The sequence below is a fragment of the Jatropha curcas genome, chromosome 4 (genome assembly GCF_041381405.1).
Source record: "Jatropha curcas cultivar XTBG-Jc1 chromosome 4, XTBG_Jcur_1.0, whole genome shotgun sequence".
Lineage (NCBI taxonomy): Eukaryota > Viridiplantae > Streptophyta > Magnoliopsida > Malpighiales > Euphorbiaceae > Jatropha > Jatropha curcas.
The window spans coordinates 1,853,187-1,995,746 of NC_143154.1; the positions used below are offsets into that span (position 1 = coordinate 1,853,187).

General features: G+C 31.6%; 15 protein-coding genes and 1 long non-coding RNA gene across 24 annotated transcripts in view; 7 read left to right on the top strand and 9 right to left on the bottom strand.

Moving 5' to 3' along the window:
• The first annotated feature begins 9,162 nt into the window (after positions 1 to 9,162).
• On the top strand, positions 9,163 to 12,368 carry LOC105629139 (V-type proton ATPase subunit E). The gene is made up of 6 exons (XM_012210671.4): positions 9,163 to 9,396; positions 9,538 to 9,638; positions 10,140 to 10,296; positions 10,643 to 10,839; positions 11,152 to 11,251; positions 12,104 to 12,368. Exons 1-6 carry the CDS (start codon positions 9,295 to 9,297, stop codon positions 12,137 to 12,139), a joined length of 693 nt encoding a protein of 230 aa, XP_012066061.1. The 5' UTR covers positions 9,163 to 9,294; the 3' UTR covers positions 12,140 to 12,368.
• A 1,560-nt stretch (positions 12,369 to 13,928) lies between these two features.
• Positions 13,929 to 18,575, bottom strand: LOC105629130 (uncharacterized). 4 transcript variants are annotated; one of them, XM_012210661.3, is made up of 2 exons: positions 17,214 to 18,575; positions 13,929 to 14,315 (listed from the first exon to the last, which is right to left on the bottom strand). In XM_012210661.3, the coding sequence occupies exon 1, from the start codon at positions 18,523 to 18,525 to the stop codon at positions 17,230 to 17,232; it is 1,296 nt and encodes a 431-aa protein (XP_012066051.3). In that variant the 5' UTR covers positions 18,526 to 18,575; the 3' UTR covers positions 13,929 to 14,315; positions 17,214 to 17,229. The 4 variants fall into 4 exon arrangements, with proteins under 4 accessions (XP_012066051.3, XP_037493623.2, XP_089576849.1 ...); XM_037637695.2 differs by having other exon boundaries at positions 13,929 to 14,360; XM_089720723.1 differs by having other exon boundaries at positions 13,929 to 14,381.
• Positions 18,576 to 20,454: 1,879 nt separating this feature from the next.
• On the top strand, positions 20,455 to 23,473 carry LOC149496642 (uncharacterized). The gene is made up of 2 exons (XR_016320440.1): positions 20,455 to 21,002; positions 23,209 to 23,473. It is a non-coding gene; the product is annotated as an uncharacterized LOC149496642 (long non-coding RNA).
• A 376-nt stretch (positions 23,474 to 23,849) lies between these two features.
• LOC105629123 (ATP synthase subunit beta, mitochondrial) lies at positions 23,850 to 27,864 on the top strand. The gene is made up of 9 exons (XM_012210648.4): positions 23,850 to 24,455; positions 25,040 to 25,115; positions 25,208 to 25,296; positions 25,661 to 25,778; positions 25,876 to 25,979; positions 26,163 to 26,321; positions 26,430 to 26,654; positions 26,769 to 27,080; positions 27,516 to 27,864. Exons 1-9 carry the CDS (start codon positions 23,985 to 23,987, stop codon positions 27,627 to 27,629), a joined length of 1,668 nt encoding a protein of 555 aa, XP_012066038.1. The 5' UTR covers positions 23,850 to 23,984; the 3' UTR covers positions 27,630 to 27,864.
• Positions 27,865 to 32,621: 4,757 nt separating this feature from the next.
• LOC105629397 (histone-lysine N-methyltransferase, H3 lysine-9 specific SUVH4) lies at positions 32,622 to 42,272 on the bottom strand. The gene is made up of 16 exons (XM_037637517.2): positions 42,183 to 42,272; positions 41,123 to 41,730; positions 40,035 to 40,079; positions 39,611 to 39,676; positions 38,312 to 38,366; positions 38,030 to 38,139; positions 37,308 to 37,472; positions 36,752 to 36,853; positions 36,121 to 36,219; positions 35,638 to 35,687; positions 35,451 to 35,539; positions 34,588 to 34,747; positions 34,089 to 34,194; positions 33,822 to 34,004; positions 33,135 to 33,371; positions 32,622 to 33,022 (listed from the first exon to the last, which is right to left on the bottom strand). Exons 2-16 carry the CDS (start codon positions 41,705 to 41,707, stop codon positions 32,909 to 32,911), a joined length of 2,166 nt encoding a protein of 721 aa, XP_037493445.1. The 5' UTR covers positions 41,708 to 41,730; positions 42,183 to 42,272; the 3' UTR covers positions 32,622 to 32,908.
• A 7,331-nt stretch (positions 42,273 to 49,603) lies between these two features.
• LOC105629116 (oligopeptide transporter 7) lies at positions 49,604 to 54,344 on the top strand. The gene is made up of 6 exons (XM_089720293.1): positions 49,604 to 49,757; positions 49,835 to 50,417; positions 51,309 to 51,878; positions 52,244 to 52,499; positions 53,005 to 53,187; positions 53,561 to 54,344. The coding sequence occupies exons 1-6, from the start codon at positions 49,718 to 49,720 to the stop codon at positions 54,173 to 54,175; spliced, it is 2,247 nt and encodes a 748-aa protein (XP_089576419.1). The 5' UTR covers positions 49,604 to 49,717; the 3' UTR covers positions 54,176 to 54,344.
• A 1,995-nt stretch (positions 54,345 to 56,339) lies between these two features.
• On the top strand, positions 56,340 to 62,361 carry LOC105629107 (oligopeptide transporter 7). The gene is made up of 6 exons (XM_089720294.1): positions 56,340 to 56,754; positions 56,832 to 57,414; positions 59,188 to 59,757; positions 60,124 to 60,379; positions 61,139 to 61,321; positions 61,586 to 62,361. Exons 1-6 carry the CDS (start codon positions 56,709 to 56,711, stop codon positions 62,198 to 62,200), a joined length of 2,253 nt encoding a protein of 750 aa, XP_089576420.1. The 5' UTR covers positions 56,340 to 56,708; the 3' UTR covers positions 62,201 to 62,361.
• A 442-nt stretch (positions 62,362 to 62,803) lies between these two features.
• LOC105629100 (protein NUCLEAR FUSION DEFECTIVE 4) lies at positions 62,804 to 65,348 on the top strand. Its single transcript, XM_012210616.4, has 3 exons — positions 62,804 to 63,329; positions 63,413 to 64,227; positions 64,651 to 65,348. The coding sequence occupies exons 1-3, from the start codon at positions 63,009 to 63,011 to the stop codon at positions 65,114 to 65,116; spliced, it is 1,602 nt and encodes a 533-aa protein (XP_012066006.1). The 5' UTR covers positions 62,804 to 63,008; the 3' UTR covers positions 65,117 to 65,348.
• Positions 65,349 to 80,257: 14,909 nt separating this feature from the next.
• Positions 80,258 to 85,489, top strand: LOC105629089 (S-adenosyl-L-methionine-dependent methyltransferases superfamily protein). Its single transcript, XM_012210609.4, has 7 exons — positions 80,258 to 80,515; positions 80,587 to 80,743; positions 81,017 to 81,096; positions 82,894 to 82,954; positions 83,101 to 83,216; positions 84,380 to 84,512; positions 84,910 to 85,489. The coding sequence occupies exons 1-7, from the start codon at positions 80,413 to 80,415 to the stop codon at positions 85,187 to 85,189; spliced, it is 930 nt and encodes a 309-aa protein (XP_012065999.1). The 5' UTR covers positions 80,258 to 80,412; the 3' UTR covers positions 85,190 to 85,489.
• A 9,113-nt stretch (positions 85,490 to 94,602) lies between these two features.
• On the bottom strand, positions 94,603 to 96,380 carry LOC105629081 (thaumatin-like protein 1). The gene is made up of 3 exons (XM_012210602.3): positions 95,917 to 96,380; positions 95,163 to 95,823; positions 94,603 to 95,030 (listed from the first exon to the last, which is right to left on the bottom strand). The coding sequence occupies exons 1-3, from the start codon at positions 95,978 to 95,980 to the stop codon at positions 94,811 to 94,813; spliced, it is 945 nt and encodes a 314-aa protein (XP_012065992.1). The 5' UTR covers positions 95,981 to 96,380; the 3' UTR covers positions 94,603 to 94,810.
• An 11,006-nt stretch (positions 96,381 to 107,386) lies between these two features.
• Positions 107,387 to 109,695, bottom strand: LOC105629074 (Pathogenesis-related thaumatin superfamily protein). The gene is given in 4 exon segments (XM_012210595.4): positions 107,387 to 107,932; positions 107,934 to 108,005; positions 108,364 to 109,060; positions 109,461 to 109,695. Coding segments are annotated over 4 exon segments (873 nt in total). The 5' UTR covers positions 109,522 to 109,695; the 3' UTR covers positions 107,387 to 107,889.
• A 2,463-nt stretch (positions 109,696 to 112,158) lies between these two features.
• Positions 112,159 to 113,420, bottom strand: CSDP1 (cold shock domain protein 1). Its single transcript, XM_089720131.1, has one exon. It carries the CDS (start codon positions 113,221 to 113,223, stop codon positions 112,405 to 112,407), a length of 819 nt encoding a protein of 272 aa, XP_089576257.1. The 5' UTR covers positions 113,224 to 113,420; the 3' UTR covers positions 112,159 to 112,404.
• Positions 113,421 to 114,483: 1,063 nt separating this feature from the next.
• Positions 114,484 to 117,245, bottom strand: LOC105629056 (ferredoxin--NADP reductase, leaf isozyme, chloroplastic). Its single transcript, XM_012210575.3, has 9 exons — positions 116,981 to 117,245; positions 116,644 to 116,884; positions 116,213 to 116,346; positions 115,822 to 115,900; positions 115,558 to 115,649; positions 115,388 to 115,465; positions 115,202 to 115,264; positions 114,867 to 115,101; positions 114,484 to 114,731 (listed from the first exon to the last, which is right to left on the bottom strand). Exons 1-9 carry the CDS (start codon positions 117,086 to 117,088, stop codon positions 114,664 to 114,666), a joined length of 1,098 nt encoding a protein of 365 aa, XP_012065965.1. The 5' UTR covers positions 117,089 to 117,245; the 3' UTR covers positions 114,484 to 114,663.
• A 740-nt stretch (positions 117,246 to 117,985) lies between these two features.
• On the bottom strand, positions 117,986 to 118,836 carry LOC105629389 (NAC domain-containing protein 2). Its single transcript, XM_012210986.3, has 2 exons — positions 118,411 to 118,836; positions 117,986 to 118,273 (listed from the first exon to the last, which is right to left on the bottom strand). The coding sequence occupies exons 1-2, from the start codon at positions 118,834 to 118,836 to the stop codon at positions 117,986 to 117,988; spliced, it is 714 nt and encodes a 237-aa protein (XP_012066376.1).
• A 5,545-nt stretch (positions 118,837 to 124,381) lies between these two features.
• LOC105629380 (uncharacterized) lies at positions 124,382 to 129,079 on the bottom strand. 2 transcript variants are annotated; one of them, XM_037637703.2, is made up of 7 exons: positions 128,694 to 129,079; positions 126,417 to 128,306; positions 126,079 to 126,215; positions 125,791 to 125,995; positions 125,315 to 125,546; positions 125,074 to 125,227; positions 124,382 to 124,697 (listed from the first exon to the last, which is right to left on the bottom strand). In XM_037637703.2, the coding sequence occupies exons 2-7, from the start codon at positions 128,218 to 128,220 to the stop codon at positions 124,452 to 124,454; spliced, it is 2,778 nt and encodes a 925-aa protein (XP_037493631.1). In that variant the 5' UTR covers positions 128,221 to 128,306; positions 128,694 to 129,079; the 3' UTR covers positions 124,382 to 124,451. The 2 variants fall into 2 exon arrangements, with proteins under 2 accessions (XP_037493631.1, XP_020532782.2); XM_020677123.3 differs by lacking the exon at positions 128,694 to 129,079 and having other exon boundaries at positions 126,417 to 128,400.
• A 1,658-nt stretch (positions 129,080 to 130,737) lies between these two features.
• LOC105629374 (uncharacterized) overlaps positions 130,738 to 142,560 on the bottom strand; it is a 12,149-nt gene continuing 326 nt past the window's right edge. The window contains exons 1-7 of one of the 5 annotated variants that reach the window (XM_089720627.1): positions 142,518 to 142,560; positions 142,198 to 142,301; positions 141,394 to 141,475; positions 135,462 to 140,579; positions 135,108 to 135,245; positions 134,338 to 134,419; positions 130,738 to 133,523 (exon numbers count right to left, since the gene is read on the bottom strand). The exon at positions 142,518 to 142,560 is cut by the window's right edge and continues 325 nt beyond it. In XM_089720627.1, the coding sequence (XP_089576753.1) occupies positions 130,841 to 132,661 (1,821 nt within the window). In that variant the 5' untranslated portion in view covers positions 132,662 to 133,523; positions 134,338 to 134,419; positions 135,108 to 135,245; ... (2 more) ...; positions 142,198 to 142,301; positions 142,518 to 142,560 and the 3' untranslated portion in view covers positions 130,738 to 130,840. Of the gene's footprint in view, positions 133,524 to 134,337; positions 134,420 to 135,107; positions 135,246 to 135,461; positions 140,580 to 141,393; positions 141,476 to 142,163; positions 142,302 to 142,517 lie in introns of all 5 variants that reach the window. The other 4 variants (XM_089720626.1, XM_089720625.1, XM_089720629.1 and 1 more) reach the window with 4 other exon arrangements.

The following is a 142,560-nucleotide window of genomic DNA, read 5'->3' on the forward strand; positions in this document are numbered from 1 at the left end:
TGCCATAAAAAGGGTAGACAAAAGATACACATCCAAATGAGTAGCTACCCTGAAGACTGAGTCTTCTACAGATGAACTGCAGCAGTTGCAAGCTGACTCTCTACGGTCCAATCTCAAAACCTGCGAGTTAAACAGGTAACTCGCTGAGCAAATAAAGCTCAATGGATATCTCAACATATAAAGAAACAATTAAGCACATACATAGATAAAAATGAGCATGTAAATGCATATGGATAACTAAACATATAAGCACATATAGCATGATCCTTTCCTTATACCTTGATTATCTTTCGTACTGTTTATAATACTGTATGATTCATGAAATGTTATGTCAAGATATTTGTATGGCTCCATAAGGTTATAGTGAAACCGAAGTGATAAGAAAAACTGTATGAAACTGGATGAATACTGTATGCTTGGCTGCTATGGCCCATATATAATCATATCCACTCAACGGCCTATAGCCGGAGTACCAAACTGTATGGGGTGCAGATCTGCTATCCTATGTCGCGACATAGCCTTATCTACATGGTTTCTACCTAACCTCAAAGGAGCATAATGTTGGTATGTCAATGATATAACACAACATCATATTCATAGTTCATAACTTCATAAATCATAATGTTTATTTGATTTCACATCATTTCACATCATAAATGCAGAAGTATTTGGCTAGTCATGGTATTTTACAAAGAGTGTCTTGTCCATACACTCCTGAACAGAACGGGTGTGCTGAACAGAAGCACAGGCATATTGTTGAAATTGGCAGAGCCTTACTGCATCATGCTCATATTCCATACCAATATTGGACATACGCATTTGACACAACTGTTTATGTTATTAATAGGCTGCCATCTACAACAAACCAAATACCATATGAAGTATTGTTCAAAATAAAACCCGATTATAATTGGCTTCGTACAGTTGGATGTTTATGTTACCCATGGTTACAGCCATATTCTAAGCATAAATTGGATCCTAAGTCAAAAAGATGTGTTTTCATGGGTTATAGTAAGAAGCATAAGGGTTATATCTGCTTGGAACCTACAACCAAGAAAATATTTATCTCACGCCATGTTTCTTTCTTTGAACAGGTGTTTCCATTTGCGGATCCAATGGTAGACAGCCCCATGGTTCACACGCAATCAGACATGACTCCCATTTATCTACCGCCACCACCAACTTCATCTCCTGGGATTCTTGGTCAAGTTCCAATACAACCAACCACAGAGTTGACGCAGCCTGTGTCTCCTAAGCCTTTGGCTGTGATTCCCCAATCAAATTTTGAGGTTGTCGAACCTGTGGCCATTGAGGTTCCTGCTACTGTTGTTCAACAAACAGCTTCATTGATGCCTTCAGTTCGTACTCACCCAATGGTTACTCGAAGTCAGACGGGGAGCTTGAAACCACGTAATTATTCAACAAGTGTGGAGGTGCCCACGTGTTTTACTAAAGCAGTTTCTGATCTAAATTGGAGACATGCAATGGAGGAAGAATTTAATGCTCTAGTTCGAAATGGAACGTGGGAGCTTGTTCCGCGAGTTAGCATTCAAAATTTAATTGGGAGCAAATGGGTTTTTCGTGTGAAAACAAAGGCAGATGGCACTCTTGACCAGTACAAGGCACGCCTAGTTGCGAAAGGGTACACGCAACGGCCTGGAATTGATTTTACTGACACATTTTCTCCGGTTGTCAAGCTAACAACAATTCGGCTTGTACTTTCTTATGCTGTTTCTAAAAATTGGCGCATCTCCCAACTGGATGTCAGTAACGCGTTCCTTCATGGTGATTTGGAGCATGATGTTTATATGGTTCAGCCATCTGGGTTTATAGATAAAGATAAACCAGATTATGTCTGCAAATAAAGGAGATCGTTATATGGTTTACGGCAATCACCGCAGCAGTGGCATAAACGACTTGCTCAAGCTTTAACAAATTTGGGTTTTCAGAGTTCAGCGGCTGATGCCTCTTTGTTTTATTACAAGCATAATGGATATCATGTGTTATGTTTAGTCTACGTTGAAGATATCATCTTAACAGGGAGTAGTAATATGAAGTTGGATTCTATTATTTCTTCTTTGAAACAGGAATTTTCACTTCGTGATATGGGAGCTCTTGACTACTTCCTGGGAATTGAGGTAAAACCAATGAAACATGGTTTAATTTTAACGCAGACTAAATATATAACAGAAGTATTGAAGCGAGCCAATATGCATGATTGTAAAGGATTATCCACTCCAGCCGCTATCACTGAGAATGTTCAAGATAATTCATCTCTTTCTGCTGAGGATTCGAATTTATTTCGGGTCATCATTGGTGCACTGCAGTATTTGTCTCTTACAAGGCCTGATGTATCTTTCTCGGTTCACCATTTATCTCAGTTTGTTCATTGTCCGAGTATCAAACACTAGTGTGCTGCAAAAAGAATTCTCAGATATTTACAGCAAACAAAAGACCACGGGTTGCACATTACACGTAGCTCACATTTTCATATACATGCCTATACTGATGCTACGTGGGCTTCTGATGTTATCGATCGCAAATCAATCTCTGGAATGGCAGTATATATGGGTACAAATTTGATTTCTTGGGCAATTAAGAAGCAAAAGACGGTTGCAAGGTCTTCTACGGAAGCGGAGTACAGAGCACTTGGGACTGTTACCGCTGAAATCACTTGGTTACTTTGTTTGATTCATGAGATTGGTCTGCCAAATCCGTCTCCACCAACAATTTGGTGTGATAACATAGGAGCTACGTATCTTTCGGCAAACCCGGTGTTTCATTCTCGCATGAAGCATATTGAGGTGGATTATCACTTCGTACGTGACAAAGTTAGTAAGAAGCAAATTCAAGTTAAGTATCTCTCCAGTAAAGATCAAATCGCCGATGTCTTCACTAAGGCCTTGTCAAAACGCCAGCATGAGGTTTTCAAAGAAAAACTAACAATTCGACCTCCTTCGGGGTAGAATTGTGGGGGCGTGATAAGGATATGTAACTAACTTACAGCTATTTCTGTTTTTGAATATGTATTTGAATAGCTAGAGCTTATCTATTGTAATCTATATATACAAGAGATACAGAAATACAAATCATGTAATTCATACAATTATAGAAGGAACTCATTCGCAGATTCCTTGGCAAAGAAAGGAAATAACAGCTACAATATCTTTTTCGGCATGGATATAAAATATTATCTAATATACTTGTATTTTTTTATTGATCAGTATTTTTTTTTTCTCCTCTCATGAAAAGGGATCGTGATATTTACTCTTTTATTTTGGGTTATCTATTGGGTATGAATTTAAGTTTTACTTAATTTTCCAGAATAGAATAGGGTGTATGGGGGAACGCCTAATGACTTGGGTATGGTAACTTGGTTTGTTGAGTTTTTCCTAAACATATGTTTATTTCTAGTTAATTCTTAAAAAAATTCTTTTTTGCTGATAAAAAAAAAATAATTAGAAACAAATAGGCGAAGTATTAGATAGAAATGGCACTATAAAAATTAAAAAAAAAAAAAAAAAGATTCGTTGTCCGAGGAACTACTAACCTGAATTAAATGGCTAATTTTGTAAATTTTGCAACTAAAAGTCCACTAGTATGTTAAGTCACGGGATCGAATTATTTATCTATTCTTTATAAATGGCTAATTAAAATGAAATTTATGCCTGTAATAATTTATCTATTCCTTATACTTATAAAACTATTCTTATGTGATATTTTATATGCACAATTCAAATGATAAGCAGTAATTTTATTTTTAAAAAAATTAATAACACTAGAAGAAAAATTTTATGTGCATGAATTTGAATTCTAATTTTTTTTAAAATAATTTTATATTTATCATTAGATAGTATTTTATATAATATGTTATAGGATAGAAAATAGATACGGGTGGAAAAAAAAAAGATAAAGTTAGAATATATATAGATAAACATAACTCTTTTTAGATTTTTTTTTTTTTAATATTCTTCTTAAGTTGTTATTAAACAAAAATACATATGTATGTGAATTTGAGGGGAAAAAGTATGAAAGGTTTAACCAGCTCTACTCAAATTAATTGGTTCAACAAAATCTTCCTTGGAAGGTGTTGGGCATATTATTTTGGTGGAAGATGATGATCCAATCAAACACCTTTTAGAAAAAATTACAGACCACAGAAAAAAAAAATATTGTTTCAACCCAAAGGTAATAGGAATAAAAGGAATTCTGAAGAGAAAACAAAGCTGCATTCACATTTTACTGGAGCAATTTTAAATCATATGAAATATGGATCATATGGAATTTATTTTTAACTATGTGATTAATCAAAATCACAGATTTTGTATTTTTAAAACTATTCAATTCTGTGATTAATTAAAATCACGTATTTTGCATTGCTATTACTATTGCATATTCATATGATTTTTAACCTACCTATTTATATTATATAATAGAAATAACCTATTAGCTTATATAATTTATGATTGCTTGAAAATATTACTAGATGGACAACAACATTAATTAATTCGTAGAAGTTGAGATATTTAAGTAAACTAAAATTTATTATAATTTATTATCAACTGTTGCCACTCTAGACTGTTGCCATAAGATGACACTTCACGTTTGGATGGTGGTAGACATGACCATCACTTGAATTAAGCTCTTTCGTTTATATTATATGATCAGGTTTGGGGTAAATTTTTAAAAATGTTAAATTTTTCTTAGTTCTTTAATTGTAGTAAAATTTTTTTGTTGTTGATAAAAATTTCAATACAAAGAGGTTTTTTTTAAATCGTAAAAGAACTGAGTTAATTATATTTTAGTGCCTAAACTTTTTAATTTTTTCTATTTTGACATGTGGAGAGTAAATATTATAATTTAGTGTTTAAATTTTTTAAAATTTATAATAAAGTATATTTATTCCTAATAAGTTAGATTGCTGGAAAAAAAAAACTTAACATACTCGATATTAAATCCGATCTAATAGGCTTTCTTTGAAACACTCTTGAACTTAACTGCAGTTTGTTAAGTCTAAAACATCAGGTCACGAATACATAAAAAAAAAAAAAAAAAAAAAAAATTACATGGAAACAACTAATTAGAAATAAACTCTGGAGCTATTGAACTTAATATAGTAACAGATCCAAAGAAAACTTTGTTAAGCAACATACCAGACAATATTAAAAAGATATAGAGATTATCTACTGTAAAATACAATTAATGCGTCCATATATTTTTAAAAATAAATTTATTTGTGCCTATATTTTTGGTTCACTAGATTTGTAATATATTTTTAAAAATAAACATAAAATTAGTGAATGCATAATTTTTTATTTCAACATTATTACCTAATCATCTTCATTAGAATCAATAACAATCATATACAGCATTGTTGACTCATTTAGAGATATATTGATAAATTTTAAGAATTTTGATATCTTTAAAAAGATTAATTAAATTAATTATCTACAATATCTCACATTTTAATTTATTCAATATAATATACAAGCAACAAAGTATTAAGATTTACTACTACTTGCATATGATTTATGTTTATTTTGTTCATGATCTTCTTCTTTGATTTCTTGAAGTCCTATTTCCTCTAATGGCTCTGTCATTGGAATAGGTCAGGCAGGAGGTAGGTCAATCCAACCATCAAAACAAGAAAACCATTTTCTTTCTACCCAATCCTCAAAATCATATTACCCATTAACCCATGACCCATGATATGGGGACCAAATAGAGGCCTCCAATCATGCCTGTGTAGAGGGTTTTAGAAATTTTAGTTCTAGGGTTTTATTTGTTTTGCCAGAAAATATAATGAAAAAGAATTGTTGGAATTGGAAATGGAAAATATAAGTGATCTTGTTTTCAAGATTTTTTTATGACCTTTTCTTTTGTTTGTTTTGAAATAGTGGAAAACAGAATATCTCGAGGAAGATGAATGAGGGCTTTTTCCTTTTTTTTGTATGTCCAATACCTACAAATGCTTGCGTTTCTGAGTTTAGAAATATCATGGGAGCTTCAGAGATTTCAATTTGGTTGAGAAATGAGGTTGAAGACAAATGAGAATTAGGCAATTTCGTCATTTCTTTATTCCAAGTCATGTGCAATAAGCATGTGTCCTACATGACACCATTAATTTGTGCTTAATTAGCAATTATCAAATGTGGCTATTCCTGCGAGCTACATAGATATGAAACACTTGATTGAAAAATGTTTAAAGGTTGATATGTTGAATTGCAAAAATGTTAAGCTGGTTGAAGAAAATGAACTTTCCTTCTCTGTGCATGGAAGTTGATAGTTTTATTTTAGTTCAGGCTTTACACAGAAATTGCTTGGATGGTTTTTATTTTAATTCAGTTATATATTTGATTGTAAAACTCTCCTTAGAGAGTTATGTGTATTCTCAATTGAGTTTGTTCGTAAATCAGCAAATTAGACAGCTCACTCTCTTGCTAGAGATGCTGCTTCTTTGCCTGGTTTCCTGGAATGGGGTGCTACCCTTCGATTTTATTTTGGATGTTCTCCGATTTGATTCTACTTAATAAAGTTCTAATCCTTTGTAAAAAAAAAAAAAATTGTCACGTCAGTATATAATAAAAAATCTATAAATGTTAGAAACATTTTTCAAGTACATAAAAGCAATCATAAATTGGTCTGATTCGATTTTCTTAAATCAAACTTGCTATTTTAGACTTAAATTTCATTTGTTTCTAAAAAATAACTTATCTTTGAAAAATGTTTTCATTTTCCTTGGAAAGACTTATTTAAATTTGGAAAATGTTTTTCTTTTTTTTAGAAAGACTTATCGTTACAATTTGAAAAATAATATTAGAATAATGCAAAAAAAAAAAAAAAGCAAATTATGAAAATTACCAACAGTAATAGCTGGTAAATTTATAAGGATATAATAAATTTATCAGACCGAAAAATATACTCCTAAAAATGAAAAGTCATTTTCCTTAATTTTCTCAAACTAAATTTATTACTTTCAGCAACCTTAAAATCTATTTAACTATTTTTATAAAAACCTTAAATTTAAATATCTTTCAGCAAGTTACTTTCTACAAGTTATTTTACGGAAACAAACGGAGCATAAATTGGTTGCCTACAAGTTATATAACATACAACTTTATGCGTTTTTTTTAGGATGGTATTATTTCCAGAAACACTAATTATTAACATCATAGCAATAACATTCTATACAATATCACTTGACAAAATTGCCCTCAATGAATTTATCTCTTCTCTCTTTCTTTTTTATCTCCACGGGAACATTAATTCAGTTTTTTTAAAAAGGAAAAAAATTGAAAGAAATAACTAAACAATCTAAATAAATGAATGCTTTCGATTCCATTGCTATACTTAGTTCTCACACAAAGTTCTTGCTATAGCAAATTTATCTTATAAAAAAAAATGTGCAATTGACAAGTTAAAAATGGATTTATGAAAAAATTGCGGTAACACAATACTTCAATTACTTTATAGAAAAGAGATGTTTTCCAAATATTGATCCAAATTTATTTATGAAAAGATAAAAAGAATAAGAAAAGAAAAGACAAGGCCTGAATACATAATAAGTTTATAATTTGTTTTTCTCTTTTTTAATGAGAGCATGGTATTTGTAAAGAAATGTTATGTTATTAGGAAATAAGAGAGAGCTTTGGACCAGAAAAAAGAGGTATTGGTGTTGAGTGATGGTGATCCAAGCATTGAATTTATTTAGATTGTTTAGTTCTTTCTTTCTTTTTTTTTTTTTTTTTTTCCTTTTGAAAAGCTGAATTAAATGTTCCTGTGGAGATAAAAAAAAGGGGGGGAAAAAGAGATAAATTCATTAAGGGGTAATTTTATCAAGTGATTATAAAATGTTATTGCTCTGGCGTTTCTGAAAAAAAAGCCACCCTTATTTTATATATATATATATATATATATATATATATATATATATATATATATATATATATATATATATATATATATTATGAATTAATAGGGTGATGTTATTTCTAGATCACACATTGTTAATTCCAGAGCTAAATTAATTACTTAGACAAAATTACCCTTTTAATTTACTTTTCTTATCATGTCAAACAGATTGTAGTACAACAAATTCTCTTCAGATTTGCCTTTGTCTATTAACTTGAATCTGCAATTAAATTTAACTTTAAGGAAAAACTAATTTATCAAGAATTCTTAATTTTAAGTTTCCTAACCTTCTGAAATTGTTTCTTTACCTCATCTTTCTTCTTAACATTAGATATAATTCATTGATACAAATAAAGATTTGATATTTCTTTTCTTTCGTGAATTCTTCAAACTTTAAACTTTAAGAGCATCAAAATATATTTCCTCCATAACTGTAATTTGCTCAATTAATAACCTCAAATCAGCTTTCATCTTCTCTTCTTACATTTATTCATAGGTACTCCAATTCTATTTTAGCATCTCATTTAATGAAGCATCTCATTTAATGAATTGTCAGATTCAAAATTCACTATCATTAACCCATGAACAGCCTCAATATCAAGAGGATATTTTCTCTAGTATCTTCTTAAATCCTTTTCTCACATCTGATACCATAAAAGATCAGGAAAGAAAATTGTTTTCCTTATGCATTAGTTTTACCAGTGTAGTTTCAGTATATAGAGCTGTATCGGCAAGTATATACTAAATCTTTTATCAATATATTTGAATAATTAAAGAAAAATAGAATCAGAGAAATGTTGTATTGTTGTTAGCAAATAATGGTGAAGATTAGATTTTGAAGGAGAGGGAAAATAAGGGCTTGCAGAAGGATGAGCGATGGGCAGTTTGAAAATTTTCATCTGGATCCAGGACTTTTGATGATGCCATTGATAATTCATCTCTGGATTTGATAAACAGGTTTTGATATATTTGAATTTAGTGAAAGAAAAAAAAACTGCAATGAAACCAAAAGAAAAATAAATTAAAAGGGTAATTTAGTCTAAATTTTTAGCTCTGGAATTAACCATTTATGCTACTATAATAACATCACTCTAAAATTATAATACTAATAAATATGAAAATAACCGGCTATTAACCGGCTGCAAAAGGTAAACTCATATGCCCTAAGTAACGTGGGTACGTGGCAACTAAATGTTAAATATTGGTGGGGCAGGATCGGTAATCTGTTGATGCCATATAGAAATTTCCTTCTTTCATCATCATCTTCTTCTTCTGTCGACTCTCCTCTTGCCATCACACGCTCAGTCTCTTTCTCTCTGAGACAAAATCTCTTCATCTCTAAACCCCTATTTTCCTTATCTGATCAATCGACAATCGGCGAAAATGAACGACGCAGATGTCTCCAAGCAGATCCAGCAGATGGTCAGATTTATCCGCCAGGAAGCCGAAGAGAAAGCCAATGAGATCTCCGTTTCTGCTGAAGAAGTAATGTCCAATTTCCACTAACAACAACAATTACAATTTTTTTAAGATTTTCATTTTTCGTCTGATAATTGATTATCGGACTGATTCATTTGCTTTCATTATTTCATCGCATTTATTTGATTCGATTTGATTTTTGCGTAGGAATTCAATATTGAGAAGTTGCAGCTGGTAGAGGCAGAGAAGAAGAAGATCAGGCAGGAGTATGAGCGTAAAGAGAAGCAAGTTGAAGTTCGAAAGAAGATGTAATTTTTCTCTTCTTTTTGATCTATAGTTGGTAGATTTTTGCTTTTATGTCGTTTTGCTATTATTATGTACTTGTTGAGTTGCAAATTGAGTGCTAATTGATGAGTTTTAGATGTGGCATTATGGTGGCTATGTTTTGTTGTTTGTGATCAGCGAAGCTGATCAGGGAATTCCTTTCAGTCTTGAAATTGATGTGTTTTTGTGTGTATCTCATAATCTATTAGATCAGCCATATTCCTGTTGAATTTATACGAGTAGAATCCACCTTCAATATGTGTAATTCAACTCTACATGTAAATTTTTATACATTTAATGAAAATATGATTCTGTTTTCACGGTTGAATAATAAGAACCTAATCAGATGAGTTTTTGAAATTGTGGTATATTTCCGATAATATGTATAGCTATTCCTCCTTTTCTGTCAATTTGATTTGAAAATTAGTAGAAGGCTGCCCTTTTTCAAAATGGTATATAAACGCTATGGTATTGATTTTTCGCAGTGAGTACTCCATGCAGCTTAATGCTTCTCGAATTAAAGTTCTTCAAGCCCAAGATGATGTGGTTAATGGCATGAAAGAGGCAGCAGCAAAGGATCTTCTGAATGTGAGCCGTGATCATCATGTGTACAAAAAGCTTCTGAAAGATCTGATAGTTCAGGTCGGTTAATAACTGAGTTGATTTTCTACGTCATCTCAATGGGTTAAGAGAGTTTCGTATCCAACTATTTCAAACTAATGGAACTGTCTTTGTATAGAAACTAAAGTAAATCCTTACATGTCAATGGTAATCTGGCACCGTCATGACAGCCTGATGTCATTTGAATTTTGAACATTTTAGTATTGTGCCCAGTTTCATTCTTCAAGATATACAGTAACTTTTTAGTTTTGATTAAACAAATTGTTACCAGTATATGCTCAATAAGAATGCTGGCAGTTCTTTTTATTTTTATTTTTATTTTTTTGGTTGAAGAATTTTAACAAGAATCTGGACTTCTTTGTGGCAGAGTTTGCTTAGATTGAAAGAGCCTTCTGTCTTGTTGCGTTGCCGGAAGGACGACCTGCTTTTGGTGGAGTCTGTCCTCGATTCAGCCAGGCAGGAATATGCAGGAAAAGTAAATGTTCATGCTCCAGAAATCATAGTTGACAATCATGTCTATCTTCCACCTGCTCCAAGCCATCATAATGCCCATGGTCCTTACTGGTAATTTTTTCACTTTCTCATCCTTAAGCCCTAAAGTATACAGAGTTACTTATTCAAATATTAGTTGCCGTTTATGGAGGGGTTTCTAGGAAATTATCTATTGTTTGTTCTAAGTTGGTGTTTAACCTAGTAAAATGATTCTTTTTAGGATTTACCATTGTCTTCTTCTATCATATTTCATATGGTTGTAGACTAGGTAGCCACTGAGTCTAAGGTTTGAAATTGGTTCGTTTGATTTTTTGGAAAATCCTGGGTTTTTTTGAGAACATCTTTATTGAAAGAATGACAAGTATAACTTCTTTTATCCTTTAGTTCTGGTGGTGTGGTGCTGGCTTCTCGAGATGGGAAAATTGTGTTTGAGAATACTCTTGATGCTCGCTTGGATGTTGTCTTCCGTAACAAGCTTCCTGAGGTATGCTCCATTTAAACTGTTGTTATTATTGTTATTTCTTGATTTTATTGTTGTTCTTAGCACTCTTATGGTGGTTATAATAGCACTAGCTCTTGGTTTTTGAAACTAAGGAATGTATTTGTATTAAAAAGAAAGGAACAATAAAGAGAAGAAATAGAACAATTATGCTTGCAAGTCGCTATTGAAAGTGTGAAAAAAAGGGCCTCCTACTTGGTGCAACTCAATTGCTTTTGACAATTTGATCTATTTTGGCAACACACATGAAATGCCACGTTCTTTGGTTTTTTGTCCTGCTAAATCCAAGAGCAAGTTTATCAATGGATAATTATATGAAGGGGGAGAACTAGTGTGGCAGTCATCTTTTAATTTTCTATGTTTGTGATATTTGGAGCTTGTTCCAAAAGCTCTATCTATCTTTGGGTTCATTAATCTGGGAGAACAGCTCTCATTCTTTTGCTTTCTTTTGCACGTATGCTTTGTAGGGTCTGATAGCGGGACTTGGTTGTTTGGTTGGTGTTTTTGTCATTTTGGTCTTGAGCATCAAATTAGTTGCCTTTTCACTAAAAATGTTTCGGGGCATATAACAGTTACATGTGGGAACACAGAATTAATTGAAAACTGAAAACTAATGTATTTCAGCATTTTAAAGTTCTCGTGTAAGCAAATCTTTTTAGTAATTTTTTAAATGGCCAATCAAATGGCATAAATCGTGTCATTTTAATTCTTCGGACAGCTTACTGTATAGTATGAATTGCATCAATCTAAACTTGAAATATTTGGCTAGCACATTTGAAATCTTCATTTTATTTTTAGCATGGCAATTACTAAAACCATATTTGCTGCTTATTGCAGATCCGCAAGAGGCTCTTTGGACAGGTTGTTGCATGATGAGTTGGCTTGAACAGTTGTCTCACCTCGGATGATCTATGTCCAATATTTGGAGATTAGAATCTATTATAATTTCCATGGTTTCTGTATTTATTTTTCCCAAAAAAAAATCTTTTGGTCATAATTCTTGTTTGCAGAATATCTTTATTTGTGAATTAGGCAAGCTGGTACTTGGATAGTGCCGGTACTCGAATTCAATAATAAACAGAACATCTAATGTTTTGGCTGATGTCTGTTATTATTTGTTGTGAGTGCGTGTGTTGCTGCCTCTCGCACACGGCAATTAGATGACTCGAATCGAACCGGCCAATAAGAGAGTTTTGTTTTCTTAGTAACTTCAATCTCTTGCTTCTGTTATTCATCCGATGTTACAAATTCCCTTAAGCATGAGCAATTCTCAGTTTCTGACCAAAAATTGAATCAAACCGAAATTGATTCTTGGTTTGGATATAAAATCGTTTGGTTTTTGGTTTTTGAATCAATTACTATATAATAGCTGAAATTATTTTAAGGCTTCATTTGTTTCTGTGAAGTAATGTGCAAGAAAATATTTTTCATAATTTTTTATTGTTTGGGATATTCAAAAAAATAAGTCCAATGGAAAATATTTTTCTGGTCAAGGAATCAAAGGAAAATTAAAGAAAATGACTTTTCATTTTTAAGAGTATATTTTTCTGTCTGATAAATTTATTATATCCTTATAAATTTATCAGCTATTACTGCTGGTAATTTTTATAATTTGCTTTTTTTTTTTTTTGTATTATTCTAATATTATTTTTCAAATTGTAACGAAACAACAGAAAATAAGTCTTTCTAAGAAAAAGAAAAACATTTTCCAAATTTAAATAAGTCTTTCCAAGGAAAATGAAAACATTTTTCAAAGATAAGTTATTTTTTAGAAACAAATGAAATTTAAGTCTAAAATAGCAAGTTTGATTTAAAAAAATCGAATCAGACCAATTTAATCAGTTTCATCGATTATTATACTATTTAATTTTAAAATTTAGATATTATAAAAATATATTTAAATAAATCAAAACTAAGCTACCTAATTCAATTTGGTTCGATTTGACTAATTGAATGGTGCCCCTACCTTCCCCTCACAAAATGGAAAGAGCTATCTTCAACTTATATCTCGTCCTCTCTATTCTCATACGCTGAACGCATTCCATAAAATTTTAACAAATTCTTTTGTAAATTTACATTTGGAGTGCTTGATATAAATAAATGTTTATTTGAAATTTGAAATTTTAATTTTATAGAATTGACCGTATTTGGTGAAATTCTACCAAAATTGATAGAATTTGCCGATAAATGCTACATCTTAAGAAGAATACAAGCTAAATACAGATAGAAAAATTACATATTCATCTTTGTCTAATCTAAACCTCGAAAGTTCATTTATAAATAAAAAATTTTTAATAAAATTTATTTGCAAAGGAAATGAAATCTGTGTTCATTATACCAAACACTGTATATCATCATTTCAAGAGAACAAGGGAACAGCAAAATTAAAAACAGAGGTGCAAACTCAAGCTCGAAGACAAACATTCACAAACCATAGATACAACATGACAGCAATTAATGCACTTAATATTCAGAGCATATGTATGGAACCTCTAGCAAAATATATAATCAAATGCATTTTTCTAGTATAAATATTATTACCTATTTTTCATAATACTTGTCATGTTTAGAATTTTACATTCTTTAAGAAAATCATTAAATGTGTCTAAGTTAAAATAAACTATCGAGTAAATTGACTATATTACCCTTAATTTAATATTAATTCTCTAAAAAAACCATTAAATTAAAATAATAATTATTGGTCATATACAGAGTGTAAACATGGAAAAAAACATTTATTACTCATTGAAACTACAAATGTGACAAGTACTTTAGAACAAACTATTTTCTTAAATGTGACCAGTATTGTGAAACAGAAGTAGTATATTGTATTCCACTACGGCTTATCAAACATGGTCACAGTTCACATCCTAAATATGGTAATTACAACAGCTGAATAGAACGATGTATAGTCATTTACCAACTTCCCAACTTGTTATCGGAATTCTGATTGTGAAACCATTTTCTTCTTTTGGTGTATGCTTTGATTCTCTTAGAACAACCAGGAAGAGTGACCGGTACCACTCAGACAGCATTCCCACTCGACAAGCTGTTTAAAATTTCATCAACTCCACCTCAAAGAAGGAACATAAAACTGGTTGCAAAAAACCACCAACTACAACTCATAATTAAAACGTGTCCAATACTTCATGAAACCTATGTGAGCCAGCAAACAATAACCTATGTAGACTCAGATCACCTCGAGACTCGAGTTACATACAGGAAAAATATAAAGTGAAAACAAGGTACATTATCACAGAGATTTCAGAAAAACCAACAGTTTCGAAGTGTTTTGACTAGGAATTTAAGGGTCTCAATAAACATGCTAGTTAAAAAAAGATGATAAGAGAATGCATAGCCTTTCCAAAGATTTATCATTAACAGAAGTGTTTAACGGCCATTTCAATATTGCATTGAAATTGGCACATTCACTTCAAACTCTCTGTTTAGAACCTCACTCCAATTTTCCATATTTATTTTTCAATTATGCAACTATAACTTTTGTTCATTTCAAAACACAATTCAATCAATATACTTTCACATCTCTAAAGAAAGTATAGAACAATTTTTCGTGCATCACCCGAACAACATTGCTTCAGATCAGATGGTACCTGCATCAACCATTAAGTCATTTTTTAAATGACAAACCTCCAAAGTCTGACCGCAGATAGAAGCTTTGATTAAACCTTTAACAGTCAACCAATGAACAAGCTCTGCTCTACATCTATTTGGTTCACAAGGAAGAGAGAAATGTGTTTTAAGTATTCAAACTTGCTCATATAAGGCTTCACTTAAAGAACACAACTCTGCATCAAAAGGGGCTCAAATGTGGGATTCCTTTAAAAAGGAAGGAAAAGACAAGAAAGCTAATGGCCTCATAAATCCTAAACTTTGTGCAGATTTCAGATTTCAATTTTATTCTTGGCCAGCTTTTGTTCCTAAGCTTCCAAATATTAATCTTGGCCAGCTTTCATAAATTAACAATTTTAACAGACAAAAAGAGGAACTGGATTATTTTCTTTTATATGCCTAGAAACAAAGTAGAATGATGAATCCTCTCCAAACGGGTGGCAACGTACCTAAGTTCACTTGAGCAATGATGAATGATACATTAATAATTACCCCAAACTTCCACATCATTTCAAGCTATATTAGGAATATTTGCAGTAGGATCCAAAGGCCATCGAGTATATAAATTTACCCTAATGCTTCCACATAAAAGCTCAATGAAAGCATTTACAATTCTGTTCTCATCCAAGGTTTTAAATAACAAATTCAGAAACCATGTAACCAAATTGGATTGAATCAGTTGCTACCATCATGTACACTGTTTCAGAATTAGCATAATAACTCAAATGAATAATTCTACTAAATATTGTCAAAATCTTGCATGTCCTGGTGAGCTGAATCCAATACATAAACTGCTGATAATTTATGAAATTTTAAACTCTGCTCTTCTCACATGAAACTTAATATTACTTGCTTAATGAGGAGACGAAGACCTCTAAACTAAAACATCCACCTGGAGGTCTCCTCGAGTAACCTTATTAGTCCTTATTAGAAGCTTTATGTACAGCCAATGCTTATTTTCAAAATAAAGTTTGAAACCAGAACCTTGTGAGGCTTTTAGCATTTTCAAACCAAAAACTATGAGACCAACTACCCCTATCTCTTTCTAAAAGAGATTAGCCCAACAATAGCATTTTTCCAACAGATTTACAGGTTTGGCTGTCTGGTTTGTGCTCTTACTACACAAGTAAAAGAAAAACAAAAGACTAAAGCAAGAAGAGCATGTCAAATTGAATACAATATACAACTACTTCCCCCATTCTATTCAGCCACTAGATTTTGCATAGAAAAGGCGGAACCGCATAGAAAAGGTGAAAGCTCTACAGGATAATAGCTTTCAACTACTAGGAAGGTATGAAGAGAGAGCAGAGACTTGCTGCTAGCGTTGCCTTTGCTATTAATTCTTGTTAGTTAGTGAGAAAAGTCAATGGGAATAGCTAAAATTGGAAATGATTAGGGCATTCTTGCATCACATCAGTTCTCAACTATCAAAAAGTAAATTATCCGGTTAACCAAAAGGCAAAATAAATAGGAAAGATGTCAGCTAGATACAACAGTTTGCTCATTATTAAACAAACATTCAAATTTGATAGGACGTAATTCAAGACCAGTAGGCAATAAGTTTGCATATGCTAAAAAAGGAAGGAAGAGAGGGAGGGAAGGAGAAAGAGAAAGGGAGGGGGGGAAGACTGATTACCCAAATTTACCTAACAAGTCATCAGAAGACAAAAAGGAAATGCTAATCTTTGAGCTATTACATTTACAAAGCAAACTTGTATTTAGAGGAGAAATTTCTTTCCCTTTCTTTTTACTAATGCATTTCAGAAATAACAAAAGCAATTTTTACATTCTATAAAAGTTATCTATAACTAATTGTTTTATTATTTAAGTCAAGATACCAATATAAGCCCCCAATAAAATCTCTAAAACATTAGAAGGGAAGAAGACTTTCCCAGTATAGCAATATATGTCAAAGGCTGTAAAAGCTTGTTATAAGTTAGAATCTTGAGAATGACAATTCATGGAAAAATGTAGAATACAATCCGCAGGACCCTCTTTAAGCAAAGAAGATGCCTGATATGAACTCTTCCAATGAAATATGTGATTGATCTTACTAATATAAATTACCACACAAAACAATATTACAATCCCAAGGACAAAGATGATTCCCTTTTTCAATAATAATGTTTAGCTCTCAACATGTTGTGCTGTAATAACTCAAAAGAAAAATATTCTATTGCCAAAAATCCAATAAATGGTGAGTTCATGTAACTGTGGAAGGAATAAAAGAAAATATTATCATACATTGATATAGTTAAGCACTAGCACATCTGATACAAAACAACGTTGCATACAACTAATCGAGAATCTGCATTACCTGCCAAGCAAATCACTCATTTAGAAACCAAAAGAACTTCTGGTTTCTTAGCTTTACTGGGCGTGTTAGCATTGGCAGCTGCTGCTGCGGCCTTTGCAGCCTCCCGAGATCTCTTATCAAGCTGAATAAGGCTCCTTGTTGCCAATAAAACTTGTGGTGCCAAATCATGAGACCCCCTTGCATACAGTCGCCTAACTGCCACAGATGAGGCATCCTTAACGTCTTCCGGATTCATTGGGCCCAACAAACAATGTCCCAGGATCCTTAACAATGGCTGCAAAATCTCCCAAGGCAATGGAATCCTCACCCCCCTTGACTCTGAATCCACTGTAACATCTCTTTCAATCCCCAATTTCTCCATTTCCTCCACAACATCATCAATCTCATGCCCATTATTGCCATAGCCATTACTCAAGTTCCTATCCTCCAAAAAGTATCCACCACTCCTTCCATTTCCATTTTCAATTGCAATTTCTTTGTCAACATCAAATTTATCTTTACAAGCACAATCTTGACCAGCCCAATCGCTCGCGTATTTACACAATTCAACCTTAGACCAGCTCGGCATCTGAGAGATCTGCTTGAAATAACAATCAAGTGTAACACCAACAATGACCGGTCGTTTTGTAGATTTCACCGCGATCTGCGGCTCCAGCGGCGGCGACAAAACCCCAACAGACTGCTTAGAACTATTAAGTCCATGTGAATTTTGCTTGTTTCGAGGACTGTGGTAAAGCGAGGGCTGTGAAAGATCAGGAACCTGGACAAGTACTGGCTTGCCGGCGCGTGATTTTGCCTCGGAAGAGTAAATGGCAAGAAGAACAGCCTCAAAGCCGGCGAGAGAAGGAGTAGAAGTAGTTTCCGATGAGTGGATCCGAGAGAGGTATAAGCCTAAGAGAAGTGGAAGAAATGCGAGAACAATAAGACGGAGATGAGGGTCAGAGGAAAGGTAGGTCTCGTAAAGCCATTGACAGAGAGGATCAGAGCCAGAACCAGAGGAAGGAGAAGAAAGAGCAGAGGAAAATAGTGTATAAGCTTCGAATGAGGAGAGGAAGGAAAGGGCAGGCCGGTCGGAGTCAGCGAGAGAAGAAAGAGAAAAGGAAGAGGATGGATCGGAAGGAAGGAGGGAAGAGAGTGAGAGGATGCGGGCGCGAGCTTTGGAGACGGACTCCCACCAGGATTGCATGGGATCAGTAGTGGTGGTGGTGGTGGTGGTGGCGGCGGCGACGGTGGCAATAGGACGGAAAGCGGAGGGGGTGGAGGTGGTGGAGGAGGAAGGGGATAAGTTGTTCTGGTCGTTGTTCAATTCCATGAGAAGAGTGGCGGGGTTGACTGCGGGTGACCGTTTGGACAAGAAACGGAGAAATGGGTATTTAAAGTATGCTGACGTGGACTTCCTTCGTTTTAGGGGCATGATGTAAATGGAGATGTTGTGTAACGTGTGGTAGCCCCCGCGAAAGCAGAGTGAAAAAACCAATGTTATGAAAAACAAATCAGACCGGTCGGTCTAACCGGTTAACTTGTAATCGATAGTTAATCCAACTATCCAATCCGAGACACTTTTTCGTTTACTAGTTTTTTTTTATCAGGTTGCGTAATATGCTATTTTTTATAATTGTTTAGTTTTTTTTATTTAGATTAAAAATATAATTAGATTCTTATTTAGATCGTAAATAAATACACACAGTAAAATATTTTTTTAGTTATATATCTTGCACTGTAATATTTTATTAAAAAAATTAATATATTTATTTCTTTCTTTAAAATAGCTATTTAAATATGAAATATATCATTTATATTATCTTCAACATACTGATTCTAAAATTTTTATTATATATTAGTTGCTTTTATTTTTTATTTAAATAGTTGCTTTTTTTTATTTAAATACCAAATTGATTTTATAAAAATCACCACATATCTTTTAGTTTACGTTTTATAATTAATTTTCATGTTTTTTTAATAACTTTCCGTATAATCTCTTTTAGTAAATAAATATTTTTTAATAATAACTTTAGTTTCTCACTCTTTTTCTAAAAACCTAAAATTTAAAATCTCTCTTTTTTTTCTTCTCGGTGACCATCGTGAATTCCGACTGATAGTCACCCCTTTCCTTTTTTTTTTTTTTTTTTTTTTTGCAAATAATCCTTAAATGTGTTTATAAATCTGAATTATTATTGCCTATATCTAGATATTTTGTTCTCAGATTTAATTCTGAGCTATTGTTATCACTATTATGGTGATTTTATCTAACTATTTTATTATTTGGATAGTTATGTAGAAAGAAATACATATCTCATTTTCAATAAAAGGAATAAATTTGAAAGTAATCAAATTGAACTTGTAGAAAGATCATGGAGTCGAACAGTGAAGATGAATAGCCACCAAGTGGAGTATACATCACCTGTGACACAAATATTATGCTCTGTCAACTCGATCAGATATTTCAAATCAAGATTGTGTTTTTTTTTCTTTATATAAATGTTTTTTTTCTTTATTTTTTATAATACAATTGACATAATTATTTAACAAAAATGAATAACAAACACCAATTATATCTATTATATATAATATAATAATTTGTCATTTTTTTATTAAAATATAGATCATAAATTTCATATAATAAATAAACTAATGTCCCATGCTAATCAATTAATTATATAAACACTAATATTCACCATAATAATTATTTTAAATTTATATTCATCACGAAAAATAGTTGAGTTTGTAGTAAAGGGTAACTTTGTCGATAAATATTTCAATGATTCAATTTTGTGAAATTTATTTATAAATTTCATCAATTTTAGTAGAATTTGAATTGAACAATACCCAATTCTACAGAATTTAAATCTGTATTATTTTTCATTCAAAGCATAAAAATTTATGAAATTCATTTATTCTAACTTTAAAAGCAAATTGAAACGACCCGAAAATTTAATTTCGTAGAATTTTCATTTAAAAAAACTAAATTTTTATTTCAACCAATGAAATTATACCAGCTAGTATTTTATTATTGCTAAGCTGGACCCGTAAACCAATTCGATTTTTCGAAAACCAAGCGAAAAACTCGAAAACCAAGCAAGTCGAGCTGAATCATTGAAATTAGACCAAACCGGTTCGAATCGAACCGGAATGGTCTAGAAGCCCAAGATTTTTTTTTCTCTTTTTTTTTCTTTTTCTTTTTCTTTTTTTTCTTTCTTTTCTCTTTTTTCCCTTCTTCTTCCTTGCGCCAGCGCCATCGCGCGCGACCTCCTCGTCCTTCCCTCCCCATTCCAGCCACCGGAACCGATCAAGCTAGCCTCCTCGCCGTCACCTCCTCGCTGCAGCGGTTTCGGTCCCCTGTCTCTCTTCCGTTCCTACGTACCCAGCAACTGCAGAAAACCAGCGAGCTCGTGGACGGAAATCGCGTCGCGTCTCTAGCTCGATTCTCCGGCAGTCGACTCCAGCTTTCTCCTCCATCGACGACGAGCGCTGAACACGGGTGAGCTGGAGCCGTTTGTCCTGGATTTTTTTTTTTTTTTGGCGGCGGCGACGATAGTGGTATTACACCACTGCCAAGCTCGATCCGGCCACTTTGAGGATCGATCTCACCCAACTAATGTCGAAAATGGAGCCCTTGGTGAATTTTGAGCCGAATAGTATGATCGATGCAAGTTTCTGGGCAGCTTTCATTTTCCGGCCACCATGGACGGCGGCGACAGCGGCGGTCCGGCGACACTCCTGCGAGGCTCCGAGAGACAGAACTCTCTTCTCTCCGCGCTGATCATGGAATCGTCGCCCGATTCTCAATTGGTACGTTCTAAGACTAAATTATCAATTTTTTTCGCATATAAAGAACTAATTGATTAAAGAATTTAATTGAGTTATTAAGTAGATTGAATTGAATAATAAAAAATTAAATTATTGGAATAGCTTAAATATATATAGACATTTATAATCTTTTGTATATAAATTAGATTGATTAGTGTGCGTGATTGCGATAGCGAACATGATCAGTTAATTAGTTTAGGATTTTAGAATAATGTAATTGCAAATTAGTTAAACCATCGACAAATAAAATTTACATGAATTATAATTATAATTAGAAGACTTGACATGGAAATAAGAATTCACATATAGAATAGCTAGATTGTTGAATTCATTATGAAATTTTTGGTAAGGAAATGATGACTCGTTAGTACGATAGTAGGTATTTTTGGTCGTTGGCTGAAATCTTGGTATATTATAAAAGAACCTTGACTGTACCGTTTAAATTGAACTATAAATTGGAATGGCGAAAGAATTGAGAAACCTGAAATGGCAGCATGCCATTTTAACTAATTAGCTGAACAATTATTGCCGTATAATGCAAACCAAGTTATAAATTAAGTTCTTGGTGGGAAATGGGTTAAGTAGCATACGATGTATGAGTTTAATCAATAACTCAAGGTTTCTTTGATATAATGGCAGCTTCTAGTTAGAGAAAATCATGGATTATTGCTTGATATGGAATATTTGAAGTAGTAATCTAATTCTCGTTAAGAATTAATCAGTCGGTATACTTTTTAGTCGTAAATTAGATTTCTTAGTAGAGGTATTCATTAAATGTTAGTTTAATTAAAGCATTTGTTCTTAGTAGCTAATTTAAATTTAATAAAAGTATAAATCTGTGGTTGTCATCTTTAAGCAAGAATGAAGAAATGAAAGCTTGATAAAGAGTACTATAATAGTTAGACACTACGAAACTATCAAATGAAAGTAATTGAAATTAACTTAATGATATAAGTTTTATTCGATTACATATGTATTAAAAGCTTTCATTTGTTTGATAACTAGCTATTAAAGCTAGTTATAATTATATGAAGTAAAGAATGATTGCTATTATCATTAGAACATGATTGTTGTTTTGGAAGGAGGATGGGATTTTAAATTGATTGATTGCCCGACGGATGGGCTGTGTGCATTGATTGATAAAGATATAATGATATTGTGATATGTGAGCAGGTAGATAGTTCAATTTTTTTAGGGGAGGTGCTGCCGAAATTTTGATAAAAATTTAGACTAAATTTTAATTAACAACATAATTAAAAAGTTTATTTAGATTAGTTCTATAATTTGGTACATAATAAATATAGTGCTCTGATTAATTTACTATCTTTATTATTCATTTAATTACTTACATATTTATTTATTATTTTCATTATTATTGTTATTATTGTTATTTATTTTATTATTGTTGATTAATGCTAATACTATTTATTTACTTATTTGCATTGATTTTGGATGTTTAATTGTGCATTGCATTACGATGTTTAATTGATTGATATGTCTGCATTTGATTGCAATGTTTGATAAATTGTGTTGTGATAATGCTATGCTTTGTTTGTGTGGAATTGGGATGAAGTGGACCACCGTGGGTCTGTGAGGACGGTCTGTGATATGGATCCGAATGTTATATGATATTTGACCGTCGGCCGGGAAAATGGGAGATCGGCGCCCCCGTGTGCACCTGATGATATGGATTATGTGGAAAACCACAGGAATGGCTTCTTGTTGTTGCGCACCTGATAATCTAGATTTGATTGTAGCCCGCAGGGTGGCCTCCTGTTGTGAGCACTTGATGATCTAGATTGGATGGAGACCACCGGGTTGCCTCCTGTTGGTATGGAAAAGAAAAGAGAGAATGGAAATATAATGAGAGGACTGGTCAGTGAGGATTAGACCAGTTGGCCGTATGGGGGATCGGCTCCCTGGTGCACATGTATGAGAGGGCGAGCCATGTGTGAGGACGGCTCGTTGGGGTTTCAGGTGGCGCCACTGACTAATTTCCACGTGATGTGATTATATGAAGATGTTTATGATTGTGAGTGCTGGTGATATGCCATTTGTGTGACTGGCTGCGTGAGCATATAACTAGTCGAATGACTAGATTAATATGTGTACGCATTTGTGTGACTGCGTGTGTTTTGCAATAATTATTACTCCTTAGAAAACTCACATGTCTTGTTTGATTTTTCAGGAAGTAGGTTTTTCCTTTAACCCGATTTAGGCTATGTTTCTTCGGCGCAGGGCAATAAAGAATTTTTCCTAGTTTCATAATTATTTTGCTATGTATACTAACAGTTAGTGACTCCGCAGTTGTAAGATTTGTATACTTTTAATCGTTTATTATTACAGATGAGATAATTATGTGATGCATTGTTAATTAGGCCCGAACTGTGGAATGTTGTAGCAGATAAATTTGGGCCGAGATTTAATAAAATATTGAGGTTTATCTTTCTTAATCATATGGGCTGAATGTTGAAATTTCATATCGAGATAATAGTTTCTAGCGTTTCAGGCTTACTACGGGCCTCGGGAGCCTTAAGCTTACCTGGGCCCTAGTGCCGGTCCGGCCCACGGAAACGGGTCGTGACACAAATGCACTCGTGTATATAATTAGTTAATATTTGAAAATTGAATTATTTACTTTTTTTTTTAAATGGAATTATTTACTTACTTGCAGTATTATTTGAAAACTTTATAATTTAATAGTTTTAAAATTGAAATTCTGAAAAAAAGATTTATAATTTTATTAACGTACATAATAAATTTTTATCGACTTTTCTCTTTTTATTTAAAAAAACAAATCAAAATCGTACAAAATAACACGACCCGAATTTCATAACCGGGTCCGGCCAAAAATTAGCTCTCTTTCAGAATCTGATAGTAGAAAGCAGTTAAAGTCTCCAATGTCCACTCTCTAGCTCCATCAAAACTCTCACATTCTCCGATCAAATCAAATCCCCGTAAAAGATGTCGTCTCGCAAGCTTCTCTCCAGTCTCCTTCGCTCTTCTCTCCGTCGTTCCACCAGATCCTCACACTCCAACCACTCGAAATCCCCTCTTACTCGCCCTCTCCCTGCTCTTCTCTCACGCGCCACTTACTTCTCCACGTCCGCCGCCGCGCCATCATCTTCTCCTACGAAACCCACTTCATCTCCCACCACCGCTGTTGGTGGATCTAGTGGTAAGATATTCGATGAGTTCACCGGAAAAGGAGCGATCGGGCAAGTGTGCCAGGTCATCGGAGCCGTCGTAGATGTGCGATTCGATGAAGGATTGCCTCCAATATTGACGGCGTTAGAAGTGATGGATAACTCGATCAGATTGGTGTTGGAAGTGGCACAACATTTGGGTGAGAATATGGTGAGAACTATTGCTATGGATGGGACCGAAGGACTCGTGAGAGGACAGAGGGTTTTAAATACTGGCTCTCCTATCACTGTAAGTTATAAGCTTCTTCATATCCTTCTTTATATATATATATATATATATATATATATATATATACATATACACGTATATATATTATTTGAATTTGGGTATTGCTGTTTTTGGTGTTTGCTTATAATGTGGATTGAAATTTGTAGGATATTTTGTTGAATTCTTATCATTCTGTTGTTCGATTATTCTCTTCAATGGGTTTTGGTTAAATCAAATAAAAATGCCAACTTTGAGATTATTTTGTAAATTTAAATTTGTAGTTATTGAAATATTATAAATTTGAAATATTATGCGATTCATCTAACTTGAAGCTTTGGGAATGCACTTTGTGAATGAGATAGCTTTCTTTTGGAGACATTGCTTGTTTGACTGTTCTTCAATGTTATGATTCAACTTCTTATTTATTGAATTTAGTTAATTTTGTAAAAATTGTCGATTTACTGCATATTTGACTGAATGGATCGTTATAATGCAATCGTTGTCCTCATTCACCATGATATGGCATTCTGATTTGCTTCCTGCTTTGAACATCTTGTGTGCTTAATGTTGCAGTATTAAAAGAAGTTGATTTATTTTATCTATAGGTGCCTGTTGGTAGGGCTACCCTTGGACGCATCATGAATGTTATTGGAGAGCCCATTGATGAGAAGGGTGAAATCAGTAAGAAGCTAGACCTCTTACATGTAACATTGGTTTTATAAATTTTATGTGCAGGGACTAATTCTTTAATTGTTCTGATTCTTTGTTATCAGAAACCGAGCACTTTTTACCCATTCATAGAGAAGCTCCAGCATTTGTTGAGCAGGCAACTGAACAACAGATTCTTGTTACTGGTATTAAGGTATATGAGCTGCTCTTTTACCTACAAAAGCATTAAAACGAGATCCCTTGGAAAGCAAAGAAGTCAATTTCATTTAAAGGTGATATAATGTTGTCCATGCGGTTTAATGGATTATTATGAAGAATGATTTATGCCATTTCTTGGTAAAGGGAATTGTTAGTTGGTCAATTTCTTTCCTCTTTTTTTTTTTTACATAAATAAGGAAAAAGACACTACTTATCTATAGAAAGTCATAAATCTTTACAACCATAAAAAAGTATGTTGTATCTATAGAAGTTCAATTCCTAATGTGTTTTGTTCATTGAGGATACAAGTTAGAAGTTTTATTGATTAATTGTGTTTGTTTTGCATATTTTTTTTCTAGGTTGTTGATCTCCTTGCACCTTACCAAAGAGGTGGTAAGATCGGGCTCTTTGGTGGTGCTGGTGTGGGAAAGACAGTGCTAATTATGGAACTTATCAACAATGTTGCTAAGGCTCATGGTTGGTTTCGTCCAAGTGCATTTAAACTGCTCCTATGTTGAAGTTGTTGGTTTGCAATTTAATGGATTTTTTTTTTTCCCATTTTCCCCCTTTTCAGGTGGTTTCTCTGTGTTTGCTGGTGTGGGTGAACGTACTCGAGAGGGTAATGACCTATACAGGGAAATGATTGAAAGTGGTGTCATTAAGCTCGGAGAGAAGCAGGTTAATTTGCTTCAATTTTCTTTTTGTAATCGATCATGGAGTACTTGTATTTTTTGATTTTGTTTTCTTATTCTGTTATCAAACATATATGTAATTTCCTAATTTCTTTGCAAAAAATGAAAGAAGGAAAAGATAAATCAAAAGAGTGTTATTTATTGTTTGCAACATTCCTTTGTATTTCAGAGTGACAGCAAGTGCGCTCTTGTCTATGGTCAAATGAATGAGCCTCCTGGTGCCCGTGCTCGTGTTGGACTCACTGGATTGACTGTGGCTGAACATTTCAGGGATGCCGAAGGACAAGATGTGCTTCTCTTCATTGATAACATTTTCCGCTTTACCCAAGTAGGCTTTTCATTTGTGTTTGTTTTATTAATTGTTGGATTATGGGGATCTAATCATTAAGCTAATTTGCTAAGTGGTTCATTTTGAATATTCCTTCTCATTTTGCAGGCTAACTCAGAGGTGTCTGCTTTGCTTGGCCGTATTCCTTCTGCTGTCGGCTACCAACCTACCTTGGCAACAGATCTTGGAGGCCTTCAAGAGCGTATTACTACAACAAAGAAGGGTTCCATTACATCTGTGCAGGCTATTTATGTGCCTGCTGATGACTTGACAGATCCTGCTCCTGCAACCACTTTTGCCCATCTTGATGCCACAACAGTGCTGTCACGTCAAGTATGCTTCCTCCTGGACTGGCCTTTTTTATGTATTTATTTATTTTACGTTTAATAAGAAATCGTTTTACTATTTTCTTTATTATAAAAATCTCTGCTTTCGCTTCTTGAGCAGATTTCCGAGCTTGGTATTTATCCTGCTGTTGATCCCTTGGATTCTACTTCTCGCATGCTGTCTCCTCATATCTTGGGAGAAGAACACTACAATACTGCTCGTGGCGTCCAGAAAGTCCTCCAAAACTATAAGAATCTGCAAGACATCATTGCTATTCTAGGGATGGATGAACTTAGTGAAGATGACAAATTGACTGTTGCCCGTGCTCGCAAAATTCAAAGATTCTTGAGCCAGCCTTTCCATGTTGCAGAAGTGTTTACTGGTGCCCCCGGAAAATATGTTGAATTGAAAGAAAGCATCACTAGTTTCCAGGTGATTATATTTTTTCCTTTGCCGTGCGTCTTTTCTGAATCCTTCAGAAAGCATCACTTCTCATTTTCTCTTGAAACCTTTCTGAACTTGTTTCATTACGTGATTTTTGTTTGAATTTACCAACTTTCAATAGATAATTTGAAGGACTGGCGAGTTCTTGCATTGAACTTGCTAATGCTTAACAACATTTAGTTCTAGGACTGTTACATTTGTCGTCTTGAGCTGGAGGGTAATATATTTCACTTCAGAGCTATCCAGCCCCTACTTAACATTTGGCCCTCATTTAGCCATCAACAATTCAACTAGTTTTCAACCTTACTAGAATTTCATGCATATTGAATAATTGATTGGTATATTTACTTATGATATTGTTTACGTTTTCCTTTTTCTCCAATTTATTTAGCCTAAACATTTTATGATGTTCCCAATTTGAAGGGAGTCTTGGATGGGAAATATGATGATCTTCCTGAGCAGTCATTTTACATGGTTGGCGGCATCGAAGAAGTTATTGCCAAGGCAGATAAGATTGCGAAGGAAAATGCTGCATAATTACCTTTGTTCTGCTAGCGCTTCGGAGAAGCAATAATGTAGGTAGGTTCCTTAATTATTTGGAGATGGAAGAGTATGATTTTTTTTATTTGAAGCTTTAAGCTTTTTGTAGATTAAAAACTTAGGCAGAGAAATGAGTGATAATGCATACTCTTTTCAAGTCCTGCCCCATTTTCTGTAATAAAAAATGGAACTTGAATGTATCAATTTTCGTCATAATCATTTCATTTCTATATGCAGATTGTTGGATTTAAAACTTGTTAAAAGTTTGAACTACGCCAAAGAAACAATGCCATGAAACACCTTGAGGTGGTTGTTTTAGATTCATTCAGTGGTTATGCTATTTTAATATAATACTCTTTCTGTTTCAAAATATAAATTATTTTTGAATTATTATTTTGTTTCAAAATATAAGTAGTTTTAAATATTTTAAAGAGCAATAAATGATGTTTTTTTAATGTTACATTTATTTACATTAAATACAATAAATACTTTCATAAATAATTATGATTTTGAGATAAAAGATAATTTGATCAAATTAACCTTGGTTTTGTTATAATTTAGAAAATTAATTATTTTTTTAATTCTTATGTAAAAATTTTAAATGACTTATATTTTAGAACGGAGGTAGTACATTCTATCTATTCCAAAAAATATAATACCAAGAAAGAGTATCGATTTCATAACACAAGAAAGAAGAGTATCGATTTCATTTTTAACCAAGTAATTTGAAAGCAACGGTTAAAATACTGTACACAATTTCAATAACAGTAACCACAAAAATCAATGTCTACTTGGTAGTTCTTATCTTTATTACTATCTCTTCTTACGTTTGAAATTTCATATTCTTTACGAAAATAATAAATTTATCTAAATTATAATAAATTATTGAGTAAATTGATTATATTAACTTTATTTAATATTAATTTTCTAAGAAAACTATTAAATTAAAATAATAATTATTGGTCATATATAAATGGAAAACATAAGAAAAAAAAATATTTATTATTTTTTGAAACCATAAATGTGACAAGTATTTTGGAACAAACCATTTTCTCAAACGTGACAAATATTATGAAAACGGAGATAGTATTAAAAAACCATTTCCTTGATAATTCTTAATTAAATAATTGATAGTCAGCAAGCTTTATAGAGATATATCATTCAAAGTTATATTCCCTCTATCCCAAAATACAATATAAGTCGTTTAAGATTTTTTCAGAAGGATTAAGGAAGTACTTAATTTTTCTAAATTATAACAAAATCAAGAGTAAGTTGATCAAATTATCTTTTATTTTAAACCAAGAGTTACATGTAGTTATTATATTTACCATAAATAAGGGTAACATTGGAAAAACATCATTTATTACTCCTTAAAATACTCAAAACCACTTATATTTTGGAACAAAATAATCACTTAAAAACGATTTATATTTTGATACTCAAAACGACAATGACTTATATTTCGGACAAAATAATCACTCAAAAATAATTTATATTTTGGGACGGAGGAAGTATTATTTATTATTATATGTTAGATTATAAAAGAAAAAGAAAGAAAAACCGTAGATAATATATAATAAAAAATTAATTTAAAAAATATTTAGCAAAGAAAAAAAAAAAGGTAATTATAGAATGCAGAAAAAACAAAGCACATATTTTAAAATATTTTTTACGGTCTGTCATGAAATTTGTTGCATATTTCTGGAAGTATGAAATTTCTTGTTCACAAACTTATGTTTACTTTTTGCTCTCCATTTTCCTTGGAAAAGTAAAAATTAGCATTGGTCAAGTCGGCTGTTGACGTCTGGATACAGAGACTGGGCTGGGAAGTGGGAACTCTTCATCATCAGTTTAATCAGTTAAACTTGAAGCTATAGTATTTTTTATTGCCTTGAAATTTCTTATGCAACATAAAAAATAAAAAATAGTATTTTTTATTGCCTTTAAATTTCTTTTACAAAATTAAAATCTTATTTTTTAGCCTTTGTTTATTTTTAAAAAATAACTTTCTGAAAAATAAAAGATTGCAGTTCAAATTTTCACTTATTTGTTTGCAGAAATTACCGAAACCTAGAAGATTGCAGAAACCCTTACTTGCTTTAGACTGACTTGGCCGAAGGAGACTAACTGGTGGCCGTCATAGTAATGAGTCTCTACTCTACAATCTAGCAGTAATGAAATATCTAGGAATGAGTTGCTTCCACTTCATTTTTATTTTCAGCATGACAATGGTGATGATGATCATTTCTGTTAGAAGAAGATGATAAAGATTTTGTTTGAAAACTTTAAAAGTTCTTGTAACAAATGCAGCCTACTTAGACTAATGAATCTTGTGAATACAAAAGCACAACTGCTGTTCTTGTTGGTTCAACTTTTGTTTAATGTTCTAAACATTCACCAGTTCTTTTTTCCTTTTTCTCCACTAATTTTTTAATATTGAAAAATTAAATCGTTTTCGAACTTTATTGTAATTGTTTTCCACCGTATTTAGCCTAACTTACATGTTTTTTAGTCTTATTTTTAATTCTTAATTATTTTTTTTTTTTGGAAGTTTCTACAAAGAGAGTTTTTAACCTTTCCATTTTTTAATTTCTAATACAAGCTCACAGTTTCTTGCTAAGAATGATATTAATATTATTCATAAATACATTTATCGTATTGCTGTTGAAATTGTCAACATCGGTTATATTTAGTGAGCAGTAATGTAATGGAGTGTAATCACGATTATGCAATATAATCGTTATTATGTTGTATGATTATGGCTTACCAAATACGATATCAAGTATATATAAACTAACTTGATCATGAAGAGAGAAACTTCTTCAAGGAGGAAAATGATCCAATGACTTCCAAAAATTTCAACGAGGAGCCTTATAAAAATAAAAAGAAAAGAAAAGAAATACTTAAAATTAAAATAATTTACTTTAAAATAAAAATCATATAAAAATATTAATCACACATTTTTGTCGTTCTAAACTTATTATTCTCAAAACAAAATTCTAAATAAATATATACATATATATATCAAATGACTACAACATTATTCATTGAGAATTTTTCATGTATTTATTATGTCAAATGATTGAGGAAAATTAACTGTGAATGATAATATCACACATTTTGCACCATGATAAATTAATTGTATATTTATGCAATATACATTTAATTAAGTTAATTATAAAATGGTAATATTTCGATGTCTTAATCATAAATTGGAAAAAAAATTTTTGGGATATTGGAGAAAATTTAATGACTCATACGTGCAATAATATTCAGATGCCATAAGAGATTTCATGGGTTGATAATAAAGACTTTCTCTTTTTTTCAAATGATATGACTTCTCCATCAATTCTTCTCCATCAGTTCTAATGGTAGAGCAAGTTCCACAATCTCCTGAATTTGCATTACCTCCTATTTCAGTTTTATTAATGAAACAAGAAATTTAGAGCGTTGGTGAAACCGCATTTCATATGAAGATTAGCTGAGTCAATGAAGAACCACCCCAGGTTGAGTTTGTTAAGGTGTTATAAGCGGTTACACAATTTACAGAAGTTGTTAATTGAATTGGTTGTTAGATTCATCTAGAATTCACTGTAATCTGATATAAAAGCATTCTTCCATTGTAATTGTATTCATTCTTGTATTTTCTACAAGCTTAATGAGAATTTTCTGGTAGTTTCTTTTTTCTTTTTGGATTCATTCTCTTTCTTGAACTGAAACCCACTGCCGGTCTGTATAAGAGCCAGTGATCCCCAGCAACGCTGATGGTGCTCATACTTGTGCTCAGGAGGCTGTTAGGAAGGAAGTGGCAGCAATGATCTTGCAGGCAGAACAGAGACAGGAAATTCGGTTACAAATGAACTGGTTAGACTTGCTCTTGAAGCAGAGGTTGATAATGTTCTTGCTTCTTCTAGATTTAAAATGTATTTTCTTCTTAGTGATATTAGTATTATTGGTGTTATTTGTTAAAATCATTTACAAGGATACGAATTTTACTTCATTTGCCTTCTACATTAAGGCAACACTGTCTAATAGTTTTAATTAAATATATTTCACTGCAGTTTGGAAAAGGATAGGAGTCCAGGATTTAACCTTTTTTTTTCTCGTTTCAAAAAAAGAAAATTATAATTTATGGGGTAAATAAAATTTTTTCTTTTATTTATTGTTGGGTAATTTTTTATTTTATATTGAAATTTTTGCATCATTAACCTCTGGATAAAGCTACAGTGATCACTTTTCTAACAGTTAATTAACTTTTTTAGCTTCAATTTAAGAAGAGGATGTTATTATAAGGGTATAAACTCCTAACTTTATTAGTTGTATCATGGCATTATTTGCAGTCCATGAAATTATTAATACACAGAATATAGAACATTGTAAATTTTTAAAAAATTAATTTTCTATAGAATTCCAAACCTTACATGTATAGTTGGAAAATTTTATAGGAAGGAAAATAAAAAAATAATAATAAAAAAGCCTAGGTATCCTTATTTCCTATTATTTTGAAATATAGAGAAAATTTGTAGAGAATAAAATTTGAAGTAAAATCCCCCAGTCAAGTGGATAAGTTGTTTGCATTTCTGCCCCCCCTTTTCTATCATTTTGTTGATTTATGTGTAGCGAAGGAAATATGCCGATCTAAAAAGAGTTCAATACATAAATTCATCCCGTACTTTTACAAAAATATCTTATAGCACTTTTAACTTTTAATTTAACCTATTTAACACTTTAATTAATTTATTGAACACTTCAAGTTATAAAATTGAATTTGATTAAACACTTATTGAATAGTTGAAAAATGTAAAAATTATTATTTCAAAAGTCGTATTTACCACATCAAATCAATATTTTGCATAAAAAGCCAAAAACTTTAAAAATTTTTTATTTTTAACTTGACTGAGATGTGAGATTATTTCAAAAAAAGAAATTGAGAATGCCACAAGGTTGATTTCAGGGTTAGATGCAGCTAAAAGTAACATTCTCAGACAGTTATGAAAATCAAAATATATGAGGTCCCATGAAATTAAGATTGTTTTCACAATGGCAGTACTTGTACAAATGTATAACACCAAGAATGTATGCGATCACATATTAAGATACATGGTGAAACTCCCAAATGAAGGTGTAATTATAGTATTATACATCAAATACAACACTATATATCGCCCGGCTTTACTTCTTTCAGGTAAAGGATAGGGAAAAACAGTTCAAGAATGAGAGAATGCAGCTCAACTGCAAAAAATGGTACAACCTCAACTTACAAGCCTTTGATTGCCTTAATACAAACGTCCTCGACACTCGTCTGCACCGCAGAAGCACGGTGCCTGTTTTATTTCCCCATCAGGACCAATAACACTATCTAGTACATAACCATAGTCATAAGTAAGTTCCTGTTTGCAGCAATGAGTAAAACTTTTAGTTAGGCTCTGTTTGGGATTGAGTTTGGAATTTCATTTCAAAATCTATACCGTGAGTTAAAGATAAAGATCATTGGAAGATTACCTGCATAGGAGGTATGTCATCAGCAGCAAATAGCACAACCCGAGCAAGTCTAATATCATGATGGGAGCTTAAAACACACTGGACAAATAGATTCGGTCGGCAGCTGTGATTAATAAATCTGGCAACATTACCACAGGAACCTGCATCTATGCAAAACTCAGACTCGCTCTCTGCCAGGTTATCGTCTTCTTTATCTGCAAGATCACTTGTAGGTAAAGTCACATCACCTTGTCGCCTCTGCAAGAACAAGTGCTTTAGTAGAATGCTTTTGCGTTTTGCATAACATGACATAAGAATGTGAGAAAATGATAATTGCTCTAGAAACATGAAATAACAGAAACTATAAATGCACCTATCCTGAGGAGAGATCAGTTTAGAGTAAGAATGGCAACTAGTTGAAGATGTGAAATGGACTGACTGAAATTGAAATCAAATTTTATTAATGTTTCGATATTAACTAAATTGTAAAACGATCCTTGAACAAGTTGCAAATCTTCCTTTTCCTAATTAAAAAAAAAAGTAGTAATAGTTAAAACACAAATTATTGTCAATAACTTATATATATACACAACTCATTGCATTAAACTAATGAAATGGGACAAAAATGTAAAGTTCATATATTACCATTTTAGAAGCTTGAAACAAGCATATAAAAATTGTCAATTTGTCAGATGATTATATTAGTACCTCTCTTCCCCCTATTCCTTTCATTGTGTGCCAGCAGTCAATGTCAAATATGTAGTCATTCTCTGAGACATTATCTAACTCATCATTCCTTCTAAGAAGTCCAGTGTATTCACATACTGGAGCACCAGAAGGAATAGCATCCCAAGACCTGACAGCCCAACCTTTGTTCTCTGTGCGATAGACCTGTTCAAAGAAAAAGTTTATCATTAAACAAAAGGGCAATTTAATAAGGAAAATAAATTTCTCCTTGATTGCATGGCTAATTACCTCAAGTCGGTATTTTAATTTCCTCTGAGAAACTCGGTTAATGCATTCAGGTCCACATCCACATCCTGGTCCACATTCGTAGACCACATCCTTTGGTTCAATTAGTCTGAAGAAGGAAAAGGTTTCAGAATAAGTTCGGACAGAGGAGAAATAAGTAGTGAACAAGAATATAGAGCAATTATTATGGCAATTAATTTAACACTCCTAAAACAACAATGAAAAGAATTTCCCCTGGAAAAGGAGTCTCTGAAAATTTACATGTGCTGCAATAATATGAGATGCACTTTCTGCCAAGGATACCAAGTCTAACTTAAATCATAAGTTAACACTTAAATGGAGAAAAGGGAAAAAAATTTATTGAACCACCAGTAGTATAAAAATGAATCTTCAGTGATATACCAATTAAACTCCATAATGGACTAATGATTTCGGTGTATGAAACTCTAAAGTTGCACAAAAACAAGACTCAAATTACACCATAATTAATTTATATACCCACCTGCCACCATTTTTCTGCACATAAGGAAAGTCAGCGCCATTAAGTTGAGCACAAGAGCAAGATTCCGAATTTGTACAATTTCCTTTACAACTGCATCCAGAGGCACTGGGAGGAACTGTAATATTTCTTGCAACTTCAACGGATTTGGTATATTTAAACTCTACAAATTTTGAGATTTTATCATTAAGCTAGCCAACAGACTTAATATCAATCACATATATCAACAAAGACAAGAAGCAAGAAAACCAAAGGAGAGATATGGAAAGAAGGCATCATTTGAATTTAACTACGAAAAAAAGATAAATCCCGCCTTATTTATATTTATATGACCAATAGCATAAGACCATACAGAAAATAAGCAAAATATTAGCTAAAGACTAGAGTATACAACCAAGATTGTTTCTCTCTCCCCACCTCAAAATCCCTCCCAAAAAAAATAAATTTAAGAGAAAATGAAAATCTTCATGTGCTATGGTATGCAATAGAAACTAGTAAAAAAATTTCCAATTTCTATGATGTAAACAACCCAAGATATTCTTTAAAATAGCATGTCCTTTCTAAGCCCCTCATTTATAAGAACAATAGCATAAGACCATACGAACAAGATTACTTCTCGCTCCCCCGGCCCCCCCTCCCCCCAAAAAAAAAAAATATGAAAAAGAAAATGAAACCTTCATGTGCTATGATGTGCAATAGAAACTAGTTAAAGAATTCAAATTTCTATGATGGAAACAACCCAAGATATTCTTTAAAATAGCATGTCCTTTCTAAGATAGACTATTTAAAATGGAAGGAGAGAAAACTTGTCTTCCTCTGGTGAATCTGATTCCTTCTAATCACCATAAGTTGATAAGAAAACTTGCCTGCAGGTGCAATTGGAGGAACGTCTATCACATTGGTTACAGGAATACATCTATCTTCTTCACCGTAAGAAATGTCTTCACATAGCAAGCTTAGAAAATAATACTTTTGTCAGTTTACAAGACAGATAGAATGCAGAAGGAAAATAGCATGTTATTTATTAACATGACAGTTCTACAGATTCCATACCCAGCTAATCTTGGAGAAGCATTAGACACTCCTGCTCGTCCAAAATGAACCTAAAATAAAACAACTAATTGGTTGAACTCAAACAAATTGCATACAAGTGGCAAATAGAAAAATAACAGTAGTATAATATACGCCAGAAATCTGTATACAAAACACAAGGGCATTAACTAATTACTGGTACATTTTTTTACAGCTAAGTTAAACATACATTATGTCATTACTCCCTAATTATGCACTGAATTAAACAGGAAATTATTGGAAGTGGAAACATATACCATCAGAGAAAGAAAACATAAAGGATTGCATCAAAATGAAATATAAAAAAAAAATACCTTTTGCAATTTGTTCTTGTTGATCAGTAAAAGGTATTAAAAAGCATTATGATGACTTACTAAAAAGAAGATAGATACCTAATTTAGAGGGAAGAAAGTGCATGCAATTTCATAAACTAATAAACCCCAAAAGAAGAAAAGAAATTATAACCTGATCTATGTCCATTTTGGGCTGTCCTAGAAGTCGCTTTAAACGGAACTTATAAACAAAACATCCAGAAGCACCTTTCTCAGTCCAGCAATTCACTACCTGCAAACAAGATGAAAAATTAATGGAACCCACGTTAGACTGTCTTATTAGTATTTAAGAAAATTGTACCCATTAGATACAGCATATCAGCAATTGAATCATCAAACATTATATGACAATGATCCAACATCATATCTATGTGTAATGCATTAGAATACAAAAAATAAATATGTTGCTTCAAATAATCATTCAATGCTTACCCATGTTCAACCGTCACTGAAAATGAAATATCTAACTCAAACAGTATCCTAATTACAAAGGAGAACAGAGACACAGAAAGTATTGATGCAGGTGAAGAGATAATCGCTTTAAGACTTGCACATTTGTCTACGTGCGCTTGTGTGTGTCTGTATATAAAATAAGGATTTGGGGACATTTAAGTTCCAGAATCCAGTTCATATGCATTGACCATCTGTCGTCTCACTGATAACAAGAGTATCTTCAACATATGCAGAGAGAGCACAACTTAACAAACAAGAACGTATCAACTTTGTCACAAAAAAGAGAAGCTAAAAGAAATATATTTGTAAACCTTGTACAAGCCACAGTATGTGTAAACTTTGCGGCTGCGACAACCAGGTTTTGAACTATGTCCACGGATGAATCTAACAGGTACAAATTGCTCCATGTTATTCTGCAGGAGAATGAAAATAAAACTTCACTGGATAGCAAGTCTCAAATTATTATAAAGCAATTTCGCACACAGCTCGTTCTGTTATGCAAAATGGAAGTGTGTTGACTAAAAGTTAGAATGAGATAAATGGCCTCATACAACATTACTAATTATGAAACTTTAACGATTGGATTGCAATCATCATAATAAACAAATCAAATAGAGCAAATTATATCAATTTTAATTTATTAGAAAAAATGGTAAAAAAGACACTATAATCATAAAAACCAAATGCAAAAGAGCCTACTTCACATGCAATGAAGATTGTTTGTCATTAGGGAGCGGCTGCTATTTCACATTCATCAACCTTAAATTTCTACTTTGCATTCACGAAATATCATATAGTACACATGGGCTGAAATGATAATAGGACAACACATCATTAGAAAAGGATACAATCACAAATCCATATCACCTTGAGAGCCAAATTTCCACGGAGCAAAACTTGATCTTTAGTTTGATTCCCATTTCCACCTTGTCCTGTATACACAACTTCGTTTGAGTAATCAACATCATCTTCATATTCTCCAGACATAATAATTGATACTGCTAGTGGGCAGGTGTAACCATCACGCTTCTTCTGCAACATTCCAAGAGGCAATTAAACATTCAAAAAAAGCTCAAAAGCTTATTTAATATAGTGCTAAATGATAGATAAAATGGCCAACTACCATCCTCCCATACAGGTTCAGACTGCCTAAGCATAGCAGCATCAATTGCTTATTTAGTTTCCATAACAGTTTTGGCTTGTTTTGTAAGGCAAAAAAAAAAAAAAATCCATTTAAACTTAGATTCATCAACATTTTGTAAATCGTAAATTGTAAAATGCATTCCAAGAAGACTAGTATCACCTCCATTATGTGCAAATATAGTCAAGCTTAGCCAAATATGTACAAAAGTTAATGTGATATAAAGAGTTCAGGGCTATTTCACAACTGTGAATTAATTGTCTGCAATAAGTTCAAAGCACAACTTTAAGGTAATTACATGCCAACATGCTTTCTTCTTCATCAACACACACAAACTTAAATTTTTTCTTCTTATACATCAAGGACTGTACAGGTGAACCGATATCTATTCATACAAACAGATTAATCTTTCATTAAAAAAAACAAAAAAAAAAAAAAGATTCGTTACCTGTCCTCCAGAAAATTTTGATATGTAATCAATTCCATTCAACCAATGTCCATGAAAACCGAGAGCAACCATTTCAGATCGAGAGTTAAATTTGTGTCCAACAGCAATACCTGCATATTAAGGAATACTTTCATATTTGCAGGTAAAAGAATTTAATGCAAAAAATTGTACTTGCATAACTAGAAAGATAACCTCATAAATTCTTGAAAGCAAACCTCAAAATATTAAAATGCAATGAAACAAAAATATAAACACTAACTATCACAATTATCATACACCAACCCGGTAAATGGCCAATGATCTTTTCAGGGTATAAGACTTCTTTTTTGTTTTGCATCTGCCATAATCAGCCAGAAAATAATTAGATGAAAGAAAGAACAATTCACTAAGATTTTAGCACAAATGGGAGACAAAAAAAATCACTCTCAGGACTTATACTGCACAATATAAGTAAATGAGAATTTCAAAATGATATAATGTCAATCAAAAAGTTAGTGCAGCTGAGAATTACCATTAGTGGGATCACATATCAATTTTTTTCTAATGAACAAAATTTTTCATTTATCATAATCAAGTACCAAAATGTCAATTAGTTCAGTGTGTTCACTTATATAGTTGTTAGAATAATATTGATTTATTATCCAAACCAGATCATTCAGTGCAATTTAAGTATTGAATGGTTTGAGTCAGATATATGAATTGACTTAAAGAGAAAAATGCAAATGAATAATGAGATCACAATTCAAAGAGCATGATTCAATTATATTTTCACTCTTCTAAAACTAAACTACTCCATTTTCACATTATTTTCTTCTTTTTTTTTTCTTATTTAATCACTCTTGATCTCTTCCTTCTGTACTTATTATTTTGTTTTCTCCATCTCATTTTTTATTTTAAAAAATTGTCTCTGTATCCTACTTGTCACTCTTTCCCCAAACCAAAAAAATCAATGCTAAACTAATGATCAGTGAATATTGAACTGAAATTAATAGTAATCTAGGACTAATTTATTTTGAATTTCCTAGATATATTTGAAGATGATACAAATCATAGAAGCATTACCATTTTAAAGATAAAAAGGGAAATAGAAATCTCATAAATCATAGAAACTAAATCATAACTTTATATTTAAAGAACTGTGAATAAAGGTCCTTTTAAGATAATAAAGAGCAAGTCTTTTCCTACAGGAAATATGATGCAAGTTATGGAATATGAAAGTCAAAAATATTTATGTTAGATTAACACAACAGATACATTTCAGTGCTTCTTAATTTATGAGTAATATATTCAATTATGAGATGGGGCCTATATCACTTGCTTTCATGGCAGGCACATTCCAATCCACCGCAGAATCAAATGTATTTGTTAAAGTAACATGAGGCATGATATCATTGATATTCTACCAAATCTTTAAATTTGTTTTCACACTAGAACTTGTAAATTTTATATTTGCAATTCAATCTCAGTTTGATATCTTTGTTCACCAGTATTGTGATGAAAGAAATATAAGAGCAGACAATATGAACCATGAGTTCTGAATATCCAGCACGATCATATACAGTGGGATTGCTATCAACTTGCCTTGGTAGTTGCCTTAAGATCAGGTCTCCTAATAGATCGCGTAGCATTAGTAATTGAATTTCCATGCTGCAGAAAACTTTCATTAGCGTTAACTTCAACAACAATCACAAGAATCAGTACTATAAAGCATGTGGCACAAGTTGGTCACTAAACATTGTTGCTCCATGATTGTTCTAAGGAAAAAAATGGCCCAGAAGATCATGTATCTTTAAATCCTTGTTTAATTCCATAACTAACTCAAGTGTCATAAACATATTGACCAAAACCACTAGATTAGACAAAACCGTACTTCAAGAATTGAATATAAAAAAGAAGATGAAAAAAAATAAAAGAAGAAGAAAAAAGGGATTGAAACTGGCCAAGTGATAGAAGGGGATTTCGGGGTGGGGTTCATAAGAGGAAAGGAAAAGCTCAAGAACCTCACTTTATTTGTATCGCCCTTTTGCTTCTTACATCTCTTATCCTCTTCCTGCACATTTATTGAGTATGGAATATAAAATCAGCAGGACAGCTTATCAATTTAAATAAGCAAATTTAGATTTTTATTATTCTTAACATATACTTTCCCTAACAGGATTTAGATCTTCACATGATTAAATATTTTTCTTAGATAATGACAACTAAAACCAGTCATAGCACAGAGACGATGCCTTCAACAACTCATGAAAGGACAAACATTTTATGCAACACCATTACGTTGGAAAGAATATAAAATGTTGACATTATAATGACTGCATCTTTGTCCCATGAAAGGTAAACACAAGTGCAGATTATTCATAAAATGGAAGAACTTCAGTCAGTAATATGTATTAACAACTAAGGGTAGATAAAATATAAAGCACCTTGTTGATCTAATTCACAACAGTTTTAATGGAAATAACTACAATGATGCTAATATCCTTTTTATTATATACTGTTTCCTTCTTCGTCAATGTAAGCAACTGTCACTTGTTACACTACTTGTTAAACCAAGTTTTCTTGCCTTATTATTCGCAACCTGAAATAAATATCCACACATGTGCCTAAGATATACTAAATTGGAAACAAAGCCCATAATCTAATAGATCCAATGTCATTTCTAAAGCAGAAAGAACCACATTAAAGCGCAACTCACCACCCTCAAATAAACAATGTCAGGATGAAGGAATGGAGGAAAGCAAAATCCATAAAATAATATCAAGCATCTTTTTAAAACCTCAGGTCTACTTACTAAAAATGAATGAATAAGCATGTGGACTTTGACCATGTAATTACAAAATACTTCAAAATCTAATAAGAAAAACTTGTGTTCATTTTCGTTCTTATTAATTTGTTAATTCACATAAAAAAAAAAACATCACAATCGAGTACGTCAAACTGTTGAGCGAAAAGAAGCGAATAAATAAGCCAGAATAGAGCAACAATAAAGCACCTCTCCTATCACTTGTCAAGATTAGTAAAACAAACAGTTTCAGAGAAACATATGATCTTCATATTTATTCCTATTCATAATATCTTAGTGAATGTGATCACCTGAGCAAAATGAAGGCAATATTTGTTAAAAATCTGCATTGTCTGTTCCACCCTTTCATTGGCCATTTGAAGGATACTTTCAGCTAGAAAACCCTCATAGTCTGTCCATTTCAGATAAGCATCTTCCTCTAACTCCACAATCTCTGCATCACCATCCTGTAAGTCCAAAATTTCTGTACCAGCATGTCCAATAGGAACAGACTCACATCTACTGCTTCTATCTTCTACATCTTTTTTATCCAAATCAGGTTGGCACTCCCTGATTGAGTGATTAAGCTTACTTAGTTTTTTGCCATTGCCAGAATTATCTCTAAGGGAATTCAATTCCCTCTTCCTATGATTATTATCATCCTCTGGAGTAACTGAATGTTTTCTCCAATCACTACCATAATATGGTTTTTTATCTTGGGGTATACTTTTAAGTCTTGGGCTAACCCTTCGTTCCAGAACAAGTTCTTTTGACTTTAATTTATCAACTTGTTGTGCAATGTTATTGTTCAAGTTAACATCAACTATTTCACTTTGAGTTTCTTGCTCGCTAGACTTCTCATTGGAACCATTGCCACCTTGGTGAGTACTATCCATCAATTGATTCCGATATCAAAATTCTGCATTGAAAACAAGAAAATAAACCCAAAAGAAAAACTTTTTTTTAAAAAAATCCTTTATAGCGGAAGCACAATCGTCTTTGTATAAGAGGTTAAGGATTCAAAACCTAGCAAGAAAAGAGAATTTCGAAAAAGAAAAAAAAAAAGATCCTAGAAAATAAAATCGCATTGAACCCAATTCCAAAAATTGCTACTTCAATACAATTAAATAAAGCAAAAACACTAATATCCATGACTTCTGAGTGTTATAAGAAGTTAATCAAAATTGAAATTGGATTTGTAAGACAAACACAGAAATTTGAAAAGAAATACCTAGAAAAACCCATTTGCTAGAATTTAGAAACGAGTTTCAGTTTATTAGTTGGTGACCAATGCAGATTGTTGTATTTTGTCAAAATGCTCTGAAATGGATTCCAAATAAAAAGGTACAAAACTAAAGTACATAAACATACCAGAAAAACGAGAGAGAAAGAGAAAGGAGAATATCAGACGAGAGCAATTCCCGAGAGTATTTGAATATAAGTCCTCAGAACTGTTCTAGGTTTTTTTTTTCCCCCTTAAATATATTAATATACGAATCAGAATCTCTACTTTAAGAAATTAATTAAATACCTTCTACTTTATTACTTACTCCCCTTTCAAAATAATTGTTATTTTTTTACACGCAAGGCATAATTTGGTGGTGAATGTATATATGATCTGATAATAGAAATTCAGGTTCGAATTGCCCTCTTCTAATACTTAAAAAAATAATAATTTTTTTGACTTCTTTTCTCAAAATAAGTCGTTTTTAGATTTATTTTTTTTAGAATTGTCATTTTTAGAATTTCAAAAACTCCATTAATTTTTTTTTCTTAATTTACCCTTATTTTACTCATAAATAATTGTCCCTCAATTGCTCTCTCTATCATAAAATTCTCTTAAATAGGGTGATCGCATTTTTTTCAAAAACTTTTAATTGATCAGAATATCCCTTCAATCGGCTAGAATTCCTTCCTTGAACGAAACTAGATTTTGTGAAATCATATTGAATATTTGACAATATATTCCGTGCCTTGCTAAAAAACCAATCCTTGTTTATCAATCCCACTCTGGAGCTGCAGAGCTTGCAAAGAGGTTCAAGAAAACTGGGAAATGAGTGCTACTGCTGCTGGAACTTCCATAGCGGGATCTATATCTTTGTCTTTGCTACATACAATAAGTCGTATGCGCTTGTAGGTGAGAAATTGGCTTGACCCGGCCAAACAGAAAACTTCATATCACTATCGGTCTTGGCCTCAGACTTGCTCTTACTTTCCCAACCGAGCTAACGAACGAAGGATCCTCCTATATAATTATATAAGATAGGCTAGTCCTGTATGCTATTATTCCAATGCTGACATGTCAAATAGACAATTTATTACTGGTGACTATAGAAAGCTTTCATTGTGTGACCACATCTCTGTATGGGCAGAGGGCGGGCATAGAACAGACCTTCAAGCAGGCATTACATCGATCCAATCCCTACTTATCTTGGTCTCCAAATCACATAGATAGGGACAGAGTTACAGCAAACAGAGATGAGGAGAAGGTGTCGAGTGTAACCATTGACTGAGCTAGACCAGGAACATCAATTAGAGCTCTTTTTTCCCTTTAGGAAAGGGAATGAAAAGCATTCTTTTCCTAAATAAAAAGTGGGGAAGTTTCTCAACCAAGCCCTTTCTCGTTCCAGATATTCAACTCTCTTCGGCTCCTCTCTAGCTTTCTAGAAGTACACTATGCTCTTATGCTTTGCTCGAGTGTTGAGCTAACTATAGAAATTGAAAGAAATATCAATGAAATAGAGGGAAATAGTGGAATGGAGAATTAAAAAAAAAATTAGTTAACTAAGTTTGTTTAATTTAATTATAGAGTAAAATAGACATTTTATAAATTAATTTTTATAAAGTTTAGACTATTAATTGCATTCCTAATTCATGTGCCAAGCTAAAAAATAATACGATTTATTTCTTAGTTTTCTAATTCATTATAGTCGAGATGTGTCGAACTTGAAATGTCTCATTCTCTACATAATAGAAAAACCAACCAGATCATACTTGATTGATAAAATTACTTTTCAAATTTAAGTTTTGCATAAAGTCATTAAAATTTAAAAAATATGTCTAATATCCTTCAAAGAAAGACATCCAAAGGCCACAAATTAACACTATATTATTGGGATGTACAAGACATGTTGCTTAAAAGGAGTAATATGAAGCTTAGACTTACGAGTGTATTCAATACCTCAACAAAAGAGGAATTGATTTATTGTCGATGCAGAAACAAATAAATAGGAATTCCTATGTATCTGGTACATCCATTGCAACATTAAATAAATAAATATATATATATATATATATATATATATATATATATATATATATATATATCTGTGTGTGTGTGTGCGCGCGCGCGTGTCTATTTATGGAAAGAGAAGAAACCCTAGAATTTTTGTTGTACGTTGTTGTGGCATTTCCTTAAAAGAGTGTGGCTCTCTAAGATTTTTAGCATTTGTTTTAATCTTGCAAAATTTTTCAACATTTTTCTTTTTTATTTACTCTTTTTTCTGCCATCATTTGTTTTTCATTGACAATTTACTTTTTATGAGTTCTAAAATTCAATTATAGCATACGAAGAAATTTAATTATTCTTAGTTTTTTTATGAGTTTTAAATTGGAAAAATAAAAATTACGTCTTAATTTTGTCTAAAATTTTTAAGATTTTTGCAATTTACATATATAGAGATATTTATTAGTTTTGAAATTCAAAATCAAATCAAATATGGCATGTTAGAAAAACAATAAATATGCCTAAATTTTTAAATTTTCATGATTTATCGGTATAAAAATCATTATTTTTGTGTATTCTAACTTTAAATCAAATATATGGTACGTTCAAAATTTAAAAATTTGAAAAATGTTAAAAAAATTTATGCCTTAAAAAAAATACACATCCCTAAAATTATTGCTCCTTAATTCAACTTCCATTCGATGGATCCAAAGTTGATTCATTTAAAATTGTGTTTCTCTAATTTAACTTCCTTTGAAAGAACCATAACATAACTTAATGTAATAAATAGCTAATTATAAATTTGGTCTCTGATTTTTTTTTTTAAATATTTTATATTTTAGTACCTCAATAAAAAATATTTATAATTAAGTATTCGAACTTATTAAAAATTTTTAGATGTTTACAATCAAATATTCGAATCTATTAAAAATTTTTAATAAAGTATGGCCTAATTTTCAATAAATCGCGGCCTGTTTACGTGGCATACTGAAATTGAAATTACATTTAAGATATGCGGTGATTGCTGATGTAAAAAAATGTTGACGTGTCCAAAGGATACATGGCAATCTTAATGGACATAGAGATAGATTTACTAATTTAACTTTTTTTTTATTTTGATAGCTCTCTTATACGCTGATGGTGATCTTATTCATTTTTAGATTTACTTCAAATTTAAAATCTAAATCTGATAGCACATCATTAATTACGAATCTCCATCAACCAAGATTGAAGCTCAAATTCACCAAACATCTTCCTACTCTTTTCATGTACAAAAATTCCAACCCACAATCTTAAGAATTTAACTAACATTCAAATAGAATGAATAATTTTTGGTAATTCCCAAATAATTATTTCTTGGAATATCAAAATTTAGTTGCACTTTTAAATATGAAATGCTTATCATAATAAATAAATAATCTCCAAATCTATAAAATATAAATTCTCATATCCAATCACCTGCTAAAACTGAAAATGAGATCTATATCACAACAACAACCATATCAAGCAAAGCAAATTACCAAACAAAACTTCAAAAGCAACTGCCTAATATGCATTATTGACAAAAGAGGAAAAGAAAAAGCTTATACTCTGTAAATGATGAACAATGAATCAAAGAAATTACTGGATCCTCTCACTCAATTGTATATCATTTCAAATATAGAAACGAGTAATAAAATTTTAAATTATTGTAACCTTTATCGTCCTCCTCTTTAAAGAAAAACTCTCGTTGCCGTCGTAACATAACCGTAACGAGGCCTTCTGATGTTATCTTGCCTCTTTTTATACACCAAACCACCCACTCCAACCACACTGGCAGCCATAGTCACTCCAACAGCGATTCCGGCTTTCTTTCCGGCGCTCATTCCAAAAGATCATTTCTCATCGTCACAGCCTGCTTCTACATTGTCCTTGTGATGATATCACCCACTTCCGCCGGTGCAAGTGCAGGTGATGGAGAAAGAATTGTAGAGTTCTCAAGCGAGTGACTTGGTGTAGGACTGGAACCAAAAGATAATAGATCTGAAGGAAAAGGCGCTGGCGGTGATGAGATTCGTGAAGTTGTCGGTGGTAATAAAGGAGATCCATATTCTGGTGAAGGGAAAGGAGGCGATGGACATGACAATATTACTAAATTCTACGTTTATGTCAGACTACAATTGTCATGTCATCGATGGACACGTCAGCATTTTTTACATGTCCATAATTTTTCCTACGTGGCATAACATCACATATCTTAAACATAAGGCATACCATCCAAGCAAGTTACACTTGATTATAAATTTTTTCTTTCTAATATTTAATTGCAAATATTTTTCATGAGACACTGAAATGAAATATAGAATATTTGAAGAGTCCGGACACTAAATTTATAATTAACTCTTTCATAATTCAATTTTATCTAATTTTTCCTCTCTTATCAAATTTAAATTTTCTAAATTAAATTCAGCCTAATTGTTAAGAATCTGAACCTTATGAGCAAATTAATCAAATTCAATTAGTAATATATTAATATTTAGATTATAATGAGTTAGGTTTATCTTTAAACCAAAATGGCACCATTCTCATTATACGACATTTACTTAGTTGGTATTTATCCAACTAGTGTTAGGATCCGTGCGATTCAATATTAAAAAATGAAATAATCTTTTATAACATCGACACGAATGCGACACGAAAATTAGACATGTGATATGCGATACGTTTAACCCGTCTAATATCATAACTGATTAAGTGAGTCGTGTTGACCCATATACAACCCGTATAACCCACTTAATATCATAAACAGGTTAAGTGGATCATGTTGACCTGTATTCGATTCACTTAATCTGCTTATAGTATTTTTAAATTTTAACCTATTTAACTTCAATCATATTTAAAAATAAATTTTAACACATAAAATATAAAAATTTCCTTCGAGATTCATCACTAAAATAAAATAAGTAATACAACAATAAAATTTAAATAGGTTTTAGTTGGAGTATTTATATCTAACACTAAAATTATCTCTTTACTCTTAATAAATAGGTCACTTGCTTAACCCGCGTGTCAACTCATCACACGACAGGTTTATTTTCGTACCATAAATGTGTGACTCGTTTATATCTCCCTAACCCATTTATTTCGCGTGTTAGGCGAATCATGTTCGTGTGTTGTAAACCCATTTTAACACCCCTTATGACCTACATAAAAAAATACACACACACTATTAATGTAATTTTCAATAGTGATAATAATTTTGAGAATTTAACTAATTATATTGAAATAAGAAATTAAGTATCTTTTTATTTTATGTTTATGATTTATTATAAATAATTATTTATTTATTTAAAATATTAATATATATTTATTTACAATAGTGTGTCCTAAGCGTGTGGATGTTCTACTTTTTAAAAAAATTAATGTATCGCGTACGTTTCCGTATCTCGTGTCCCGTGTTCATGTAACCTAGTTCATGGTATATGAGACTACTTCATACACCAAGTTAATAAACCAAGATTTTTTGTGTTGCCAGAAAAAAATGAGTGTTTTTTAATTTGTTGTGTCTTTTTTTATTGATGAATCATAAAAAAAATAAAAAGGAACTAAATTTTTTTCTGAAAAAATTTATATTACTTATTTTTTTGGATATAAAAAAAAATAAAAATAATTTTTCTCTACAAATTTATTTTTATAATTTTCTTTTTTCCTTCTAATTTGAATAGAAAATTATCAAAATTTTTTCCCTTATAATTCTTTTTTATTTCCAAATGAAATAGATTTTGCTTATTAATATTAATTTAATATTCTTTTTTTTCCTCCTATATGACATTATCTGAAAATATAAAATAACTTATCTTCTTACAATTATGCTAAATAACTGCTTTTCTTACCCGTGGCAATTTGAGAGACTTATATTTGGCTGTCATTTAAGATAGACTTCTCTATTTTAATATATTATATAGATATGAGATTACCCATGTACTTCAATACTCCCCCTCAAGTGGGATTACCCACTTGACAAGCAAACGATGGCCCAACACGAGAACGTTCCTCATGCGGGTCGAGTCTCAGGTTCTGATACCGTATTAAGAATCTGGACTTTAGGAGCAAATTACTCAAATTCAATAAGTAATATTTTAATATTTGGACTTATAATGAGTCAGAGTTACTTTTAAGACAAAATAGCCTAAGATGTTTTGGCCATTACTTAGTTGGTATTTATCTAATGTGGGATTACCTTCAACACTCCGCTTTAAGTGGGTAATCCCACTTGACAAGCATACGATGTCATCCAATATGGGATTACCTTCAATACTCCCTTCTCAAGTGGGAAATCCCATTTGACAAGTATACGATGGCCAATACGGGTACATCAGGGTATGACCCAGGTCCGAGGCTCTAATATTATGTTAAGAATTTCGATTCTAAGAGCAAATTAATCAAATTCAATTAGTAATAAATTAATATTTGGACTTATAATGAGTTGGACTTAATTTTAATACAAAATGACCTAAGCCATTTTGATTGGTTCACCATTCTCATTATATCTATTTACTTAGTTGGTGTTTATCTAACGTGAGATTATCCACATACTTTAACACTAATTAACTATTCTCAGTGAAATTTTGTGAGTTTTGTAAGTAAATAATGTTTGGAGAAAAGTAAAATTTTCAAGTGAAATTAAGTTAAAAAGCAAAAATAACAAATTTATAGATTACATTTTGTTATACGGTTACAGTATGGTTTGGATTATTGAAATGAACCGTAAACCATTATTTCTAAAATTTCTAAACCAAATAGTAATCAAACATAATTAAACTATTTGATATGGTTTGATCCAATTTGGCTTAGCGATTTAAACAGAATAATGAATACTCCTAAATGTGGAATCGGACATGACTATTGCGAAAACCTGATCCATGATCTTGCAATAGTAGGCTCGTAAAGTTTGAAAAGGTCAAATATATAATTTCACTCTTGAACTTTGTTAGTATTATTTGTGGCTCCTCAACTTTTACCTTGGCCCATCAAATAATTCAACTTATAAAACTACACTATTAAATACTTAAATTTTTAAATTTATTTTATTAAATACTTTAACTTATAAAATTAGATTAATTAAATATTTATTAAAAAAATAAAATTTATAAAAATTATTATTTTAAAAATTATACTAACTACGTTATCAAATTAATATTTTACTGATAAAAAATAAAAATTTTAAAATCATTGATATTTGTATTGATACGTGTCTAATATTATCAAAATATAAATAGAAACGTGTAATACATCATTTCCAAAATTTATGGTGCAACAGGAATAAAGTTGTAACCTTAGGTTAGGGTGAATTTGCGTGTTAAGTCGGTTTGAAAATGGAAATCACAATCAGCAATGACGCCATTCTCGAGAAAAAGAAAGCAGTGGGGACGGCGCACATAACAAAAATGGTAGTACAATTCTAATCATATGGTTCCCTCCAAAAAAAAAAATCTAGTCATACGGTACTTTTTGGGCTAATCTACGGTACTTTTTGGGCTAATCTAACGGTCAAAAGTACATCCACAATCATCAAGTTGCACAAGAACCATGGTCCACCTCCACCCGAGCCTCTCCTCTGTTACTCTAATAATTAATAAAGAGTTTAAAAGCCCCAGACATTAACAGAGAGGGAAGCCGGGAGCGCCTGAAACGTAGAGAGATGACGGTTACTACTAGCCACGAAATAACAACTCCTCTAAGTAAGCAATTTTCCCGCACTTTCCTTCTAATTTTCTCTCCTCTTATCGCTAACCTTCAACTTCTCCAAACACCACAGTTAACAAAAATCGAACCTCCAAATACAATTCCGCCGACAACGACGACAATGAGAAAGAGAATTCTCCGATTGAGCAGGTCGCTCTCACGGTTTCCACCGCCGACGATCAAACTCTCCCGACCGTCACGTTTCGTACCTGGACTCTCGGAACTCTCGCTTGCATCGTCCTTTCCTTTCTCAACCAGTTCTTCTGGTACCGGCGGGAACCGCTCACCATCACTTCCATCTCCGCTCAGATTGTGGTGGTTCCTCTGGGCCATCTAATGGCCTCTATAATTACCGATAAGGTTTTTTTCAAAGGAACAAGGTGGGAGTTCTCGCTCAATCGTGGACCGTTTAATGTGAAAGAGCATGTGCTGATCACCATATTTGCCAATTCTGGAGCTGGTAGCGTCTACGCGGTTCATATCATTAGCGCCGTCAAGATTTTCTACAAGAAGGAGCTGTCCTTTTTAATGGCGTTTTTCATTGTTATAACGACGCAAGTGCTGGGATTCGGTTGGGCTGGGGTTTTCCGGCGTTATTTGGTGGAGCCTGCTGCAATGTGGTGGCCTCAGAATCTAGTGCAAGTTTCCCTCTTCAGGTAAGCCAACACGATACTGGTTCATCGTTAGATCATCTTCCGACTGCATTTGATAAGTCAATCAATTCTGTGCCGTCCGATTATAATAGATCGTGGACTACGACAACAAGAGCTGGGTAATTATTAAGGTTGAAATGTATTGACATAATCTGAAATTTAGTTTTAGATTTTTTTTTTTTTTTTGAAAGGAGTTTTAGATTAATTTAAAGTATAATGAAATATTTTTTAAAAAATTTAAAATAAAAATATGGAAATTTTTTATTTTTATTTTTCTGCTTACCTTTGTATTTTTCTATTAAAAATTAGATCTCAGAATTGATTTAATTAATCTAAAAGTTATTTTTAATCCAATAGATATTATTATAAATATAAGGACGAAATTTGAATACGTGTCCGAAACTATTATTTTTGTCTTTAGTCTTTTACACGTAATATTTTTTGAACCTTTACACATAATTGCAGATTCTTTTTACACATAATTATAGATTCTTTGAAATGTCGAAGGTTCAGTCTGATACTTCTACGCTAGAACATTTCTTAATTGTTTGAAAAAATATATATATATACCAGTAGTAGTTATGAGTTGGTGGGTCCTTGGGCAGTTTTTCACTTTCTTTTCGGCCTGAATAAGATTTATGCTATGTTAAAATGTATTTGGTCGTGTTATTGGCTGGGTACATTATTACATTTTAAAGTGACTTTCATTTTTCATCCTCCCATTTGTATAGTTCAATATATGCAGCTCAACTCGGGACTCGGCCCTTTATTTTAATTAGGCCCAAGTTAGGACTTAGGGACTCGGTGCTTTTGAGCTTGGTGGCCCTTTCACCTTTTCATATTGTTAAATATATGGCATTGGCATCTTATATAACAAATATAAAAAAACTACAGGGCACTGCATGAGAAAGAAGAAAGGCCTAAAGGAGGATTAACAAGGAATCAATTCTTCATAATCGCTCTCATTTGCAGCTTTGCTTATTACGTCTTTCCAGGGTACCTCCTTCCAAAGTTATCCTCTTTATCTTGGATTTGCTGGATATTCCCTACTTCAATCCTTGCCCATCAGCTTGGTTCAGGTCTACATGGTCTTGGAATTGGCAGTATTGGATTTGACTGGGCTAGTATATCCTCTTACCTTGGCAGTCCAATGGCTACTCCATGGTTTGCAACAGCCAATGTAGCTTGTGGGTTTGCTCTAATTATGTATGTCATCACCCCAATTTCATATTGGCATAACTTCTACAAAGCCAAGACTTTTCCTATATTCTCTGATGGCTTATTCACTTCTAATGGCCAAAAATACAATATTTCAGCTATTATTGACCCCAAATTCCACATTGACATAGATGCATATGAACGTGAAGGTCCTCTGTATCTCAGCACCAACTTTGCAATGATTTATGGTTTGAATTTTGCTACCCTGGCTGCCGTTATTGTTCATGTCTTCCTCTTTCATGGAAGGTAAGCCAAGAGAAATACATGCTCATGGTTTTACACCGCACAAGAAGATTATGTTCTTCAAATCAAGGTCTCACTGATATTTCTTTATTGTTTTTTAAGAGCGTGTTAGGCTCACATTAATTTCTATTTACAAATCGATTTTATTTTTTTATTTCTATTTATTCACTTTTTATAACTACACTTTTAATTTCTGCAATTCCACTTTCAAATCTTCTCTATAATCACATTTTCAAAATTTGTTTTAACTACTAAAAGATTTATTAAATTTCTGTATATCTAACTCCACATTCTGTAATTACATGCATAAGTTATCCAAACAGGTGCTATAGCCTGTACCTGACGTTTCCCAATTTTCAATGTTGTAGGAGTTTATGGCACCTAAGCAAGTCTGCGTTCCAAGAGAAGAAAATGGATGTCCATACAAGACTCATGAGAAAATATAAGCAAGTTCCTGAATGGTGGTTTTTGTGCATTCTTCTCTTCAACATAGCTGCAACTATATTTATATGCGAGTACTACAATGATCAACTCCAATTACCGTGGTGGGGTGTCCTGCTAGCTTGCGGTCTTGCTTTCTTTTTCACCCTCCCTATTGGGATCATCACTGCTACAACTAATCAGGTAGATACGTATTTCTATGCCGTTTTAGAAAGGCCTATAATCATCAAAAGAAACTCCAAACCTTCTCGAAAAATTACAATTGTATCCAAATCTTTCAAAATAGACTATTTTACTTGAAATTTTAGAAGTTAGTCACTGTTGCGTACTTTCGAGTCGAACTTACTCTATGTTTTGCAATTGATGAGAGAATGACGAGAAGCTGGATAGAGTTGAACCTGAGTTTGAATGGCTGAAAAAAATGACACCTGTTATGATTACATATAATTCTAACTTTAACCAAACAAGTACATAAAATTGTAAATAATTTTTGAAATTTAGGGTAACTGTCTTGGCAATTTTCAAAACGCTTTGTTTTTTCTTTAAGACTTTTAGTCATTAGGCCTTCTAGAAATGATTATTTTAAAAGTGCATTAAAAAAATATCTTGTGTAGCTAGGCCATATTTTTTCTTGTGCTATTGTGAAGGTTTTTAGCATTGTAACACCGAGTTTTTCTTTGATAAACAGACACCGGGCTTAAATGTTATAACAGAGTATATTATTGGATATTTGTACCCTGGATTCCCTGTTGCTAATATGTGCTTCAAGGTTTATGGTTACATCAGCATGAAACAAGGGATTACTTTTTTGCAAGATTTCAAGCTTGGTCATTACATGAAGATTCCTCCTCGGGCCATGTTTATGGCACAGGTAAAATCAGCCTTCCAGTTATTTTTTTTCCCTTTCGATGAGTTTCTGTATAGCAAAACAATTACTATGCATGCACACATCTGTTTTGGAGATAAAATAATTGTTTCGGTAAAGTAATGATTAAAACCCCTTTGAGGTTTAGCAATATTTATACTTAAGTAATGTTGCTTGACTTTCTAATTTCAACACATTATAGTCCTTGCATAAAATTTTAGTTCTCATATTTTAAGTGAAATAACTTTTATTCCCACCCTTTATGAAATTGTTTTATATGAAAGTTCGAGTATTCAATGTTGTTTAAAGTAAAAAGTCAGGGACTAAAGCATATAATTATTTATTTCAATTTTTAAAAAGTATTTCATTTTTTGCTCAGGTGGTTGGTACTATAATAGCAGCAATTGTGCATCTACTAACAGCATGGTGGCTAATGGAGACCGTCCCCAATATATGTGACCGTGCAGTGCTTCCCTCAGGAAGTCCATGGACTTGCCCAGGTGATCATGTTTTCTATGATGCTTCTGTCATCTGGGGTCTTATTGGTCCCCGCAGAATTTTTGGAGGTCTTGGCCATTACTCTGCAATCAACTGGTTCTTCTTGGCTGGTGCTATAGCACCTATCCTAGTTTGGCTAGCACATAAGGCCTTTCCTAACCAGCATTGGATCAAATTAATTTCTATGCCAGTGCTCTTAGGTGGTACGCTACAGATGCCACCAGCTACTGCTGTTAACTACGTTACTTGGATTCTTATTGGATTTTGTTCAGGCTTTATTGCTTATAGATACTATAATAATTGGTGGAGACGCCACAACTATGTCTTCTCGGCAGGTCTTGATGCTGGATTGGCTTTTATGGCAGTATTTTTGTACTTGTGTTTAGGAATGCAACAAGTTACTCTTGATTGGTGGGGAAATGATTCAGATGGTTGTCCATTAGCTTCTTGCCCAACTGCTCCTGGGGTTGTAGTGAAAGGTTGCCCTGTCTTCTAAGATAGTAAAACAATTGTTTGTATTATAAAATATTTTATTTTCAATTGTTCAGTTTCTTTTGCCTGCGTGTACTCTGTTTAAATTTGTAATTAAGAACAATAAAATAAAATATTTATTGTAAATGTATTCATTGATTTCTCAATATGAGCAATATATGTTATTCTTGTAATTTTTTTTTATGAACTGTAATTGATAATGTAGATTGAATCTGCATAATGAATGTTATTTCTTCAAAAAATGATAAGGAAAAGAGTCTATTCTAATTCAAGTGAACTCATATTTGGCGGTAAGATTTTTGATTTCGCTCATTTTTTTTACAACTTGTCTGGTATATATAAAAAAAAAAAAAATCCATTTAACGGATTCTTTTGTCCCATTTGAAGTTGCAGAAAGTGGTGGGCGGCTATGGGGAAAGGACAGGCAGTTGGCGCCTGATTTGATGCTGGGTTTCGGAGTTGTATTCAGAACTTGGTATGTAGACTTCACTTCTCTTTTTCTTGTATGGATTTTGATAAGTCAGATTATATAAATAATATTTTTTTTTTCCTTATAATTCTAAAACCACTTGTTTAAGTTCTTGTTCTTAGCAATAAATTAATAATTAAATAAATTCAAAAACATTAATGAAGGTAAAACAAAGAGTATAAATATATAACTTACAAAGCTCAAAGTCTCAAACACAAAACTTAAAACACTTTCGAATTCTCTTTCACCATGAGTCTATTGTTATCTCCTGCTGGAAAATGGTTAGGATTTGTTACTGCCATATGGGTTCAGACAATTACACATTTTCCAATTATTCATTTATTTATTTTCATTAAATGAATGATAATTTGGTTATTGTATCAAATATGAAAATAGATAAATAGTTGAAAAGAATTTTGTTTTTATTAATTTAGTTTTTATGTGATGCTCTAGGAGTTTTGGTAAGTAATAGAAGTTTATTTTATTAATAAATTATTAATTAGCATATTTATTTTAAAATTTTAATTTAATTTTGTGCAATATTAATTGGGTAGAATGATGAAATTCTTTTATAATTTCTACTTGAAGGAAAAGAAAAAATGAAGTGAGGAAGGAAAATAATAGAGAAAAATAATAAGGAATTGTCAACTTTCTTTCATAATTATTTTTCACGATTGTGTTTAGATTTAATGATTGAAAGAAAATAAATTTATTTTTCTTTGTTTGGACAGAGTAAAATTTTAGAGGAAATGAAACGTTATTATTGAAAGTTGACAATTATATACTTAAATAATGGAATATTAAGAAAGGGTTAGAGTTTGTTGATTAATTTAGAGTATTTGGATAATTTAAAAAAAAGAGAGTGAAACTCTCACTTTTATTTAATATTTTTTTTCTCCAAATGGAGAGATATAAATATATGAATCCGGTAAAAAACAAGTAAAATATTAATTCATTCGATATTTTTCTCCTCTTTTCTAAACAAGGAAAAAAAATATTTGCTTGAAAAAAAATATTTGCTTAAAAAAAAATACTCTCTGTACTCTCATCCAAATGAAGGATTACTGAATGGAAGAGACATTGTGTTTTTTAAGTTTTTGGAAATTTAAAATTTTTTTCTTAAATTACTATTTTAAAAATATTTATATTGACCTTAAAATTTTTTTCAAAATTAATTTTTTTTCCTCTAAATTTTACATTTACTTATAAAAAAAATATCAACATTAGCCTGTCAATTTTATTTGAAGTTTTTTTTTTTTAAAAAATTTTTGGCTCAAAGACAAAGGCTCAAATAAGTTCTTTTTTATTAAACGCAAGATTAAATAGATCTTGTTATCTGGATCATATTTCACACCAATATAATAACATGTTACCTTTATAATTATTGAATAAATTGACTATATTACTCTTAATTTAATATTAAAATTAAAAAAAAAAATCATTAAATTGAAGTAATAATTATTGGTCATATGCAAAGAGTAAATATTGAAAAAAATATTTATTACTCTTTGAAGCCACGAATGTAATAAATATTTTGGAACAAACTATTTTCTTAAAGTGATAAGTACTATGAAACAGAGTAGAAAATTTATCTAGATTCGGACATATCCATAATAATCACTATAAGTAAAAATTTTTTAAAATTATATTCATTATTTTTTCCTTAGTAAATAATTAAAAATACTATCGTCTCAAAAAAATAAATGGTTCCTCAGACCGGGCCTAGCAAATTATTCTCGCAGTGATAGGCTTGTAAAGTTTGAAAATCCAAGTAAGCAATGACACCATTCTAAAGAAAAAACAAAAAGAAGAAAAATCAGTTGTGACGCACGCACATGTGCTAATTATTATAATCTAATATCTAATTCAAGAAAAATGATAGTTTAATTCTAATCATAGGGTCCTCTTTAGGCTAATCTGACGGTCAGAACTGCATCAAGAATCATCGGTTGCATAAGATCCATGGTTCACCTCCACCTGAGCCTCTCCTCTGTTGCTCTAATTAAAATTTAAAAATCCGTTTTTTCCCAGAGATTCACAGAGAGGGAAGCGCCTGAAACGTAGAGAGATGACGGCTACTACTAGTACTAGTCACGAAATCACAACCCCTCTAAGTAAGCAACTTTCCCTTACTTTCCTTCTAATTTTCTCTCCTCCTATCTCTAACTTTCCACTTCTCCAAACACCACAGTTAACACCAAGCGAACCTCCAATTACAATCCCGCCGCCGACGACAACAATGAGAAAGAGAATTCTCCGATCGAGCAAGTTGCTCTCACGGTTTCCACCGACGACGATCCAACTCTCCCAACCGTCACGTTTCGCACATGGACTCTGGGGACTCTCGCTTGCCTCGTCCTTTCCTTTCTCAACCAGTTCTTCTGGTACCGCCGTGAACCGCTTAGTATCACTTCCATCTCGGCCCAAATTGCGGTAGTTCCTCTCGGCCATCTCATGGCCTCTATAATAACCGATAAGGTTTTTTTCAAAGGAACAAAGTGGGAATTCTCGTTTAATCCGGGACCGTTTAATGTGAAAGAGCATGTGCTGATCACGATATTTGCCAATTCTGGAGCTGGTAACGTCTACGCCATTCATATCATTAGCGCCGTCAAGATTTTCTACAAGAAGGAGCTGTCCTTTTTTGTGGCGTTTCTCGTCGTTATAACGACACAGGTGCTGGGATTCGGGTGGGCTGGGGTTTTCCGGCGGTATTTGGTGGAGCCTGCTGCTATGTGGTGGCCTCAGAATCTGGTGCAGGTTTCCCTCTTCAGGTAAGCTAACACGACTGCTGGTTGATGATGACCGTTAGATCATTGACCAATTATCTTTGATAAGTCAATCAATTCTGTGCTGTCGGTTATAATAGATTGTGGAGCACGGCATGGAGATTACTGATTAGTTTCAAATATGAACTTTGACTAATTTATTTTATTTTAGGCAAAAAAATAAATAATAAGGAAAATTAAAATTAAATATTTATTTTCTAGTTATTCTATTATTTTTTATATTAAAAATGAATTAAATTAATTTTAAACTGAAAGGTGCTGAGTTGGATCCCATTCTAATCAAGAACAAAATTGATTTAATTAATCTAAAAATTAGTTTTAATCCAAATGGAATAGGTACAAAAAATACGACGAAAGAATACTTGTCCAAAAAAATTCTTTTCAAATTTTTTTTTTGTTTTTTCCGCATAATTGCAGATTTTTTTGTTCTATATAATTAAATATTCTTTGAAATGTTCAAATGCCAGATTCTGTGATAGAAAATGAATTGGGTTTGTGATATTGACTAGATACATTAAAAATATAAAATGTCTTTATGTTCATAATAATCAATAGGGTGTTTGCTATGGTGACTTCAATATTCATTTTATATACTTTTATTAATATTTTTAAAAGGTTATATTATTTATAAAAGGTGGACGCTTTTTGTAAAAAATGTTTAATTTAAAGAAAAATACTTATTTTGTCAAAAATTCCATGAACGATGTTTTCGATTCGTAAAAGGTGAATATTTTATTTTAAAAGTGTAATTTATAAACAATATATTTTTGTGAAGATTCAATAAAGACATCTCTATTTTATAAAAGGTGGTTTTTTTTTATAAAAATCCGCTGAAATTATTAAATAAAGAACTTAAATTTTTTTTTTTTTTTAAAACTCAGGCGGTTATTAATAAGATGTATTTTTGTCACTATTTTGTAAGAATCATCACTAACCTGTAAAAAGTGATTGGTTTTTGTAAATTTAGAAGACTTCAATTTGCTTGAAGTGACCCTAAGCACCATTCACTAGTTAAATCTTCCACTTTCTTTCTTATTTTTCACCCTCCCATATGTAGTACAACATATACATACTTCTGTAAATAAGTAATTCTTAATAAAAATAAATAAATAAAAACTTCTGGACTAGCTCAACACTCAACTCAGGGCTAGGCCCAAATTAGGACTTGGGAGTTAATGCTTTTGGGCTAGGACCTTAACTCAATTCCCAGATTTTGTTCTGAAAATTTAAAAGCTGGTCATGGCTGGAAGTTGCAACACCTTACTCAGTAAATTATTTTTATGATAATTAAGATATTGTAGCCGAGAGTAACCTTGATGGCCTCTTCCTTTTGAAAATTTTCTAATTTACAAAAAAAATAAATGGCATAATGAAAAAAAAAAAAAAAAATGCAAGGATAGTATATGAATTGTATAAAGACAGAGACGAATCTACAGTGGGGTAACTACCTCACTGATTTTTTTACATTTTAGTTTATACAATTATAATAATATAAATTTTTTCTACTGAATTTTTATTTTCTAAATCCCATTACATTGTTAATTTTATCCATTGCATCATTAACCAAAAATTCTGAATGTCTTTAATTCCTGTGGTAAGTAGATTTGTTTAATAGCAGTTATTAAGGCTGAAATTAATAGAAAAATGTTCTTGTTATATAGTCAAGATATGGAATTCTGATATCAAGTTAAAACATTTCCATATTGTTGTATATTATATATGGAGGCATCACATATAACAAACATAAAAAAACTACAGGGCACTACATGAGAAAGAGGAGAGGCCCAAAGGAGGATTAACAAGGAATCAATTCTTCATAATTGCTCTCATTTGCAGCTTTGCTTATTACGTCTTTCCAGGCTACCTCTTTCCAAAGTTATCCTCTCTGTCTTGGATTTGCTGGATATTCCCTACTTCAATCCTTGCTCATCAGCTTGGCTCAGGGTTGCATGGTCTTGGAATTGGCAGTATTGGATTTGACTGGGCTAGTATATCCTCTTACCTAGGCAGTCCAATGGCTAGTCCATGGTTTGCAACAGCCAATTTAGCTTGTGGTTTTGCTCTAATTATGTATGTCATTACCCCAATTGCATATTGGCTTAACGTCTACAAAGCCAAGACTTTTCCTATATTTTCTGATGGCTTATTCACTTCTAATGGCCAAAAATACATTATTTCAGCTATTATTGACCCCAAATTCCACATTGACATGGATGCATATGAACGTGAAGGTCCTCTCTATCTCAGCACCAACTTTGCAATGATTTATGGTTTGAATTTTGCTACCCTGGCTGCAGTTATTGTTCATGTCTTCCTCTTTCATGGAAGGTAAGCCAAGAGAAATACATGCTCATGGTTTTACACCTGCACAAGAAGATTATGCTCTTCAAATCAAGGTCTCACTAATGTTTCTTTATTACTTTTTTAAGAGCGTGTTAGGCTCACATTAATTTCTATTTACAGAATCGATTTTATTTTTTATTTCTATTTATTCACTTTTTATAACTGCACTTTTAATTTCTGCAAATCCACTTTCAAATCTTCTCTATAATCACATTGTCAAAATTTGTTTTAACTACTAAAAGATTTATTAAATTTCTGTATATCTAATTCCACATTCTGTAATTACATGCATGAGTTATCCAAACGGTGCTATAGCCTGTACCTGACATTTCCCAATTTTCAATGTTGTAGAAGTATATGGCAGCTAAGCAAGTCTGCGTTCCAAGAGAAGAAAATGGATGTGCATACAAGACTCATGAGAAAATATAAGCAAGTTCCTGAATGGTGGTTTTTGTCCATTCTTCTCTTCAACATAGCTGCAACTATATTTATATGTGAGTACTACAATGATCAACTCCAATTACCGTGGTGGGGTGTCCTGCTAGCTTGTGGTCTTGCTTTCTTTTTCACCCTCCCTATTGGGATCATCGCTGCTACAACAAATCAGGTATGGTAAAACCAGGTATGCTAGAACAATAACAATTGTAAATTAATAAATCTCAAGATCAAATTGATGAAAGAGATGCAGTCCACACCTTGTAAGTGAGGAAACCTAGTAATGAAGTCAATAGAGATAACTTCCCAAGTGGCCTGAGGAATAGGCAAAGGCAGTAGTAACTTGCTGTAGATTGAGCTTCATACTTGTTGCGTTGGCAAATGAGGCAAGAGTATACATATTGCTGAATATGCCCATCATCCCTTCTAGTAAAAATTAGAAGCAATGCGCCGATAGGTCCGGTAGGGTCCTGAATGTCCTTCCGATGGGTCACATGAAAGTTACAATACTGCCCAAAAAGACAAATATTCCCAAAGCTGATCTTCACACACTCTCACCCCTGCCATATATACAAACATTCCGTTATTCTTTGCTAAACCTCTGGCTGCCATGTGTGCTTCTCAAAACTTCCTCTCCAAGCCTCTCTTGTCCTCATTCCCAGTTGCTTGATCAATCCCCTGCACTTTAGTTCCACTCTTTGCTCTCCTGGAATAAACCAAAAATGGTCTTGGGATAGCCATCTTCCTATCATAAATAATCTTTGCAATTTTTCAAAAAGCTCTTGTTAAAAGACTGTTAGTCGTTAGGCCTTTTAGAAATGATTGTTTTAAAAGTGTATTAAAAATAATCTTGTGTAATTATGCTATATGTTTTCTTGTGCTATTGTGAAGATTTTTAGCATTCTAACACGATCTTTTCTTTGGTAAACAGACACTAGGCTTAAATGTTATAACTGAGTATATTATTGGATATTTGTACCCTGGATTTCCTGTTGCAAATATATGCTTCAAGGTTTATGGTTTCATCAGCATGAAACAAGGGATTACTTTTTTGCAAGATTTCAAGCTTGGACATTACATGAAGATTCCTCCTAGGGACATGTTTATGGCCCAGGTAAAACTAGTGTTCTAGATATTTTTTTTACCCTTTTGATGAAGTTTCTAAATAGCAAAGCAATTACTACTTAGGCACACATCTGTTTTTTAAGAAGTATGATTAAAGTATTAATATGCCAAACATCAAGGGTCCCAGTATTTTGCCTCTTTTTTATTTGGTTAACTTGGGACAAACTAGAGTTCAAACTTGAAACATTTTTGTCTTAGATGTGATTTTAATACTACTGACATTTGTCACATACCCCTTTCATTCCTTCGTCAGGTGGTTGGCACTATAATAGCAGCAATTGTACATCTAGTAACAGCATGGTGGCTAATGGGAACTATCCCCAATATATGTGACCGTGAATTGCTTCCATCAGGAAGCCCATGGACTTGCCCAGGTGATCATGTTTTCTATGATGCTTCTGTCATCTGGGGTCTTATTGGTCCCCGCAGAATTTTTGGAGATCTTGGCCATTACTCTGCAATCAACTGGTTTTTCTTGGCTGGTGCTATAGCACCTATCCTAGTTTGGTTTGCACACAAGGCCTTCCCTCACCAGCATTGGATTAAATTAATTTCCATGCCAGTAGTCTTAGGTGCTACATTACAGATGCCACCAGCTACTGCTGTTAACTACATTACTTGGATTCTTATTGGTTTTTGTTCAGGCTTTATTGCTTTTAGATACTATAATAATTGGTGGAGACGCCACAACTATGTTTTGTCTGCAGCTCTTCATGCTGGGTTGGCTTTTATGGCAGTACTTTTATACTTGTGTTTAGGAATGCAACAAGTTAGTCTTGATTGGTGGGGAAATGATTCAGATGGTTGTCCATTAGCTTCTTGCCCAACTGCTCCTGGGGTTGTAGTGAAAGGTTGCCCTGTCCTCTGAGAAAAAGAGTAAAACAATTATTGTACTATAAAATGTTTTATTTTCAATTGTTCGCTTTATTTTGCCTGCCTGCATTCTGTTTAAATTTATAATTAAGAAAAATAAACTGAACTATTTAATGTAAATGTATTCATTGATAGCAATGTATGTTATTCTTGTAATTTTTATGAACTGTAAATGTAGAGGAAAAGACTCTACTCTAACTCAAGTGAACTCGTATTTGGCAGTAGGATTTTTGATTTCACTCATTTTTTGTTAACAACTTGTCTGGTATAAAAAAAAAAAAATCCATAGAATGGATTCCTAGTTAATTTTGTCCTATATGAAGTTGCATAAACTGGTGGGCGCCTATGTGGAAAGTAAAGGCAGTGGGCTCCTGGTTTGGGAGTTGTATTCAGAACTTGGCATGTAGACTTCACTTCTTTTTTCTTGCATGGATTTTGACATGTCAGATTAGATATATAATTTTTTTCTCCTTATCCTTTATCTTGCTCAGACACAGTTAAGGTAGCTGTGGTCCCTTTATTTTATTCAGTGTCCTACAAATAGGAGCGATATATAACTGTTGATTCCATCTATATATATATATATTCATGTCAAGTTGTCCCTACCAAGGTTCTGGTATTTTGTGACACCATTTCCTGAATTCTAAAACCACTTTCTAAACAAGTTCTTGCTCTTAGCAATAAATTAATAATTAAATGAATTCAAAAACATTAATGGAGTAAAACAAAGAGTATAAATATATAACTTTTAAAGCTTAAAGTCTGAAACACAAAGCAAAAACACTTCAGAATTCTCTTTCATTATGAGTCTATCGTTATCTCCTTCTGGAAAATGGTTAGGATTTGTTACTGCCATATGGGTTCAGGCAATATGTGGTAACAATTACACATTTTCCAATTATTCTGATGCATTAAAATCTCTAATGGCTCTTACTCAGTTACAACTCAATACTCTTTCTGTTGCTAAAGATGTTGGCAAGGCATTTGGTCTTCTTTCTGGCCTTGCTTCGGATAGATGGTCAACTTCGGTCATACTCACTATTGGATCAATTGAAGGACTTATTGGATATGGAGTTCAATGGCTTGTTGTTAGCCAGAGAATCCATCCTCTTCCTTACTGGCAGGTAAATCCAAATCTTTTCTAGTAAAGTTTCATTCCTCATAAATTATTATGACCAAATTAATAGTTCTTTGTTTCTTGATACAGATGTGTATATTTCTGGGTATGGGAGGAAATAGCACAACATGGATGAACACAGCAGTTTTAGTGACTTGTATGCGAAACTTTCCTAAAAATCGCGGTCCAGTATCTGGAATCCTTAAAGGTTATGTAGGATTAAGTACAGCAATCTTTACTGATATTTGCACTGCTCTTTTTTCTTCTAACCCATCTACATTTCTACTTATTCTTGCTATTGTTCCTGCTGTTATTTGCTTTACTGCTATTCTCTTCCTCTGCGAAACCCCGCCTTCCTCTACTCCAACAGAAGAAAAACAAGAAACACAATTTTTCAATGCCCTTAATGTCACTGCCGTTATAGTTGCAGTTTATCTCTTGGCTTTTGACATTACTGGAAGTCATGGTCATATTCTTTCTGTTGCATTTGCAGTAGGACTTATGTTCTTACTAGCTACTCCGCTACTTATTCCTTTATACTCTCTTCTGTTAAAGAAAAACACCAATATTTCAGATTTTGAGCAACAAATAAAGGAAACATTGCTTGTTGGTCAAAAAGATTTACATCATAAGGTAGAGACAATAGAGAATGTTGGGATAAATAATCAACAGCCATTGATTGGGGACGATCATACGATTCTTGAAATGATGAGAACATTTGAGTTTTGGATTCTTTTCCTGTCATTTCTTTGCGGTGTGGGTACTGGAATGTGTGTGATGAACAATATGGGGCAGATGGGGCTGGCTCTTGGGTTTGTTGATGTATCCATTTTTGTCTCACTTATTAGCATTTGGGGATTCTTTGGACGTATTCTATCTGGTCTGGCATCAGAATATTATCTCTCGTGAGTTGATTTCTCCCTCTTTTTATTTTTTCTTGATCTCTTCTTTTAATTAACTTTCATACATGGTATTGAAATCATTTTTCTACCGTACAAAAACCGAGTTAAATAACATTATTTCAAGTCAGTATGGTCACCAGTCAGTTCCGCCTGAAATATGACTGGAATTAACCCTGAAAAAATGGAACTGGAAAGGGCCATTTCACTAAAAAAAAAATTATAAAGGCTTCAAATCGGACTATTCAGCCAGACAAATTCTAGTTCTTCCACTAGAAAGATTGGACTGGAACCTGTAATGCCTGTTTCCAAGTAAGGAAAAGTACCATTTTTGCAGTCCAATGTTTCTTCGGCCATCTTAATTTTGAGTCTCAAACTTTCACATAATAAAAAGTTTAATCAAGCTCATGTATTATATGCTATTTGCAGGAAATTTGGGACACCAAGGCCTCTATGGAATGCAATGTCTCAAATTCTGATGACTATTGGATTTATAGTGATGGCAATAGCATTTCCAGGATCACTTTACATTGGTTCAATTCTAGTTGGTATATGCTATGGAGTTCGTCTGACTATAACTGTCTCAGTAGCATCAGAACTATTTGGTCTTAAATACTATGGCTTATTATATAATATTCTAATTCTCAATCTTCCTCTGGGCTCCTTCCTCTTTTCTGGTCTGCTTGCTGGTTATCTTTATGATGCTCAAGCAACTAATACTGCTGATGGTGGCAATATTTGCGTTGGACCTCACTGTTATTTCCTCATCTTTCTTATTATGGCTCTTGCCTCTGTTATTGGGTTTGGGCTTGATGTGCTGTTGACGATTAGAACGAAGAAAGTTTATGCCGAGATTTTTGCAGATAAAAAGTCTAGTCCCTCGACGAATTTTTAGAATTTTATCCAAGTTCATGACAAAGAAGGCATGGATGGTTGTGTTTTTGTGTATATATAGGTTTAGCATTTGTCGATAGTGGTTGTCTGCCACCATCCATCGAGTAAATATGTTTGGGAAAATTTATAGCAATTAGCTAATTTGATATGTGCACACGCAAAAGAGTTTCGAATGTAAGATTTTATATAATTTTTTTTGTTTGAAGAAAGATTTTATGTAGATTTTGATTACATGTTAATGTTGTTAATATCATAGCAAATATTTAAATTGGGATAAATTATTATTATTATTTTTTTTTACAATAGAAAATGCTTAACATCATAAATAATAGATGGAGGGACAAGATCCGCTCCAATGAATCAGACATAGAAACAAATGCTCTATTAGCTACGCAACAATCTTATAAAAGAAGACCCATATAAGAGTTATCCGCATCATTTCTCCTAAGAGCAGTAGCAGCCTTTCAACCAACTAAGGCATGCATCGTTTCACCACTCGCACACTCACCATGATTGTTATGAACCGACCAGCCAAACTCCAGCCTCCATAGTGTCCTCGCACCAAGCTGCATCAACGTTGAGTTTCAAAGCATCATTAGAAGGCCTACACCATTAAGCACAAACTGTGCAGTTTGAACCATATCACTAAGCTTACAAACATATTGAGCTTGGAACCACTGTTGATATAAATCATCAACCCGTTGAACCAGAATTCTCGGAGAAGTCGATTTCTATTCCAAACCAATTGATTCCTATGAAACCACAACTCCCATGCTACCACAAAGATTCTGCAGATTTTTGACGTATTACAACTAGGGATAGAAATTGGACGGGTATTCGCAAATTTTGAGCTATCCATATCATTTCTATTTAAAATTTTACTATCATTTTCCATTTAAACACCCGTATTTAAATACATTTAAAATTTTATTATCTGCACCTGTTTAATATCTGAATCTGCTTAAAATTTTACCATTCATGCACATTCTAAACTTGTTTACAGTGCCTATTATACGGATACAGTATCTATAAATTTTAAACTATCTGACCTAAACTTATTTAAAATACACATTTCACTAATAAATAGGTAAGGCATCTGCAAGTACCCATACCCTATCTGTAATCATTGCTTGATAGTAATTTCATTAACCATATTCATCCAAACCCGTTTAATACCCTTATTAAATGGATCAAAACCGGGCAGGTATCCTAAAATGCTTTTTTTTGTTATTGTTGCTTTATGCACATATTTAAAATTATTTTGCTTCTTTTTGGAAGGGTTTGATTCATTCCTTGTGAGAGTTTATTACTAAATAAAAGTTTAGTATTCGAGTTTATTTGATCGGATAATTTAAATCTTAATTTGTAGATGTAGATCTTCGACCAATAGAACCTCCTAGTGCGGGCTATTTTCCATTGATATTTGTTAAAGCATAGTGGTGGAACTCATACGTAAAAATCATATGCATCAAATTATTAGAAAAGTAAATATACAGTGAAGCTATTTTGTGGTTCAATGAAAGATCAATTGTCATTGTGAAGATTTAGTTTCTTATTGGGATCATCTTCAAGTAGAGAGATTTGATATTATCTCTTGTAATTTTAATTTTATTATTTGAAAGAATATAAACAATTATTTTTTATTTGTTAAAAAATTAGTCAATTCTATTAGTTATAATTATGACTATTTGATCAAAATTAAAACAAAAATAACCTATTAAGAAAAAATTTCAATCTTTTTAAATGGTTAATTAACTATTTAGTCTGAAAATTTGGTTGAAATTATTATTATATTCCTATTGTTTGTAAAATCATTGAACATCGTTAAATTATTTAGTCATTTTTGTTCAAAGAATGTTGTTCCATTTTTTGTTTGCATTGAATATTATTTAATATTTAATTATTTGATTATTTATATTTAACGTAGTGTTATTATTCATCTAGGTGAAAGTCCGCACTTTGCGCGGATTACTTTGATAGTTTATAATTCATAAATACGTATTAAAATTATATTTTTCTAGCAAATTACTTTATTGTTCAATATTTTATTTTATAAATTGTATTTAATATATGAATACATAAAATATTTATTTTTCCTGTGGGTTACTTTATTAAATTAGCGTGTTATAGAAATTTTAATAAATCTAGTGTTATAGAAATTGTCATGCCATTAATTTATTTTAAATAATTATAACTTAAATGACTTTAAAAATAGAGTTAAGTAGAGAGACATAGATAATTAACAATTTAAAGTTTTTCAAAGCCTAATTATCTTGAAGAAATCTAAAATTTCTAATAAAAACTAAAGAGACATAGAAAATTTTGAAAAATGAAATAGAAATATAGATAAAGGAAACAAAAAATGAAAAATTTTTAAAAGATAAATATTATATACAGTACTTTTCATTATGGCTGTTCAATACATGAAAAAATAACCTATAAATTTAATCTAAAAATTTTATCAGATTACTATTCCTATTCTTTAATTAATACATAAAAAAATAGTTTTTAATGTTTAAATAACTTTATTAATGTCACTTTATTTTTGCTATAAAAATATAAAGGTCAAGTCAATAAAATAAATTTTCAATAAAAAAAAAAAAGAAATTCAAATATAAATAGAAGTAGAACAAATGACAAAAAAACCTTATCAATTTAATCCAATAAATGCAGTGTACAGTACAATAGCGCTAAAATATATTTAGTTGATCTATTTTTCTAACTTGATACAACATTTATTTTTTATTACTCTCTGAAATTCTGCATCTAATGTACTTGTAGCCTCATTTAACAGTATTATCTTTAGAATTTTCATTATGGTGTAAGCTATGGCTCGCTACTCTTTGCTTCTGTCCCCCCAGAAAATTGTAATCCTCGCTCCCCTACCACAGTTTCATATCCCTGCATTTTGGATTGACACAGCAATACCAATCATGCTTAAGAAAAAAATAAAAACAAAAAAGAAACCTTAATGATTATTTTTCAAAGGAAATTTTTCGTTGGCTAGCAAGTGAAATTATCTGCTTCTTCTTTATTTACTACATGATCAACATTAATCATCAATAAAAATAATAATAAAAAAAAAACACAAAAACCACAGTAAGAAATATCTATTTAATCAACGCTAAATAGGATATTGAAAATTACCAAGAGAGGAAGACCTTCAAAAGACGAAAAAGTGGAGAGAGATCTTTAACTTCCAATGAAGGAGTTTCAATAGAAGATGAGAGATTAGAGAATAGAGATTACTATTTATATGTTTATTTAACATATAGATAATTAGAACAAAATAGCAAACTAAGATTTCTAAAATCATAAGTAATTTAAAATAAATAATTCGTAAATTGTAAAACTGAAAAAAAAAAAAAAGAAATACATTAAAAATGTAGAAAATTTGTAAAAAAAGAAAAATACAAATGCTGAAAAAGTAGAGCCAAAGTCAGCATTTTTAAGACTTTTTTTGTTTCAGATTATATATATATATATATATTCCTCATATTCAACAACAATGATAATGTTGGAGAGAGGAATCAAATATTTTAACATGGTGAAATTTCAAGAATGAGCCAATGATTTTGTGAAATAACTAGATGAGAGCCAGCTCATTGCATGAGCAATTTTTTACGATCCACTTCAAAGTTAAAATAAATACATACAAACTAAGTTATCATTACACAAAACTAAAATGAAGATCACAGTTAAAAAAACGAGGCTACATTGAAACTATACCCTGATCACATTGATAAATGAGTATTCCAATTAATGACAATTCAAAATTCAAAATTATAATCGAATAAAACTATCCCCTTGACAAGATGTAAAAGCAAGAGAACATATTCTTAGGTAGTAGCATATCATTTGTTAAAAAAAAAAAAAATCAATCCATAATTAAGCATCCTTTTAAAAGAAAAAAAAAATGTACATATAGATAAGTACTCATCTTTGTTTGAGCCTCTATTTGTCATTTATCCATTAAAAACATTTCACCAAATTACAAAAGTAAAAAAAAAAAAAAAAAAAAAAAAAAAAAAAAAAAAAAAAAAAAATCTCAGTATAAATTATGAACCGCACAATTCATTTTCCTCCCTTGTTGGCAATAAACATGATCACCTTAGCTTCGTAATAAAACCAACAACAATAGTATGATGCATGTCCCTAATAAAAAATCAAACCCAATGGAGTATACTCGGAGAAGGTTTCTACCACCATGGACTTGATTGAAATCATTTTCATGAACCCAACATCACCATTCTTCACGTTTCATCATATGTAGCCTTAGAGTATATGGATGTTGTAGCAACTATCTTCAAATATGAAAAAAGAAAAATTCAATGAACAATTGAATACATATAATGATAAGTGAATTGAAAGAAATAACAAAAAAATAAGACGAAACTATTGTGAAAGAAAAAAATATATACAGAGAATTCAGACTCAACCAAGGAGAATATATATAGCTAGATAGTTTTAAATAAATAAAAACTAAATTGGAAAAGTATTGATTAATACAAAAAAAAATATTAACTTTCAAATTTAAAAATAGTTTAGTTTCAAAATTTAAAAAATATTTTAGTGACCAATATTTATAAAAATGATAGTAAAAAAAAGAAAAAATAGTTTTAAATAGATAAGATTAAATTTCAAAAGTATTGATTAATATTATAAAATATTAATTTTTGAATGTAAAAAATATTTTAATGTCCAGTCAAATTGTAAAAATGATAGAAAAAATTTCAAAAATCTATAGAAAAAGAAAAATAGGAATGCTCGAAGAATAGAGTGTCAGATCAGCATTTTTGAAATATTTTTTGCTTCAAAGTTATATATATATTAGGCGGTTTCCCGCACTTTGTACAACGGTATAATATATTTAATTTTGAGTTGTAAAATATGTGTATTGAATAAATTGTTTAAATTTAAAGTGTATATAATACATAGGCAGTATGATTCAAATATATTATGTAAAATTGAAAATTTTATTCTAACTAATGAATGAGTTATTCAGTAAAGGAAAAAAAAATGCTAATTTAATATTTATATGTGGCCAATTGAAATAGAGAAAACATATTACTATATAAACATGAAATACTGATGGAAAATTAGTGAAAACTTATATCCCCTTGGAATAATAACTTGAAACATAGAAATGCATACATAAATAAATTTGAAAAAATAATGAATAATAAGTAAGAAATATGAGTAAACAAATTTAGAAAAAAATTATTGCAATTTATATCTGTTATATTATTTTGTAATACATTTTTTTGTATTTATTTATTTTGATTTTTTTTAAAATATTATTTTAGGCTAATTTATGAACAAATCATCATTTAGAAGTGGAACTGGATTGATGAATGTTAAATAAAAAAAAATTAATGTAATAAGTACAAGACATTGATCAATGTTTGAGAAGTAGACAATAATCAAATAGTTAAAAAAAATGTCAAAAAACTCATTTGCTATATTTGAAATACCTAGATTTCTAATTTGGAGATTCCAATGAACTGGCCAACAATGTTTAACACATTTTTAATTAATATATATATATATATATATATATATATATATATGTTATTGAAAAATCATGATGTCAAATTCAAAACATACATCATGAAATACTTGAAAGGAGACATTACTCAACAAACTCAAAAAGAATTAATAACAAAGGATATTAGAAGTCATTATAAGAAAATTTTTAATGAAAAACATGTCTTTTCTTCAAAAATTTATAACTTTTTCCTCCAATTGGTTAAATACAAATACTAAAATATTAAAGATTTTCTCTCTTTTCAAAGGAAGCGTTATGTCAACATCTAACAAAAATCTATGATTCTCCTTTATTATATATAATGATGACTACGCGATCTTCCGCGCTCCGTGCGGTTATATTGTATTGTTTTTATTATTTGTTGTGTTATTAGTTACTTTCTTCTTCTTCTTCTTCTTTTTTTCTCCTGAACTGAAATCCACCACTGGGCATCCTTTATAACTGAAGCTTATCAACCTAGTTTATTAATAAACTTGAGTTATTTTTGAAAGCAAAATCTTTGCAGCATTAAACTCTTAATAACTCTGATCATGTGAATTTCTATTGTCAAGGAAAACATTGGCTGCAATCAAAATTCATTTACAAATGGTCCTCTCCTTATCTTTGTTCAACTTTTCTGGTTCTCTTAATATTGTAATGATAGACTCTTTTATAAAGCCATCAGCTGTCTTGTTACCAAATTTTTGAGCTTGCTTTGTCCATCTATCAATTAAGTAGAAATTATTTAATTCTCAGAAATAAATATCAGTAATCTGAAACCATGATCTTTTATTTTATCCCCATGAAAAATACATTCTAACTTTCCAATTGTATTCCAAACTGCAGAATACAATGAAGGTTACTGAAATTAACATGCAATAAACTACAAATCTACCATGTTGTACAAAGACTAAATTGATTTTTCAAAAATTGGATAAACTTTCAGCCTGACCATCCATCTGAAAATAAAGATGACATAAACATTTAGTCTATAAATTAACTTTTCACAGATTAATTAACATTACCTATTTACTCTGATAGAAATTCCATGATTTAGCTATTAGTTCTTCTACAATTATGTGTCTGGAAAATTACAGCTACAAAAACTTTCCTAGAGCATGAGAAACAATTGTAAAGGAGTCAGCTAAGCTTCCTACTAATTACCATTGATGTCAACAATTTTGGTGTATGTTGCTTCTAAATGGCGCAACAACAGTTCTGCTGAACCCAGACCAGGCTTCTGAATTTGTGATGCATTTCTAATGAATTTCTGACCAAAGTTATTCATCTGATTAAAAGGTGAAGCAAAAAAAAAATTCCAGCATCATCCTCCATTTAGAACTAAACATAGGATCTAATCTAATGTATAAAAATATATTATAAATAGACTACATAGATTAGTATTTACAATGTCTGAGAAGATTCCAAATTGCTTGTAGATAGCAGGCAACAAAAAATAAGATAAACTAACTTTGAATTAAATAAAGATAAAGAAATATCCACACACCATTTTCCATTATTGTTCCAAAACTACATTAGCTAAAGTAATGAATAAAATAGCAAAAATAGACAACTTAGTACAGAATCAGCAATGTCAAAAAAAAAAAAAAAAAAAAAAGAGTATAAATTCCTTACCCAATAAATCAGCATGTAATATTTCTTTCTTTCTTTCTTTACTACTTTTTTTGTGACAGGTTTCTCGTTACTAGCTTTTAGATCCACAATCTCCATACAAAGAGATTTACAAAGAAGTGTGTCAATATAAATTAGGTGATGATTCCACATACATATGCAAGATGGAATGAATATAAAAGATATATACTAAAGCTGAGAAAACAATGAATAAACTTACCTTCGCAGCCACAGGGATGATAATTAACCAAATCAAAACCGTCTACCAAACCATCATCATCATTTTTTATATATATATATATATACAGACACAAATTATAAATTATTAAACTGAAAACTGCAAATCAATTCTAAATCACGCACAAGGTGTACGAAGGTATTTGAAGCTTCTGTCATTGGTTGTTTGGGATGCCGATGTAGCGGCAAGAAGTACCAAAGAGACAATATGAAACTGATATGATAATTGGCAATCTGGAAAAGATAACTGAAGAGACAACTCTAATAATTATTAAGAATTGAAGAAACAATTCTAATAATTATTCTCATTTTAAAATTTTAAAATTTTAAAAGTTTTTTCTCAAATTATTTTTTTCATCATTTTTCTCTCAAATTTTTTTCAGCCAAGTTAAATGAAGATGCTCCGACATCGTAGACTTTCACTTTTTAGAGAAAGCGTCACCTCACCTCAGCATACATGACAAAAGCTTTGATTCTCCTTTATCTATACACTAGGAGTGTACCTGCCAATGCTCAAGGTTTTCTAAATTTTGAAATTGATTTTTATTAAGAATCATTCATATTTGTTGGCTCAGTTTTAGTTCCTATTAAGGCTTTGTTTTAAGAAGATAAATTTAAATTTGATTATTTTAAAGAATCATTAACGCATATTAACTTAGTTTTATTTCCTTCCAAAAAAAACGCAGTTTTAATTTTAATTATCTAAAATACTAAAATGATGCCTATAATTTAATTGTTGCCAAATAATTTCTCTTAAATTTTCTCAGTTTGAAACTGTATAAATTAGGCAGTCATTTTAATTACAAACAAAACACAGTTGAAAAAAAGGCTGAAAATTCAAAAAAACAAAACTTCCAAACAATTTAAACTTTGAAGACCACTAAAAAAAAAGAAACAACATTAATAGCAAATTCGACTATCTAACTTTTGAAGAACATATACTCTAATGTCATATCAACTGTTGCAGATTTCTAGCTTTTATTGCTATCCTTACTGCATCCTGGAGAACGGGATAAAACTAATTCATTTGTACTTAAAAGTAATTGTCATCAGCCTCCGTTATCATCACCTCCGTTGTCGCTTCTTTTTTCTAATGCCATTCTAATTATTTTGATATATCTATATCTTATTCAAACATCCACCAAAGGTTCAAGAGAGATTTTTTTGCAGCAAATAAATTCGTACTAATGGTAATTAAATGATGAATGATGTTTCCAACAAAAGACACAAGAAATATATTAAATCAGAACTTATAAGTGGCACAGTTAGAATAGCACTAATAAAAACAGTTGACAAGAAAAAAGCAGAAAAAAGAGGATAATTTCATGCAAAAGCACACTAAAAAGGCAACTACTTGATTTGCTTTGTGTTGTTAACCCATTTACAAATTTTCAGGCTTGATTGCATATACTTAACTCTGTTTATGTACATGAAATTCATGGAATATGCATATGCACAGTAAATGTTTCAGACCAAAATTTTCTCAACAATTAGCATACTTATTAATTGATCTGCAAGCATCAAAACTATTTTCAAGGAAATAAGCATCAAATGTCGCCCTCAACTCCAAATCATTTCAGATTTTAGATGGGGAATACCCATTTACATATGAAAAAATAAAAATGACATGACAAACTCACAACCAAAATGCATGCACAAATAGAAATACATAAATCGGCTGAATGAACCAAAATTCAAATGGGAAATACCAACTTCACAAGAATAAAATGAACACATGTAAGAAAAATATAAATAACTTGACATAGACTCATATTCAAAATACATGCACAAATACAAATACATAAATCAGCTGACAATAAAAAAAGAAGTGCGGAGAAACTTACCACCTCCTTGAAGAAGCATATAAATATTTGACTTATAATGAAGTTGAAGATTTTTTGTTTTTTCAAATTCCTAGAGAAGCCATAAGAATGCAGGTCAGTGGCAAGAATAACTGCAAAATTCTCATGATGTAAGCTTATGTCCAAGTACAATGCTAAAAAACCGATGTTTCCACTGTGCATTCAAACTAAAACACTTCTATTGTAAATTCAAAGTATTGTCAAATACAACTTATATTGTCATTTGTCATTAACTAATTAGAAGGTAGCTTCTAGTGGTAAAGACAGGGTATTGAAGTTATGGATGTGATTGGCTAAATATCATTGACTGAGAAGGTCCAATGCATAATCCATAAAATCCCTGCTTCTATTAGAATCCATTTTATATTGTTGACAGAAACCATAAGGATCATCTAGGCAAGCTTATTAACAGATGGATGTTGTGCTTGAATCTCCCAATCATTCCAATTTCCTCTCTCTCTCCCTGTTCCTTTCTTCTCTTCACTAAATATTCACTTTGGTTATTAGTCCAAACAGAGCCAGAACACAAATCATAAAAAAATATATATGAAAGTATTAATTACTGATAAATCCTTGAGAATAGAATTAGAAATGAAAAATAGTAGCAGTAATAATAATAATAATAACAGTACCTGGAAGCTAATGCTATAAGATACTTTAAATTCTCCTGCCAAGGACTACAGCACTCCCTAATCACATGCTAATACACAACAAATTAAAATACAAAAACAACAAAAATGATATCATGCCTCAATTTCTTTAGTTTTCGAAAATTAACGGGAAAAAAATACAAGAAGTTAGCATCCTTTACAGCCAAGAATAATAGCACTATTAGTGCCAAAGTAATCTCCATGTCAATGATAAAGATCTCTTTAATTTTCCATTAAGAGGCAAAATGATTCATAAAATGTAAGAAAAAAATCATAAAAAATGTCAAAACAAACTGTTGCATATTAAAAAAAATTACAGAAAAATGCATTCTAAAGAGCTCACAATTATTTAGATCAGAAAAATGTACGTTAAAGAGCTCACCATTATTTAAATGGCAATAATTACAACGGTGAATGGAGCAAAGTCATACTCATATTGCCACATTAAGGCAATAAACATAAAGCCAACTGCCATATTAAAAGTAAAGAAAGGATTAAAATCAAGGTCTAGAACAACTTCATAATAGTTATACTAACCTCAAACGCAGTTCATACTTGCTACAATATGGATTATAATTGGGACTCTATATATCTAAAATAGAGAAAGTACAACATTCAGTAGCTTGGATTATTAATAGAATTCCACAACGTTTGAATTGCAGTAATTCAAAAATCAAATCAAAACACCCCCAATTATTATCATCAAGCCAAATAAAAATACACTCAATAATAGATTAAAAGGGAAATTTTAAAAAATTCACAAAAAGAAAGAAAAAAAGAAAAAATAAATAAAGATAAAGAAAATGGGTATCATGTGTGGGGGAAGGGAAAATGGGTTTTAATCTCTGGTTTAATTTAAGAGGTTGCATGGAAGAGAGAAATATTGTAAGTTAGGAAGATGAAAGGTTGAGGCACTTGCAAAGGTCGATATTTTTTCCCGGGAAGTTTTTCTTAGAAATCACAAATTTCTCCAGATCAAGATAAAAGGAGATACTCAAAAATTGCTGATTCTCTCTCATCAAGTGAAGTGACACATCAGCATATTAAAAAAAATCTATGATTCTCTTTTATAATGATATAATGACAATGATAATGATATAATAATATAAATATTCATCTGCCCGCACATTGAGCGAGTTAATACTTATAAATAATTGATATGAATTAAATTTGATTGAAAAATATAAATAAATTAAAATGATGAAAAATAAAATTTGTCATTTTAGTCTTTTATTCTTTGCCTATGATAATAAAAACTACTAATCCTACTTTTTTCTATAAATTCAAAAATGATAAAAGAACTCTACACTAACAAATTGAAAACAATAAACTCACTTTCTTAGCCAAACTAAAAAATAAATAAATATTGCTTTTACAAATTAAAACAATTGCTCAAACTACAAAATTACATGAATGGAAAAAAAAAACTTCATGAATTTGCTAATTGTAGATATCTTTTGCTCAATGGATTAATTTTTATCATTATCTAAAATATACTGAACATAAAAACGAAAATAAGAATTTTGTAGATGTAGTACTCATATACATAGTACTCAAAAGGGATTAAGACTTACAAAAAAAATTAAAGGATAATTAAATTATAAATAACAAAATATTACATCAATTTATAGTATGGTTTTTAATTATTGAAAAAATTAATTAGTGTTCTATTATTAATACACAAAATTTATTATTTGGATTATTAATTCTTGCAAAAGAAAGAAAATAAAAAGTTTTTTAGTAATAAAATAAATTTATAATATGGGTATTAATTATTGAATGAAGAAAATGAAATGTTTTATAATTTAATTTCTTCAAAATAGATAATTAAATAAAAATATTAAAAATCACACAATTCCATATCACCAACTAAGTTTCACAATATCATGTATCATGACACATAAGTAAATTTAGTTGAGTTTATATATATATATATATATATATATATATATATATATATATATATATTATTCTGGAACAAACTAGTTAATTACCCTTTAGTTATTTATTTACCTGGAAACTTAACTTAATTATAAATTATTCGGAGTCTTTTTAGGATAAATTATAATTTCAATATCTAAACTTTTTGATTTTTGTTAATTTGGTATATGAAAAGAAAACGAATATGTGAACTTTTTAAAATTTTTCAATTAAGTGTTTCATGGTGAGTTGGAGCACCGAAAATCTGACTAGGACAAGTATGACCCCATTTTTCCACCGCCGGCAATTCCCGTGGACCTCCAACAAAGCAAATCACTGTTAACTCAGAGTAACTCCAACGGAATTGTAGATTGTGGCTCATATATTCAATAATCTGTTAAGTTGACGCGTAAAAAAAGAGTAGATATTATGTTGTTATTAGAGTATTAGCTAATGCTAATTGCTTGTTATGGCTGTTGATTTTGGTTTATGCAAGTGTTCATGTTATTGGTGGCTGGTTAAATTTGAGAACAAAGGAAATGTTGTTACCAGGATTGCGTCAAACAAGTTTGAGATGGAAGATTGCTTGAATCACGTGGGACCAAGTGAATTGTAGGGACTTGCTTTGTTCGAGGTCCACGTGAATTGCCAGCAGTGGAAAAATGGGGCCATACTCGTCCTAGTCAGATTTTCGGGGCTCCAACTCATCATGAAACACTTAATTGAAAATTATAAAAAGTTCCACATATTCAATTGCAAAGGTTTTCATTCATACAACAAATTAATAAAAATCAAAAAATTTTAGACACTAAAAGTTATAATTTATCCTTTTCATCATTATAATTGGAGGTTACCTATTTCTGATATTCTTCTGGAAGCTAATTTATGTGCTGAGTGATTAGCTGATTATGCTTTTTTATCTCATCATTTCATTCTTTCTGTTCTAAATACTCCTCTGAATGATATTCAATATTGATGGTATCACATGATGTTCTTGGTATGGCTTATTCTAAAGGGTTAGTAGCTAGCATTTGTATTCTTGTTTTTTTTTTTTTTTTTTTTTTTCTACCAAAGAAAAACTTCATTTATGGTTGTTACCTGGTACATGCACTTATCACCTAAGTTGCATAGACTCTAACACAGAACATGACATGGACACGGACATGGGAGACAATAATTTTCAAAAAAAATAGGACACTACACGAGCGCGCTATTCGTTATACTAAGAAAATATAATTTATTATAAAATTAAATATGTAAATAACTATCTATAATAAGTCATAAACATAAAAAAAATACTTAATTTTCTACTTCAACATCATTAATTAAATCATCAACAATAACATTCATTAAATATCATTGCTTCCATCTCCGATTCATCCAAAGATAAATTGGTGATTTCAAGAATTCTAACATCTTCATAAGAGTCAAATTAATCTCCCCTAACATCTGATATTTTTGTTTATTCAATATAATATTGTGGCTTCTTCTTAATAAAAGTCGAAGATTATTATGAATAAAATCAGTTTTTAAATTTGGCAATAAAATTATAATACCTTACACAATGGTTTAGGGTTTTTTTCTTCTTATTTGACGTAATTTTTTATTTTAAGTATATATATTTATCTAATTTATATTTATGACCTTAATTTAACATTTTTGTTAATAAATTTATCTAAAAGTTTTATATAATTTTTTACAAAAATCCTTGAAGTGTTCAAGAAGTATTATAGAAATGTCCAAAATTAATTAAATTAAAAAATAGTCGGATGCGTTTTTAAAGTGTCCGACATGTTTTTGGAGTGTTTGAAAAGTGTGAGTATTAGACACGGGTACGACACTGATATGCTAGACCTTTTAAGGTGTCTGCGCATCATAGCTTATCACTATATCATAGGTTGGCGTGTTGTAAAATTAATTTTTTAAAAGTTAATTACTTACAAAATTTTTTTTAGCCGAATGCATAAAATCCCCTGAACTTTCTCACTTTAACCATTTGTTACCTTAACTTTGCAAAGGACCTAATATGCACTTGAACTTTTAAATTTTATAACTATTATGCCCCTCACCAAGCTGTTAAGATAATGCATGAAACCAAATATGGAATGAAGCGTGATCAACTGATTAAAAGTCCACCATGGCAAAAATGAGGTTGTTTTTCTCTCTATTCCAAAGCATCACTCTTCCTATTTCAATCTCTCTCTTCATTTTTCTCTCTCTATTTCTATCCTTTTCGATCTTTCAATAGATATCTCTTCAGTTGTATTTCTTCTTTCTTCTTTTCAATTTTCTCATCTTCTTCTCCTTAATTTCTTTACAATAAAGTTTCTGAAATTTTGATTTTGGGTCTTTAAAATTCCTAAAATCAATGCAAATCTCTTCACCTAGCATCGATTTGATCAAAGATAAAGCTCATTCCGGTAAATAGAGGGGTTTTGAAGGTTTGAGAGAAACCTCGTATGAGAAAAAAAGATTTTATTATTGTTCTTCTTCTTCTTTAGAGTTTAATTTGGGAACTAATAATAATATGAAATCTTAAAATTGATTTGGGGTTTTGTTTGGAAAATCTTCTTCTTCTTCTTCTTCTTTCTTGTAAAATTTTAACTGTAGTTTTAAGATTTTTTGTTTGCAGTATTTTGAAATTTATAAGACATTATTTGTATTTCTATAGAATTTATAATTCAATATTTCTTCTGTGTTTGGTGAGTTTGATTTTGGAACTAATAATAATAATCTAAAATCTTAAAATTGATTTGGGGTTTTGTTTTCAAAATCTCTGCTTTTCAATATCTTCAAAAGCAAAAGTTGGGAAAAGTTTAGATTATGTTGCTTGATTTGTTTGATTTTTTCCCTCCTATCAATTTAGAAATGCTCATTTAGATGTTTGTATTAGATGTGTACAATGACATTTCCTTTATCCATTCTATTGTTGGGTTGTTGGAGTAGAGTAGTTTTGGATTGTTTTTTTAGTACTTTCGACATTGATGAACAAAATTTAATTCATTTTTATTTTTATATTTTACATATGAGCACTATTTTATATTTCAGTGTGCGTGTAACAGATAAAAAATTTCAATGAAATTCTTAATTGCAAATAAGGGATATAATAATTATAAAATTTAAAAATTCAGATAGGTCGTCGGTAAAGTTAAGGAACAAATGAGTAAAATAAAAAAAGTTTAAGAGGAATTTTATATGTTTAGCTTTTTTTTTTTTTTTTTTTTTTGGGGGGATTAGGATTTAAAATTAAAAGGTTTGGTTTTTTTTTTTTCAAAAAAAGTTTTTTCGGTAGTTTAGCAGCGGTAATAAAATGGAGCAAGTGTTAAGCATGATTAGCGTTGACACTGACAACAGGTTTACTTCGAAGCAAAACCCAAACACCAAAGCAGAGAAACAGAACCTAGGAAGAAGAAAATAGAGAAAAACAAATACCTATAAATCAAAATTCTCTCTCAAATAGAAAAAAAATATGGATAATAAAACTGAACCTAAAATAACTGCAAAACCGGCTTCTCTAAGATGGGGAATCCTTCGTCAAGCTCTCCTTCGTCGCTCTTCTACCCAAAATTCAGGTCCTTTCTTTTTATCACTTTCGCAAAAATCCATTTTGTTTAACGTAATTAACTTTTTTTTTTTTTGGTAGATGGACAATCCTTAAGTCCCATCAAGCTTATTTCGAGGAAGACAATTCATGGATTTAACTTGATTCCTAGCCAACTAATCGATAAAGATCCAAATTCTAGAGATGCCTGCATTTGCTACACGTTACCCATTAATGGGTCACCTAAGCTTTTCCTCACGTGAGTGCATTTCCTTTCTTGTTCTTTTTTGGGCATTTCTTCGAACACATTGTAAACAGAAAGCTACTCTTTTTTTATAATAACTTATAATATTGTTAATTTTTGAATGGAGTTTTGTAATGAATTGTTGTGGTTAGTTAAATGATATTTTTCCTATAAATATAATATTTTGGGTTCAAATATAACTGGGTTGAGTTTGTTTATTATTTATTTGGAAAACTAAACTACAGCTTTTCATTTGAGTTTGGGTGTTGTATGGAAATTCTTTTGCAGCCAAAGGATGAAAGTTGGTACTGATCTCAGTGATTTTGAAATGTCTAATAGATACAATATTGACAACACTGGGCTTGTCTGTAAGTTCTTCTCATTTCTTCAGTCTGTTTACTTTCTAAAAGGAGAGCTTTGATATAGGAGGTGTTTTGCATAATTATATGTTCTCTTATCATTTAATGGCTGAAGCAAAAATGAGATCTCTTTGGGTTATTGTTGTCCAATTTCCAGTGAGAAGTTAAGTTGGGATAATGGCGAGTAACAATTAAAATTTCATGATTTTCCAGCCATGGTTGCAGATTTTCATTTCAAGGGGCCTGTCCCCTATTTGTCTTGTTATTTACAGAACTTGATAAAACAATAGAGGCAGGAGACATTTGCACCTCATTCGCCATTTTTGAGCCCTTATATATTTTTGTTCTTGAAAAAAATACTTGGGTTTTTTTTTTTTTTTTTTTTTAAATAAAGCTTTCCTGCTGACATCTGGTTACGTAAAATAAATAGAATGCAAGATAAAAACCAGTAATGTGCTTTGCAATTCAGCCGTCACTCTTCCATCTAGCTCACCTCCTACAATCTAGCTTTTAACCGGCTGCCAATTCAAATATGTCTCTACCAATTTCTCTTCCTATATTTGCCTTCTAGTTTCTTTCTATTCTCTTTCCCAACTAGTTTGGGATTAAATCTTAGTTGTTGTTGGTTATTGTTCTTAATTCTACCCCTTTCTATCTTAACGCCAATATCTTAAAATGTAAGTCTTTATGTTGCTGATTTTTATTTTCCACTTTTTCTGATTTTTTATTATTCTTTTTTTTTTTTTTTGTTAATATCTTAAAATATAATTTTTAGATTTGTGTGTGTGTGTGTGTGTGTGTGTTTTTTTTTTTTTCATTTTTGCGTCTCACCTAACTTGGGCCTGCGCCTTTGCCTAAAGGTTAGCACCTAGGCTCCAGCAGCCCTTTGTGCCTTAGTGTGCTTGCGCCTTTAATTACTATGGAGGAAATGGAGATCAAAAATCAAGACGAAAACTTGATTTCACTATTGCCTCTGAAGTATTGGTTTTTGTTGAGGGTCTTAATTTTACTTGATTTTACCTTGCTTGGATTATTAGAAGGGATTCTGAGATCATTTAATAGTTTCAGAATTTTCAAATAAAATTGGATATTTGGGCATAGAAGTCGAACTAAACCAGGCCAAACCAAACCAAACCAAACCAGAATATTATTCTTTACTCTGGTTTTTAAATGGTTTTAAACAAAGCAGTGCATTTTTTCAGTTCTTCCATAACTATCAGGGTTTTATATAACTGGCTATTGTTAACAGAAAATTTTGTTTCCTTTGTATATATTAGCAGTTTTCTATAATGCAACTTACAATGTAAAACCATAAATTTCAACTCTTTCAAACATATTTTACCTTTTGTGAGTGGCAAATTAAATCAATCACCAAATTTGCATTGGTGGATTAATTGAGTAATGGTTACCGTTGACAGCAAACTTGTTCATTGTGAAGAGAGAGAGAGAGAAGTATGGCTACAAATTGAAATGTGGGCAATAATTTATTAAAATTTAAAATATTTCAAGTGGAGGTTGGAACTCACTTTTATTTTCTTTCCTTTGATAATTTGATTATAAGACAGCTATTTATTTGTGATGCTCTGTTTTCCACTCCTGCTATTGGTTCAATTTCTCTGGTGTTTGTGTGTTTCTACTAGCTCGTTAAATGCCATATCATAAGGGAAGTTGGCGTGCATCACTATCAACAACTCTTATTATGGTGTTAGAAATATCATAATAGAAGTTTCAAATTCAAATGGTTTTGGTCATCTTTGTTACTTTATTTCTTTGTGCTTACAATTTTAAACTGATCTTATTATATAGGTCACTGGCCTTCAGAAGATGTCCTTTCTTATTTTTGCTTGTCGCATGCAGATATGTTCAGGTTTGTAAAATAGGGTTATTCTGTACTTCAGGAGAAGTTCACTATGGAAAACATATGCTATAGTTCTATATTTCTTTTTCTCACTTTTCAACTCTTCAAGGTATCTAGTGTACTTATTTATGCCAATTCCTTGTTCAATTTTCTAGATCTAAAAGAGTTATTGAGCTTGGCTCAGGCTTTGGCTTAGCTGGATTAGTTATTGCTGCCACTACTGAGGCATTAGAAGTTGTAATCTCTGATGGAAATCCTCAAGTGGTTGATTGTATCCTTTTGATTTTCACATTTTATTGGCTAATATGTATTAGAATTTTATGATTTTTGTTAAATTTTTGTATGGGAAAAAAAAAAAAAAAAACCAAACTTAAGTTTGCATCTTTGATTGATTAAAGAATTTATCAGCAATTTTTTCTCCTCCAATACATGTTTAAGCAAAGAAATGTACTGTACTCAATACTAGAAATTTAATTTATAAATTATGTATTGGATGTTGCATATGGCTATTGATTATGTGAAACATCAGTGTCCCAGCCTTTCACAATTTCTGGAGACTCCCTTCATTATTGTTAATGCCACTCATAGACTGCTGTTGCCTATACAAATAAAGTGATAATTGCTAGGGTTAGTTGGTGAGACATGGCATGAGACGTTTGGATATCTGTTTCTCAGAAGGATGCTGTCTTTCCACACTAGGGATTGTTGCTTGCTTATACCTGATTGATTTGGCTGATTTGACGAGATCCACGAGCAAAGATTTACATTTTTAGTGAATTAATGATCTAATTTTGAAGTGATTTCAAGATGTACCAAGAGGTTACTTGCAAAATATATACCTAAGCTCTTGAGTTGATTTTTTTCATTGTTCTAGTTCTATTCTTGATCTTTGAAAATATGCAGCCTATTGCATACTCCAATGAGAATGCTAAATTGTTTGTGACATATTAATGCCTCATTCAAATTTTCAGAGATTCTTAAGCTGTATTCTCATGTTGTTTGGCGTAAGAGTGAGAGATATTTTCTTTTTCTTTTCCTTCTCCTTCTTCTTCTTCTTCTTCTTCTTCTGCTTCTTCTTTATAAATATATATAAATATATACACTTTTCTCCCATAAGTATGATCTTAGATTATTTTAAACTGGAAGAGAAGTTACTTTGACAATAAGAATCATGACTTGAGTTATAGTTTTAAATATGCTTGTTTGTGGTGTTCTTGCTATGTCCTAAGGCGGTTATATCATTGTTATAGTGCTAAGTTTGTGCTCATACTTTCACAAATGCAACTTCAGTATATTGCTGGACTTTGGTTGGTTTTGCTGCACCACATAGTTTTCTGTTCCTTTTTTGGGCTTTGTAAATGTGTAGTGATGACAAGCACCACTCACTTTTTTAAAGTATCTCACATATTCATATTGGATGTACTTAACGTCCAGATATTCAGCGTAACATTGACGCTAACTCTGGAGCCTTTGGTACAACAGAAGTGAAGAGTATGACGTTGCACTGGGATCAGAAAGAAACTGCAAATATCTCTAACACCTTTGATATTATTGTTGCCAGTGATTGGTAAGTTCTGCTTCTTTTTAGCTTCCAACTAGATAAAGAAAGGCTCTGTAAAGTTTCTAGCACGAGGGTGGTACTCAAAATTGAACCAATTTTGGCATGTATGACTGTACATGACATGCCACATCCCCTTATCTAACTGTTGGCTTTAGCATTTCTCTTGATAAGTCTTGCAAATGAGTTCACAATCTGATTGGGTAAGGAAAATTTATGTCATTCGCATTCCTTAGTGGATTGAAGATGTCGCATTCTTGACGGTTCCAACAAAAGTTGACAAAAAGCACTTGTATCCAATAAATTATACAGAAACATGCAAACTAGTGCACTTGCACGTATTTTTTTCTTTTTTATGCTGAACTCTTCTTTTTTATTCAATAACATGTTATCCCATTTTTAACAGCACCTTTTTTAAGGAGTTCCACGAGGGCCTTGCTTGTACTGTCAAACTCTTGCTGAGAATTGCTGGGACCTCAGAAGCAATATTCTTCAGTCCTAAAAGAGGAGACTCATTGGATAAGTTTCTAGAGAAAATTGAAGAAAAAGGTCTGCGTTTTTGCATAACAGAAAATTATGATACAGAAGTTTGGATGCGCCATCAAGGATTCATGAATGGTAATAACTCATGGCCGAGCTATGAAAAAGATCACTGCTACCCATTATTGATCAGAGTTACATTATAAACTTTCCCACATTCCATTCACAATTAATACATATTTTATTCATGGAATTCATTTCCCACGAGAAACTTTCCATTGGTTGACAAAAAATTGTAGGCTTGAGGTGGTGAACCAGTTATTGATGGTAGGCAACAATTTACTTGCCTGCTGCAAGATTCTTAGTGTAGTCTAATCTCTTGGTGGGTCCCGTGATCACCAGAATTTCATTCCTCACCACAACATTGTGTAGGTCCCTTGCTGGTTTATGATTTAGCAAATGAAAAGGAAAGCTTGCTGATGCTTTCTTCTATTATTTTAATTTAATACGTATGATTTCTTTTTGAACTTATTAGCATAATAGGTCCAAGAAGCTTTTGAAAGGAGATTCCTTATCTTCATTTAGCATCTAAGTTACTTAAAGCATTTTATATGGCGGTCCACAAGTAAACAACGACCCTCCACCTAAAGGATGATTGAGAACATTGTCAAAAAGCTATCTGATGCTCTGTGGATCAAATAAACTAGCTTTTATTGGAGAGGAGATTTTTCTATTTGTGTTTCTAATGTAGCAAAACCGAACATGCCGTGTCCGCAGAAAAGAAAAACAAACATGACCTGGCTTGAATTATATTCTATTCTGGAAGTGAAACTTGTTTTGCAGGTAATACTCTGGTCTTTGTAATATACATCTGATGGAAAGGAGATAAGCTGAAAATGAAAATGATTTTTCCAGTATTATCTTTCTACACTGGAATCTCCATGGATGATGATTCTTAGACCTCTTCAACATATTTTAATTTCATGAACCGAAGAATTATGACCTCATATTTCTTTTTTTGACTGCTTTTTACAATTATTAGTACTTTAAAGCCATGATAAATGGTTGTAGTCTATGGAATATGCATTTTTCTCTTCAGGTTGGATGTAAATGAAACTTGCTTTACATTACCCTTAATTATCATGTAAACTTGCAGAAATAGGAGGTCCATTCCTATGCTTTTCTCTGTCAATTCCTTTTTCTTTTCTCTTTTATTATCATTGGCTGGGAAACAACCAAAAAATCGAGGACTTTGATTCGATTAAATTCATTCAATTTGAACCAATTAGTGCTCCCCTATTTTAAAGTTGCTTGCTAATTGATCAACCCTTCGAATTGTGAAATGCAAAACTTTATATGATGTGTTGATATCGGAAAAGATTGAAAGCAAAGGCAAATAGAAATGCAAAGGCATCATGCACTGAAAATGAAAGTACAACCTTCTCTTATCTTCAAAATATATGGGTTATTTTTATAGAATGATATCTTAAACTATGGGTGACATGTTGGATCTTCCTTATATTGGCTTCTTTACCTTTATTTCATTCTCTAACAATAGTGATGGCATAAAATTTTCCAACATAGGCCCGTGACAAAATTGCCTATGCATTAGCATCACTTATTTTACTTTTGATTTATTTTGTGGTGGAATTCTAAGAAATCTCTTATTCAATGTCCTTTCAACTTTCAAGTGTGTAACCCTCAACCAACCGTTGTTGCTTGTAATTCAATGTAGAAGGATATATATGCAGTGGCCGATCGAGGAAAAAAAATAAATTTTCACGGGTTGATAAAGAAAGTTGATTCGAAATTTTAAGGGGAATCAATTCAAAAAAAAAAAATACATGTGTGTCAAAAGGAAATTAAGAAAAAAAGAAAGTCAATTGACCCATTTTCTACAACGTAGATCCGCCGTTATATTTATGGGCTATCAATTGAATAAAATTATTGGATTCGTAATTAGCTATTTTCTTAGCTGTTTAGCCGTTAAATATTAGCTATTAGTGGTCAATTGTTTATATACCGGCTTAAAATAAAAGTGTTTTGATAAAAATAAGTGTTTAATTAGCTATTTAATATAAAAAGACAACAAAGAATAAGTTCATAGAGAATAAGGTAAAGACAAGTGATGGGCACAAACTTGTTTAAAAAATTATAAAACGCTAAACGTTAATAACGTTTCATGAAATACTGCATCAAACTCTAAACGTTAAAATAAATGTAATATCACCGAACACAATAATTAATTAAAATAATATTTTAATCCAATCAAAACATTAAACACTACCTCTTCTCGAATAAAGTTGAAAACTCACCTTGCACATACACACGTGTTTTAGAAACATAGAACGCTTATTTGTTCCTTATGCTATGAAGCTTAACCTCCAACAGTGACAATTAATAATCTTTATTATTTCTTATTTTAAATTTGATAACTAAAAGACAACGAGCCAAATAATTTGTTTGTCAAAAAAAAAAAAAGAAATTGAATTTATTGCAAATTTATTTTTAATGAAATATTTTCAATCATTATACTTATAAATATTATAAGGGTGTTCTTCCTATCATTTCAAAGGTCCTATTTAATTAATATAATTTTACTTCAACAGAATTCTGTATATTATTCTGCGTCCCAAAAAGGTAATCTATCTTTTTTTTTTTTTAGTTTGTCCTAATATGGTCAACTTTTCTTTTTTAAATTACAGCTAATTTTTAAATTGTCTATTATATTCTTATTACATTTTACTCTCTCCGTCCCAATAAAATAGTCCACTTTCTATTTTAACATAGATTACGGTTATTTTATTCATAAAAATGTTCTATTTTATTTATCTTAAATAATATATGAGCAATTATTATATTGAAATAATAAGTAAAAATTAATAAAAATTATTAAAAAAAAGATAAAATTTAATAAAAATATAATAAATAATTTAAAAATTAACTGTAATACGAAAAAAGAAAAATGAACTACATTATGATACAAATAAAAAAACAAAATGAATTAACTTTTTGCGATAGAAAGCATAATAATTACATTGTACTTTCCATGGAGTAAGTGCCCTAGAATTCTACTTTTTTTTTTTTTTTTTCTAATTCACTCCTAAAAAGTAAGTCGAAATCAACCAATAAGGTACTCTTAATTATTTTCTTTATTCATAGAAAATCAAATGGTTTGAAAGGATATTTTGACACTTGCAGAGCATGATTGAGGGTTAGGGGTGAATACAACTTTCAAAAATCATGGGGCCAAAATTAAATAAAAGGCACAATTTTAAAGGATAAAATTTAAAAGTTTCACTTTTTTATAAGATAAATTTTGGAAAATATTTTGCATTAGGAGAAGCTGGACCACTATTAGCTCCTCTCTCTATCCATGGACTACTATAATCTTTTTGCTAAATAATATTCATTAAATTAATAATAATTTTTATAATTTAGAGATTTAAATTCAGAACTTTTTACTTTCTGTATTTTTTAAAAGATATGAAAAGATTAATCGAATTACACCTTATTAGTATGTTTTAATAAAAAAAAAAAAAAAGATCGACACTCTTTTGTTTAATTTGAGGTTGATAGGAGAAAAATCACAATTGATGAGAGAGAAAGAAAGAGAGATACATTTGTTTTCCTGATGATTTGTCGTTTTAAATAGTCTATCTCATTAAGTGGGGCCATGATGATGATAGGACATCTTTCATAAAAAAAAAAAAAATTCAAGAGAAATTTATAGAGAAAATGTCATCTCAAATTTGTATAATATGCTGGAATTTGCTGAAAATTACTGGAATCGACGGTAACAGCCATAGATTTAAAATATCAATTCTAGGTCGCTTGCGAACCAATTATCACTCTTCATCTATACGATTGGAAGATTGTGAATTTGAAATCCTACTTCCTAACCAATAAAAAAAATAATAATAAAAATAAATGGCTATAATACTTTTGAAAAAATCACTTAATAATTAATTATATGCATATGTTTATTTTAATGTCTAAATATATCCTTTAATTTTATTACTTTAATTTAATAGCGCTTCAAGTTAATTGCGATGATTTATATTATACCATATGATCATAAATTTTAGTAATATTGTATAACTTTTTATACTCTATTTGGTAAGTTGTCTTAATGGTAAGTTGTACTGCATGATTTTCTTTACGACGATGGAGTACATATTCTCTTATCTTTTGTATATAAAATATTGACTCATGGTTCTTACATTGGTCAACTATTTAATCAGTGTTTAATTAATTAATTAATTATACTAGTTGAGCCTTCAATAAAAATTAAAACATCTGAATGTGAATTAGTTGGAGTGAAAAAAATTTAGATTCTTTGAGCAAGAGTGAGGTGTTGCATCCTTGTGGATGAAGAAACTCTTCACCGAAGCAGTTCCCTTTATAGACTTAACACGATGCAAATATAATTAGACTTAAACTGTGTTCGGCGACAACTTTTTAAATAGTTTTTAGCGTTTTGACTAAACACTATTTTTTATAGTATTATGTAATTTAACATTTCAAGTAGCTTTTAGAAATTAAGGTAGTATTTTTATAAAAAGTTAACTCATATAACGCTTAGCTTTTAGCGTTTCACAAAAAGCCACTCAAACAACTAACAGCTAAATGCTCCTAAAACAACTAACAGCTGCCAAAACAACTAATGTTGTCTAACAGACCCTTAGCCAATTAGTTAAAAACATTTATAATATAAAGGTTGTGTTCGGTAATAGTTTTTTTTAATTAAATTTATCGTTTTGACAAGTTAAAACTCTAAACATTATTTTTTTATAGTGTTCGGTAACATAGCATTTGAACTAACTTTTAGATGTTAAGGTAGCATTTTATAAAAAGTTAACTCATATAATGTTTAGCTTTTACGGCTTGTTTGGCAAAATTAGCTGTTAGATATTTTAATAGCGTTTAACTGTTAACTGTTTAAATAACTTTTCATAAAACGTTAAAAGCTAAACGTTATATGGGTTAACTTTTTATAAAATCCTACTTTAACCTCTAAAAATTTATTTAAACGCTATGTTATCGAACACTATAAAAAAATAGCATTTAGCATTTTCACTAAAAATTACTTAAAAAGTTACCCTCAAACACGATTCAACATTTTATAAAAAGTTAGTAAAACAGTTAACAGTTAAAAACAACTAAAACACCAGCTACTAAAACAGTTAATGTTGTCTAACATATTAAAATAAAAATATAAAAAATAAACTTTATAAATTCAAATATTTCCACATGTCGAAATAAAAATTAAAGATGCGGTTAACCTTTTGTTGATAGATGATAACTAAATTTATTGCTCCGAATTAACATATAGGTGTCGATCCATCATTGTCTAGTACTATGTTTTACTCCTTTTGGCAAAAATGGCAAAAAGGGCCCTCTTCTTCATTGTCTACCACAAATCTAGAATAGTTAACCAACAAGCGGTTGGGTTGTATCATATCAATCGCAGTTTATCCAAACATCATCACCACCATTATCAGAAATGGTCGATTGTTTTGATTAATGGCAAACTCCAATTGGCCGTTTTTGCTTTTTTATAAAAAAGCATTTCTAGCATAAGTCGACTTCCTATTGGTAAGGAGAAAAAGAATTGGTGTGGGGATCATATTTTTATATTTCCAATTTTTATGTATGATAATAATTATATTATTATTATTTTAAATGGATGAGAAAAATTCTCATTGATAAAAATAAATAAATCATATGATTAATATGTGATTAAATATAATAATTTTACAAATTACATGCTATATTCTCCGATCAAGTTTGAAAATAATAATTTTCATAAGTAGTCAATCAAGTGCAGTTTAATTGATATTTTCAGTGATATAAGGAGTAGAAAGTCGCGAGTTTGAATCATTTAAATTACAAGAGTTTTCATAAATTTAATGAGTGAAGGAGACAATTACAAGTGTTGTAGGCCGCTGCATTATTTTGACGCATTGAATTTTTTAAAATCAAAAGATAATTTTCATAAATAGAAATGTGATGGTGTTGATAAAACAATTGATTTTTTTTTTTTTTTTTTTGTGTAAAAATAATTGATTCTTCACAGAAGCACGAACGAAAGCTATATCTGGTGGTGTCAAACCACAATTCAACTTTTATATTCTCAGAAAAGCCTTACTGTCATAAATGCAATTAATTTAACTGAAATTTTCATTGTTAATCTCATTGTAAAATAATAATATTAATATTAATCTCAATTCATATTGGGATATTGAGGGTTTAAGAAATTGTCAACTGCCGATCCATGTTTGGTTAAAGAAAGACTGAGAAAACAAAAATGAAAAAAGCAATAAAGATTTGAAATTAATTGGTAAAACTCAATTTTTTATTTTTATTTTTATAATCAGGAGATGTAAATCCCTTTAAACTGTAGAATGTAAAAAATTTTTATCCTCTTATGCTTCCGAAGACTTAAACTTATATTCTCATTTTTACTTTTACCATAGCAACGACAATCCAAAATGAAGCCAGATTTAGCAAATCAAGTTCAACTGCTGAAGCCACAAATTTCAATTCCAATCAAATGTTGTCTGCATCTTTTTAGAATCATTGTCATTTTTTTTTTTTTTTTTTTTTTTTTGTAATTCAAAACAATTTCATGTTCTCAAGTACAATTATTCAAAACAATTTCAACTGCTGAGTCCTTTATTTTTTTTAATTACAATTATTTTCACTTTAATTTTCACACAGTTGGTTAAGTTGCTTTACCCTAATTATTTTTAATTTACAAGTTAGAAAAATGCACTTATTTTTAAAGATGGTATACTAAGCATTTTCAAACTGTTAGCTAGCAAGTTATTTTTTTTATATATACCATAATTGTCTCTAGTTTATTAAATTAAGCTTACGTCGGTGAGAAAGTGCTTTCACTAAAAATTTTCTCCATTAAATACTCACCTTTTGTTTTAAAAAACCCGAGTCTTTTCCATTCAGACTAAACACCATCATTATTAACAAGTTACTTTCTAATACAAACAAAATAAAGGAAAATGACTAGGGCTAGATGGGATGAGATGCAGTCGTGTTGCTTCTACTATATATCTTTGACAAAGCAATAATTTTGATTCTGGGATAAGGTAAAGTATATATTTCTTGTCGGGATAAGTTATAAGTTTGTTATATAAATAATAATTAAAATATGCCTGACGCATTGATTAAAGTTTTTATTTTTAATTTTTGGTTTGCCACTAAACTACAATCCATTAATCTTCAAACGCAAATTCAACAAGACAATGATTGTCGTTTCAACTTACAATTGTCAATTTTCCATCACTATGTGTTTAATTTATGTAATATACCATAGAATAATATCTCAATACAGTTAGGTGCTAACTGTAGAAGAGCATTTTCCAGAACACAATAACCTAGCTGTCTGTGCAAAAAGTTCTATTAGATATTTCAAAAGGATTAAAGCTTGAGCACAAACTTTTTTTGGCATTGTATCAAGATTTTTATTATACAACTTTTCTTGAAAAAAATATAATAGATATTCAAGATTTTTTTTGGCATTGACCGGTCTTCTTATATCTTGTGTAGAAGATATCATGTGTTAAGTTCAGGTCATTTCCAATTTAGTAAATGTTATTCAAAAGGAAAAACTACATCTGCTGGATAGCTTACAATATTATTTTGGTCAATTGGATCTCTCATGTATAAAAAAAAGTACAAATATAATTAGATATAATATGTAACAAAAATCGAAGACATCTAAGGTCTTGTTAGGACAATTTTTTATTATATAATAGTTCATGTTTTGAATAATGTTAAAATACTATTTCCATTATTTATAGTGCTCGATAGCATAAAAATTACATTACAATAATATCAGCATTTAATATTAGATTTTACTAATAGACAATTTTGTTGGTAATATTAATAAATTAACATCTGTGTATCAATAGAATTTAAAATTTTAATAAGTGACAACTCCTGCAACAAGTAATAGCTGTTAGGCATGGCCATGGGTTCATTTTGAACCAAAATCGAATCGGAACTGAACTGTATTAAATTAAAACTAGATTAGAATTGTCAGTTTAAAATTTTAAACGGAAATGGTGGTTCAAGGACTGGTTAAGGTTCAAGTGAATGTTAAAATCTGAACCTGAATCCCCTTCAACTAGCGGCTCGGATCGAAAATTTTCTATTTTTATTTTTAAAATAATAATCACTTAGCCTATTTTATACATCTCTAAAAGTTTCAATAATATTTTATTACATGATATACTTTATTTAAAATTTTTTTTAAATACTCTTTACTTTAAAAGTTAAACATCTAAAAAGTAAAATGGTAAAAAAAAGAGAATATTGTCTAAACTTATATTGTTTTTAACTTTTTTTTTTTTTACCCTTTTTAATTGTTTACTAAGTTTAAAATTAAATTCTTTTGAAGTATTTTTGAAAATTTTCTTATAATTTATTTAATTAATAACATTTAAACAAAATAAAGTGATAATTTATTTGTTATTTTGTAAAATTAATTATTTTATTCTTAAATGAGTATGAGCATTCTAAAATTTATTTAAAATAAAATTTATCAATATTTTTTAAACTCATATTAATATTTTTAAAAGAAAGCTGTAATGTTAGAATAGATTTAAAAAAAAAATTTTATGTCGCCCCGAAACCGTGATCAGAACCATCGGTTCATCGAAAACGTACGGAATCGGAGGCCAAAACTCAAAGACATGCCTTGTAGCTGTTGAGATATCTAACTCTACGGAGGCCAAATCTCAAAGATGCATTGACTTTTTTTTTTTTTTTTTTGACATTAAAGATGCATTGACTTAATTGTAGTAAATTTGAAAATGACATTTTTCTGTTATTTGAACTAGCTATTTAAATAATAATAATAATTTCATATTTTATAACTGTGAGCGAGAATAATATACATTGTACTCTCATTTAAGCAAACAATTAAAAATTATTTAAAAAAAAAAACATAAATATGAAACAAAAATGCATACAATTTAAAAATAATTAATCTCTCATTCTTTTGGACAATGGCGGAGAACCACAAACTGTCTATTGGGCCTATCGCCTCCTTAAAAAATCCGAAAAAATAAAAATTGTTTTTTTTTTTTTGAAGTTAAAAAATAAAAATTGTTGAAGTTTAAGAAATTTTCCACTTCACCCCAATTCCAACTTTTAATTCAGTGACTTCTTTTCTTGATTGTGCTTAGCAAATATAAAAATTTTCGTTTATATATACTTTTATTTATTTATTTATTCATGGAAGATCATAATATTCTTTTATTTGATATACTTTCCATTGTTACAAGCAAAAAGGAAATGTGAAACCATTCAGTATTAATTAATTTTTTGCATATAGCAAACAAATTACAAGGGTTGGGATTCCCACAAAGTGACCTCCCACATCAACTCATTAATTCTCTACGTCAAAAGTTTACACCTTTGTTCTTTTTTAATTTTTAATCATCTAAATGAAAATAACCTCAATCTTTCTATTTTAACTTTCTTGAATGATTCTTTTGCTTTAGCTATGTAAGCAAAGCTTTGAAGGTGATTTGGATTGCATCACCGTATGGAACAAACAAGAATACATTATATATGCAAGAAAAGAACATAATAAAAGAAAAAAAGGAGAAATATATTTCTAAAAATAATTAATAATATGATGTGCAAAACATTAATTATGCATCATTTGGAAGTGGATTGATTGGTCCCCATATTATTGATTCATCTCTCTCTTTCACCCTTTTTTTTTTTTTTCTCAAAGTTTGCCAATTGATGAAAGATGCTCAATTAGGGTCATTTTGGGAGAGACAGAGCTACAACTACAAGTGATTATTGTAGCAAAGAATGAGAGACGTGACCAAAACAAATGAAAATTGTACTAATGAAATTGAGTTGCTTATTGTTGAATCTCCGGTAGCCAAACTTGCAAGCCATGAACTAGCTAGTTGTGCTTCCTGTATCGCCGCTCCGGCTGCTTCCGATGTCTCTGATTTCGCTGTCGATCCACCTTCTTCTGTCGAATCTCTTGTAGATTTTAAACTGTATGTTTCAATTCAGCATAAGTGTTTATCATCTCATAATGTGGATAAAAATTTATAAATAAGTTCATCATATAGAATTTATAAATTGAAGTTAAATCCATTATATTAATCGAGTTTATTAACTATTTACCTCGGTAAATTAGGGCAAAATGTAATGGTATAATCAGCACCGGTACACGTAAAAGTACTGGAAGCATCATCAAAAGCATAGCTATATGATTTCGGACACGCGCTTTTGAACATCTCTGAATACGTGGAGGGTTTGCAAGTTGACGGTGAATTATACGCGCCACTGCAACAGTACTCGGGATTCCCAAAAGCTTCACAAGCGCTCTTGCAAGCTGCGCCGCCTTCAACTCTAAGCTCACTCGGACACTTCCGATTAAGGTCCGTCACACATCCCGTCGACTCGCACTGGCCGGAGCCTCCATTCACTACAACTACCATCGGCAAATTATAGCCGTCGACGAGGCTAACGTCGTAGAAATCTTGTGTGCCGGAGCCGAGAGTGAATTCAGCTAAAGTGGCAGGCGGAGTAGCAGTATTCCCATTGCATTCGAGTTGGCTGGAGCCACAATCGGCGGTGGAGCAAGAGCCATGACCGGAGCTATCAAAATTACAGCCAGTTCGGGCCCAGAACCGACCGGACCAACCGGTTGGAGCTTGGAAGGAACGAGAGCTGCCTTTGGGCAGTTCAAAACCGGTGGTTTCTAGTTTGGGACTGCCAAGAATTCCAGGCCATACTGTATAATCGCATTTGTTAACAAGTGTAAACGTAGCACTTAAAGCACCTGCAAAAAAATTTATATTAAATCAACATAAATTAGTTTTATTTAATTACAGATTAATTGCAAGTTTATAACATTAAAGAGTTAAATTATTACCTTTAAAAATGAAAAGAAGAGTAAAGCTTAGGAATACAGTGCAAGAATTGGAGAAAGAACCCATCTTTTTGTGTTGGTGCAAGAACAAATTAAAGAAAATGGTTTTTAATTTCAAGAACTGTCTTGTTTTCTCTTTTAAAATTATGGATTATTAGGAAAAGGGTAGAGTCTAATAATCAATTAGGAGAGAAAAATGGTGATGGGGATAGAGCTTTTGATAGTGTAAAGAAGAGATGATCAACGAAAGAGGAAGGAGAAGAATAGGGATAGATGACAAGAAAACAAGAGTTACGAGAAAAATGTTGAGGAAGACCACCCATAAAAATTACCAAGAAAATGTTTCAAGATTATAACTCCACTCTGTCTCTCTCTTACTATATCATCTTTTTTCTCTCAGAGAGGGAGTGGATGGAAGGAGGCTGGTAAGTGAGTGGTGGTGGAGAATCTATACCATCAGCTAAGCAACTCCTCTACCTATTTATAATGAAAAAATAAAAAATAAAAAAAAAGATGACCGCCACAGACTCCGAAATAAAATTTATTTCGTACTCGAAAATGACACGGAGATACTCGTAGAAAAAAAAAATTATATTTTTTTTTATTAAACAAAAGAAGGAACAAACAATGGACACAGAGAAAAGGAAACCACTGTTCGTGTGTGAGAGAGAGTGTACACAGATTCTTTTGGCAAAGGGTCCCCTCTTAGCAATAGCAAAAGAGAGCATTTAGGAAGTAACCAGGAAAATCAGCTTTCCGAGAAATATTTTTTCCTCTCTTCTTTCTTAAATTGAGGATTGCAGTTAGCTAGCGATTAATGGCTAGCTATTGATGTCAAATAATAAGCACTATAAAAGGAAAGTCTTTCCATTAGACTTCAAAATCTAAATTTACATCAGAACTACAGTAAATTTCAATTAGATAGAGAAAGGGAGAGAATGAGAAAAGGAAAGTCTTTCCACTACATGTTTAACAGATAGTAATTTTTTTAAAATTTTTTGTTTTGCTTTTTGGAAACAAAGAGTTGTCTTCTTATGTCCTTTGTGAAGGAAGGAAAACCTTTCTCTCATTTATATATGACTGAAAAAAATTTCGCTGTCGTTGAGGAAAAGTTTTCCATTCTATTCGAACGTTCAACTACGAATTTCTTCTTCCCTTCAGAAAAAGGATAAAATTTTTTTAAACCCTTTACCCTCAGTGACAGTTACATGGAGTGGAGAAGAAAGAGTCACATGATACTGTGTTTTTGGAATCAATAAAGCTTGCTTTTCTTTTGATTCTTTCTTTTATCTAGCTTTGGAATTTCACATATACATATTTTTTTGGATATTACCAAGATGTTCTACCTCCTGTCGAACGTATAGATGAGACACTAATCCCTTTTTGGCCGGAGAACGATTATATTAAAAATCTTCTCCAAAATGCCGACTCCATAACTCGATTCTGCAATTACCACGATCGAATTTAGTACACTTTAACTATTAGACCAAGCTATAATTAATTAACTTTCATATATTTTTTAATAACATCCCTACCTACCTAGGACCAAAAAGTCTAATGTTCCAATATAACGAGTGTGCTTCAAACGAAGAGTTCCAATTCTATATTGAAACCTAAAATTTTAAATTGCAAAATTTAGAGCAATCAAAGATAGAGAAATTACTAATCAGTTCACAAGTTATAATTGTTGAGGGATTACCAGCTTCCTTAATAAGCAGTGCTCAAACAAACAAACAAATAGCTTTTAGAACTTAGAAAATTGGGTTTTCTTCTTTTGTAAGTTTGACACAAGATGAAGACTTTTGACTTTTCAAGACTAATTTCTGAAAGTTACTTAAAATTCCACAGCTTCATGAGAAAGTTCAGGTAACCCAATAACAAACAATATAAGTTAGGAACCTAGTCTGCAAGTTTTCCTTCTTTTCTTGCATTCCTTCTTAAAGTAAGGTGTGAAATCAAATTCTAATTTTTTTAGAATATATTTCATTTTATTTAGATGAATGCTTATAAGTTATAGCTATGAAAAATCACATTATGTCAAATTTCAAGTAAGCAATCATTTGAAATGATTAGTTATGTGAATTAACCCTTAATTTTAATTATTATTTCTTTATTTTTAATATTAATTTCATATAAAGATATTATTATATAATACAATAATGATAACCAAAAAAAAAAAAAAACTTTTTTATTTTGTTCCAAAAAACTTAATTTTTTATTTCTTTTCCATCCCTATTTTTTAACCTCCGCTCTTGAAATTTTGTTCCACCCACTAATTTTATAAATAAAATACTAATAGTTCAACTCTAACCATGTAAATCAATTTCTTCTCTTTATTCTTTCCAAAGCAATGGGAAACTTAATTAAAATTTCTTTTCTCTTTTTGTCTCTTACACGTCTTCGGGAGAAACAATTTCAAGATCATAGAAAGAAGTTTGGGGAACAGCTATCAATTTTTCCTGTGGCCAACAACTCCACACGTATGATATTAGTCTACATGGAACTTTAACATGCAAAGGTCTCAATTTTATTTGGAACCAAAAACAAAAAATAAAAAATAAAAAATAAAACACTTTAAAGCTCAGTTCTTCACAATTCATAGTGCAACTTCCATTGAAGTTCTTTGGTCGTTTCAATTCTTTATTTATGTTCTTCTTCCTTTCAAGTGGGACACCTCTTGTCTTAGCTTTGCTTTTGTTTTAAACTAAGAATTAATATTTGTAAATAAATAAAATTTAAAATATTGGATTTATAAGAACCATATATTAAAACCCTTTAATGGAAATTTAATCTCTTTTCAACTTTCATTTGTTTTTGGTAATTTTTGAACTAAATGATAATTTAATTAGCTTTCAAGAGATAACTTATCATAGTATCTAATTGCTAAAAATCATCAATTGACCATATGAATTATTAATTTACTAGGCTTTTCTTGTGCCAAATGCCAAAGTTGGTGATGGGTTTAATTAATTAACAGCAACAACTTGAGGATTAAAAAACAAATTATGAGAGTGACAGGAGTAGCCCACGCATGTTGATTAGTAATTTTTAATTGCTAATTTGATGAGTAAGATTCAAATTAATCATATATACTATCTATATGAGATCCAACTCGGATACCATTAACGAATCGATTTAGAAATAAAGATCGATTTCATTCCTAAAGTTATTTAGCATGATAAATAAAATTAAATTTGATATTTTTAAGCTAATTTAACCCTCGATTTTATTTTAATTTTTACGAAATTAATGAATTGATTTAATTTAATATCTTTTTTTTTTATTCTTTTTTGTCCTAAAATAAAAACACTTGTATGAAAATGCCGCTTTTGATTTCGCTAAACAAGTTTCGAGGGTGAAATTGGTTTTTATTCCCAAATCTTACACAGAGTTTTTACCTACACTAATACAGGTAGTTGTGTTATTATAAATGAAGCCGAAGAATCTAACACGTGTAAATCAACTTACTTTCTAATTCTAATTAACCTCTTTTTAGTGGGCCTAAAATGGGTGTGGAGTGATGTTATAGGACAGAGACCTGGCCCATAGAAAAATACTTTTGCCATTTCCAACCTCTGAAATCATCAAAGTCTCTTTGGCTGGAAACACATACTTCAATTTTACCCATATTTATTATTGACTATATATATATATATATTAGTTTGTCAATTTTACCATATTTATTAGTGTTTTGTAGTAAAATTAGATGGGGAGTTTTTAATTTCAAGAAGGGTAATTTAGACATCAATGTGTTCCGATTATTTTTTTTAATTCTTGTGAAAAGATCAAATATTGTTATTAAAGTATAGAAGGAAGGGGTATATATAAGAAAATCAATGGATTTAGTATATAAATTTAAACTTTAAATCACAATTAATAAATTTAGTAGAAGTAAATGCTTCGAAAATCGAAGCAATAATTACATTTTTTTGTTACATTTTGAATTATTGTAATTACTAAATGAATAAAACTCGATCACTGGAATTAATATTAAGAAATCAAGACTTAGACGTTCCTCTTCTTGTTTTTAGTTTTTTGAATTCAAACAAGTGTATTTCTAGGTATTCGTTAAGATAAAAATGATATAATAATAATAATTTTTTAAAAAAACTATAAATTAGTTGTGTATAGGTCACAACCACAAGCGTGATAACTTGTTGAAATTATCACAAATTTGATTTTCAATTAATGGGTTCTTATCATTATATAAGAAGACTCTATATATATATATATATTACACACTTCCATCAACATCCATCAGAACAAGGTCCCTCTTTTATGCCATGGATGCTCCTTTACATGCGTGTAAAGGAAATTAGGATAATTTTTTTTTTTTTTTAACTTTTCTTCTTCTTTTTGGCTATCTTTTTCCTTCTCTGGGAACATCATCTCATGATCAGATGATACTCTTCTTACCCTTTTTTTTTTTCTTCTCTCTGAAAAAGAATCCAACCGTTCTTTTCTTAAAGTTATACGTACGTACATGATGGCATTGGCAACTCTAAACCCATTTCCCATTATTTTTAAAATCATTCTTTCTGAATTGGGTTAAGCTTTATGATGGATCGCATTGCTTGGATCATGTAAAATATATATATGAGTTGGCATTGTTAAACAGACAATATTGGAATGGATAGATACTGCAAAAGGAGAATGTATATATTAAATATGTAAAGTTTGTAAAAACATTTAGACATAACTCAGAAAAGATGTCAAAAAAGGGAAAATTGAGGAGGAAAATTAAGTTTTTTGTCTCATTAATCACTGGAAAAAAACAGGTTGCTATGGAGATCATATATATCATTAGTAATATTATAAAAAAAAATATTGCTAATAATCTAAAATTTAATCGTTCCATACACCATCAATATTGTATTGTAAAATAATTATATAAAGACAATGTTATTTCCGGTCCATTAAATCTTCTATGAATAAAAAAAAAAGACAATGTTTAATATTTGAAGATACGCAAACGTTGACAACAAAAACTCTTAAGGATTTTTCAATTACTCATTTTCAAAGTTGAAAGTTCTAAGTTGGAGTTTTAATGACAAAATCTTAACAGGATTTTTTCTTATAAAAATAACTTGCTTTTATTTTGGAGAATTAATAAAATTCTAAAGATTTTAGTAAAAGAAAAATGTTCAGATGAATAAATATAGTTAAAATAATTACATCTTCTCGTCTTTCAATTGTTATTTTTTTCTTTTCATTATATCTGTGTGTACATCTCTGGATATAAAATAATTTCAAATTTGATTTGATGAAGTAAAATGGATACATCATACATGAACAATAATAAAAGTAATTATTCTTTATTATTATTTTATTTTAAAGAGTGTTATGATAATAGAAATGACTCTTAAAACGCAATTACTAGATAGTAATTATAAGAAATTGTTTCCTTTTGCAATTATAGTCAAGCAAACCTTATCCATCATACATAGCAAGCAACTTTAAACTTCTGAATTTTGATCCTTAAAAATTTACTTTCCGAGTCATCAAATGAAGTGAAGTTTGAAGAAAGCTTAATGAGGCCAAGAAAACTAGGATTAAAAGTCTTTTTTTGTGCTGTATATTCGAAATGACAAATAACGAAATATTTGTTTATTTTGTCTTTTTTCTTTTTTAGGTCTATTAGGAGAATGCACAAAAAGTTAATAGTCCAGCTGTCTTTCTCTATTTGTACTCCACTTTAAAATTTCATCGTTTACAGAGGCGGCTTCATTTTTTTCTGTAAAATAATTTATAAAAAAATATTTTAAATAATTTTTTATTATTTAAAATATTCAGAAAAATAAATTAATTAAAAATATTTTTTTAGTAAAAAAATAACAATTTTTATTTTTAAGAGCATAAAAATATTTTTTAAATTTTTTACGAATTTATTATAATTTTATAAATTTATATTTTTTTTTAATTTATTAATTACTGATAGCTACTGTTACCGCTCATTATTCACTGTTAGCCGCCATCGTTTGCCACTACCGTTGGTCACCTATTACTTTTATAATTTATTTTTTTTTTTTTTTTTCATTATTCTCGTATTTAATGTGAAACTTGTTTTTTGACGGCTGGGAGAATGAAAGAAAAAACTACCTACAACGCGGTCTTGGATAAGCTTTCCAGGAAATCATGAAATTACCAGAGTACCGTTTGGATTTTTTTTTTTTTTTTTTGGTAGGGATAAGAGTAGCGTTTGGATGAGCATTTAAATTTGAGATTTAATATATGATATTTTAAAACATTGAATAGAGCAATAAAATTACATTTAATTAGTAATTTATATAAAAGTATATATTTTTATATTTGAAAATATAATTTGATGGTCCACAGATGCCTTTTAAACTTAAATTCTATTGAAATTATTTATATAATAATTAGCTCAAAATATAAATATATATCCACTAAATTGCGTGATTGTTACTGGATAGCACTAGAAAGTATTTGACAGACTCAGACTTTAAAAGTTAGGGTGCAAAACAAATTTATAAAAATTAATAGAGGTTAAATCAAAAGATAAACCTTTTTTTTTTTCAGGATTATAATCAAAAATTTTGGAAAAAAAAAAAAAAGCCGTCCCGTCCCGTCTCCTTGTCAAGGTCATGTTAAAAAAAAAAAAAAAGGATTATGGAGGCACCAGTGCATTCACATGTTTCACATTTTCTTTTTTCTTTATTCAATATCTGGTGATGTTTTGATTCGTAGGAAATAGCTAGCGTGTTAAATGTTTTCTTTCAGCCCTATAAATCTGCTGTTCCTTGCAGATATCGAAGGAAATTAGTAAATATTTTTTAAAAAATATTTCGCCTTTATTTTTTTTTTTAAATATATAGTTAGAAATACCGTCATTTCGATAAAAATTTTTAATTTTATTTATTTGATATATTAATGGGATCATAAACTCGGTTTAGATAAATTTTTTTCAGGTATTAAAAGGTGTTTCCTAAAGTTGGTGTGGAATCACTAACCAATTTATCCATATTGAACATGGTCAATAACCACGATCTATAGCGTGCATAGTTATTTCTTGAATTGGTTCATTTCTAACATGGTTTGATTTCTTGGTGGTGACTTATAAAATCAAACTAGTGTAGTGACTATTGTTTACCGGTTTAACCAATTTGACTTGGTTAAAACCAAGGAAGAAAAGAGAAAAAGAAAATTTTTATTTACCTGTTATTCCTTTTTTGGATATCTCAAAATATTTGTAAGATTTCTACATTTATATATTTAAACAATTACTTTTTCTCTTTATAATTGTTTATTAAATAAATTACTTTTATTAATCAATTAATGAGTTAAGGATGAAAAGGATAAAATAGTTTTTATTGACCAAATTTTTAATATACGTGTTTTGTCGAACCATGCAAAAAAAAAATGAAACGGGGAGAGTATGAACTACACATGCGTGATTTTGATAATATATATCAATTAGGAGCGCAGATGAATAAATAATAATGTTGGATTGTGATTATATCTAGGTACTATTTACTACAAGTCAACAAGTACCAAACAATTTTTTTTTTTTTTTTTTGAGAAAAAACTTTTTTTTGTTAATGCATAAGTTTAATTTAATGGGAAGATGGATTAATTATATAGATGATATAGACAGAGACTTCAAGTTCTAACCGCTGGTTAAATAAATTCAATATAGACGACGGAGACCCAAACTCTCACTTCAACCATGAGTTAATTTATGTATATAAAAAAACTCAAGGCCAAAAAGATTAGGTTTTTAATTGAAAAATTTTAGAAAATAAATGATATTGTCATGAAATTTTTAATTTTAATTAAAATACATTACATATTGAAATAATATTTTAACATTATCAAGTATTTGATTTTTGTGAACGAAGAAAATTTTTACAGTGAGTGCTTTCTCTTTATAAACTTAACAAGGTAAGAGCATGATTAAGCGTAGTCCAACAGACCGAAAAATTCAACATTAATATTTGATTTCTTTTTGTTTTTTTAGAAATTAATATATGGAGGTTGTGATTTTAATTAATTATTTTAAGAGGTTTTTTTTTTTTTGAAAATTTTTTTAAGAGAAATTATTAGACTTAGAGCATTGGTGGCTTAAGGATTAGACTTATCCTAATGGTTTGCAAAAATTATGAAATCTATCTAGTAGTAAAAAGCAAGCTCTTTTATTCGTAAAAAAAAAAAAAAAAGTAAGCTTTTTTTAATCCGCTAATTCTTTAATTCCAATTTATTTAAGACCATCCAAGAACCCATTTTATCCCCTTGAGAATCTTAATCCATATCTACACTTATCAAATTGTCACTTTAGCCACAATTAGTTGTAATTGCAATTAGGAGAATTAATCTCATTGGCCAAACAAAAAACTTCTTTTCTTAATTATATAGCTGGTTTTGAAAAAAGCTTATGACCGCTTTTAGAATATATTGCAAACAGCTATGAATTTTTGTCCAATTTGCTTTCTTAATGCATTGATGACACCATGCATACCTTTTCTTTTATTTAATTATTATACTTTAATTAATGTTTGAACTTGTAATTTTGTAATTTTAAAGATAATCTCATTGTCATTCAATCAAACTTCATCTGTGGTTAATATATATATATATATATATATATATATATATATATATATGTATTTAGAGGGTCTTCGATTTAGGTGATTCATGCAATTAGGGATGGCTAAATTCCCATTTTTAGAATCAAAATTGTTAATCTTCGGTTCGATTCTAATTTCATATTATTTAGAACTAAAATCGGTGGTTCCGAAACTGTGGTCATCCCTATATGTAATTGATAGCTGATTTAATATTCAACGGCTAGCTAATAGATATTCTCTCTTTTCCAAAATATAAGTTATTTTTTATTGTTTATTTTATCTCAAAATATATGTCGTTTTGAGTATTTTAAGGAGCAATAAATAATATTTTTTCAATATTACCCTTATTTATATTTAATACCATAATTATTAAAATTCAGGAGAATTAATTGTTTTATTAATATTTGTGCAAAAACCTTAAACGACTTATATTTTGAGACAGAGGAAGTATTTGGTATGTTTTTTAATCTGCAGTTGATAGTTGATAAAAATCTCAAACAACTGTTTAATTCAGCTACGTAGCATTTTTTTTTTTTATCAAATGCTAGTTAATTTATTTTATTTGAATTTCATTAACCTCAGAAATATAATTACTAATAAAAAATATTACAATTAATATTTTTTGATAATTTTATTTATAGTTATTTAAAATAATAATTTTATTTAATATTATTAAAAAATTAATTAATATTTTTATTTACATGAGACATTAGAATAAAAAATAATATATTCACATTAAAAATAAAAAAATACATTGCATAATATATAAACAAAAAGACATTCACGGCCACCAAATACCAATATTTATAAGCCAATTGCTACCAATTATACAGGCGTTAACAAGTCAAAACTTAGATGCATATATATATATTTTTTTTTGAATATTAGAGGAGCAGGGATTTTATCGTAGATCTATCGTCATGTCATATATGTATTTACTATTAGGTTATGTCATGATTTGTAAACTTAGACGCATGTTACTTATTAACATTTAGCTAATTATCACTTAGGTTCTGAAGTTAGACTTGAGTTTCTAATCTCTCGTCCAATGATAAATACTTAATGAAATTAAAATTGAAAACTAATTCCACATGTTTTTTTTTATAAACCATCGGTATTCGGACGTTATTATCAGAGACTGTCTAATCCAGCTCGGAATTTAGTCACAGTTAAGATTTTTAAAATGAAATAGAATTTATATAAATTTTAATATTTGTGATGATACTTAAAATGAGAAACTCAACTTAATTTCATATTTTTTTGATAAATTTATAATTTGATTTAACATGTGAGAATTGTTTGAAGTATTCTTAAATGAAATATAGAGGTAGAAAAAGATAACTTAGGAATAAGAGAGATAAAAAGCATAGAAGGAAGAGAAAAGAAGGCTAGAGAAATAAAAAGATTGATATGAAAATTATAAAAAAAAAAAAAAAAAGGAAAAGAAAAGAAAAGGGAGACCCCGATAAGCATCTTGGACTAAAATTTTAGTTGTATAAATTTCACATATATATAATATTATTATTATTATAAAAAAAAGAAGAGATTTTCAGAGTAAGCATTTGAGAATTAAAGTTTAGGTAAATTAAAAGATATTTCCCTCTCAATATATATATATATATATATATATAGTTAGTTTCTTAAATCGGAGAAAGTCGTCCCATATAATCTTTATTATATTCTCTTTATTTATTATTATATTTTTATTTTTTCATTTAATACAGTAATTATTTTTTCACCAAGAATAGAGTACTTGAATCCAAGTCAATAATTAACTAATTCAGATTAAAATATTATACTCTTTTTTTTACTTTGATAAATAATGCTGAAGTGGGGGTTGCAACACCTCATAAAACGAAATTGAATATGGTAATAATTTATTCATAGGATATGTAACTAAATTTCTATGTGGCATAAACAAAAGGAAAATGTATTAAAATTAGTAAATTTGTATGTTCAATAAATAATTTTCTCCATTTAATTCTAGAATTTATTATACTATTATCTTTTTACTATTTTAATAAATAAATAAAAAAATCTGTGAGGCCCAAAGTAGCTTGATCGCCGTATGAGCCCATTCTAAGCCGAAAACTTGGACTCAAAAATACAATATTAAATAGCCCGAAAAGTCTTTAGCCCTAGCTATATCTGTAGCTCTTCAGTCTTCACCGTGTGAGTTGCAAAATCAATAACTAGTATATGTTGGTTTGGTCTGATCAGTTTAATCGATTTTCAGCCTAACTGACCGATTTCTATAAAATCAAACCAAAAATGAAAGAAAATTTAGTTAAACCATCTAAACCGATAATTATATTTCTTATAAGCAGACCGATTGAACTGAGCTAGTGCAGTTCGATTTTTAATTCGATGTGGCCGGTTCTTTTGCTCACCGAAATTGCTAGGTTCGATAATTTAACAAGTAACATCTAAATTACCACGATGTTGTTCATTATCCGCTATATTAAATCGATTGTCAGGAATAATTAGATAATTGTAGATACTCGACCCATTACTAGTAAAGAGATAAAATTATTATTGTTGAAAGAGTTAATTAGTTCTTAATCAAAGATCCCGTCAATTTGATAAATGTTATTTCATAACTTATTGATTGAAACTGAATTTTTAAGATCAAAGTCCAACGATTTATTATTAACCGAATCAAAGATATAAATTTAATATTAATCGCAGAAACCTTCTCTTCTAATATCTCTGTCACGAAACCAATACATACATATATATATATATATATATATATATATATATAATGAATAATCGAACCGCAGCAATAACGTGGACCATACATGTATATTACATTAAACAAATTTGCAACTGTAAGAGGTGACAGCGAATTGAAAACGCTTGGGTTAGATTAAAAGGACCAACGAATGTGAACTAATCAAAGTTGGCATTATTATTAGGCAAAAGTTAAGAAACATAAAATTAGATTATCCAGCTAATAATAACGGTATGCAATACAAATATAATATAATAATTAAATATTACAATCTCCAAATCAACATGAAAACCCACTTTTGGTTCGTTGCTCTCATTTGCTTCTACACTAATGCGTCTCTTTCTTTCTTTCTTTCTTGTCTTTGTCCAAATCACAAGCGTGATTGCTGATGTGGCCTTTACCGTTTTCTCCATTCTATTATGTATTACGATTCCCATCACATCTATTCACCGCAAATTATGCAAAATCTTCCTCGATTTTTCTCATAATTGCTGCCGAATCGTGCAATTCTTCAATTCAATTATCTAATTTCTCCATCAATTTATCACTTCGGGTCGTGAATCTCACCTGATAATGTCTTTTTCAGAAGTGAAATTCACCTTGTCGCGAAGGAAAAATGTTTGACTTTCGCTTATAGATGTAAATAAAATATAATTTTCATAAGAGTTGCCACAACCGCCAGATAGCCGCCATAAATGGAGTAAGGTGACGTGATACGAGTGCCGGCCGAGACTTCCACCGCCTCTGGATACTGTCTATTAGCCGACTTAACACTGCAACCACCGTCACCAAATTCAGATTACGAAAAAAAAATTTTAAAAAAAAATTTTGTATAACTTAACAATAAATAACTAAGACGTGCAGGACATACTGATACTGAGACTCAGACAATCAGAAACCAGAAGTGGGAAAAGGTCCCATCCTTTAACGACCGACCGACCGACCGACCTCCTTATAGGTCAAAAACGCCTTAAAGAAATCACAGCATTGGCTAGCTCAGATTTTTTTTTCTTTATTTTCCTATATTAATTAAACATTTTGGAAAAATAATTGGATTTCCAGCATTTCCCAATTTTAAATCATATAAAAAAAAGACTCACACTAAATTTTGAAAATTGGAGGAGGAATTACCTGGTGGAAGGTGCAGGGCAAAATGTGATGGCATAGTCAGCTCCGGCGCAAGTAAAAGTGCTGGTTCCGTCGTCATAAGCGTAGCTGTAAGCTCTAGGACAAGCATTTTTAAAGAATTCTGAGTAGGAGCTAGGCTTGCAAGTATTAGGATTTCCATACTCCCCACTACAGCAATATTGCGGATCCCCAAACGCATCGCACGCGCTTTTACACGCCACGCTCTCTCCGCTTCCGCTGTCCATTACTTTAAGGTCGGTCGGGCACAAATTGTTCAACTCCGCCGAACAACCGGTTATCGTACAATTACCATCGGTGCCGCCTTGTGGTGTTATTAGCATTGGAAGGTTGTAGCCGTCAACGAGGCTGACGTCGTAGAAATCGAGACCATCAGCTCCGTTAAGAGTGAATTCTGCAAGGGTAGCTGGAGGGGCGGCGCCATCACCGGAGCATTCGATAGAATTAGACCCACAATCGCCTGTTAAGCAAGTGAATTTGCCTATTGTGGTATCTTCTGTGCAGAGAGTTCGGCCCCATAAACGGCCAGACCAAGAGGCTGGGATTGCGACGGAGTTCGATTCGCCTGGTTGAAGAGCGAAGCCAGTGGTGGAGAGTTGCGCCGTGCCGGCGTTTGAAAGTATTCCTGGCCAAACTGTATAGCTGCACTTGTTTGTGATGGTAAACGTGGCTGAATATGCACCTATGTGACAAAAAATGGCTTCAATTGAGAAATAATGTAGCACCGCCATATAAAATCACAAACGATATAAGAATATAATTTTGGTGCGAAATTGATACAATTTAAATTTTAAATAAAAAGATTAACTAAAATTAATTCAATTCACTTAAATCAAATTAATCAAAAGATAGGGAGAATTAATTAGTTGAAAAATATTAAAAAATTTAGAACTAAGACTTAATTATTGTTATCGCTATCCCGCGCAAACATATAGCGTAAAAAAAAAAGAGTTATGACTTAATGATACTAGTTTGACGTTATCCCGTGCAAAAATACAGTGTAGATGTACCAATGAATTTTTATGTGATGATACTAAAACAATATCTAAAAAGAAAGATTGTGAATGGCAATTGAAAGTTACCTGAAGAAATGAGAAGGAAAGAAAGAAAGAAGAGAGGAAAGTGGAGGTGAGAAAGGGCCATTGAAGAGTGAGGAGGAGAAGAAGAGATTTTAAGTTTGTAAAAGATGGTATGGAAATGTTGGGAGTGGGGAAGAAAAAATATATATAGGTAAGTAGGGGAATTAGCAAGTGGAAAGGGAGAAAAGTGGGATTCATGTGGTAGGAGTATGGAGAAAGGGGACGTATTTATAAGCACAGCACATGCAAACCAAATAAGAGTAAGGTCGGTTCATAGTATGGAGGAGTATGTCATGTTTTTGTAGTTTAGTACTGTCTGATTAATGCTTTCTTAAGCTAAAGGGAAAGATAGGTTGTTTCTTTCTCTCTCTCTAGCTAACCATTCGTAAATGCCAGACAGAAAATTATATATTAAAAAAATTAATTAAATTAAATTAAAATTTTAAAAAATTAAATATATAGGCCAGGCTTTTGGAAGTATGCAAAGGATGCATTGAGATTCTGCAAACTCTGTTGTTACAGTTACAGAAAAGGGCATCAACTAGCAAGAGGGCTCCAAATTCACGTACTGAAATAGAAACAAAACAGGTAGATGATATGGTGATATTCTGCACAGCACATGACTAGAATTCAATTTGATGGAAGGGAAGAAAAGGTCAGAGAAAGAAAGAAAGAGAGGAGGAAAGAATCTAGGTCATTAGAGGTCAAATAAATCAATTAGAAATGAATTTTACTTTTTAACCGCTTAAAGAGGATTCCTTCAAATCCCAATAAACTGAGTTCAGATGTCCCTTGGGACAGTGGAAAAGATAAGAAAAAATATATATATTTCTTTGTCAACTTGTTTAAAGAGAGGTCAAAAAATGAAATACAGAATTGCTGCTTGTGTCTTTTTACAGGCTCTACTTAATTTCAATTGCACAAGCGAGCAACTTGACAGTCATGACACTGTCCTATCTTTGCAAATTGCACTGCAGGAATAAAAATCTCGCTTTGAGATTTGTGGGTAGACTTTGTAAGCCAATCATATGGACTTTGGGGCTGGGTTGGACAGTACTCGGTTAATGGGAGCAAAAGTAGTTCGCAAATGGTAGGAAAAGATTCCTCTGTTTGCGATTATTCTGTCAAGGCAGGCCCAGGGCCCAAGCTTTCCAGTCCTCCCACATTAATTCAGTTTTCGAATATAACTAAAACGGGCCTTGGAGGCTACAAACGAGACCCAACACAAAGTAGTAAATATAACCTAAGCTATGCTATAATCCTCCGAAGCAAATAATATGATTTCAAGGGAATATATATATAGCTGAAGTAGAGTTTTTTTTTTTTTAAAAGGGAAATCACAAAATTAACTTTAGCACCACAAAAAAAAAAAAAAAAAAGAAATCTACTCCAAAGTACACGAATTTGTGGTACTCCAAGAAGTCAGCCAGCCACCAAGTCCTTCAATTAAAGCCCAAAACCACACTGCAAGGGCTCAACCATCAAAAGGCCTGAAACTCCACCCAAGTCCCAGCCATGCTGCCCTATGAAGGATGGGAGAAAATATAAAAATAGAACACTCCGGCTCAACCCCTACTATTAGCACAGGCAAAGCCATGGACATGCAGCTACCTGTTCCTATCAAATTTCGCAATAGGAGACGCACGGCATTTAAATCAACGACGCCTAAATCTAAAAATATTATAAATTCAACATTCCCGTCATATTCCATATTGCGTGATATGCAAATAAGGCCAATCTACCTGTTCGCCACAAGTAATTTTCACTACCCAAGCTAACTGGCAGTCTAGCGTTTTGTATACAAGTTTGCATTTATGTTGTATCAGTAACACAAAATTGTATATAATGATAAATAGTACAATTTGTAGAAGGTAAACTGCAGAAGGAAAAAAAAAAATTGTGAAAATGCACAAGGATTTGCAATCCACAAACAAGGGAGTTCATCTAAGAGCAAAATTCACATTAACTGCCAACAATAAATTCAACCCTTCACACTTATACTATCAATTCCGTTCAGTCTCCAAAACTACCATCATTTTACAATACAATACAATATAAACTACAGACTACCATCTACTGTAATTGCAAAATTTAGAGGGAGAATACACTCAGCGTGATACTACTTCCAGGTTACAAAGTGGTAAAATGTGTTGCAGCCATATTCTACATGGCCTATACTTATTGGCAAATCCAAACGAAACATCCTTACCAGCTTGTCTAATCTCTAGAACTAGAAAAGCCGGACTAAACTAAATCAGCACATTCAATTAACTATGAACAACCAGTTGAAAATAAATTACCCAGAATCTCGAAAACATTGAGACAAAGGTTGCCTCCCAGGCTAAAACCCAAAACAATTTGAGGAAAAAGAATGCATACTTGAACATTAGAATACAAAATGCAGGATATGAGCTACAATTCCATATAACATCAGAAGTGAAAGACAGCCATTTTGAAAGATTCTACCAAGTCAAATTCTAATTATTTGGAAGATAAACATATGACCCCTACTTCAGTTACTGCAAAGGTGTATGAATGATAACACAACTGATACAAATGCAAGATATAATTGAAGAACTAATTGCAGACAAAATTTGAATTTCATATAATCAAAACAGCAGATTAATGCAAGAATACAATAGCATCACATGTCCTGAATATTTAGAAATTTATAAGGCAGTGAGAAAGACATGATTGACACTTAACTAAAATGAGAACAGCTCAATTAGAAAATTATCAAACGGTCATTGAAGGACAAAGCCTAATTTTTATCCGAATCACCATATGTATTAGTCAAAACTGGGAAAATTTCCTCTACCAGACGGAGGATTCTTCAACACAATCCTATGTATAGATCGGACCCAAAAAAAAAAAAAAAACGGATAACCAACAAAGGTAAAGATAAAAAAGAGAAATATTTACTATTACTCTTTTTCTCCTCAATCAATCAAGAGTTGTCAGGGCACTCCCTTGCGAAATGCCCTTCTTCCCCACAGTTGAAGCATCCACCACTGCTTCCACCACCACCACCGCCACCGCCACCTCCTCTACTTCCAAACCTGCCACCACCAGTTCCCCTCGCACTAGTACAATCCCTAGCCAAATGCCCAAACCCACCACAGTTATAGCAAGCACCACCACCACCTGGACAACTCCTAGCCAAATGTCCATACCCTCCACATTTAAAGCAAGCACCGTTACTGCTGCTGCTACGGTCCCCGCCTCCAGTAACTCCACCACCATTAGTAGCTCGCGGACAATCCCGAGCAAAATGCCCTGAATTACCGCACTTAAAACAGCCACCATTGTTATTTTCACTACCTCCTCGATTATCACAATCCCTAGCAATATGACCAGGGCTCCCACAATTATAACACCCAGCCCCACCAGCTCCAGCACCTCCACCACTACCACTATAACCACCGCCGTTATTCCTCCTATTCCATGAACCACCAAATCCACCACCGCGCTTGGCTGAACCACCCTCTCCTCTCCTATTATTAGCTTGGATTGGGCCTCCACCAGGAGCAGTAACATTAATGGCTTGATACTTATCGTCTGACAAAGCAACTGTGAATTCAACTGTTTCGTCCTCTGTGAGAGAACGATAACCGCCGTCAGATTTGATAGCAGTGTGATGGACGAACAGATCATCGCCGCCATCATCAGGTTTGATGAACCCAAAGCCTTTCCTATCGCTAAACCTAACCACCTTACCTGTGGATCTAACAGCCGTTTTCTCCTCCGCCGCCATTGATTGAGCCATAGATCGAGAAGAAAAGCCCTAAACACAAGGTTGTGAGCTTTACAGTGAGAGTGAAGCTAGTTCTAGAAACTAGGGTTATCTATATATATAGAGAGAAAAAGGAAAGAGAGAGCAGAAGGGTTAGATCTTTGACCCTAAGACAACCCTAATTGCAAATTAGCCCACCGCCTTTTTGCTTCCTTGTGTTGCTGGGTCTCGGCTAAACATATATTTGCTCGGCAGTGTTCTGTCATGATCTGGTGATCTAAGGTGCATGGTAATGAAATATGGATCGTCCGCCAGCGGGTATTCGAGGATTCACGTTTGGGCTTGTTATTGGGCCTTTTCTTATAAACATGAACTTGTCCAAACGGACCCAGACTTTCTAGTTTTGATGCTTGACAAAGTTGCTAATCATGCGAAAAAACAATATTTGTCTAGCAATTCATGGCATTATTATTATTATTATTATTATTATATATTTTTAACTGTTGGATTGAGAAGGGAATATGTTAAAACTCTTTCCAAAATGCTCATTTCGGAACCCTACAGTGCACCTAGGTGAATCCCACATCGGTTACGCACGAGGAATCTATTCAGTACATAAGAGGGGTGGTCTCTGAACTGGTTAGCGTGCTTTTGGGTGCATGGATCTGTCTCCATGGCTCAAGGGACAAAGCCGTGAGGGTGACCTCGTACGGAAGGGCCCAAAGCGGACAATACTAACCAGGGCGGAGTCATGACATCAATCTTGCGACTAAGTACGTAATTTAATGCACATCAACCATTAGACCAAATCATTTTGAATGTTATTATTATTTCATTCATAAGAGGCTAAAGGTGTATTTCATTCATAAGAGGCTAAAGGTGTCGAAGAATATAGTTAAGCAATACTTCCTCCATCTCATATAAATATACCTATTTTAACTTTCATATAGATTAAAGACAATTAGTTAATATAGTTAAACTATATTTTTTTCTTTTTTTTTTTTTTTCAAAAATACTCCATGTTAATAGTAAATGATGTATATACAATTGAAAATATAGATATACATTAAATACGAGTATATTAACAAATTAAACAATAAATAATCTTTTAAAAAAGAAAATAAGACTAAGTTTTGAGACAAATAAAAAAGGAAAGTGAGCCATATATATAGAACGGAAAGAGAATCTCATTAGTCAACTAAAAGAGAGAAGAGAGAAACCTTGAAATGAACTTCAACTCATATAATGATCTAATAGAAATTGGCTTCATTCATTGTAATTTGTGTAAATCCATTTTCCTTTAGAAGTAAGTAGTTCTATTAAGAGCCATAGTACTACATTCACCTTGTTTATAAAAAAGGGCAAAAATTTTTATTGATAAATTACAGTCACATTACCTATCTACACAATGCATGGAAAATCACATATATCATAATAATCAAAAATAGGAATTTGTACAAGTAATTGTGCACATTAATAGACTTCAACATTCCATTGCTCAGCTTTCTTTAACTGCCTTTTGTATTCCAACCAATCAATGCCTGAAAGTAGAGCAAAAATAAAGTTTAAGACCCTGTTTGGCAAATTCTGTCATCTATTAATTAATTCTATATTTCAAACTAGAAAGGGTTAAGAGGCAAAAATTCATGTAACACCCTGTTTGGTATATTTCTCACCATCTTTAGCTGCCAATGAGACCATTATGTCATCAATTCCCTTTTCCATTCCCTTCAATCCACACATATAGACAAAAGTGTTATCTTTCTTTAGCATTTCCCAGAGTTCTTCTGCATATTGTGCCATGCGAGTTTGGATGTACATCTTTTCTCCTTTCTCATTTGTTTGCTCTCTGCTTACAGCAAAGTCAAGCCTAAAGTTGTCTGGGGCCTTCTCCTTCATTTTTTCGAATTCCTGAACATATATATGGCACAGGAGATTTCTGTTTCACTCTCAATAGTCAAGATACTATTACATTCTATGCATTCGGTTAGTGTTATAGTGTTTGCCTCACCTCCTTATAAAGCAATGAGCTACTTGTGGGGACACCCAAGAAGAGCCATGCCAAACCATTGAACTAAAGAGCATCAAAAGAACCAGGTTAATTTATGCAATGCATGTTCTTTACTGCATTTTATGTCAGCATGAAGGTAAAAAGAAGAAAAAAAGAAAAAAGAAACACGGTGGTTATTTATTTTACCTTGTAGTCCTCATGCTTTTCAAAGAACATCTTCCACAAGAATGATCTGAAAGGAGCAATACCAGTTCCAGTTGCAAGCTGCAGAGATAAAATCCAGTGCAAGAATTAATATATGGGTCATGCTAATCACCACAATGGATAACCTTAATATGATAAGATTTAAAGGTTACCATGATGATTGTGGCATTGGGATCTTTAGGCATAAGCATTTCTTTCCCAACTGGTCCAGTAATCTTTACCTCAGCTCCAGGTTTTAAGTCACCTGAAATGCAAGAATCCAATGTTACATTGTTAGCCGAGGGCTGAGGATCTTAATACAATGTTTGAATCTATTATCAAAAGTTTTTTCCCATTAATCTGATATGCACGAATTATCAAAAACTAAAGCAAATAATTGAAGTAATTTAGTCTAAATAGGCTTGTGTTAGTCTTACACAAGAAATTTGAGCAGACTCCTTTTACAATTTCTCCTTGTTCATTGGTATACACAAGCCGCTTTACACAAAGAGAAACCTGAACAAAGATGATCACTAATATTAGATCATCAATGAATCAAAAACATAAACAAAGAGAAAACAAGTAGTGGAATATATTGAATTTGAAATACATTTGCAAGAATTTGGTTTAGATATACTGAAATTTATAAAATTTAATTCATAAGAGGAAAATACACATTTGCTTCATAACGAAAATGAAAATAAGGACTTCCAAATGAGATCCATAAGATGCCAATTTCACATGAATTTCATAATCATTTCAAGAATAATGGTCAACTGGAAAGGAAATACAGATTCAAGTGTGAATCAAATTAGATAAGGAGCTCACAGTTTTGGAGTCCCCAAAGTCACCAAGAGCACTGCTTGCAATTGAATACAACCTAAGCTTGTGAGGCTTCCCATTCTTATCAATACCATCTGGAATCACCCCAATGGATTGCCCTTCTCTGTAGGGAAGCTCTCCTAAATTAAGCAAACCCAAAAGTGCCACTCAGCTCCAAGATCAAGTTACATATTAATGAATAATCTCAAGATCATTATACAAAAGGGAGAAAGTTTGCCAGATTTCAGAATTATATATTTGTTAACTTCCCAATTTAAAACTTTTACACTAAAATATCAAGAATTAGAACAGTCTAGCTACTGATCAATATACAAATTAAGCAATATCCCATATATAAGTTCACTATTCTAGGACTCCAATCAATGATAATAATAAAAAAGATCTACCAAAAGTGACAAATGATCTAGAATCCATACCCTCAGTGCTAAAAACCATGTGCCAAGTTTCACCAGGAGCATCATCACCAGTGATCTTAGTGTTCAAAAGGCATCTACCAATGTAAGGGTTTTTAGGCTTAAATTTGTTAACAGTCACACCTTCCTCATTTTTCTTTGATTCCTTTTTAACCCGAGCAGGGGCCTCAACCTCAGTAGTGACCTGGGCTCTAATAGAAACCACTCTCCCACCAGTAGAAACATCTCTGTAATAAACAGGGACCTGAATATTAAAAAGAAAAGGAAAAAGAAACCATTTCATGATATCTCCATAAAACACTAAAATGCCATAAATTTATAACTGCATGAACTGTATTACCTTCTTGAAGGTGATTCTTTCTGGAGATATGATAGAGGAGGTTCTTGAAGGGAGAGAAGTGGACTTTGAAGAGGGAAAGGAGACTGCAGCAGTTACTGCAGCTGCCATGGTTGTGATATTAAGAAATTAAAGAAGAAAAGGAGATAAATGGAAGAGGAGAGTGTTTTGTAGAAATGGGTAATGAAGCGCTATTGCAGGACAGAGTTAGAAGAAGTGGTTAGAGGCCAGAGAGGGATGTTTTAGATTATGGATTGAATGGATGAGATTTTAATGGTTGATGTGAGGATAAGTGGGTAATGTAATGTATGACTCACAGGTACCTGCTACTTACATCTCTTTACTTTAGAAAAGAACCAATAGTACCATTATAATTTCTGAAATTATTTTGCATAAAGAAAGAAAAGTATAATCATAAATGTGTTGATCAAAGATCAAAATTTTAAGAAAATATGATATATTCTAAATATAAAAAATTAAATTAAAGATAAATTAATGTTTTTAATTTTCTTATTTCTTCCATGTACGTAGAAACTAAAGAGTGTCTGTGACTTCCAAGTTCTTGTTCTTACCATCCCTTATATATGGTGAAAATTATTTGAGCAAGTATTTAGAAGAATGTAAACAAACGTGTTGAATTCAGAGTAAAATAAAATTATCAGTGTTTTTTGACAGTAAGATTTTCAATAACAGTGCGATTTTCTAAATAGAAAAAATAATTTTTTATTTTTATTTTTGTTAATTATGTGCTTTCTAAAGTAAATTTACCATTAAAGATTTATACTGTGTATAAACTTTTGCAAAAGCTAGCATTCGCAGTAGCAAAGGAGTGAAATTCCTTACAGATCAACAATCTAAACAACTGGTAAAAAAAAAAAAAAAAAAAAAAATCGAAAAACAACGGAAAGACTCACTTTTTAGATTGCAATTATATTTTTCACTCTACGTGGACCATTGAAACATGAGAGGAGATTGCAATTATATAGTTGACAACTAATGAGAAGATCCCTAATCTAGCAGCAATTTTTCCAACTCTTCTTCTGTAATCCAGTCATTATCGGAGATCATATCTAACTGAAGAGGTTCCAACACTTCTTGAGTAGTCCAGAGATTATCAGAGATCGTATCCATAAGCTCGCTGCCATGTTGATGTAATTTGAGATTGAAAGTACCAGAATCAGATTGAAGAGAGGCTTCTTGTTCTTGAGTTACTTTATTGTCTTCTTCATAAAAATGTGACTTGGACCTTAACTCTTTTTCATTCTTTATATGACAAACTACGTACTCATCAAATTGCTGCGCAAAACAAACAAGAATAAATAGATTAGATCATAAATAACAAAACAAGAAATCTGTAACTATAATCAATACCCTAATTCTTCAAACTACTAAAAAAAATTAATAATTAAGAAACAATAATTAAGCAAACTTACGTTTGTTTGGTTGAGTAAGGAAGAATGAAGCCTGAATTCATCCATAAGCCACCTACTATTTAACTCAAAACCTTTCTTAGGCACAAACTTGAATCCTCTTTTAGTGCCAATAATTTGATTTTCCCAACTTATATTCTTTTCTTTTTGAGTTTCTTTCCAAGTGCCTAAACCCGTAATTCTTTGAATCCTCATCCCTTTGCCATGCTTCTTCTTTAACTTAGTAAAAAAGTAAAAGTTTTTTTCTTGACTTGTATCTTGAAACACTTTCATCATTGTTTGATCATTATCATCATAAAGATCAAAATCCTTTATAGGGTTTGAAGGAATTGAAACACCACTAGCTTTATTGAAGAGGTAATAAAGGATTATCTCATTATCAGTAGGTCGAAACCTATAACCTACGGGTAAATTATGAGAGTTTTCCATTTTCTTTTAGCTTGATCTCTAACTACGACAGAAATTCACTTTAACGAATTAAAGAACTTCAAAAAGAAAGCAACGACGAACTTGAAAAAAAGAAAGAAACTGAAGTGTAACGCAGATTGATGAGAGAAAGCAAAGAATGAATTATGCCATGCCAATATGATTATATAGATATAATCTGTTATTTTATAATGACTTGGACCAGTATTCTAACGCGTTTTGGATATGTAATCCTTTTGGTAAAAGGAAAAGGAGGAAAATAGTTGTTTTTTTTTTTTTTTTTTTACTGGGTAATTGGTTATAATACAAGGAAAAGTTTTAGGAAGAAAATTGATTTTATAGATGAGTGAATGGAGCATTGTTGGCGGCTGTGCTTCTGCTTGGTTGGATGATGAGGAAGGTGCGGTCTCTTGCTTGCCTCCATTGGTATTTGAAAGTGGAGCATTATGGTGTAGAAGCGGTTGCCGTCATTCATTCTCAGTCACTTCTCTCTCCGAGGGTTTGGTTTATCTTTGATTTTCTGGTTTCAATGGGTGGCATGAAGAACTGGATATATATTACTTGCCAAAAAAGGGTCCAGAGCCACCAAAAAATTTTTGCTATATACTATATTTTTAATTCGTTGGACCAAATCCGAAATACAAGCTTTCAGATATGAAAGAAATAATACAGTTACTATTGTTGGATATCTCCTTAATTTAAAGTAATTTAGTTAGTAAAAGATAATAAATAATTCTAAGTTCTGTTAATATTTATTTCAGTTATTTTTTTAAAATAAAAAATTATGTATGACAGATTCTGTCACTGCATTACTGAAAGCTAAGATTCTGGTTGTTGTAGAGAGAGAGAGATGAGATTGAGTTCATAACTAAGGCTGTAAGGCAAACGTTGACCTTGTTGAAGAGGTTTTGACTAAGAAAATCTGGAAAAAACATTGTTGACTAAGTCAATCGTTGTTCATTGGTGAAGAAAATCTTTGAGAGGAAACATGGAGATTAGAGAGAAAAAGTTGTGGAGGGTGAGTGAGAAGGGTAGAAGAGAGAGGAGAGAAAAAAAAATTAAAAATTATGATGAGAAATTTTTAAAATAATTATTAATTAATTAATTAATTCCACAATAGCAAATTAACAGTTGTTTATCCGACAACCGGTAAAGATAATTAAGAAATGAGAGACATGGGAAAATAAGCTAGGTTATAATATAAAGAAAAGCTTTTGGAGAAAAATTGATATTTAGCGTTTCAGCAATAGCGTTTAAAGTAACGTTTAATGTTTTGACTAGTCTAAATTTCGGTAACTTGATATACAGAATAACTTTTAGAGGTTTATAAAGTTTTTTTTAAAATGTTATCTTAACTAATGTTTAGCATTTCACTCTTTTTATTAAATTTTTTTACAACATTATCCTTATATTTATCTTTAATTAATATAAAATTCTTCTGTTATCACATGACGTGTTTTATTATATTTATTTTTAACTTATTTATATTTGATAGTAAAAGAAAAAAACATTATTTGTATATTTATATTTAAACTCAAACAAATATTATAAATTAAAATAATTGATACCTTAAAATATTAAAAATTTTCCATTTTATTTATATAATAGTGAACTTTTAAATTTTTGCTCCCTTAAATTTTGAAAAGTTAGATATAGTAATTTTTTTTTATAACGAATTTAACTGAAAATTTTAGGTGAATATTTCAATATCCTTTTTTGTTATTTTAAATTTATTAACCAATCAAACAGCTGTTTTTATTAAACACTTTTATTTTTCAACCACTATTTAAACAGTTAACAGTTAGTCACTAACATCTATTAGCTAACAGCTACTAAAACAACTAACAACTACTATTAAATCGCTAATAACTACTGGAACAGCTAGTATTATCGAATATACCCTTTATAGTTTGAAACGACGGTTTTTGAACTTTATATTGCACAAAATAAATTTAAATGATAATTATTAGTCTTTTTTTCCGAAATAAGGAAAAATGAAGAATGAGAAGTACGCTTTTAATCCTTCAGTTTTTTTTACTTCAGTTCTACTCGTCCCAGGTCTGTCAATGCTGATGGAGATTAGAGAAGATAAAATTGAATAAATTGGATAGTTTTTCATAAAAAGCAGAAAAATGATAATTTGGTTGTACGTAGCTTTCTGAAAAGTTGTGTTATAGTCTTAAACTTCATCAACAACAAAAGGGTAAAGATCAGAAAAATAGAAAAATTACTGAAGTAATGAGCAAGTTAAATAATCTATTACACCTGCAAATTATTTAACCAAATTATGTTTTGCATGTATATTTTGAGTTAATTATAAATTTAGTGTTTGGATTCTCTAAAATTTTTTATTCTGGTGTCTCAACGGAAAACGTTTACGACCAAGCTTTTGAACTTTAAAAAAAATTTCAATCAGGTATCTCTATCTTACGTGGCATACCGGAAGTACAAATAGCACGTGTGGCCCATTAACTATTCAAACATAAGCAGTATAGGATGACAGTTAGATTGCCACGTCAGATTTACATGTACAAATGTGATTGGACCAACAAAAAAAGTCCAAACAAGTCGCTAAAAAAGGATGTTTACAGAAATTTGAAATTTTTTGTCATTATAAATAATATTGGAAACTTAAAAGAAAATATATAAAAAACCTAAAAAAATACCAAAAATTTTCGATGCTCCATTACACAGATGACAATCACCTCTTTGGGCCCAAAGCTTTCTTAAATATAACTTGCAAAAGGTATGACCCCGGAGGATAAATGTTGCACCTTTATGTTTAACCATGCACACGCAGCAAGTCTATTGCTCAATTCCATTGCCACTGTCCATTTCATTGGCGAAATACATAGATTGATCCCTGAATTTTGACAAATTAATTTTACGGTACTCTCAACTTTATAAAAGACTAATTATGCACCTAAAGTAAAATATTTCACACCAATTAAACATTTTCCCACACATTATCACACTTATAACCGTGCATATATTACAAAGAAACTGACTAAGATAAGTAAACGAAAATGAGACTCACTTTTTTTTTATACATCAGCAATTTTAAAAAATAAAAAATAACATCCTTTATAAAACCCTTTGTGGGTTCCCATTATCTTCTCATACACACTGAACCCATCCAAAAGCCCCCTCTCTCTCCCCTTCTTTTTCTCCGTTTCTAAAACAACAATCCCGTTATGCAAAAATAGAGCATTTTTCTAAAAAATAATGCATTTTCTCCCTCTCTCTCTCTCTCATCAGCTCCAGTTTGCCTTAACCTGCAATCCGATCCCAGAAGAGAAGCCATCTCTCAGTCCTCCACTCCTCATTTCCTGCTGTTGTCAACCAAATGGTTCGCGAGTTATGTCGCCTTGTCTCGAATTCAAATCCTGCAGTTATTTTGAATATCTGAAATGCTATAAATGAAAAGCTTTTTCAAGCATATAATATTTGAAATGGATTTAATTTGTTAGTGAGAAAGCTATCTTCTTTTATTTTTAACTTGATAAATAATTGTTGTTAATATTTTCAAATTTAAAATTTGATAAATGTTTGTTGTTTATTTGGATGCTTATATATGGGCAAGCAAACGCCAAAAAACTATTAATTAATTTATTTATTTTGATGCAATCATGAAATGCATACTCAAATCTATAATTTTTTTTTGAGGAATTATTCTGAAAAAGAAAAGAAAGATAGAAACTTGGGAAAGGTCGACGTTTAGAGTCCTCCTTGGTAAAGTTCATGTTTCCTATCCTCTCTTTACTTTCTAATTTGCACACAATTATACATCATGTCGAAGCATATTACATTACATACTTGGCTTCATGTGGCCCACCAAAATTAAAGACATTTCATTGAAAATTTTTTTGATTTCAAAACACTTAATTATAAACGTTTTCCGTTGAGACACTGAAATAGAAAATTTTGAAGAATTGATACACTAAATTTATAATTAAGCCGTATATTTATCGCATGATCATCGTGTATATATACTTATATGTCGTGGTTCTTTGCATAGATTCTTATCTAGAGGTTCATTATTTACGCATTTCATATTTGCTTTCCATAGAAAATTAGATAAATAGCAGCTTTCTTACCATTATATAGTACAATGATTATATATTCATTAACTCCAATCTACTGAAAAACCAATCACCTCTGGACTGATAAAGCTCATTAAATAGTATTCTCAAAGTGCTCGTCAACAGTCTCAAATACAAAATGATTAAGCAAATTCAATTACTTAGGAGCAGCCTCTTGATCTTTAGTCCTTCCTTCTCGAAGCAATTTCAACAATAGTACAACTCTGCCTTCACTTATGATCAACTTATTGATAGCAACTATAGCCTATAGAAGTTAAGAAAGTGCATAAACTTTCGACTTTTGGTAATTTGGTAAAACAAATATGTGTAAGATTAGTGTTGTAAGATCTGAAATAGAACTTCTTAATTGGTACGTTGATCTAAAATTATCAGCGGTGATTTTTACTAGCATATGTGGTTTTTCGTAAAGAATTCTGAATCACATAAGCTTTGCTTGGATGACTGTTCTAGAATTGCAAGTGCATTAACCTCGACAAGCCCATCCTCCCCCTCCTATACATGAAGAGAAACAATCTGAAAAAGTGAAAACCTCAATTTATAATGTTCACTGAACATTATGTTTTTAACTAAAAATATAATTTTTTTTTTTGTTCATTAATGTATCAGTATTAGAATATGAAATAAATATTATTTTTGAAATTAAAATTTTTGTATAATCCACAAACTCTAATGTAGTAATATTAATTAAAATTATTTCTGAAATTACCAAGTTAAAAATTATAATTTCAATTATATCCTTGAAAAGAAAATTTATGATGGGCTATTCAACTCATGTAGCATGGAGGTACTATCTATCTATTAATAAATCTATAAACATATATAAAAACAGAGTCCTAAAATTTGAGGTATGAGTATGCATAGCTACATAAAATGTTAGCCTAATTGGAATAAGTCATTGGAATAATACTACATGAGAACCTCTGTGTACATTCACTTTTAGAGAAATAATGTGAATTTGAAACAAATTACAAATTTGATGTTTGTAGGGGAAAGCACTGTTGCAATCAATCTATTATTGAAATTGAAAATAGTCAATTTTCCAGTAAAAAAAAAAAAAAGAAGAGGAAGTACTTTAAATTCTGCATCGAACCTTAGAAAATAATAATGTAAAAAGAAAAATCTCTGTACTTTCACTTTTAGGGAGGTTATGTGAATTTGAAACAATTTACAAATTTGATGTCTGTAAGGGAAAGCAATCAGTTGCACTGAATCTGCCATTACAATTGAAAAGAGCCACCTTTTCAATAAAAAGAGAGAGAGAAAAAAAAAAAAAGATCCCATGTACACACCCTTTCTTTAGTCTTATAAATTCTATACAAAGTTCAAACACAATGAACACCAACTTCACAATCTTTGTATTCATCCTCATTAAGAGTAGCAAAAAAGCTCCAGCAGGGACATCCATTTCACATCACATATAAAAACAATAAAACTAATGAAGAACATTGAAAAACTAATGAAGAATGCTATAATAATAGATGAAATAAACTCCAAAAGCAAATCCCAAATTTGAAATTATAGGTAAAAGGAAGATGATACATTGTCAGCAATATCTTTAACAGTTATTTTACCTTGAAGCACACTCACTACATTTGACATCGCAGGCCTATTAGAAGGCAACCGATCAATGCACAACATTGCCAATTTGATGATGGTGATGGCTTGTTCTAGTGTTCTTGATGATACTTTCCATAATCGATACTCCTTTAATATTTCATCGACTAGTTCCTCGTAGTTTTTTTGCTTGTGACATTCAAAAGCCTGTAAATGCATTACCTTGTAACTGAGGGATATATATACACACACACACTCTTAATTTTCATGAAAATGGTAGTCTTGCTAGCCGTTGTTTTTGGGTTTATTTCACAAATATACATAATAAAAGAAAAATCTATTACATTTGTCACTTAATGTTTTGAACCATAAAAACAAAGGAAAACATTTTTATTTTTATTTTTATTTCGTTAACTCATTCAAGATACAAATCTTTATAATAAAAAATTAAAATTAAAATCAGATGATATCAAACCATTATATTTGAGTTGGTGAGTTCCAGTCTCTTTATTCACAATACTCTCACCTTCTTATAATATAAATAAACAAATAAATTAGTAAAAAAGAAGTATGCATTTATTACCTTGTCTAAAAGATAAATACTATTACCACGATCGCCCAAATTTGTGTCCATCTTTATCCCACTAAGGATTTCAAGGAGCAGAATACCAAAACTATACACATCAGATTTCACTGTTACTTCTTTTCCAACAGCATACTCAGGTGCCATGTACCTTCTGCAGGCAACAATGCAAATTATTTTATTTTTTTGTTGATCAACTAATTCATGAAAGTGAAGAAATTTTTGTTGTCTCAGTACTCACAGTGTCCTTCCTGCTCTAATGAACGTGAATGGATCATTCTCCTCATACAGATTTGCCAATCCAAAGTCTGAGATTTTAGCATTATAATCTCTATAAAGCAGAATATTACTGGCGTTGATACTTCTGTGGATTATGGGGGGCTCCTGGTTATGTATATATTCTAAACCTTGGGCTATTTGTTGGCAAATACGGTATCTAATTTCCCAATTAAGCGGCAGTGAAAAATGAGGACCTGCATAGAGATCATTAATTAATTATAGAATGGATATGAGATAGATGTAAGTGTTAGATAAAAAGGGTTAACTACAAAAACCCGTCAAAATTTTCACCACATACATTTTTTGCAAAAAAATATTAGTGATGATTGGTTCTCAAAATTTGTTTATGACCCTGCACTTTGATCCTAACTAATTAAATCATCAAACAAAAAAATGAATTTCAAAGAATAGTGAGCTTATTGGATAAAAGAAGGTTACCGAATAAAGCTTGCTCAAGGGATCCTTTATCCATATATTCATAAATTAGCAAATGCAAACCTCTCTTTGAATAAGAACCCAGTAATTTAACAAGATTCTGATTTTCCAAATTAGACAATGCAAGAACCTCTGCTCTTATTCCTGCAGCTTTCTTTGATTGAGGAAAAAGCTTCTTCACTGCTACGGTCAGATTTGGCAGTTCAGCCTGTAGCCATAAGTAATGGAAGGAATAATTATTATATGCACATGACCAATTAATGCCAAAGAAAGAGCAAGCCAAAGTTCCACCTTGTAGACTATCCCAAAATGACCATCCTTGCCAACCTTCATTTTTGGGCTGAACTTTTGAGTGGCATTAATTATCTCTGTGATATTATACCGTGCTACAATCTCTGCAGGTGTTTCTGTATATTCCTGTTGCTCCACTAGAAAATGAAAACAACAACAACAACAACAACAAGAGATAGTCATTAATAAATTGAGACAAAAGCTGAACTTTGTGCTCCACTGGAATGGCTAGGCTAATTACACCACCGGAAGCTGCTGTATGTGAATCGTGATATATATGGTGCATTTTCTAAATATGACTCAAAACATATCGTTGCATCAATAAGATGCTCTCAAACCTCTAGAGAATTGAAAATGCTCTAATTTAGCTCTGGCCTCTGGTAGCAATGAGTCAAATGTTTCATCTTGAGTAACAAATGATTGCTTTGAAGCCCATTCTAGCACTTTGAGCACTTCGTGCTGCACAAGCTCTTCGCTGTTCGGGACGTGCAAAGTAATGTAGCACAATAGAAGCAATGCTGAGTGTTGAACAATTTGGTCTTTGAAAACGATGAGCGAAATTAGGTTCTTTGCTCCTCCAGCTTGTATAATTTTCTTGGAATGATCATGATGGAGATTGTTTTCTTTGCAGGCAAACTTTGCAAGGGTGATTAAGGCCTCCTTTAGAACCTCAACATCTATAATATCATCTAGAAGATTAACCAATGGAGTGATTATCCTTGCTTCCGCAACTCGAAATGTTTTTGCCAAATTCCCAATACTCTTGATGCATGGGATTAGAAGGTCTAAATCTTGATCTTCTCTTTGAAGAATTTTCACGAGTTGATCAACAACAATTTTGCAAACAGGTGAACTGTGTCTGAATGTGGTTCTTCTTAGATCACTATCTTCCTCTACTATGGCAGTGATCTCCATCAATGCGGTCGCAGAATGGTATTGAACATCCTTATTTCCTTCGTCTAAGAGAACTATAAAAGACATTAGAGCTCTTGAGTCAATGATGGTGCGGCATATAGAAGGATTGCCCTTGAGGAGGTTACAAAGAGCTCTGGCGGCCATAACTTTCATATTGGCCTTAGTCTCAGGGTCTTCATTTTCAACTTTGATTTCTCCACCTTTAAAGCTTGTACCAGAGAGTGAAACATTCTGTTGCTGAGGTTCCCTGGGCTTGTCATCATAGTATTCCTCAATTGCCTTACTTGTAATCAAATGATTCCTTGCCATTACAATTGCAAGAACTGATGTGGCTTTGTTTATAACAATAGCATTTGGAACGTGTTCTTGAACTACTCCAGATGCAAGATGGTTGATTAGCAGGCGAACTATATTACTCTGGCCAAAAATACCTTGGCATGTCGGGTATTTAGCCGCAAGATTTGATATAGTCCAGGACACCTCAGTTTGAACTTTCATAGAACCTTCTTTGAGGATTTTCACAAACACCAAACAGGCACCAGCATCGATAATGCGTTGAACGCTTTTTGAGTCAAAGCCTAGAGTCCCAATTACTTTTGCAGCTATGACTTGTGCTTCTATCCTACCTTCTTTCAGCAACTTCAACAATGGAACAACCCCTCCTTCCTGTATGATCAACTTTTTATTCAAATCACAATCTTGTGAAAGCGAAAGGAGCTCATTTGCAGCCTCATGCTTACCATCTATTGAACCATTATATAGTGCACCAATATATGCCCATATCCGAGCAAGGAGTGGGTCATTAGAGGCAATTGGAGGGACAGATAATTCTATACCTAGATGATCATCGCTGGAAAATAATAAGCGATGGAGCCAAGAAACATCTCTTACAGAAAACTGCAATTGGCATGACACTAATCTGAATTCAGAAGCAGAGACGATTGTTAGGATACGCTTCATGAGGCTATTATTGCAGAATTTCAGCACAAGAGAAAGGGCCCTTTGGAGTACCCGTTCAGTCTCGTCAATGATTATACGCACTGGACGCTCATAGAATTTAGAGGATGCTTGAGCCACCATTTCGCGAAGAATTGCTGCGAGCTTACGAGTGTTGGACTTGATCTCATAGCACTCATCCTTGAAGACCCTTACACCCTTTGTAGATACTATAACTTCTTCAGCTAATTTGATTGATTTTGCCACTATTTGTTTCATGGTGGCTGCCATAGATGAGCTGCTACGCCAGATTAAACAAGATTGAGAGGGGGAGGTCGATTGGCAGACTTATGAAGCCGTCGAATAAAATAAAGTTCCTGCCAAAATTGACTTAGCCCGTGGAATGTGGTGCCCATGTTCTAACCAAATTGAAGATTGAAAATAAAATTTAAAAATAAAATGTAACATTTGAATATTTATTTTAAAAAATTAATTTAATAGTCTCTTCATTTTAACTCTCTTTCCACTTATTTAATCCTTTATCAATAAAAAAAACATGAAATAATTATTCTTCGGATAACTATTTATTTTGTCCTAATTTTATCAAAATTAGTCCCCAAGATCAATAATTCACAGTAGAAAGCTGAAACTTACAGAAGTGGAAAATGATGTATTGAGAGAAATGGTCTCTTAACCATTATATTTACGAAGACATGAACTTTCTGAAGTTGGGAATTTAGAAAGAAAGAAGTGGAATTTCTTACCCAACAAGTAGCCAATTGCTGCTTTAAAAAGATTCCCTTGGCCTTGGTTAATAGTGAGGTTATTTTTTCACTCTGAATCATATAAGCTTTGCTTGGGTGGCTCATCCTCCTCTGCTAAAACTAAGACACTGTTCCATCGAACTTTTCAGTTTTCACCGAACATGTTACTTATGTAATTAACCAAATTCAAGTCACCAACTACTAGCAAATATTGAAATTACCCCAGCTACCGCAGCTTGCACTTCCAAAAAACCTTCGAGTATTTCGCAAACAATTTACAAACACCAGTTTTGAGCACCCGTTGTACGCTCTGCGAGTCATAACATATCGCACCAATTGCTATTGTGTCAATCATTTGACTCTCCTTGTTCCCTTCTTTGAGCAATTTCAACAAAGGGCCAACCTCTCCCTCCTCGAGAATATCTTCCCATAGCGATAGTTGTCTCTGGCCAGCATAAGAAGAGAGGCCGCAGCATCAGATCTATCCTCCATCGATCCAGTATTAAGCACAGCAATTTGTTCCCATATAAGACAAAGAATTGGATCACTAGAAGCAATCGATGGCAATCCCAAGTACTCAAAGTTATCATCATCAGGCAATGATAATTGAAGAAGCCAAGTGATATCTGCAATAGAATTTTCCAAACAGGAACAAGTTTTTCTAAAGTCAGTAGTAGAGACTAACGCGAATGTGCATTTGATACGAGCTTTAGATCTGCATTTGAGCACAAGAGACAGAGCCTTCTCGAGGACTTGTTGAGAATCATCAATGATTCGATGTGTTGGACGGTGGTAGAATTGAGAGGCAGCATGATCCACCATCCGAAGAAGGAGTGACGCCAACTTCTCAGTCTTGAACTTGATATGGTTGCATTCTTCCTTGAAGAAAGTTGCTTCATTTGCAGATCTAATAACCTGTTCTGCTAATAATATTTGCTTTGATAATATGTCCTTGGTTGTGTCTTCCATGGATGATATACTAAGTTAGAGATAGAGAGAGTGATTAATTAGTAGACTACATGTTATCCTTGAGTTTATCAGCATCTACTTGCAATTTGCAATATCGTTTCAGCCAAAGCGGTTTCTTTGAAAGAAAAAACTAGATTTTTTATTAGTTATTTATTTATTTCTGAGGCAAGAGTTATTATATAAGATATTTTTACGCAACCCCAATTAAATACTATTATGCTCAACTTGGAGCCGTTTTCTCTCGTTCTCTCGCGACGAGCTTCCAAAATCCCTTGCTCATGTGACAACTGACAAGTTTCCCCTTTTTTCATCTCTTTATTTTCAGCCCTGATTTGAGATTTCTTTTGTTCTTTTCTTTGTCATTTCAATGGCCAGTTCTAGCAATGCCAACAACAATATGCCAGCCCTTGAGGAGTTTTATGCAGGGCTTAATCTGGAGGAACAGAGACTAGATTGGAAGTGAATGTGGAGCCGGAAGTGGAGGAAGAACAGATTGAGAATCCTCAATGGTGTGTCTGCAGGACGTTTACTCATTGACAAACAGTTAATATCGTTGCCTTGAAGGAAACTATGGCAAAAGTCTGGAGACCAGTTATGGGTTTGATAATCAAAGAACTTGGTAACAATGCATTTGTTTTCAATTTTTTCCATCAAATCAACCATGATAGATTTGTTAACTTCAATCTACTGAAAAGAGAACAGAACTAAACGAAAGTTTTACAAACCAAAACCTCCTTTCAGAATCTTTTAATTGGTAATATATAAATTGATCTAAAATCAGCAGCAATGATTTTTACTGGCACAAGGTTCGTTTGAACACCCTCTATGACATTTGTAAAGCACTTGTTTGATCTCGACAATGATCTGGTCTGTAACATTTTGTTCATGAAAACAAAATGTTAATATTTTTTGAATAGAGCAGAAAAGAAGAGAGATTGAATGAAAGCAAGGATTGTGTTGGTTTCTTCTGATTATTATTATTATTTTTTTTTTGTTCATTATCTGCTTTCTAAATTAAGTCTATCATTAAAGATTTATACTGAGTTTAGACTTTTGAAAGAGCAAGCATTCACAGTAGAAAAGCAGAAACTTATTAAGCATTAATAATTGAGACAGAAGATGAACTTTGTACTCCAGTAGAATGACTAATCACACAACCACAAGCTGCTAAATGTAACTCATCTTGCTTCCGTCAATAAAATGCTCGCAGACCTCAAGAATTGAAAATGCTCTAATTTTGATTTGGCCTCTGGCAGCAGTGAGGGAAATATTTCATCTTGAATGACAAATGGTTGCTTTGATGCCCATTCTAGCACTTTGAGCACTTCATAATGCACAAGCTCTTCGTTGTCCGGGACATGCAAAGTAATGTAGCAGAGGAGCAGCAAAGCTGAGTGTTGAACAATTCGGTCAGCAAAAAAGATGAGTTGGATTAGGTGCTTTGCTCCTCCAGCTTGTATAATTGACTTGGAATGATATTGGTAGAGAATGTTTTCTTTGCAGGCAAATTTTGCAAGCGCCATTAACGCCTCCTTCCAAACCTCCGCATCTCTAATATGGTGTAGAAGATTAACCAATGGACCAATAATCCTTACTTCTGTGACTCGGAATGTCTTTGCTAAATTCCCAATACTCCTGATGGATGGGATTAGAATGTCTATATCTTGATATTCTCTTTGAAGGATTTTAACGAGTTGATCAACAACAATTTTGGAAACAGGTGAACTGTGTCTGAATGTGGTTCTTCTTAGATCGCTATCTTCCTCTACTCTGGCAGTGATCTCCATTAATGACATCGCTGAATGGTATTGAACATCCTTATTTCCTTTGTCTAAGAGAACTATAAAAGACATCAGACCTCTTGTGTCAATGATGGTTCGACATATAGAAGAGTTGCCCTTAAGAAGGTTACAAAGCGCTCTAGCAGCCATTGCTTTCATGTAGGTTTTTGTCTCAGGGTCTTTGTCTTTACCTCTAAAACTTGCACGAGAGAGTAAAACATTCTGCTGCTGAGATTGCTTGGATTTGTCAATATCGCATTCCTCAATTTCGTCATTTGTATTCAAGTGATTCCTTGCCATTACCATGGCAAGAACTGATGTGGCTTTATTTATGACAATAACATTTGGAACATGCTCTTGAACTACCCCAGATGCGAGGTGGTTAATAAGCAGGCGAACTATATTATTCTGGGCAAAAATATCTTGACAGCTGGGATAGTTAGAGACAAGATTTGATATAGCCCAGGCCACCTCAGTTTGAACCTTCATAGTACCTTCTTTGAGTATTTCAACAAACACTTTACAAACACCGGCATCAATAATGTGTTGGACACTTTCTGAGTCAAAGCCTAGAGTCCCAATTGCCTTTGCAGCAATGACTTGTTCTTCTATACTACCTTCTTTCAACAACTTTAACAATGGAACAACCCCTCCTTCCTCTATGATCAGTTTCTTGGTCTGATTAGAATCAAGAGAAAACGTGAGGAGCTCACTCGTCACCTCACACTTATCATCTATTGAACTATTATACAACGCGCCGATACACTCCCAAGTCCAACTGAGGATTGGATCATTAAAGGCAATTGGAGGGAGAGATAAATGTACACCTGTAAGATTGTCGCCGGAAAATAATATGCCATGGAGCCAAGAAACATCTCCTACAGAAGATTGCAATTGGCTTGACACTATTCTGAAATCAGAAGCAGGGATGATAAAAAAGATACGCTTCATAATGCCATTATTGCAGCATTTAAGCACAAGGGAAAGAGCCCTATAGAGTACTTGTTCAGTCTTGTCAATGATTATACGTACTGGCCGCTCATAGAATTGAGAAGATACTTGAGCCACCATTTGTCGCAGAAGCGCTGCCAACTTGCCGGTCTGGGACCTGATCTCATGGAACTCATCCTTGAAGGCCCTTAAATGCTTTGTAGATACTATAACTTCTTCAGCTAATTTGATTGATTTTGCCATTACTTGATTCATGGTTACCGCCATAGATGATCAAACAAGGATTGACAGAGATCTTAAAGGTTTTATGATGAAGAAAAAGATTAGGTGATGGATGTGCAGAGGGGGGCAGACTTGGCTTCTGGACATGTATTTGGAAAGTCAATATATGTTTCTACGAGGAAATTTACATATGATGTAACAAAGACTTTCATTGTCGTTGAAAATTGAAATAATAATAATAATAATAATAATAATAATAATAATAATAATAATAATATTCCTTGGAATGAAATATCCTCTCTCAAACGCTTAAAAAAAGAAACTAAATTAGGGTCAACTCTGCGAAAATATAATTTTTAAAATGCATTTCATGAATTGATTGGGTAAGCCTATCATGAGCCCAAGACAATGGAGCTGTCTATTGAGAAATGAGCCCAATATGAGCCCAAAAGAATGCTCAGAGTATGAGAGCCCCATTTCATTTTACGGCATCGATCGAGTATAGAAAAGAAAGGAAAGTAGAAAAGGCTTTCCTAATTTAGAATTTTTAAATGATTGTAAAACCTTTTTAAACATTTTACTATCTGTATTTGTCACGACCCATTTTCGTGGGCCGGACCGGCACTAGGACCTGGGTGGGCTTAAGGCCCCCGAAGCCCGTAGTAAGCCTAACTTATTCCAATTCGACATTCTACAAATATTTATGGATTCGGGCCCATTAACTTATTATGCATATGCATTCAAAATACAGTTCATATATTTAAAATGGACTTTCATTATTTAATTACAACCCAACTGGAATACAATTGCGGAACTCTACCTTTGTATTTACATCGTTATTTCTATCATTAACAGTCTTCTACAATAAGTGTCTCAACTCCACAAGGCTTTTCTTTCTTTTTATTACCTGGAAAAAAAATAGTAGGCAGGGGTGAGCGCCAAACTCAATGAGTAGGGTTAGATAACCCTCTCACCCCACACAATCACACAGATGCTAAATATTTTTATCTAGTTACCGTTTAATTATATGATCATGCAGTTTGTCACACAAATGGCAATACAACAGCAATCACAAGTATCATCACCTTCATATAATCACATCACGTGGAAATTAGTCAGTGGCACCACCTGAAACCCCAACGAGCCGTCCTCACACATGGCTCGCCCTCTCATACATGTGCACCAGGGAGCCGATCCCCCATACGGCCAACTGGTCTTATCCTCACTGACCAGTCCTCTCATTGTTTTTCCATTTTCTCTCTTTTCTTTTCCATACCAACAGGAGGCAACTCGGTGGTCTCCATCCAATCTAGATCATCAAGTGCTCACAACAGGAGGCCACCCTGCGGGCTACAATCAAATCTAGATTATCAGGTGCGCAACAACAAGAGGCCATCCTGTGGTTCTATATAATCCATATCATCAGGTGCACACGGGGGCGCCGATCTCCCATTTTCCCGGCCGACGGTCACATTTCATATCATATCATATTCAGGATCCATATCACATAGACCGTCCTCACAAACCCATGGTGGCCCACTTCATCCCAATTCCACACAAACAAGGCACAGTATATACACAGCACAAGTAATCACATAATTTATTTAATATCAACAATTAGTGCAGCACAATATGGCAATTCAACAAATTAATGCATGATAGCATTTAGCCGTGAATGCATGAATGCAGGCGGATGATACTAGTTATCTAACACTACTCACAGTTCTTTATTGTCCTTTAAAAGGACTGCCTTTTTAGCCACATGCTTCCAGCTTTTGTCCTCGCATTTTGTATTTTATAAACCTTTAAAATAAATAAGAAAATTCTAAATAAGAATTTTAATTCAAAAACTTATATTTCACATTCGTTTATTTATTTTGGCTACCGGTCATTTAATTCACTTGTTATATACGCATATATATTTAGGTTCTCTCATTTATATAAATAACTATTCTAATTTATAACCTTTAGATAAAATCTCTAATTATTCGGTGAGAAATATTATATAATGATAATTCTAATATTGTATAATATTTCTTAATACTTCAAATTTTTGTCGTCACTACTTCTTAAGAATATAACTAATTTAATTCTTCATTAAGTGTTTTATTAAAAATTCGGCAACATTTTCTCTATAAACTGGACTATCCAAATTTTTCATATTTTCACAAATCCACACACACAGCCCATCCATCGGGCAAATTCATATCCACTAATCTCGTCCGCCATATCCGTCATTTATTCGGTCACTTAATTCACATAATCCATTATAATTAATTGTTCTATAACTATTTATTTGTTAATACCTAAAATTTATTATTAGCTAGGAATATATATATATATTTTTTTGTACCAACCTTATAGTTATACTTAATATTCATAAAATATATTTAACAATATTTAATTCAATTTACTTAAATACTTAATTAAGTTCATTAATTAATTAATTCGGGATTTATTCAAAAATTGCGAATTAAGCTTTAGAGTGTACCGATTGAAAATCAGACGACGGATCCACAACCTACATGAGAAGAGGAAGATTCTGCCTTTTGGTGCCTCACCGGAGTGTCGCCGGCCAGTCGCCGGACCACCGCCGTCGCCACCGTGCACGGTGGCCGGAAATTCAAATCTTCACCAAAATTAACAAACAATATATCATTTTATTCGTTTCGATGAGAGGATCATTAATATGTATTCAAATCAAGGTGGGTACGAACTATTTGGCCGAAAATTGATCGGAAAGGTTCGGTGATACCCATTTTGGGTTTTCCGATTCCGGCTATTTCAGTCGACGAGGAGGCCATCAAATTAAAGAGGAAGAAGAGAGGAGTCATTTGGTACTCACCTTGTGTCCTAGGCTTGCCTGAAACGGCGTGAATCGCCGGAAAAAGGTGTCCGAAACTTCAAGCTCTTCCCCTTCGAAATAGTCACAATTTCAGTTCAAATCTACGCTATAATCTTCTTCCTCGCGTTGAGTAGATGTTTTTAGAGTATTCATTTGCCAAATTCGGTGGCCGGAGGAAGGAGATCAAAGAAGAGGGAGGAGGAGGAGGAGGAGGAGGTCACGCTACTGGAGAAGAAGAAGGAAGAAAAGAAAAGAAAAAGAAAGAAAAAAAGAAAAGAAAGGAAATGGGCCGGTCCGGTTCGATTCGAACCGATTCGGTCCGATTCAGTGATTTGATCTCGTTTCGTTTGGTTTTTTTTTTTTTTTTTTTTTTTTTTCGCTCGGTTTTTCAATTATTCGTGTGGTTTCGACACAGTTAATTAATTTTTAGGTCCGGTTTAATTTATTTAATTATTTAGTTGGGTCATAAAACATCTCTTCAATTAACTTTCTAATAGTACAACAAATAATGATAACAATAAATTAATTTAGGATAATTAGTTTATATCGTAGAGTTCCATTTTATTTCATCGAAATTTCTGAACGTTCTGTTTTTGGGCTTGGGCTCAATTCAAATTTGGGCTCAAGTTAGAAATGCTCGGTCTTCACGACCCATACTATAAAAAAAATTCGGATTTTTGATTTAATAAAAATTCTAAAGTTTTGAAAATAAAAATTCGGGATATTACAATCTCCCCCCCTTAAGACAATTCGTCCTCGAATTGAATCTAGTGGGAAAGAATAAGAATGGATGCATGGAAATTTTAAAGTTATATGAAATTGCTTCCAATACCAAGGAGACAGCTCGCGAGCAAAAATATAAATCGAGGAAACGAAGTGAATGAGGTATTCTGCTTGTATTTCTACCACCAATCATATTTAAACCAAAATTTCGTTCAAGCTATACAATACCACCTAGCTGATACTTATAGGAAGCTTTGTTACTTTAGCCTCTAAACTATCATCGGACAGTTGCTAGAAAATCTTTCTTTAAATAAAAATCTTACAATTAACCGAGCTTTACAACAAAATGCTTAATACTTATATTTTTCCCAAATTAAATTTTATTACACATTTCTTTATGAAAACCAAATACATAATTTGCAAAAAGTAAAACAATTTGAAATTTAATTTGATTTATTTATTTAACATATATTATGACGAAATCTTTGCTTAATCAAAGTCGAAAAACTGTTACTTTAATCCAAGATTTTAAGAAAAATTTTCTTGAAATTTTCATTGTCTACAGGGTTATTCGAGCTCACTCTCAGTTCTTTTATACAAGTTCTATTCTTGTTAAAATACTTTTATCGTACACTAGCGCAATTATTTAAATAGCTTATTTACTATGGACATTCCTGCACTATTAGTTATCTTACTCTATAGGAACCTCCACACTTTCTATTTAATCGTAGTCCCTACGTCTAATCTCATTCCTTATCTTAACATATATCATTAGAAGTTGACTTCCCTAGTACATCTTTTGCTTTTCAATTGTCTATTTCACGTATGTTGCTTACTAATTCATCCTAAGAATATCGAAGCGTACTTTTTAATTATTCCATCTATTATTAATCATCATTTATCTCATTAACAATATTTCATCCAATACCTTTTATTACTTGCCCCTACTATTTACCTTTTACTTCATACCTATCAACATATAAAGTCTTCAATGAAATTTCTTACATCTCGACTTAATGTTGCCTTACCAGTCAAATATTACATCGAATAAATAAGCATTAATCATTCTACTTCCTTTATTAAATTACGCGTCAACTAAATAATTTATTCGTTTCTATATAGAATTTCAATTTCTGCCTTAATTATGAAATAGTAATAAGGCCCTAATTCATCTTCATATTACATAAGTTAATTGTTTAATTTTTTCCATCCAAGTTTTAAAATATAATATCAATTTATCTATCTCAACTTTTCTTATTTAGTCTAACAAGTTATTTCTAACTTCCTTTATTAATATTCTCAATACACATTATATTCCATCCATTTGATTTGTTAGATTCATCATTTAATCCAAAATTCTACTAATGAGTTAACAACGACCGACTAGCTTGACCATTTTATGGGTAACTGGCTATTTAAAAACTTTCAAAATAATTTTCCTTTCCCACTTTTAAAAAAAATATCGGCATGTCACTCACACAAAACTTTGAAATTCTTGTATTCACTTTTATTCATTTCAAAACCAATCTCAATCGTGGTATAAAAATATTTTCATGAAGTTTGAAAATCAATACTCATTGTATTTCTAAAACTTTTTGGTATTTAATAAAAATAAATTGTCTATCTCCACAAGGACAATCCTTAATCATCTAATTTCAGTCTATTGTTACATATTTCATCCCTAATTGATCCTCTTAAACCAAGCATATTCTAATCTTCATCATTACTATTCCTTTCGCTATTTTTAATCTCCCTAATAGACTGGTCCACACCTTAAATTTTTTTCCAAAAGTTATTTTCATTAGTGATTTATTAGTTATATTTATATTTATATTTATCTTATTATTATTATTATTATTATTATTATTATTATTATTATTATTATTTTATCTTTATTCATTTAGTTATTTATTTTAGCATCATTCATTTTTCTTTTTTTTTTTTTTTTTTTTTTTTTTTGCATATTTCTTACATCGAATTTTACTCCTTCCTCAATTTGTTTCTAATTATTTATTCTAGTATTTCATCGTGGATTAATTGACCATATTATCATCATTGACTTTACTACTATTTAGCATCCCCTAATTTTATACAAGTTCTTTAGATTTTTTTTTTTTTTTATTCATTCTAATCTTCCTTTTATCCTCCATATCTTCTTAGTGTACCCAACCTCATTTAAGTCTTATCCGTAAAAGAATTTAATGGTGGGTACATGAATCTATGGCGTGAAACCGTTATTCTACACAAAATTTAATTCCGTCGTAAGGTCATTGTTTCTTGGATTTCTTATTCTAATTTCATCATTATGAGTTATCTTAGACCTTTATCCTCTTCCAAATTTTATTAACTTTTATTTTATTTTTATCTTATTTAGCACCTCGATCTAATTCTGTACTGAATTCTTTAAAGCAGATTTTTATGTAAGTTTTCTTATACTTAACTTAGATTAATAAATAATATTAGTCTTTTCTGCACAACTCTCTGTCAAGATATATCAAATTCCGTTAATTATTAAGTTTTCCTACAGCATTCTTTCCCCATTAATTCCCCATTTGTGATTTAAAGTTACTCATCATCTTCTACATTCCTTTTATTATAAAAGATTCATGAACTTAGTCTAGCCCATTAAGTATCCTACATATGCTAGGAGCTTAATTATATAATATCTAATAAATTTATTACAAACTGAATTTTCACCTCATTTATTATTATTTTTATACCAACTAGCCCTTAGTTCCACATTAGTTCCATAAGTCCATTATCGATTCAATCTAATTGCTCATTTTATTACAATAGATTCATAATTATTTCATGGTTTGTAATTTATTTTTTTATTTTTTTATTTTTATTTTTTATTTTTATTTTATTTTTTTTTTAACCATTAGTCAATATTTCCCATATTAATCAAATTTTTAAATTCAAACTTTTGCCCAATTATTTACTAACCACTTTTTAATTCTATATTAAAACACTCAAATTTTACCCTTCACACTAATTTCTCCAAAGAAAGTTTTTAACATGTAATCACATAATTGATTTACCTTTGTCTTTTATTTTGCTTTAATTACTCCATTTAAATTTTGTATATCGAGATTTGACCAATCAAATACCTTTTATTGTATTTAGACACAACTTATTGTTTTCACGTCTAACTCTTTTTAATTATGCCAATAAGTCTCTATTCTCCTTAATGTTATACTTAAATAATTTACAAATTTTCTCTTTTTACATCCTTGAGTTTAGCCTTGAATAATTGAGAGTTTAATTTATTTGTCTTAGATCCTCTTTTTTTTTTTACCCTTCATGTAATGTAAATTACAATTTTCACTTTTTATTCCCTAACAGTAACAGTTCTAGAATTTAATTTCTATCTTCATTGAAATGTTCATTCTAATTCATATTCTATACCATTTATTATTATTTTATCAATATTAACTTTTGCAAGCCTAATTTAGTCCTCGGGATAGACAATATGATAAAAATTAATCAAACATGCGATCATTATAAGTAATTTAAATTCTAAAATCAAATAAATTTTTGACATGCCGACAAAATAATAAAATCAAACAATTAATTGCAACTTCACAATAAAAACAATTTCCAACAAGCAAAGAATAAAACATTTTTCTCAAATCATAGTTCAAATAAACTCACTTTCTTATTGTCTTTAAAACTCCAAATTTTTTTCTAAACCATTTTAAATAATTTTCGAAGCAGTGTCTCTTGTTGGATCAAGGTGTACTGGGTGATCAGGCCATTACACCAATTTCCAACTGATCCTCTACTTCAAAATTTTATAGAGGGGATTTAGCAAACTCAAATATTTCGTTTATAAATGTCAGTTACCCAGACCTATTTTAATTTCCTATTATTTATGTACCTTTAGTTCTCATCCTAAGTTTGATACAGATTTCCTTCCATCCTCGTGCACGATGCGTCCATCGGCACTAAAATGGAATTCAATCCAGACTACAGCTCCTTTGTTGGTTACGGCCGATCCCAACAGAGGAGTTCTCTATTTAAATTCCTATGTTCCGCAATTGATTCCTAAGTCCCAACTTACGCTCTGATACCAACTTTGTCACGACCCATTTTCGTGGGCCGGACCGGCACTAGGACCTGGGTGGGCTTAAGGCCCCCGAAGCCCGTAGTAAGCCTAACTTATTCCAATTCGACATTCTACAAATATTTATGGATTCGGGCCCATTAACTTATTATGCATATGCATTCAAAATACAGTTCATATATTTAAAATGGACTTTCATTATTTAATTACAACCCAACTGGAATACAATTGCGGAACTCTACCTTTGTATTTACATCGTTATTTCTATCATTAACAGTCTTCTACAATAAGTGTCTCAACTCCACAAGGCTTTTCTTTCTTTTTATTACCTGGAAAAAAAATAGTAGGCAGGGGTGAGCGCCAAACTCAATGAGTAGGGTTAGATAACCCTCTCACCCCACACAATCACACAGATGCTAAATATTTTTATCTAGTTACCGTTTAATTATATGATCATGCAGTTTGTCACACAAATGGCAATACAACAGCAATCACAAGTATCATCACCTTCATATAATCACATCACGTGGAAATTAGTCAGTGGCACCACCTGAAACCCCAACGAGCCGTCCTCACACATGGCTCGCCCTCTCATACATGTGCACCAGGGAGCCGATCCCCCATACGGCCAACTGGTCTTATCCTCACTGACCAGTCCTCTCATTGTTTTTCCATTTTCTCTCTTTTCTTTTCCATACCAACAGGAGGCAACTCGGTGGTCTCCATCCAATCTAGATCATCAAGTGCTCACAACAGGAGGCCACCCTGCGGGCTACAATCAAATCTAGATTATCAGGTGCGCAACAACAAGAGGCCATCCTGTGGTTCTATATAATCCATATCATCAGGTGCACACGGGGGCGCCGATCTCCCATTTTCCCGGCCGACGGTCACATTTCATATCATATCATATTCAGGATCCATATCACATAGACCGTCCTCACAAACCCATGGTGGCCCACTTCATCCCAATTCCACACAAACAAGGCACAGTATATACACAGCACAAGTAATCACATAATTTATTTAATATCAACAATTAGTGCAGCACAATATGGCAATTCAACAAATTAATGCATGATAGCATTTAGCCGTGAATGCATGAATGCAGGCGGATGATACTAGTTATCTAACACTACTCACAGTTCTTTATTGTCCTTTAAAAGGACTGCCTTTTTAGCCACATGCTTCCAGCTTTTGTCCTCGCATTTTGTATTTTATAAACCTTTAAAATAAATAAGAAAATTCTAAATAAGAATTTTAATTCAAAAACTTATATTTCACATTCGTTTATTTATTTTGGCTACCGGTCATTTAATTCACTTGTTATATACGCATATATATTTAGGTTCTCTCATTTATATAAATAACTATTCTAATTTATAACCTTTAGATAAAATCTCTAATTATTCGGTGAGAAATATTATATAATGATAATTCTAATATTGTATAATATTTCTTAATACTTCAAATTTTTGTCGTCACTACTTCTTAAGAATATAACTAATTTAATTCTTCATTAAGTGTTTTATTAAAAATTCGGCAACATTTTCTCTATAAACTGGACTATCCAAATTTTTCATATTTTCACAAATCCACACACACAGCCCATCCATCGGGCAAATTCATATCCACTAATCTCGTCCGCCATATCCGTCATTTATTCGGTCACTTAATTCACATAATCCATTATAATTAATTGTTCTATAACTATTTATTTGTTAATACCTAAAATTTATTATTAGCTAGGAATATATATATATATTTTTTTGTACCAACCTTATAGTTATACTTAATATTCATAAAATATATTTAACAATATTTAATTCAATTTACTTAAATACTTAATTAAGTTCATTAATTAATTAATTCGGGATTTATTCAAAAATTGCGAATTAAGCTTTAGAGTGTACCGATTGAAAATCAGACGACGGATCCACAACCTACATGAGAAGAGGAAGATTCTGCCTTTTGGTGCCTCACCGGAGTGTCGCCGGCCAGTCGCCGGACCACCGCCGTCGCCACCGTGCACGGTGGCCGGAAATTCAAATCTTCACCAAAATTAACAAACAATATATCATTTTATTCGTTTCGATGAGAGGATCATTAATATGTATTCAAATCAAGGTGGGTACGAACTATTTGGCCGAAAATTGATCGGAAAGGTTCGGTGATACCCATTTTGGGTTTTCCGATTCCGGCTATTTCAGTCGACGAGGAGGCCATCAAATTAAAGAGGAAGAAGAGAGGAGTCATTTGGTACTCACCTTGTGTCCTAGGCTTGCCTGAAACGGCGTGAATCGCCGGAAA

What these genes read in the sequence shown, in the direction of transcription:
- LOC105629139 (XM_012210671.4), top strand. Translation starts at nt 9,295, where the DNA reads ATGAACGACGCAGATGTCTCCAAGCAGATCCAGCAGATGGTCAGATTT. An exon ending in GTTGAAGTTCGAAAGAAGAT is followed by an intron (nt 9,639 to 10,139) that starts GTAATTTTTCTC and finishes GATTTTTCGCAG; the next exon opens with TGAGTACTCCATGCAGCTTA. An exon ending in TCCGTAACAAGCTTCCTGAG is followed by an intron (nt 11,252 to 12,103) that starts GTATGCTCCATT and finishes TGCTTATTGCAG; the next exon opens with ATCCGCAAGAGGCTCTTTGG.
- LOC105629130 (XM_012210661.3), bottom strand. Translation starts at nt 18,525, where the DNA reads ATGGAATTGAACAACGACCAGAACAACTTATCCCCTTCCTCCTCCACC.
- LOC105629123 (XM_012210648.4), top strand. Translation starts at nt 23,985, where the DNA reads ATGTCGTCTCGCAAGCTTCTCTCCAGTCTCCTTCGCTCTTCTCTCCGT. An exon ending in ATACTGGCTCTCCTATCACT is followed by an intron (nt 24,456 to 25,039) that starts GTAAGTTATAAG and finishes TTTTATCTATAG; the next exon opens with GTGCCTGTTGGTAGGGCTAC. An exon ending in TGATGAGAAGGGTGAAATCA is followed by an intron (nt 25,116 to 25,207) that starts GTAAGAAGCTAG and finishes CTTTGTTATCAG; the next exon opens with AAACCGAGCACTTTTTACCC.
- LOC105629397 (XM_037637517.2), bottom strand. Translation starts at nt 41,707, where the DNA reads ATGGATAGTACTCACCAAGGTGGCAATGGTTCCAATGAGAAGTCTAGC. An exon ending in ATCTTAAGGCAACTACCAAG is followed by an intron (nt 38,367 to 39,610) that starts GCAAGTTGATAG and finishes TGATTATGGCAG; the next exon opens with ATGCAAAACAAAAAAGAAGT. An exon ending in CATACTGTGGCTTGTACAAG is followed by an intron (nt 36,220 to 36,751) that starts GTTTACAAATAT and finishes TCTTGTTTGCAG; the next exon opens with GTAGTGAATTGCTGGACTGA.
- LOC105629116 (XM_089720293.1), top strand. Translation starts at nt 49,718, where the DNA reads ATGACGGTTACTACTAGCCACGAAATAACAACTCCTCTAA. An exon ending in GTGCAAGTTTCCCTCTTCAG is followed by an intron (nt 50,418 to 51,308) that starts GTAAGCCAACAC and finishes AAAAAACTACAG; the next exon opens with GGCACTGCATGAGAAAGAAG. An exon ending in GGGCCATGTTTATGGCACAG is followed by an intron (nt 53,188 to 53,560) that starts GTAAAATCAGCC and finishes TTTTTTGCTCAG; the next exon opens with GTGGTTGGTACTATAATAGC.
- LOC105629107 (XM_089720294.1), top strand. Translation starts at nt 56,709, where the DNA reads ATGACGGCTACTACTAGTACTAGTCACGAAATCACAACCCCTCTAA. An exon ending in GTCTTCCTCTTTCATGGAAG is followed by an intron (nt 59,758 to 60,123) that starts GTAAGCCAAGAG and finishes TCAATGTTGTAG; the next exon opens with AAGTATATGGCAGCTAAGCA. An exon ending in GGGACATGTTTATGGCCCAG is followed by an intron (nt 61,322 to 61,585) that starts GTAAAACTAGTG and finishes TTCCTTCGTCAG; the next exon opens with GTGGTTGGCACTATAATAGC.
- LOC105629100 (XM_012210616.4), top strand. Translation starts at nt 63,009, where the DNA reads ATGAGTCTATCGTTATCTCCTTCTGGAAAATGGTTAGGATTTGTTACT. An exon ending in ATCCTCTTCCTTACTGGCAG is followed by an intron (nt 63,330 to 63,412) that starts GTAAATCCAAAT and finishes TTCTTGATACAG; the next exon opens with ATGTGTATATTTCTGGGTAT. An exon ending in GCATCAGAATATTATCTCTC is followed by an intron (nt 64,228 to 64,650) that starts GTGAGTTGATTT and finishes TGCTATTTGCAG; the next exon opens with GAAATTTGGGACACCAAGGC.
- LOC105629089 (XM_012210609.4), top strand. Translation starts at nt 80,413, where the DNA reads ATGGATAATAAAACTGAACCTAAAATAACTGCAAAACCGGCTTCTCTA. An exon ending in CTCTTCTACCCAAAATTCAG is followed by an intron (nt 80,516 to 80,586) that starts GTCCTTTCTTTT and finishes TTTTTTTGGTAG; the next exon opens with ATGGACAATCCTTAAGTCCC. An exon ending in TCACCTAAGCTTTTCCTCAC is followed by an intron (nt 80,744 to 81,016) that starts GTGAGTGCATTT and finishes ATTCTTTTGCAG; the next exon opens with CCAAAGGATGAAAGTTGGTA.
- LOC105629081 (XM_012210602.3), bottom strand. Translation starts at nt 95,980, where the DNA reads ATGGGTTCTTTCTCCAATTCTTGCACTGTATTCCTAAGCTTTACTCTT. An exon ending in TCTTCTTTTCATTTTTAAAG is followed by an intron (nt 95,824 to 95,916) that starts GTAATAATTTAA and finishes ATTTTTTTGCAG; the next exon opens with GTGCTTTAAGTGCTACGTTT. An exon ending in TTTTGCCCTAATTTACCGAG is followed by an intron (nt 95,031 to 95,162) that starts GTAAATAGTTAA and finishes TGAAACATACAG; the next exon opens with TTTAAAATCTACAAGAGATT.
- CSDP1 (XM_089720131.1), bottom strand. Translation starts at nt 113,223, where the DNA reads ATGGCTCAATCAATGGCGGCGGAGGAGAAAACGGCTGTTAGATCCACA.
- LOC105629056 (XM_012210575.3), bottom strand. Translation starts at nt 117,088, where the DNA reads ATGGCAGCTGCAGTAACTGCTGCAGTCTCCTTTCCCTCTTCAAAGTCC. An exon ending in AAAGAATCACCTTCAAGAAG is followed by an intron (nt 116,885 to 116,980) that starts GTAATACAGTTC and finishes TTTAATATTCAG; the next exon opens with GTCCCTGTTTATTACAGAGA. An exon ending in AAAAGCATGAGGACTACAAG is followed by an intron (nt 115,265 to 115,387) that starts GTAAAATAAATA and finishes GATGCTCTTTAG; the next exon opens with TTCAATGGTTTGGCATGGCT.
- LOC105629389 (XM_012210986.3), bottom strand. Translation starts at nt 118,836, where the DNA reads ATGGAAAACTCTCATAATTTACCCGTAGGTTATAGGTTTCGACCTACT. An exon ending in CCTTACTCAACCAAACAAAC is followed by an intron (nt 118,274 to 118,410) that starts GTAAGTTTGCTT and finishes TGTTTTGCGCAG; the next exon opens with CAATTTGATGAGTACGTAGT.
- LOC105629380 (XM_037637703.2), bottom strand. Translation starts at nt 128,220, where the DNA reads ATGGCAGCCACCATGAAACAAATAGTGGCAAAATCAATCAAATTAGCT. An exon ending in GCATTTTCAATTCTCTAGAG is followed by an intron (nt 126,216 to 126,416) that starts GTTTGAGAGCAT and finishes TTCATTTTCTAG; the next exon opens with TGGAGCAACAGGAATATACA. An exon ending in ATTAGAGCAGGAAGGACACT is followed by an intron (nt 125,228 to 125,314) that starts GTGAGTACTGAG and finishes TGTTGCCTGCAG; the next exon opens with AAGGTACATGGCACCTGAGT.